The sequence below is a fragment of the Lissotriton vulgaris genome, chromosome 5, assembly GCF_964263255.1.
Source record: "Lissotriton vulgaris chromosome 5, aLisVul1.2, whole genome shotgun sequence".
NCBI lineage: Eukaryota > Metazoa > Chordata > Amphibia > Caudata > Salamandridae > Lissotriton > Lissotriton vulgaris.
The window spans coordinates 1,318,035,373-1,318,179,551 of NC_141693.1; positions in this window are offsets into that span (position 1 = coordinate 1,318,035,373).

Consider the following 144,179-nt stretch of genomic DNA (forward strand, 5'->3'; position numbering starts at 1 on the left):
TCTGTGAGATAAATGTCATCCACATATGAGCATGCATCAGGGTCGATTCTCTCCAAGAGAGAGACTATGCGGGCAGCAAATACCCCTGGACTGTTTTTATAGCCCATTGGTAAACGCCGAAATTGTTTATGGACACCGCCGCAAGTAAAGGAAGTCCATTGGGAACTCAGACCATCCAAATGGTGGGCATAAAAACCGTTGGAAATGTCAAGCGTGGTTTTAAACTGCTTACGCACAAGACTATCCACTAAGGCAGAGCGTGAGTATTCTGTACTGCACAAGTATGGCAATGCGAGTTTAAATGCCGGTAATCCAATACCAAACGATGTGAACCGTCAGGCTTGGTCACAGTAAAAAGAGGGTTATTCATTGATGACACACAAGTTTCAATCAGTCCCTGATATTCCAATTGTTCAAGGATCTCCGCAACGGAAGCCTTAGCTTCACGTCTTATGGGGTACTGAGGTTGAGCCTGTGGCTGCGACCGCAAAGGTATCTCGTGGTGCGGGGAAAATGTATCCCATCCACAATGTGTACGGTACAAAGCCGGCGCAAGGGCTCTAGCCCACTCTTCTCAAAATTCAGCGCATGTTCCTTCGAGACCGTGTGCGCGAAACTAGGGAGGATCACCTCCTCCCCTCTTGGAGCTGCGAGAACAAAAGGTGGGGGCCAGTCAGCCTCCGCTAACAAAATGTCATAGGTAGTTGTAAGATTTTCCCAATATACCCCTTTTATGGCACGTTGTATGTCACCTTCAATGAACAAGACTATTTCATAAAGTCTGTCAGGGGGGCTACTCTAGTGACAGCTGTCTCCACAACAACATAATGGTCAGTCGGTGTCATCTTCAGTAGTGGACGCAGGGCCTCTCGCACTATGGTTATCTCCGCCGTGCGGTCCAGCAAGGTCAGAGCCCATGTCTGATTCCGAAGCTTCGTTCTCACTATCTGTGGCATATCTCGCTGTTAAAGTGGCGACCTTCTTTTTCTGAAACTGGGGTCTCTTCGGTGTAGAATCGTCCTGTTTGTCTCTACCGTCTTTCGGGCGGGGCTGGTCGCGTGCTAGCTGGCCACCCCGACCCCTGCCGCCTCCTCCTCCACCACCGGTCGATGAGGCCAATGACTCCTGAAAAGAACGAGGAGAGCGTTGATCAGAAACCTGAAATTGATCAGGTGATTTTATCATCGTGCGATCGAGCAAGTCATCAATACGTTCTGGGGGCGCAGGCAATGGAGACGCAGGACGAGACTCCTGTTTCTGTTGTTGTTGCTTTCCCTGTTTCTGTTTTTTCGGCCAATTTTATTTTTTGGTCTTGGGCTGTTTTCTTCAGTTTCTGACTTCTGCCCTTGGGGTAATTTCTTCTCTTTAGTAGAAAAAGCCTTGAGACCCCTACTATTGCGGCCCACGGTTTTATAAGCCGCCACAATAATCCTCGACAACTGTCGGGGTTTATCGGCATCGGGAATGGGCTGCAAAGCATTGGCTACCTGAAAGTTTACCGCATCCCCCCTGACATTAGCAAGTATGAGATCGGAAACTACATCAAAGGTGCCACAGAGGCGCACACCTAATTCAACAGCAGCCTCAGGTTCGTGCTCATCCTGAACACGTTTAAGGACCGTCGGCAGGACAGTCATAGACGGAGTGCTGTAACACCTCGTATAGACCGCCGCAAATGTTTTACCCCAGGTCTCACAGTCACCAATTTCAGGGGTCAAGTCTTTCGGTAAGCTAATTGTCAGAATCCTGTGTTTTTCACCAGGAGTCATGTTAGGAAATACTGCTTCCAGCTGGTCAATCTTCTCGGCAAGCCAGAAAGGAAAATCATCCTTATCTTGGGGACGCTTGCCCATCACAGCGTTGACCATAACGGGACTGAGCTTCATTCCGCACTGTCCGGCAGGAAGCGCCGCACCACCCGGGGCCCCGCCCTGGAGATTACGGGTAATGTATTGCACTAATGACCTAATTACGCTAATTGCGACTAAATGTAGTCATCTTAACTCAACCACGGAACATGCTCCGTGTTGAGGATGAGGTGTAAATCCAGCCAAGACAGGCCAATTTGCGCCTGGAATGGACAAAGGACCTAACCTCGAAGCTGCCAAAGAATGGGGTAGGGTGCCATCAAACCAAACGCGGTGCTGCCAAGTATCAATAGAAATTTCCTGTGCCCTATAAGGAGCATATTCCTGTGGCACAGCAGTGGGAGTGCACGTGTCGAACACATTAGTATTTGCGTTCACAGCCGGGAAGGTCACCCACGAATAAAAGGTTTCGTAAGGGTAAGCCACCTCTGCACTCACTACCATAATCATGGCCATGCCATCCACGGGAACGTTATAATTCTGCAAATGATTGCGCACCGCAATGCGACTATGTTGTGGAATGTTCACCGCGGCCATAGCGACACAGAAAGAAAGAGGTACAAAGTAAACCTTGTAGCACAACTGGGTAGTGTGGGGTTTCGGGTGGGGTCTCAAAAAGGTTCGCAGACAAAGGAACTCTGGGTAAAGAGGGTTTTATTGTTTTGTAAAGTCTCCGCTTCTGTACAGGCACTCTAATAAGGAAGGGGGTTGTCTGTGTCTTCCGTCGTGTATCTTGCAGCTCCCAGCCGCCGTTCCCGATGCCTCCTGGGAGTTGTAGGCCGTTCTTCCGCCGTTTCGAGGGCCTCCCGATACCGATAATGAAGAAAAGAAACCAAAGTCAGCCTGGCCTTGACGTGGTGCTTATACAAGGGAAGAGGGTGAGGAATTCACACGTGCACAAACAATCGTACCCCAGTACTGGTGTCGGTAAAGCGTGAGGGGGGGGTACGTGCAAAGGGATCCGCCTGACTCCTCAGGGAGGTTTGTTCCACTTACATCCCGTCCACCCACTGAAGCGTGACCGTACCTGCTCTAGCCACACTTCTCGGGAAGTGTGGCTGGGCGATGCGCTATCCCGTTGGCCTCCTGGCTTGTCGCGGTAGTCGCTGTCTCTGTCTCATGCCTCCTCCGACCTCGTCTGCTTCTCCCTTGATGCCTCAGTCCTTCGCTCAGCTGCACTCGCTTCCTCCGTCCTCCGATCTTCCTGCTTTAACTCTTCCGTCCTCCGCTCCGCTGCACTCGCTTCCTCCGTCCTCCGATCTTTCTCCGCTCTCGAATACCACTCAGCTCCGTTCTCTCGCCACCAGTCTCCTTCTCCTCCTCCGGGTGTCTCGCACACCTGGCCCGTTGTCGGGCTGGGCTTTACCTTGGTCAGGTGGGCAGGGTCAGGGTCCAGCTCCGCCCAATTAAAGAAACACGGCTCTTTGTCAGCCGTCCAGGGACTGCATGCTGCATCAGGTGTTTTCCAGGCATCTGTGTGCTGTTTGAAAAGAGGGGAGACGTTAACGGGCAGTCCAGGTGGCCCCGCTTCCTGGTCCACCTCGTCACAGGTAGTAATTAAAAAAAAAACATTTAGAAAAATTCAAGCTTGAAAAGACCTATACGAATATAGGTAGGTTTGTCCAACACCACCGTTAATCGGAAACCATGGTGAAGGTGTTAAGGACTGAATATTGCACTACTCGAGTGTCATGTAATAAGACCACCAACGTTTGGTCGCCATGTCGCAGGGATTCCGTTCTCATACAGAACTGTGCATAGAGATGTGGAACCTCAGTGAATTAGGGTGTACCAAAACTCACCTTAGTACCCTAAAATCCCCTACCAGACTAGCTACAGTGTCTCATTGGTTATCACAGAAGCCCAATGCTTAGACAAACCAGAACATGGACTTAGTACACCTCAGGTAACGTGGAACACATGAACACTCTTTCGCTATACAATGAGTTCAATCCAGAACAAGGAGTAAATGAGGATGCTTGCACAATAGAAATGTTTATTTATTAATGCAGTGTTCTCAAGCGCAGTATCTTATCTAATACAAGCAAACATATTATAAGAAACAAAGTAATCAGCATAGTCACTAGTCCATAGAACACAAAAGGTGAAAGCATGGTAAAATGCTAAAACAAATAGGGTTCACTAACACCTTATTCTCACCCTCCCTAGGGGTGAGAATAAGGAGTTATTTTATATCTAAGAAGGTAACTTCCGGTTTTAGCAGGGCGGGCCCATACCTCAGATCCTAGTGGTAAGGGATCACATCATCTTCCACCAGCTCTCTGCATGCGAAGCACAATCAAGTGTGTGTGTATGCTCTATGGAAAGCCATATAAAACTCACCTAAAGCCAGAATTTGGGCGCAGCTTCATGTATGTTAAGTCTAGGAACGTGCGAAGATCAGACCTCACAACAACCACTGTGTTGAGATATCCTTGAAGGTTTCAGCACTCACTGTACAGACACAGCTCACCAAGCAAGGCTGATATCAGAGTAACAACATATTATTCTCGCGTGAATCAAAACTTTCTACAAGGCTCAAAGCTAAAGCAACAGATATGTGTTGTGTGCAGAAGCAGCAGAAAGGTAAAATGGCGTTTAAACTCCTAATAAGCTCATGCTAACTTAACACAGCATATAGGCAAAGTATATCTATATGACATTACTGCTGCTGAATGCTTTATTTGCTAATAAATGGATCATTGCTGTACATATTTTGCATTCTTAGTTAAAGAAGGCCACCAGTATCATTGCTGTTGCATTGACACTGTAGCACTAATGCCAGCATGAGCTGATGCTATCTCTTCATGAGCTTTCCTAATTAAAACTAAACTTACCTCACTCATTGGGTATAAGTGTACTCCCTATCCCAGGTATGAAAACCATATGAAAATTGCCATTGATGAGGCTGTTGGAATGCTTTGAAGAGAAACCATCAGGAGACTCTTCACCTTTCAATGTTGCCTGTATTGCGACAGTAATATCTGCATCGACCTTAGTTTTAGAACAGTTTACTGCAGCTACCTTAAAGGTTTGATCTGCTATCTTTAAAACTAAGTCAAAGGCACAGTTTCTTTTAGCATCAATTCCTTCACTTTTATGAGCCATAGTATATTGTGCTTGGACCAAAGGGAACTTGTCGTTTAGAAAGCTTCCTTTCCACAAAGCTGTTTTGCTTTTCTCAGCTTGCCTTTTGAATCTCGGAATAAGTTTAGGTACCACTGTGACAAGTCCACATTATAACCCTGTACACAGGAAGCCAAGTCAGACACAATAAGGGTGAAAACTAACGGGTCAATCTTTTGAAGAGCAAGTAATATGGAATGTATTTGGTGTGAGTACACAGTGTCTTGAAATTTCCTGCATTGCAGCACAAACCTGTATTTTATTTATTTTTTATTTCCAACCACAGGATTCACATAGCTGTTCATGTAGAACACGATCTTGTACTCCTGTATGGTTAAAATGTTTGGAGTTTGTGAAATGTTTTGTTTATACTGCAGAAATTCTTGCTTTCCCAGTGTTGGATAGCAATCAAATTTTAAATCTGTTAATTTTTTGTCATGGCCCATTGCACCCAACTAATGTCTATAGCTCATATATTGGGGATACAAGCTTTAGTTGCCACCCCAAGAATAAGTATAGTGAAAACTACGACTATTTGCTTTCCCTATCAAGAGGATGCTCCTTCAAAATGACCATCTGAACTACTGTGAGAACGTTCTCGGTACTAAATTGTTCCTCTGCAGTCAAAGTATGTGTGATCAATAAGCTAAGGCAGTCTTCTGCCCCTCATTGTAGACTATGCATGTATAGCCTGAAGTGCTAGGAACAAACTGTAATTTCTAGGCTTATATTGTTGTCCTGCATCTGATATTACGTCACGATAAGCAATTTTAGATATGTTTAAATTGAATGTATTCCCATGTTGGGGTAAGTGTGTCAGTTTTCTGTTATGCCTATCCAAGAGTTCTCTTAAATCATCATCTGAATTAATGTATTATAACACCTCTGGATTTTGTTGTAAGATCTCTATTATCCTTGCAGTAAGGAGAATAGGGCTATTCTTATACCCCAGAGGCAATCTTGGACATGTGTATCGAAACCCACCAAACAAAAAAGAGGTTAGATGCTGCAATTTATGTGTTAGTTTTTCACTAAAGAAACCTTTTGACAGATATAGTGCCATTTTATATTTTTTTCCTAAGTTTGTCTTTTTTTTTTTAATTTACTTTATTCGGTTAAAATTTAAAACCATGAAAGTGCAGTTCACATTACATATCTACTTTAAAACATTATGTTCAATGCAAAAGGTTAATTACAATTCATATACCATTCACAAGAAGACCAACATATAGAACATTTTCTTACCAATGACATCACTTGGTGTATAAATAAATAGCTAAAAAGTTTGTCGCATACCAATAGCCATTATATAAAAAATCTATTTTGTCGCGGGTACTTAAGATAGACAGAGCCATAATTATAAAAGTAGTCTATTCCTACGCCTAATTGCCCCTGTAATGTAACTGGCAACACCAAAACAAACAACTGGGGAACTCAGCATTTGCAAATAAACTAATGCTGGCCTAACTTGCTCGAAATTATGCCCTCTTAGAAGTGGTATGACAAATTTCCTGCGTAACCTAACGTAATAATCGCAGAAAAATAACAAGGACCCAGTGACCCCTCTTAAGAGAAGCCTTTTGGGAACGATAGTAAGCAGGGCACAATATTATACTTAAATCTGATTAGAGCAAATAAGTGATAATGCTTGTTTATGTAAGTCAGATATGGCTGCATGTGCCTACCAAGGCTCAACATAACAAAGCTCCTCACTGAAGGTTTGGCTAATTCCCCTTCCTCCCTCGTTAACATTGCTCTATTCAGGAACTGCTGCTTCAATCCTCTAATGGCTTTACCAAGAGCTCTGGGACTTCAAAATAATTCAAGACAGCCAAGTGAATCCATTTGAGTCTTAATATAGCGGATCCAAGGAATCTCAAGCCCTTTGTCTAATGACATGCAGTCCTGAAAGATAAGCTGATAAGTTTGTCATTATTCCAGTACCGGGAGCTATTTACACCAACTTGCATTGACATTTCTATAATCTTGAACTACTTTAGATAAATTGGCCAACAAAGATTCTTTAACGGCTGACTGATGCTTCCGCACCTCACGCTAGTTTTAGATATATCAGAAGTCCTTGCGCAGCAGGCCCTGGCATCAGCCGTCAAGTGATGCCTCTGTGGAGCAGATCCTAAGCAAAGCAGGGGTTGGGCGTGCGCCAAGTAATGTGTCCAGAAATTCGATAGTAATGTTTCAAAGGAAGACTTTATTTTCAAACGGTTAACTCTCACAAGATAGGAGTTTTATAGTCAGCCAACGCCAGTCACGAAGAGAACTTCATCAGAGCTCATAAGACGCATAACTGAAATCGATGTACGGTTGCTACACAAAGTTGTGCTCCGCACGAGTCTAGCTGGTTCAGTGTAGGGTGTAGAGAGGCCAAATAAGGGCTGTTTCCAAAGAGGTCTAGATTAGAGCAAATATTTGCAATGATGGGTAATGTGTGTTTCCCAGGCATTGACACTGGAAACAAACAGGATATCCCAAGGCTTTGGTTAGCCTAGAGTAAATCTCAAATTGAACGGTGTCAGGTTGGTCCGAGTCGGTTGAGTGATCCGATCACTTACATGAATTTCAGTTACGCATCTTATGAGCCCTGATGAAGTTCTCTTCATGATAACGAAACGCGTTTGAAACATTGCTATCGAATTTCTGGACTTCGTTACTTGGCACACGCCAAACCCCTGCTTTACTTTAAAAAAAATTGTCTGGCTTCAGTACAGGAAAAAAAAGAGTGTTCATGGTTGAATGACATGCACTTTTATACCTTAGTACTGTAATTTATTGAGGTTGGCCCTTACATTGCGCTTAGCTTCTGATTTAAACGAATACTGAGCTTTAACTTGTAACTCACTCCATAAGGGAGTCTCATGTGGTACAGACACTTTGTCCCACTTGTTTTCATTACAATATACACTCCTGCTTTAAAGCCCATTTGCATGGTTATTTTTCGCTGAGTTCCTCAGGTACTAAGGAGGGAAATGCCTGCATTATTAACTCAAGATGCGTCCCTTTTAAATGGTAGAGGCCATTCTTCCTGTGTGAGAATGATGTTCTAGGCATTCGACAAGCGTTACTAGAATGCAACTTTAATTTAGCACAATATATTCCCTTCTATTTGCTTTTCTACATCATAAACTCTATTGGGAAAGTGTGCATGCCTATCTAGTGTTTCAGCCAGTATGTGTTCTTCAGTTGGAATCACCACCGGATGCTCTCTGAAAGTCTGGCAAACTATAGTTAATTCTGCCGCTCTGTCCAGAAGCACTACTGCCCAAGTCCCATTCTGCAAAAGTATGCTTAGTTTCTGGGAAATAGTTCTTCTTTGTTAATCCAGCTAATGTTTTTTCTTAAATGAGCTTCTGAGTCTGAACCTTTCTCTTCTTTACTCACACTAACCATAAGATCACTTGCCGGTGGTCTTTAATTTTTCTGCGTGACATATTTGTTGTTTCAGTGATACTCGGTCTGTCTGCTCCTTTCTGTCCTTTTCCTCTCCCCAGAAACCTGCAGAAAACTGAAAGAACAGATATCAGAATACTCATATCGATCTGGCTCTTTAATCTTCTCATGGTCTTTCATATTGTACCCACCTCTGCTGGACTCCTGCTTTGACAGGCTTGTCGTCCTGGCTTTTTGTTTACCTTTCAGTTTTTTGTTAATTTTCTGTGTAGCTTTTTGTTTAGCGTAACCCTTACACTTCTTTTTTTGTGTTGAGTTGCAGTTTTGAAACTCAGAAACTTGAAGTGTCCCGGCTTATAGAGGCATGTATTTCCGAAATAATTTTAAGACGCCTCCCGTTCATGATCTTGAATGGGAACCGCAGTCAACCACTGGTGCACTGCCAGAACCGCCACTTCCCCTCAAATGTTACTAAGAACTATCGAAGGGATAGTCTCAAAATTACCTATCAATTTCATCCATAAATGAACAGATGGGTTGACTCTGTGCTCCTTCTGTATTTGTTTGAACACCTATGGTAACACAGCCAATGAGGGTGTACCATGCGTAATAGTGTAAATACTTGCAAAAATTGTCCCCCATGTAATACACTCCTCTATTGTGTGTAGCAGGACCACGCGGAACACACATAGTTAGGATTCTGTTTGTCTTGGGGTGATGTTTGAAGCTAGACCACTTCAATTAATTGGTTTTATGAGATATCCAAATTGGAATCTCATCTTAGTTTATCGGTACTTTGTCCCCTATCGCATTATTTGTCTGCCGATTAATTGCCTGCACTGCAAGTTGTCTCCATACTGATTGATTTAGTAACTCTCTTCATTCCAGAGCATTCAGCTTTGCTGCTTCCGCATGCAGTGTACAGGCGGTAATCACTGGCCAGTTAGCCCCTCTATTACTTAAGGGGCTAATTGTGACATCCTACACTAGATGTAGTGAAGGACACTGCCACCAACTCAGTGCCTGCAGGAGGGAAGGAAGGCCAGGATAGGAGGTCCAGAGCAGGCACGTACGCTGACTTAAGGTGGTGCACTCTGCTCCAAGCCGGAGTAAGGGCAGGATGCTGTGGGAATCTGCCTTACCTAATCTGCGTCACCATCCCAGGTGCTTAACGGTCCGTAGGGGCTGCTCTGCTTCATTCCCCCAGGGCAGAGAGCTAGGTGCGACAATTCTCGCAGTCTGCGGCCGAGTACCGGTCTGTGCACCCAGTCTTGCACCACTGCTCTGCTGTTGCACCCTGCTCTCTTAGGCTAGTGTTCAAGGGGGCCCACAGCCACTTAATTGTGATATGGGAGAGGGGCAGCACAGGCCTTATTGTCTCTTTTCGCATGCAATGGGTCGCTGCTTTAATCAGTGTTGGGGCTGTAGCGCTGCTCCTTTATGCCGTGTCACCTTGCCTCACCACAAGGAGATTGTCTCATGGTTTCAGCTATACATCCAGTCTGCTAGCAGCTATTTGGAGCACTATCCAGGCCCGCAGTGCTTAGTAGGCTTATTTTTTTAGCTATTAACAGCTGCGTGTGGGCTCCCCTTATGTTGGCAGATCCACTGGGCTTGAGCCTGGAGCTAGTTTAGTTTGCGTCTGCCATATTCGCCGGTTAACCAAGTCCCCCTTTGTCAAGCCCAAACAAACCCACAGCAGAGGGGGAGCTCCTGTCTGAAAACTATTTTACAATGGACTTCGCCCCTATTAGTAATCATTGGTAAAGTCTTGTGTGTAAATTAAGATTTTTGAAAGATTGGCTTTGTTGCAGGGATAGAAGGGATGTTTTTTTACAGTTGTAACTAAAGTACGGCCCTGAATTAGGTTCCCTAGACCCTCTGGCTAAGTGTAGGATTAAATTAAATTTACCAACTACAGACACGAAACCTGGTGGACTGTAACCCACAAACTACTTGCCCATTAAATGAAGATGGTGCTATCTGGGCAGTGATCAGTCCTGTAAAACTCATAGTTCTTGTGTTGATTGTGAATTCTGAATCTCTTTTCCCCCCAGTAGTCACACATGTCGGGCCCACTCACAAAAGAATCTGTACATGTGTAGATTTACTACAAGTAAATGTATTCTTACGCTTTTGAGTTACTTTACTTCTTTTGGCCATTTAACAGTTATGAGTGCAAAATTACTCAAAAGTGTTTGTCCGAATCAAGTCTCCCAGGAAGTCGAAGATTTGTCTCTCTGCCTAATACAGTTTTATTAACACCTTTCTAATTATTTTTAAAAAGTATAGGCCTCACAATGAATAAAATCAAATGCAAGAATTAATATAATAATTTTGTTGCACCTTACCTTAGGGCCCTTCGCGCCAACATTAGTGTCCGGCTACCCAATTTAAATTTGGACGAACCATAGTTTGATGATGGGGGAGACTACTAGGGCATTGGAGATTTGGCTATATGGCCTCCCACCTAATTTTAATGAGAGGATTTACAGCTGATATTCAGTGCCCGTCAGTAACAGGGAAAAAGTGATAGTAAGGGGCATTGAAAAGTGCTCAATGCCCCCCTTGCCATGGGGGGATATTCCAATAGCAAAGAGGGCATTGTTTTTTTTTTTCAAAAGAAAAATCCCGTTATGGGATTAAAAAAGAAAAAAGTTTGGAGTTTGACGTAAGGCTTCGTCATGCTGACTAAGCTATCAATCAGACCTACAATGCTTTGATATGACCTGCCATGAAGGCGGTTCCTGTCAAAGCTAGAAATGTCCACTTAGCCTACAGACATTTTTAAATTTGCCAGGCAAGGACTTAATCAGGGCAACTAAGTAAGTTACTCCATCGCCAGATGGAATTAACCCCGTCTGCCAAGATTTAGTCGAGGCTCTTAATTCTATAAAACATTATAACTCATATGACTAAATATTTATGAATAATTGATGTGCTATCAAATGTAATAAAGAAAATATGATACTCTACACATGTGCAAACATTACTAAATGCAGCATGTATTTATAAACGAGAAATGTGCTTTTAAATTAATTAATATATGAAATGCAATGGGGGATACATGAGTGGAAAAACACATAATACGTCAGACTGTTCAGAGTGCTTAGGGTTGGATTGTTTGAAGAATGGACACCTTTTAGTAGCTTCTAGATACTTGCACAGGTATATATACATATGTGAAAGAACTGGTGTTGGCTGTCATCCAGCGTCACTAAAGAAATTCTGTCTCAACACCACCATTCACTACCTAATACTCACCAAACTAATTAATACCAAAGCCCATAAATCCGAGACAGAAAATCGTGGAGCCGAATCATGTGGCCTAATTAATCACACTAGCTGAATAATATTATGTACATTATATACAACTGTAGTATATCAATTCTAAACATATCATAATAAGGAAATCATTTAATTAGACCACTATGGTCAATGGATTTTTGCTAATGGTAACGACCAAAATTAATCAAGACCAGCTTGACGTTTTAAGTCTTTTATTTTTTAAATTTCAAAGTTAAGTTTCAGTTTCAAAATCTTTATTAGCTCTTTATTAACAGCAAACATTTTATTAAATCAGTATCAACAATTAATTCATTGGCACAAAAGTCCGCACATCAAATTGCTCAATATTAATGAATTAAAGTAAACAAACCCTAGTTCCCTAATTTAAGCTTTCTGACCCTGTAAGAAAAAGACATTTAAAATGTATCTTTGCATAGCCTTACGTGTCCAAGGGAAATCGGACAGCACTTCGCCCTCAGGAACAGTCGGCCCCGCTCCCCACAAAGGGCAAAGTTTATATACCTTCCTAGGTCACTAATCTAACTAAAAAGTAATATTTTCAAGAGTTTTCAGCAACGTGATTGGTTGCTTGACATCAGTCCACCATGAGCCCTCCGAACAGAGATGACAAGACGTCATTTCCATTGTCCATTTACATGAGGCGACACCAGCTTCTGCAGAAAGTAACATTTTACTGAAAAAGTTCTCAGATACTTCCATTGCTCAGCCGATCCGCCGCTTGTCATTTCCTTAGCCTTGGAAAAATAACCTTTCAGAGCACAAACCGCACAAAGTCTTTTGTTTAAAGTTCAGTTTTTTTCAAGCAATACGCTTATGAAACAGGTTGTTCCATCATGGCTGTGCTTGGCTCATCTCGGTCAGGCTAACCAACTTCCACCAGAACTAGGCCTCAAGCCTTTCTCTCGAGCTAGTATTTAAACAAACATAAAAGAGTAATTAATTCAAGCAATGTAAACTCTTCTGTTACCCACCCTCCATTGCTAAAGCTTAACCCATTAATATATGTCACCTAGCAGAAGCGCACAAATAAAGCAGCACATTTATAATCTACCATTCTTCATAATGTCCAGCAGGAACCATATCTGAAAAAGATAAAAAGATGACAAACACAACATAAACGAAGACATAAACACACACATAATGCACATAAATGAGCACATGCCATTATTAATTTAGCCGCATTAGTTTTGACAAAGACAAAAGGACATGACAAACAATCATTAATTATGTGTTATAAAACATACTCGCAAATGCAACATGAGCATATTAATATTAATCCCACGTATAGTATAATGTAAAACTTAATCTAGATTGATTTAATACAATAAATCATGCAATAACTCATTAATACATTAGTTCATGTTACAGGGATTAATTTCATGAGCTTATTTCAAAAGCTCGCTCCATCAACTCCCTCATCTGGTGATTTCAAAATCACCAAACAACACCCAAAATTTAGAAAATTTTGAACCCAATTTGGAGACGTCACATCTTGAGTTCTTTCAGTATTAGTCTCCCTAAACCCCTGTTTCTGCTGTTTGATCATCACTCTGAAACTGAGTCCTTCGCATCTCTTCTAACTCATACTCCTTCTCTTGTTCCTTTCTGAGTTTATAAATCCTCCTTTTCTCCCTCTGATGCTTCTTTCTCTTGTGAATCATGCAACTGATTTTTAGCAGCAATATCACCATAATGATGACAATTACTGGACAGAGCACTTTGCGGATGATTGAGCCACCAATTTCTGAAAACCATTCCTTGATTGCCTCTATTCTTTTGCCTAAACGTTCAGTGAAATTTTCTTCCTCCAGGGGTTCTATCTCCTCGTGAAATTCTGTTATATTTTTAATAAGCGACTCTATATTCCGACTCTTGTCTGGAATATATGTACAACAATGCTGGACATGTAAGACCCCACAGACCCCTCCCTCTTTTGCGAGCAGGATGTCTAATGCAAGACGATTCTGCATTACCATGCTTCTGGTAGCAACAAGTTCTGTGTTAACTAATTGGAAACCACTTGCAGTATCTGTTGACAGTCTGTCAACAATTGTGGACACTTTTCTAATCTTTATTGAATTCATCGTAATTCCAACCATGGGGATGATTGCACCAAAAATGTCCCCCATGACTTCTGAAAAACTTTCTCTCTTGAACCTATTCAGGTGTTCAGCAAATTCAAAAGTTCCCTTTTCATTTCTGTCAACATGAAAAAATTTTGGAAAAACTAATCCAAGGTAGCACGTCCCATACCAATGGTCTGGGAGGCTAAAATATGCCTTGTTACCACAGATAAAATAAATTCCAGGAAAAATTGGATCTTTTACACCTTTAAATCCCCATCCCCCAGTAATAAGATAAGTATCCTCACATTGACTTGCACCAACAAAAAGGTTATCATAAAGTGTATTGTCTCTTCTGATGCAAAATTTACCACTAACTGGTTCATCTATATGTATAGCTGCATTAGTGTTAACTCCATTAAGTTTAGCATCTTCCATCTGCCAGTATTTCGACTTAGCATGTCTAAGTACTTAATTTCTCTTATAGACTGCCCTTCTCTCCTCAACCATGTTCAGGAAAGTCTTTTCCTCAGCTCTCATTTTGCATGTTAAATTATTTCTATAGCAAAAACAACAAGTGATGGACCGAATGTGGATCAATGTCACACGATGGATATGGGCCCAGATCTTTGGACTGGGGTGAATGTCTGACATTGATCCACATTCTGTCCATCACCTGTTTTGTTTGCAAATTCCGCCATAAGTGCGCTGGGGATGCTCAGACGTGGGTCCCAGGCACTCCACACCACTGGAGTCAAGCTAGCCGGGCTGATGAGAGGTGTTACCTCGAAACCGGTCCGGTCCTCGGATGCTTGATTCCGTTCTGGGAAGGACATGGCTTTTGTAGTTCGGACTGGACTGTTCCCATGGGGCACAGGGTCAGAGCTGATTTGCATATCGCCATTGTCTAACCCAGGGTGGTGTGGAGTGCAAAAAAACGATGGATATGGGCCCAGATCTTTGGACTGGGGTGAATGTGTGACATTGATCCACATTCTGTCCATCACCTGTTTTGTTTGCAAATTCCGCCATAAGTGCGCTGGGGATGCTCAGACGTGGGTCCCAGGCACTCCACACCACTGGAGTCAAGTTAGCCGGGCTGATGAGAGGTGTTACCTCAAAACCGGTCCGGTCCTCGGATGCTTGATTCCGTTCTGGGAAGGACATGGCTTTTGTAGTTCGGACTGGACTGTTCCCATGGGGCACAGGGTCAGAGCTGATTTGCATATCGCCATTGTCTAACCCAGGGTGGTGTGGAGTGCAAAAAAACGATGGATATGGGCCCAGATCTTTGGACTGGGGTGAATGTGTGACATTGATCCACATTCTGTCCATCACATGTTTTGTTTGCAACTTATTTCTATAAGCATATTCATAATTAAGCTCATTTGTAACCGTAAAGAATTCCCTCATCTGTTTCGCAGGCCTAACTTTATTTAAGCTATTTACAACTTTGAGGTTTGCGAAAACCTCATCAAAGTCTGAGTAATAGTACTCCAATCGACCAGTTTGATAGAACAGGCTAGCAATTACACTGCAGGTGATGCCATAAGTGAGAAGTAACATGTTATAAGTAACCCCCTCTGAGACAGAAGCAGGCAGCTTCACACAGACATAACAATCCTTAACATTCATTACTTTAACATATTCAGATAAAAGCCTCAAAAATGAATTGCTAGAAAAATCTCCAACAGATCTATCTTGATGGATCTCTGGATCATGCTCAATAACTCTGCTAAACTTGTCAGCATGTTTTTCATGTTTAGTCTCTACCTTGCTTGTTATATTAGTCTTTTGTTTCTGTTTATCAATACCAAAAGGGTATACCACAGCTAATATCAGCCAAATCAATATCAAAAGAACCACACAAATTATAGTCATTTTGCAACACCTCTTCAAAATTGAACACCTTGAAGTGTCAGAACCAGGCATCTTTAGATGATCAAAAACAAAACAATTAAAATTTATATGTGTAAGTAAAGAAATGTTACTACGAAATGTTACTACAAATGTAAATACTAAATACTATATATACTATACTCCCCCCCTTTTTAATTTTTTTAAAAAAAAGAAACCCTATAACAGCTTTTCTTCGACCTTGCGTCACATGAACGTGTATTTTCTCAGCTAACACAATTTCTTCGACCTTGTGTCACCTAACATATTTTCTTCAGCCTAAAGCCAGGAAATTAGAATCCTAATCTAGAAATTAAACAACCTCAATCAATGTCACTAGCTTCCTCCAAATCTTCTTGACTGCTACTCCCTACCTCAACAGTTGGCGGGATATTTATGTATGTCCACTCTGGGGACTTATACTTTTGATTCGGCTTTATCACTCTTCTTGTCTTGCGAGTTATTACTTCAATTTTCTTATTTTTCTCGTCTTTCTTATCAGAATCGCCTCCTAGACTAGAAATCTCATTTATTTGCTCTTTAGATTTCTTAACTAATCTGAACTTCAGATTATCTTCTGGCCAAATGTCTCCGCTTCTCAAGACCTTTTTCTTTGGCACCGTTTCATTGGATTCACTTTTCCAAGATCTTTTTCTGAATTTTCTTATTTCAGATTCTTCATCACTTCCATCTGTATCTGATTCTGAGACTTCAAATCTGTACTTAGGAACTTCTTTACTCGGCAGATTCACTCCATTAGCAACATCATCCCTACTGCTGGTACTTGGCAATTCTTCCTCTTCTTCAGGAATCACCTTTAGCTTCCCAGTTTCAGAATTCTTTTTCCTGCACACAGAGCTACTCCTTTGCCTTTCAATACTCTCCTGGATTGAATTTCTGTTTTGCTCAAAGTCTTCTGCTTCAGAATCTTCTTTTTCCTTTTGAGATTCTTTTTCTAACAGATCTTCATCAACATCTTGTTCTTCAGTCACAATTTCCAGATCTTCTTCATTCAAGTTCTGATTTGCATCTAGACTCTTCAGATGTTGATTTTCTTGCTGATCATCAGATTCTGGATCTTCAGGATCTCCTTCTGAATCAGAATCAGTTGTTGTCTCACTCTCTTCATCAGAATTATCAGGAGGTGGTACACGAATGGTATGACTCGCATGCACCCACCTTTTCAGTCCTCTACATTTGATAGCATTTGTTGTGACAAGAATTACTTGTCTTGGCTTTTGCCATCTAGGAACTAAACAGTTTCTCCTTCGATGTACTTTTGTTCTCACCCAGTCTCCAGGCAACAGATCATGAGCTTGTTCTTTCTCTTTTGTTATAACATCTGTTCCCACCTGGTGAAATACAGAATTAACTACATCAGAGAGATTCTGACAGTATTCAATGATTACACTATCATTAATACTTAAAAGCTTGCCAACAGGAACAAATGCTTGCCTCATTACTCTACCCATTAAGATATCATGAGGACTAAGTCCTGTCTTTTTCTCTAGTGTACTTCTAAAAGACATCAGAACAAGTGGAAGAGCATCTGTCCACTTTACTCCTGTGGCTAGACACATTTTTGAAATTCTGTTCTTGATTGTTCCATTTACCTGTTCTACAACACCTGATGCTTCTGGTCTGTATGCACAGTGCAATTTTTGTTCAATGTTCAGAGCTTCACAAATCAATTTCAACAATCTGTTTTCAAAATGCGTTCCGCGATCACTTTCAATAGTTACTGGAAATCCGTTCTTAGGTATGATCTCCCTCAAGAGTAATTTTGCCACAGTGACTGAGTCATTATGACGAGTTGGGAAAGCTTCCACCCATCTTGAAAACAGACAAACAAATACAAGCACATATTTCAGCTTGTTGTGCTTTGGCATGTCAATGAAATCCATTTGCAACCTGGTAAAAGGACCACCCTCCCGACCTATGGTTCCCATGCTTACAACAGTTCTCCTATTTGGATTCATTTGTTGACAGATCAAACATCTTTGGCAAAGTGACTCTGCTATGATTCTGAATTTTGGACTGAACCATGTTTCTCTGAACAGTCTGATCATGGAATCTCTTCCTAAATGCCCTGGACCATGGTACATCCGTGCCATGTCAGCAATCATGCTATTTGGTAAAACAGGTCTTCCATCTTTGTAGACCCAAACTCCATCTTCCTCTCGCTGTCTGCATTCTGCTTTTAACCATGTGTTTTTCTCTTCATCATCTGCCTCATCTTGTAATTCTTTTACTCCCTGCCATGTTTCCACTACAGATATTAGCATGAGAGAGTTCAACATGTGACTTTTGTCTTTTTCCCGATTGATTGAATAATTGTTCTTTGTGCAATACCTTGCAATCTCATCTGAGTATGCGTTACCTTTAGTAATGTAATCCTCTCCTTTTTTATGAGCTGCACATTTCACGACAGCAATTTGTTCTGGTAATTGAATGCCATCAATCAATCTTTTGATCAATTTTGCATTTCTTATTGGTGTTCCCGCAGAGGTCAAATAACCCCTTTGAGACCAGAGTTGACCATAGTCATGAACTACGCCATACCCATACTGACTATCAGTCACTATGGTTACCTTTTTACCAGCTGCTCTTTCACAAGCTCGAATTAAACCAAGTAATTCAGCTAGTTGGGCTGATCGAATTCCATCAAGAGGTGAACCCTCTACAACATCTGAAACTGTACACACCGAATATGCTGCTCTCAGAATTCCTTCATCTGTTCTTAAACAGGAACCAGCAACAAAGTAGACCAAATCAGATTCAGGTAAAGGAACATCTTTTATGTCCTGTCGAGGTTTTGTGCAATAATCTACAACATCCAGACACTCATGATCAATGTCAATTTCATTACTTACCTCAGTAACAACACCATCCGGCAATAATGTAGAAGGATTTAAATTCACACATCTTGCAATTGAAACATTATCTGATCCCAGAATTATTTTCTCATATTCTGTCAATCTGTTACTGGTTAGATGCTGAGTTTTACTTCTGGTAAGAAGAATTTCAACTGAATGAGGCACATATACTTTTACAGGAAATCCCATAATGATACCCTCACTTTGTTCAAGACTTACACTTGTTGCAGCTACTGCTTTTAAGCAACCTGGCAAAGCTTTTGCAACAGGGTCCAAAACAGCTGAGAAATAAGCAATTGGCTTTCTCAGTTTCCCATGTCTCTGGATCAGGACTGACAGTGCACAACCTTCCCTTTCACTGCAGTACAGTTCAAATTCCTTTTCATAATCTGGCATACCCAAAGCTGGTGCTTCACACAAACTTCTTTTTAACTGTTCAAAGGCTTCTAATTCAGTTTTTGACACTTTAATCGGATCTTTTAGGTCTGCTTCTGTTAATCTTTGCAGTGGTTTTGCAATCACCGAAAATCCACTAATCCACTGACGACAGTATCCAACCATTCCCAGAAACAATCTGACCTGTCTTTGTGTTGTCGGGTCTGTATTGCTCGAATCATTTTTATTCTTTCAATGGTCACTTGTCTGATTCCCTTTGCAATTCTGTGACCAAGATACTTTACCTCTTGTTTTCAAAACTGTAATTTTGCAGGTGACACTTTATGTCCCTCATCTGCCAATCGATTTAAAAGAGTAATGGTGTCAGTTACACAATTTTCTCTTGTCTTCGCTGCCACGAGCAAGTCATCAATATACTGAACCAATGTTGAATTTCCAGGTAAAATCAAATCTTCCAGGGATTTCTTTAATAACTGATTAAAAATAGATGGACTCTCAGTATACCCCTGCGGGATACGACACCATGCTAAAATACGATTCTGGAACCTAAATACAAAAATTTGCTGGCTCTCTGGATGCAGTGGAACTGTAAAGAAGGCATTACGTAGGTCAATGACCGTATACCATTCTGCATCGTGCGGAATCTGATAAAGAATTACTGCAGGGTTTGGAACAATTGGACAACAAGGAACAACAATTTGGTTAAATTTTCTTAAATCCTGAACAATTCTGTAAGTTCCATTTGGCTTTTTAATACCCATAATCGGTGAATTACATGGGCTGCTCTCAATCTCTTTTAGCACACCTTGGCTTATGAACTTTTCAATCACTGAAATGACACCTTCAATTGTCTCAGCTTTCATTTTGTATTGAGGAACATTCGGGAAATCTATTCCTTGTTTCACAGTAATTTTCACTGGATCCACATTTTTCATAAGACCCATATCATTGATAGAACTCACTTTTCGATACCCGATTATCCATTTTAATGTGTGAGTTAGCATCATATGGCTAACTGATGAAGTTCGTATACGCACCTATGCTGAATTATTTTACTTGCTCCTTTACTCATATTCAAATGCATGTGTGATCTTATTAGTTCCTTAGCTTAGCTTGTGTGCCACCATTTTGTGTACCCCTCTGTGCCTGCGGGCCCTGCTCGCTCATATGCCCCTCCTGCAGGAATACAGAAATTCACTAAGACAGCAGTTTTCGTTTCTCGGCTTACTGTGGCCGAAACTAACAAGTCTCTTTATCAGTAATGTTCTCATGCCCAGAGACGCAGAAGCCTAGCTCCATGGCCTTGAGTAGAGATAATGATGTATCCCTTGCAGGTGCAGATGCCTGCTGTATGAGAGCATTGTCCACTGGTCCGAGGCTCGGTAACTTTCCACAAGGGGCGTATTCCTTTTTACTGTATTGCATTATAATGTATTGTTGTGATGCAGAGAGTCAGTCCTCTCGTTCGCACTCCTAGGAGTGAGGTCGGACAGGGCCCTCTCATATGAGTGTTGTTTGGCCTAATAAAGACTTTTGTTTATTCTTCTCCACTGTCCGGCTGACTTCCTATATAGTGACTATAGGTGAGTGCGGTAAGTCACTCGGGTGGATTTGAGCCACGCTTATCAGATGGCGCCCGAATAGGGACCCCGCGATAAGGATCTTTCTCACCCGTAAGTGGGTAGCAGAAGACCGGGGACCCGCTGGTCGGCACGGTGGGCCCGGGTACCCATCTGATGCCGAGCTTGGTTCTCGCAGCGCTGCCCCACCCTGCTGATCGGGAGAGGTCCCGGTTCGGATCTTACGCCGGGGTCCAGAAGGCGAACTCGAAGCTGACCGTGTTGGTCCTGGCAGCCGGAGGTGGAGAACGGTAGAGGTCGGTGCCGCCTACGGAAGGTGAGTGGTCCACCTGTGATTGTTTCAGGAACAGGAGTGTTCCGGGAGACTAGGGTGTCTCCAGTGGTTTGAGGAGCCGGTGTGCTTCTGGGGCTAGTGTGCTCCGGGGAACTCAGAGTACGAGTAGGTGCTCTGACAGACTTGACGAGGTTGGGGAAATATCTAGATGTATTGTTTGTAGCGATCCGACCGGGTGGTACTGTGGTGAAGGCGTGGCTCATTGCGGGCAGACTCCGGTGCTTACCCTGAACTCCTAGAGTGGTGGTTCAGTGGAGGTGAGATCTGGGTTTCCCGTGGTAAAGTGCGCAGTGATCCATAGTGCCGCACGGGTGGCGGATCTGTTCCCTATCCTCAGAACAGTTAGTGTACTGTTCGGTCTGCGGTAGAGTCCAGGTTCCCCAGGACTTGGTCGACGGGCCTTGTCCCATTTGGTAACACGTGTTTGAAGGTATTGTATATGTGCATGTGTGGTTTTCTGATGTATGTCTATATGTGTGTGTGAACGAGCTCGAGCTAGCGACTCAAGGTAACGTAGTCTGTGGAGAAGTGTTTCTTTTACACCGAAATAGAGATGCCGTGTTTTAGTAAGTTACGATGTTTTGGATGTTGTTGTCGACCCTCAGATACTAGACTGGCCGAGAGCCAACCTGCACCCCCTGAAGGGACTCCAAGCTTTGATATGTATGTCAAGCATGGACTGGTCCCGCTTTTGTTTGGTACTCTGGGGCACCGGTACACTGCGGATAATGTGGATTTACAATGGCCTTTAACGGGTTCTTTCGATGAAGCTAAATTGGATTATTTACAAGACAAATTGTTTGCTAGGCGTAGCCGTCAGAGTATTTGATTCGTTGCGAGTGTGGCAGAAAGAGGCCAGAAAACGCAAGTTGAGAGATGAGAAGGAGGCTTATAAAAAGTCTACTCAGACTATGGCGCAGAAGGCGAGAGAACAGGTTGGAAATGAGAATGCGCTACGCATGGAGCGCTCAGATAGACTTTGTAGGTTGAAAGAAAATAAAAGTTATGTAGTGCGAGAGGACGACCCAGATGAGATGGAAGACATTTTGAATACCCGACCCCCTCCCCCTTATGCCCCACAGCCCTTGTACCCCTCCTTGCCAGTTCCGGCCCCCAGCAGTGGAGTCCCGGGTCTTTCAGCAAGTGCCCCGCAACAATCCTCACCCTCGACACCCCTTGTTTCTTTACTCCAGACCACTTCACCTGCACCCTCCCAATTTTCTTTAGCTCTCCCTACTGTTTCAGCTAGTACCACCCCCAGTCAGGAGATGCTAACGCCGAGTCGAGGCGCAGGTAGCGGATTACTCTCGCAGGTACGGAAGTTGCTTACGCGTTCTACAGTTGGTTTAGATGAAAAGAGTATGGTGGCCAATCAGGCATGTCAGTGGGCCAGGAACAATATTTATTCGTTTGAGGATATTTGGTCCACTATGAAAGATTTTGAGCCTTTGATGCAGCAGCACGCTTTGTGGCATATGTCAAATGTATTGATACCGCTATGGGAGCAGGGGTATGGAGGTGTGGCTCCAGCGGTTTTGCGAGACATACAGGCAGGAGCCTATAGAACGAATACCGGGGTGAAAGAGGTGATGAGTAGTTTACGTGCTCTATTACAATATAGGAACGAATTACCCTCCGCAGGCACACCCCATTTCCCAGGTCTCCACCCTATGCGCGAGGTGCACCCTATTTTTCATCCCGAGGTCCCCGAGTTGCTAGACCCGATAACGAAGGCTGTTACCAGAAACAGGATAGATGCGCATTTTCAGGAGCAATGGGTGTATACGCCATGGAAGAGAAGTGAGGTATTATCATTGAAGGCTCAGCTACCGGATTCTAGAAAGAACCCGACTGCCTACTACAAAGAGATAACAGAAGCTGCGTCTTCCACTGTGATGACTTTGGCTGATGTTGAACTGTTTTTCGGGCTTTTGGTCCCAGTTGATGTGTGGCGGCAAGTGAAAGGTACTGATCATGCGGAAGAGTTGGGAGGTACGTGGCAGGAGTTGCAGGACTGGGATAAGGAACGTAAGCCAGGGGAGAAGCCGAAGGCTGAGATTCTGGCTTTACCGGGGCGTATAATAAAATGCATGCATTCTCTTATTCCCCCGAAGAAGGTGGATTGGGACAAGTTGACGGCTTGTAAGCAGAAGAAGGATGAAGCGGTCTCGGACTTCTTTACGAGGTTTGAGGAAACGTTCATAGATTTTAGTGGGCAAGATGTGTCACAAGATGGAGGGTTACGGCTTTTTGTTAATAGGTTTGTCACGAACTTATTGCCCGAAATATCGGCGAGATTACAAGCGTCGGAGAGCACCTGGACAACGTCTTCTCCTTCGGGTATTCTCAGTATGGCACAGTATTATGAGCACAGAGAAAATGAAAGTAAGGACAAGCAGGAAAAGAAGGCTAAGGATCTCAAGACAAGAGTTCTGTTGCAGCAAGTGGCAAGAGGCAGAGGAAGGGGTGCAGCGCCGAGTCGTGGGGGCGGCTTTGGGAGAGGGGAGAGTAGGGAAAGGCTGGGGCAGAATCAGTGCGCGAAGTGTAAGCAGGAGGGGCATTGGTGGAGGGATTGCCCGCTGCTTCAATCAATCAATCAATCAATCAGTGACACTTATAGAGCGCGCTACATACCCGTAGGGTCTCAAGGCGCTGGGGGGGGGGGGGGGGTGCCGCTACTGCTCGAACAGCCAGGTCTTCAGCTTCTTCCTGAAGGAGAGGTGGTCTTGGGTCAGGCGCAGGTCGGTCGGGAGGGAGTTCCAGGTCTTGGCGGCCAGGTAGGAGAAGGACCATCCTCCTGTAGTCGCTCTTCGGATGCGGGGGACGGCGGCGAGGGCGTGGTTGGCTGATCGGAGGTGGCGTTTGGGAGCGTAGAAGTTGATCCGGCTGTTGAGGTAGCTCGGGCCTTGGTCGTGTAGGGCTTTGTGTGCGTGGGTGAGGAGGCGGAAGGTGATTCTTTTGTTGACGGGGAGCCAGTGAAGGTCTCTCAGGTGTCCGGTGATGTGGCTGGTTCGTGGGATGTCGAGGATGAGTCTGGCTGAGGCGTTCTGGATCCTCTGGAGTCTCTTCTGGAGCTTGGCGGTGGTACCGGCGTAGAGGGCGTTGCCGTAGTCCAGCCGGCTGGTGACGAGGGCCTGGGTGACGGTCTTCCTGGTCTCGGTGGGGATCCACCGGAAGATCTTCCGTAGCATGCGTAGGATGTTGAAGCACGCCGAGGAGACGTTGTTGACTTGCCTGGTCATGGAGAGGGAGGAGTCCAGGATGAAGCCCAGGTTGCGTGCATGGTCTGTTGGTTTGGGTGCGGTGCCCAGGGCTGGAGGCCACCAGGAGTCGTCCCAGGCGGAGGGGGAAGAGCCCAGGATGAGGACCTCCGTCTTGTCAGAGTTCAGTTTCAGGCGGCTGGTCGTCATCCACTCGGCTACCTCTTTCATCCCTTCGTGCAGGTTGGCTCTGGCGGAGGCGGGGTCGTTGGTCAGGGAGAGGATCAGCTGGGTGTCGTCGGCGTAGGAGATAATGCTGAGGTTGTGTTTGCGTACGATGGCCGCGAGGGGGCTCATGTAGACGTTGAAGAGGGTGGGGCTCAGAGATGATCCTTGAGGGACGCCGCAGATGACTTCGGAGGCTTCTGATTTGTATGGTGGTAGGCGGACTCTCTGTGTCCTTCCGTCGAGGAAGGAGATGATCCATTCCAGCGCCTTGTCCTGGATTCCGATGTTACTGAGGCGCTGTACTAGGGTGCGGTGGCAGACCGTGTCGAATGCCGCGGAGAGGTCTAGGAGGATGAGGGCCGCTGTTTCTCCATTGTCCATCAGGGCTCGGATGTCATCGGTGGCGGCGATGAGGGCGGTCTCGGTGCTGTGATTGGCTCGGAAGCCGGACTGTGAGAGGTCGAGGGATCCGTTCGTCTCGAGCAAGGCGGCCATCTGCTTGTTGACGGTCTTCTCGATGACTTTGGCTGGAAACGGGAGGAGCGAGATGGGGCGGTAGTTCTTGAGTTCGGTGGGGTCCGCTGTTGGTTTCTTGAGTAAGGCGCTGAGTTCGGCGTGTTTCCAGCTCTCAGGGAAGGTGGCGGTGTCGAATGATGTGTTGATGATGTCTCGCAGGTGGGGTGCGATGACAGCGTCGGCCTTGTTGAAAACGTGGTGAGGGCAGGGGTCGGTCGGTGATCCGGAGTGGATGGAGTTCATCGTGCGGATGGTGTCTTCGGTGCTGATCGGGGTCCAGGCGTGGAGGGTGGTGGTGGGGGGTGATTGTTCGGTCATGGTGTGCGTTGGTTGGTTGTTGAAGCTGTTGTGTATGTCCATGATCTTGTTGTGGAAGTATGAAGCGAGGGAGTTGCAGAGGTCTTGTGATGGGGTGATGTCGTTGTTTCCTGCGCTGGGGTTGGAGAGCTCTTTCACGATGTTGAAGAGTTCCTTGCAGTTGTGTGCGTTGTTGTCCAACCGTTCCTTGAATGCTGTTTTCTTGGCGGCGCGGATAAGCTGGTGGTGCTTCCGGGTGGCAAGCTTGAAGGAGGTCCTGTTGTCCGGTGTAGGTTCCCTTCTCCAGACTTTCTCGAGGGCTCTGCAGTTCTTCTTGGAGCTCTTGAGTTCGTCGGTGAACCATGGGGCTTTCTTGCTTCTGGGTCTGCTGGGCGGGGTCCTCAGCGGGGCGAGCTCGTCCGCGCAGATGCTGATCCACTTCGTGAGGTTGACGGCGGCCTGGCTGGGGTTCGCTGAGCTGGCAGGAGGGTGCTGGCTCAGGGAGGTGGCGAGCTGGTCTGCTGTGATCTTGTTCCAGCTTCTGCGGGCGGCCTGTTGCTGGTGGTGGTGGGTCGTCGTTCTCTTGAAGGTGAAGTGGATGCAGCTGTGGTCCGTCCATTGAAGCTCTGTGGCGTGGCTGAAGTCGATGTCTGTGCTGGAAGAGAAGACTGCGTCGAGTGTGTGTCCGGCGAGGTGGGTGGGGGTGGACACCAGTTGCTTGAGTCCCAGGTTGGCGAGGTTGTCCAGCAGGGTGCTGGTGTTGCGGTCGTTGTTGTTCTCCAGGTGGAAGTTGAGGTCCCCCAGGAGGATGTAGTCAGCGGAGGGGAGGGCATGCGGGCTGACGAAGTCGGCGATGTCCTCGCTGAATTGCGTGCGTGGTCCAGGGGGTCGGTAGATCAGGGTGCCTCTGAGGGTGGTGTTCGGGTTGGTGTGGATCTGGAAATGCAGGTGTTCGGCAGTGGTCAGGGTGTTCTCGGTGCTGGTCGTGAGACGGATGGTGTTCTTGTGGATGATGGCGATGCCTCCTCCCATCTGGTTGGCGTTGCGGTCCCTGCGGACGATCTTGTAGCCCTCTGGGATAGCGATGGCGATGTCTGGAGCTGATGAGGCGTTCATCCAGGTCTCTGTGAGGAAGGCAACGTCAGGGGCTGTGGCGTCTAGGAGGTTCCAGAGTTCGTCTGTGGACGGAGCGGGTGTTGAGCAGGATGCACTTGAGGTGGGTGCTACTGGTGTTCAGCTTGGCGGGTGCTGGTGTGCGGCAGGTCCGGATGCAGGTGAATTTGCAGGTGTGGCAGCTGAAAGGTCCGTGGGTGCGTCGTGGTGTGGCTTGATGGCATTCTGGGAGTCGGCCAGAGTTGAGAGCGATGAGGGTGGCGGCGGAGTACGTCAGGCGGGCCGGTCGGCGGCTTCGGGGGCCAGGGGTCCTGGCGCTGGTCGCGATCCGGTCGCGGACGGGCGCAGACGGGCTTACCTTTGGCGCGCCTTCGGCGCACAATCGGCGCGCCCGCTGCGCGTGGCCGCTGCGCGTTCGCACGGTCGCCATATAAAGGCGAAGTGCGCGGGTGGGCGGAGCAGCTGGGAGGCGGGAGCGGGGCGGGAACAGAAAGAAAAAAGGGGCGGGGCTTGCGGTGGTGGCGGGAAGCGGGGAGCGGGGAGGGAAGGCGGTGATGTAGGCGGGCTAACAGGAAGGACACAAGCTGGACAGATAAACAGGCAAATATACTTTATTAAGCACAAATGGCGAACAAAACAAAGGCAAAAACGCTAACACGGGCAGGGGATACAGATGACAAGCACAAATGGCGAACAAAACAAGGGAAAAAGAAACGCAAACACGGGCAGGGAATACAGATGACAAGCACAAATGGCGAGAAAAACAAAGGCAAAACAAACGGCAACGGAGTCAGCCGGCGGCGAGGCAGGCAGCGCGGCAGGGACAAGGCTGAGGGGCACACGCAGCAGCTGGTGGCCGTGCGGCGCGGGGGTGTCCCACAAGTGGGTCACACTTACCTGTGTCGCACGGTCGCCATATAAAGGCCAAGTGCGCGGGTGGGCGGAGCAGCTGGGAGGCGGGAGCGGGGCGGGAACAGAAAGAAAAAAGGGGCGGGGCTTGCGGTGGTGGCGGGGAGCGGGGAGGGAAGGCGGTGATGTAGGCGGGCTAACAGGAAGGACACAAGCTGGACAGATAAATAGGCAAATATACTTTATTAAGCACAAATGGCGAACAAAACAAAGGCAAAAACGCTAACACGGGCAGGGGATACAGATGACAAGCACAAATGGCGAACAAAACAAGGGAAAAAGAAACGCAAACACGGGCAGGGAATACAGATGACAAGCACAAATGGCGAGAAAAACAAAGGCAAAACAAACGGCAACGGAGTCAGCCGGCGGCGAGGCAGGCAGCGCGGCAGGGACAAGGCTGAGGGGCACACGCAGCAGCTGGTGGCCGTGCGGCGCGGGGGTGTCCCACAAGTGCTTCAGTCGAACGCTGGTCCCGGGAGAGGAAGAGGAAGAGGTAGCGGTGATTTCGGGAGACAGGCCGCACGGGCTGAAGGAGGCGGGAGACCGGGAGGAAATTACTTTGACAATGGTACAGACAGACAACAGTTGCAGAGGGGCGGTGGTCAGTACTATAATGATGATTACTCAGTGGACGATTTGACAGGGTTTTCCCACAACTAGGACAGCGTAGGACAGAGCATGGGACCAGTACTTGTGGAAGTTGATCAGAGGGGACCCTATGTTGAGGCAGATTTATTGGGGTCTCCACAAAAATTTCTAGTGGATACGGGTGCAACGAAAAGTTCAGTGGCTCGTTCTCGAGTCCCAGGGGCGGCTCTGTCTGGCAAAAATAATATTTCTGTGGGTTTCGCAGGTACCCCGGTGGTTAGCCCCATTTCTAAACCTCTCACGTTGACGATTGGCCCTTTCACTGTTGATTCACCGTTTCTATTGACATCAAATTGTGGGGAAAATTTGTTGGGCCTAGATTTACTAAAAAGGTTGCACGCCACCATCTATTGTTCTCCAGATGGTGTGTACATTACTTTGGGCCCGAATGTCGCCCGCCCATTACAGTGTTTCTCGAAAGATGATACATTACCTCCTGAATTTCAAGGCATACCCGACAGCTTGTGGGCGGTCAATGACACGGATGTAGGTAAAATGGATATTGCCCCAGTGACCATAAGAGTGAAAGTGGGGGCAAAATTACCCAGGGTTCCACAGTACAGGATTCCTAGGGAGGGAGAGAAGGCCCTGTTACAAATAATACAAGATTTAATACGATCTGGTGTAGTGGAAGAGACTGATTCGAACATATGTAACAGCCCTATTTTACCTATCCTTAAAAGACGGTCACCTGACGCTCCTGATAATACCCCTGATAGGTTTGTGATTGATTTGCGGCACGTAAATTGAGTAGTGGAGCCACACTACCCGGTGGTCTCGGACATTACTACAATATTGACAATGATTCCCCCGTCTGCTAAATATTTCTCTGTCCTGGATTTGAAAAATGCTTTCTTCAGTATTCCAGTACATGAAGAAAGCCGTTATCTCTTCGGATTCTCATTGGCTGGCCGAAGCTTCCGCTTTAAGAGAATTCCTCAAGGGTACACTGAAAGTCCGAGCATATATAGTCAGGCCCTAAAGGCACAATTGGATGAACTGGAACTTCCACCTGGCAGCGTCATGTTGCAGTACGTGGATGATATCTTAATAGCATCAGATGACGAAAAGGGTTGTCGGGATGCTACTGTGAAACTACTACATCACTTGGCAAAAAGAGGGCATAAAGTGTCCCTTCCAAAATTTCAATACTGTCGAACGGAGGTCACCTACCTCGGTCACCTCCTTTCGAAAGTGGGGAGGAGATTGACGCCGGAGCGCATAAAAGCCATTACTAACATGAAGGTACCTAACACGCAGCGAGAGGTGCGCGCATTTTTGGGCATAACATCGTACTGTCGCCAGTGGATACCTAACTATGCGTTACTAACAAAACCCCTATTGTATCTGACTACCAAGGAAGTGCGCGAACCCCTACCCTGGACCCCCGCATGCCAAGAAGCGTTTGAGTCACTAAAAACGGCTTTATGTTCTGCGCCTGTTCTTGGAACACCTGATTACCAGAAGACTTTTGTTCTTTACGTACATGAGGCGGAAGGTTGCGCGTTGTCTGTCTTAACTCAGTGTTTTGGGGGGAAGCAGAGACCCTGCGCGTACTTTTCTGCAATGCTTGACAATGTGGCAAGAGCGCTGCCGAGCTGTCTGAGAGCCACGGCGGCTGCTGCGGTCTCCATAAGACAATCGGCAGGGCTCGTACTGGGATCAGATCTCACAGTCATGGTACCGCATGCTGTGGACATTTTGTTGAACAGAACACAGACGCAGCACTTAACTAGTGCTCGTCTTACGGGTTATGAGATGACTCTTTTTGCACCCCATGTTACGATCAAAAGGTGTGCTACACTGAATCCTGCCACATTGTTACCTATCCCCACAGATACAAAGGACGATGACATACATGACTGTTTGTTTAGGACTGAAGAGGAGACAAAGGGGAGGGTGGATCTGACAGACAGGCCCTTGGACGAACCAGACGGGGAGTTGTATGTAGATGGGTCCTGTTTTAAATTGCCAGATGGTACATCGACAGCAGCATACGCAATAACGACATTACAGACGGTAGTGGAGACCTCTAGGATACCTTACAATTCGGCCCAAGCTGCTGAAATAATAGCCTTACTGAGAGCATGTGAATTGAGTGAGGGACTAGACGTGAACATTTATACTGACAGCCAATACGCCTTTGGCGTGGCTCATAATTATGGGCGACTTTGGGCAGAACGGGGATTTCTGACTTCTCATGGACAACGCATACAACATGGCCCATTGATATTACGATTGTTAGCAGCACTGACGCTACCCAAAAGGTTGGCTGTGATAAAGTGTAGCGCACACAAGACAATAGTGGATGATGTAGGACGGGGAAATGCCTTCGCCGATGAAACAGCAAAAGAGACTGCTCGGGACAAATTACCACGAATGTTTGTGGCAGGACCAGCTAGATGGGTCCCAGATGTTCATATGTTCTCAGACACTGTACAGAGTGTCAAGAACATACAGGGAAAAGCGACAGCAGATGAATTGAGGGCATGGAAGGATGGGCAGGGATGATTGGATGCGGATGAATGTTGGACAGATGTGACCGATAAGAGACGATGGTTACTCCCGAATGCATATGTCCTTCCAGTAGTGACGATGGCGCATGGGCCTGCCCATGTAAGTGCCAAGGGAATTTGTAAATTGTTAGACCCAGTGTGGAGCAATAAGAATATCTCTAAAGTGGCCACTCACTTGGTTCGACAGTGCATGGTGTGTTTGAGACATAATCCTGGAAAGGGTACCCCTGTCCCAACTGGAAATTTTGCACCCCATTCTTTCCCTTTTGAGGTGATTCAGATGGATTACATCGAAATGGAAAGGGTCAATAACTTGAAGTATGTCCTTGTAGTCGTATGTGCCTTTAGTAGGTGGGTGGAGGCGTACGCAACGAAAGATTGCACGGCCATTTCTACTGCAAAAATGTTGATAAAGGAGTATTTTTCTCGCTTTGGATTACCTAGGGTGATCTGGAGTGATAATGGTACGTCCTTTAATGCAGAACTAGTGAAGCAAATATGTAAAGGCTTACAGATTTCCCAAAAATTTCATTCAGCCTTACACCCTCAGGCAGCAGGACTCGTGGAGCGGTTTAATGGCACGCTCAAATTGAAGATGGCCAAAATATGTGAGAGAACAGGTCTCCGTTGGCTAGACGCCCTTCCCTTAGCCTTGCTTTCAACGAGAGTTACTGTGAATGCAAAAATGGGCGTCTCCCCCCACGAGGTGGTATTCGGCCGTCCGGCCAATATCTGGGGAGTGCCCAGGCCTAAATGTTTTTCAGAAGTACCATACCCTTTGTTGACAGATTATCTGTATGCTTTGACTAAAGATCTTCGTTCTATTCATCAGCAGGTAGCAGACACTCTGAAGCCGTTGCCGGAGGGGCCTGGACACTCCATCAACCCAGGGGACTGGGTTGTGGGCAGAAGATATCAGCGGAAGTCCTGTCTGGAGCCAAGGTGGTCGGAGCCGCGCCAGGTGCTCCTCACCACGCGTACTGCACTTCGGGTGGACGGAAGGAAGGCGTGGACCCACGCCTCACATGTGAAGAGGGTCCCGCTCCCGTTGCCCTATGACAAATAGGTACAGGATGGCATTGCTGACGAAGAGCATGAGTCTATACCGAGGTATGCTCCTTTCTCGGATGCTTCACTGATTGGAGAAGAGCGAAGCGGAATAGAGAATTCAGTGAGCTCTACCACTCCTGTTGCTACTAGTGAAGAGACACCAGAGAGTTCAGCATCTGCTACAGATACACCTGTTTTGTTCACTGACCCCGAAGTGCCAGGGAGCACTCGCTATAATCTAAGGCCCCGAAGAAAATAAGTAACAGTGTAAAAATGATGGACTAAACACTGAAAGAAGGGCTTAGTGCATTTCATGAATACGAAGATTTAGTGGTAGGGATGGACTTGTAAGAGCCCTGGTGTTTAGCCGAAGATTGCGTTCTTATGAGACTATAGAGTGGTGCGGGGCCTGGATTAAGTGCTCCTCTGTTTCCATTTGTTAAAAGCAGCGTTGGAATAAGGTATGGACGGTAAAAGCCTGCCTGTGAGGCTTTGAAGGACACAGGGAGAAGATCCCTTTTAAGGGTTGAAGAACCCCTCTGGCCGGTTGAGGATTGTCTGGGACTATTTTTTTTTTAGTGATAGCAGTTTTTTTTCTTTTGGTGTACTTTCCTTTACCCTTTTTGAAATATTTTTGGACGTTTTTGAGAATGTATCCCTTTGGCCGGCCCATCCCTGATGAGGAGCAGCCCTTTGCGGCTCCTCTGAGACCTGTGCCTGATTCCCCCTGGTTGGCCCTTTCTCGAAAAGGAAAAATTGTACTTATCATCGTCATCCTGATTGCCTTTATAGTGACTCTTGGAATACTGTTTTTCTTGGATAAGGCTTACCCTGTTCATGTGTTTGCACCCACACCCACTGCCGTACCTGAACATAACATGATTACTGTGGATTATGGTGAAAGAATGTTGAGAAAAGGCTACAAGGAAAATGTGTTTATTAAGACTTTGCACCATGCACATGCCACCACCAATTTAACTGACTGCTGGGTCTGTGGGCTTTTGCCTTCTGCTGCCTATAAAAAAGATAGATTCCTTGCACTTCCCTTGACACCCGTGAATAGTTGTGTGGGGTGGTATACTCTCATAGGTCTTGTTAAATATTTTCAGCAGCCAGATTCCTTGACTCCCCGACTGCAGAATAGGGGGTCGACAATGACAATGCGAGTACGCCCTCTCCCTCCCTCTTCCCTTGGACGAGTATATACTGATGGACGTTTTGACCAGAAATTTATAGAGACATGTGAGCAAAAGCTGGGCCGGTTCCTGATACCCAACGATACTGACAAAGTTAGGGACAGTTTCCAGAAATTAAATTCATCTTTGTCTTATAGACATCCCCCGAAAAGTAATAACAGTGCCAAGTCACTGATACCCCTGGCCGTGGTGGGTCCATCTCCGTTTTTCTGTATAGAGGGAAGGGGTCCTATCAAAGTGGGTAATAGCTCCTGTAATGTGACTGCATCGATACGTTTGCCTCTCAGCCCCTCTTTCGTTGCCCCACCTAGCATCTATTTTGTGTGTGGAGATAATGGATACTTATGGTTGCCCGAGGGTTGGGGGGGGTATGTTATTTAGCTTACATGATTCCTCCTGTATATGTGGCTCCTTCTGATTACCACAAAACTCACCGTCGATTCCCCAGTCCACAAGAGCAGCGCAAAAGGAGGGAGCTTCAGGTAGATGACGTTGATCAGACGGACACCTCATACCAACAATGGACTGATTTTTCTAAGGGTTTTCTACCTTTCTGGGGTCCGATATTTAACAGCAGGGCTATTCGGCGACTGTCCAGGGTGATGGAAAAGGTAGTTCTAACAGAAATTGACATTACGACTAACATTTCTGTTGAAGTTCAGGCCATGAGATTATTTACGATCCAGAACAGGATGGTGCTTGACGTCATCCTAGCAGATGGGGCGGGGCCTGTCGCGTCATCGGGACGTCTTGTTGCGTTTACATTCCTGACTCAGCACCGACTGTTAACTTAGCGGTACAGAAATTACATAGATTAGCAAATGAACTGCATCAGGATAATGGAACATGGTCCTTACAGGGGTGGCTCTGGGGTGCCTTTTCTTCCTGGGGTTGGAAAATATTGATGGGTCTGGTTGGTGTGGTGAGTGTAATACTGACTTGCTGCCTTTGTGTATATTGCCTCCCTCCATGTTGCTCTTTGTGTGCTACAAATTTACGCCCTACAAAGAAATTACCTGGTCAATACAAAACTTCTATGATTACTGAAATTCCTGCTGATGCAAGTTGGTTGATGTTTATTGCAGAGGATGTTTTAGACTAAAGAAATAAAAAATAAAAAAAAATAAAGGTGTAGAAATGTCCTGCCCCTAGAATGGATGTCGACACTACCTTTTGGCAAATAAATGAGGCCATAGTTAGCCAATGATGCTAAAAGGAGGGTCTGATAGAACTCACTTTTCGATACCCGATTATCCATTTTAATGTGTGAGTTAGCATCATATGGCTAACTGATGAAGTTCGTATACGCACCTATGCTGAATTATTTTACTTGCTCCTTTACTCATATTCAAATGCATGTGTGATCTTATTAGTTCCTTAGCTTAGCTTGTGTGCTACCATTTTGTGTACCCCTCTGTGCCTGCGGGCCCTGCTCGCTCATATGCCCCTCCCGCAGGAATACAGAAATTCACTAAGACAGCAGTTTTCGTTTCTCGGCTTACTGTGGCCGAAACTAACAAGTCTCTTTATCAGTAATGTTCTCATGCCCAGAGACGCAGAAGCCTAGCTCCATGGCCTTGAGTAGAGATAATGATGTATCCCTTGCAGGTGCAGATGCCTGCTGTATGGGAGCATTGTCCACTGGTCCGAGGCTCGGTAACTTTCCACAAGGGGCGTATTCCTTTTTACTGTATTGCATTATAATGTATTGCTGTGATGCAGAGAGTCAGTCCTCTCGTTCGCACTCCTAGGAGTGAGGTCGGACAGGGCCCTCTCATATGAGTGTTGTTTGGCCTAATAAAGACTTTTGTTTATTCTTCTCCACTGTCCGGCTGACTTCCTATATAGTGACTATAGGTGAGTGCGGTAAGTCACTCGGGTGGATTTGAGCCACGCTTATCATCATTTCCAGTTAGGTCCCAAATTTCTGGTTTGACTGGCTTTTTGAGTTCTTCTGGCAAATCATTTTTATCAAAGACCGGAAATAATAATTTTCTTTCCTCTTCGACCATCAACATTGTCAATTTATAAAGGCCATCTTCTTCTGATGTTTGTAACTCAATGCCATCTGGTGAGCAATATATTTTGCAATTCATATTGCACAATATATCACGACCCAACAGATTTACAGGACTGCTGTCACACACCAGAAACCTGTGTTTATCCTTGAAATTTCCAATTTCAACTTTTACAGGCTCTGTCAAACTTGTTTTAATTTGCTGATTAGCTACACCTACAACTTGGATAGACTCACCAGAGAGAGGAAGGTTCTCAATTTCTATTGATCTAACAGTAGAAAGGGTAGCACCTGTGTCCACAAGAAAAGTAATATCTTTATCATTCACTTTTCCATTAACAAATGGACCAGACTGATCTACCTCAAGAGTGGGTCCAAGCACACACTCTTCTTCCTCTCTCAGGCACCGTCATGAGTAATCTTCTGATGAATCACTCTCTTCTTTATTTTTTAGCCAAAACTGTTGGGAAGCATTTGACAAATTCACCTTTGACGCATTATTTACCTGGTTGCCACCACAGAAACCTGTTTCTGGTGTAAACCTTTGAGCATTTACACAGTTTGGAAATGGTGCTTGTGGAATCTGGCTCTGCTGAATTTGGCTCTGCTGTATCTGGCTCTGCTGATTCGCTACCTGTCGCTGTAGCTGTCGCTGTTGACTTAACTCGTTTTACTGCTGCTTTAGCTGTTGCTGTTGCTGCTGATTTAACTCACTCTGCATCTGTGGATTCAATGAATTATTTTTAAAATTTCTGGACGGGTTTTTACACTCGCGTTTCCAGTGTCCAATTTCGCCGCAATTAAAACATGGGAGCTTCTGTTTTAGCTCTTCAACATTTACATTAAATTTAGGCTTATTATTAAAATTATTCTTAAATTTGCATTGATTCTGCTGCACATTTTTATTTTCAAAAGCCATTTGCTGGTGCTCAGCTACTTTCACTTGTGCCCACATCCCCTTTTCCTTAAGGTTTTTCTGTTTTGCATCTATCTCATCACTGCAATATTTTGCTTTTCTCAGGATGTCATCAACTGAAAGTGATTGCCAGCACACAATTCCATTTTTAATCATTTCACCAATATCAGGTCTCAGGCCGTAAACAAATCTGTAAATAAAGTGGCTCATGTCCTTTTCACTTAATTTTTCATAGCCACTGTACTGTTTGAAGACTAACAGTAACCTTTCATAAAATGAATGTACTGATTCTTTTGGCTCTTGATTTGTTCTGTCAATCTTAACCCAGTCCACATCTTTTGGGGGAATTTTTCCTTTCAGCCAATAAATTACTTTATTATAAATGTCCATAACATCTTTTGATGGGGCACCTGTAATTGTGTCACGGGCAGGCTCTTCTTTTGGCCAATCCACAGAAATGTTGCATTCTGTCTAAAGATCTGATGGGACAACAATGTCAAAGAATCCATCCAGATCAATCCACAGAACGTTTGACACTTTAATAAATCTGTCTACCTGTCGATACCATTCAACTGGCTTCTCTCTCAAACGAGGAAAATCATTAGTAAACAACAGTATATCCTGTCTTGACCAAGGGACATGCACATACCCTCCTCCTGCTATTTCCCTCATTGGAAATTCTGAGACTACTTCACTTCTGACCCTTTTGTCCTGATCTTTACTTTTTGACCATTTTAAAGATTAATTCACCTAATCTTTTGAGAAAAGCTATTAATTCTTTAATATGGGTCATCCTTCCAGCAATATTGAGATTATCAATATCCTTCTCAGAAAAATCCACTCTATAATGTTTTTGTAAATGTTTATGTTTGCTCAAATCGATTTCTAATTCAGCAGCCATTTCTTCCAGTTGCTCATACCTGTTTTTCGTTTTCCACTGGATGCTCTTGCAAATAAAAAGTAATTCATCATCCTGATACAATTTTAGACTGTCAGTACCAATTGTGCCAATAATTAATTCTTCTAAATCAGCTTTTAATTTTGCAACATCAAGCTTTTTATATTCAGGAGCTTCTGGAGACAATCCCTTTTGTGTTAAATCTATTCTATTTAGGCTTCTTTCTGACGGACCTGGATCTGACTCTGCAACAGATGGTGTCTGAGAACCTGTCAAACTTCGATTTAAAGTTAGATTTGGCATCATAGATTTTTCTCTATGAATCTCTGAAAGTTCCGAATAAAATTTTTCAGCCACTTTTTGAATTTCTGCATTCAATGGAACTGTCAAGGCAGAATGTCTATTTTCTCCCTGATCAAAAACTGGTACAACAGGACCAATTGTTACTGGTACTGTCACTGCTTCCATGCTTTTTGTTAATTGTTGAATTAAATCTTCCTTCGCTTTATTATAACTGGAAATTTCTGGCATATCAGCAAGAATTCTTTCTTGATTTCTTGGAAAATTATCTCTCTGCTCTGGAATTCTATTTTCTCTGGGCGTACTAGAATTGTTTATTGACCCCACTCTTTCAGGTAATTTTAAAAATCTAGGTGAACCTTCCTCAACTTCCCTAGGAGGTGCACTTGGAGAAGTTCCTGTAGAAACTCTCGGGGTTGATTGATCTATTTGATAAGGTGGCGGTTTGCGTTTAGTAGCATAAATGTCTTCTAAAATTGCATCATCTAATTCCTCATCAAGTCTCTTTTGAACTTTCTTTTGACCTGGATCATTCGTGACCATAATTCTCACTGGATACGGACCATCATACATGTCTGCTTTTCTCCAACGCCTTACCTTGTCCTCATGAGTTTCCCTATTTAGAATCTGCTTTGAATTTCTAGGTGCTGAACATTTGCTTTCTCGTTCGAGTTCCATCATCTCAACTTCCCATTCAACTAAAGCCTCAAATTGTGTAGGTCTAGGCTTCGGTACAAGATCCATCATCTTTTCTCTCAAGATCCTCAGAACTTTCATATTAAATGACCCGTCTTCCGGCCATGCTAATACACCATCTTTTTGTGTATAATGCATCCAATTTTCAAACCAAATTACAGTATGATAACCATATTCGCCTTCCATATAGGCTGCGGGTGTTTTGTACTTATGAAGTAATTTACCACCACGCGTTTCAATTTTCTTGTCAGGCTTAAATAAATTTTTCATTTTCTGAAACCATGAAGGCTTCTTTTTCTCTTCATTATGCCAATAACTCATGTTTTAAATCAAATCGCTTATTCCGAAAAGTTCGAAATGTTCTCTTGGTGTTCCGCTACATCAGCCAATCTGAGCCCGAAAGACACCAACAAGCCAATTAGGTTAACGTCACCACCTTGCTCAACCAATAGAAGTACAGTAATCAGAACTGACCAATCCGGTATCAGCTCGTCACTGTCACGTGAACCAATCAGTGCGCTTTCTGTGACGTATGTTAGCCAATCACAGCGCGAACCGAAATGACGTACACTGCCGCTGCAGCTCTTCTGTGTGTTACTCCGTAAACTCACCCCTCCTTCACAAAAAATTTTCACAGCGCCATTTTAAACAATACTTTTCCAATGAATTTCAATTAGTAACTACAAATAAACAAACCACTTGTCTGTTTCGCTAAATAAAGTAATAGTTTTACAAACTTTCAGAATCCTTTTCACACTAAATAGACAACGCTATTTTTACAAATCATTCAAACAGAAAACCCTGATCATGTTCGCACGAAATCTTGGCAGGACTTTAACCAACCATAGAAATCGTCAGACGTTAATAAGAATAGACGACGCTATCTTACCCTTCACTCAAGCTCAAATAAATCTATTACTCTTTTCACAAAAAGTTTTAAAACGGGCTCACCAGGTCCCTATGCTTAATGCTACAATTTCATAGACAATCCTCACTATACATTTAACCAGTCACATCTAAGGTCCCTAAACTTGTGCTGTACGTCCACAACACTTTGCGATATATTCTATACCACAACTTTTTGAAACAGAACAAATGCACTGTGTAACTTTTCTAGCCACACTACTCTTTTGCCGGCAAATAACCAGGAATTTTTCACACTGCTGGAAAAATCCTTTCGACTACATTCAACAATTAGACAACCTTAACATGTTTTAGACATGTATCCTATGTAATTAGCATGTAACATGTCAGTTACCATAGCAACCGAACTCTGCTACCAGAGATTTGATCCAGCGTCACTAAAGAAATTCTGTCTCAACACCACCATTCACTACCTAATACTCACCAAACTAATTAATACCAAAGCCCATAAATCAGAGACAGAAAATCGTGGAGCCGAATCATGTGGCCTAATTAATCACACTAATTTAAAAAAAATGTATGTACATTATATACAACTTCAGTATATCAATTCTAAACATATCATAATAAGGAAATCATTTAATTAGACCACTATGGTCAATGGATTTTTGCTAATGGTAACGACCAAAATTAATCAAGACCAGCTTGACGTTTTAAGTCTTTTATTTTTTAAATTTCAAAGTTAAGTTTCAGTTTCAAAATCTTTATTAGCTCTTTATTAACAGCAAACATTTTATTAAATCAGTATCAACAATTAATTTATTGGCACAAACGTCCGGCACATCAAATTGCTCAATATTAATGAATTAAAGTAAACAAACCCTAGTTCCCTAATTTAAGCTTTCTGACCCTGTAAGAAAAAGACATTTAAAATGTATCTTTGCATAGCCTTACGTGTCCAAGGGAAATCGGACAGCACTTCGCCCACAGGAACTGTCGGCCCCGCTCCCCACAAAGGGCTAAGTTTATATACCTTCCTAGGTCACTAATCTAACTAAAAAGTAATATTTTCAAGAGTTTTCAGCAACGTGATTGGTTGCTTGACATCAGTACACCATGAGCCCTCCGAACAGAGATGACAAGACGTCATTTCCACTGTCCATTTACATGAGGCGACACCAGCTTCCGCAGAAAGTAACATTTTACTGAAAAAGTTCTCAGATACTTCCATAGCTCAGCCGATCCGCCGCTTGTCATTTCCTTAGCCTTGGAAAAATAACCTTTCAGAGCACAAACCGCACAAAGTCTTTTGTTTAAAGTTCAGTTTTTTTCAAGAAATACGCTTATGAAACAGGTTGTTCCATCATGGCTGTGCTTGGCTCATCTCGGTCAGGCTAACCAACTTCCACCAGAACTAGGCCTCAAGCCTTTCTCTCGAGCTAGTATTTAAACAAACATAAAAGAGTAATTTATTCAAGCAATGTAAACCCTTCTGTTACTCACCCTCCATTGCTAAAGCTTAACCCATTAATATATGTCACCTAGCAGAAGCGCACAAATAAAGCAGCACATTTATAATCTACCATTCTTCATAATGTCCAGCAGGAACCATATCTGAAAAAGATGAAAAGATGACAAACACAACATAAACGAAGACATAAACACACACATCATGCACATAAATGAGCACATGCCATTATTAATTCAGCCGCATTAGTTTTGACAAAGACAAAAGGACATGACAAACAATCATTCATTATGTGTTATAAAACATACTCGCAAATGCAACATGAGCACATTAATATTAATCCCACGTATAGTATAATGTAATACTTAATCTAGATTGATTTAATACAATAAATCATGCAATAACTCATTAATACATTAGTTCATGTTACAGGGATTAATTTCACGAGCTTATTTCAAAAGCTCGCTCCATCAGCTGTAAAGAGCCATCAGGAGTAAAGACTATGGGCCAGATGTAGGTAAATTATTTTTTCCGACTCTTAAATACCGACTCATACTGAATCGGTATTTCAGAATCAGAAAACGGGATGTAGGTAAAAAATCGGTAAAATTTACCGATTCGGTATCACTCGGAATTCTAAATCGGTATTTACCGATTCAGTATTTTCCGAATCGGTAAATACCGATTCGGTAATACCCATTCATTCCTATGGTCCTTCTGGCCCATAGGAATGAATGGTATTTACCGAATCGGTAAATACCGAATCGGGAATTTGAAAAAAAAAACCATGTGAGCCTGTGAACCAATCAGGAACACCCACCACACCCTACAACAAAGGTACAGAGGAACCAACCAATCAGATTCAAGCACCCCTCCCCAGTACCTGGGAGTGACCACACCCATGCAGGTGCAGAGCAGCTGAACAGTTTGGAGAGCAGGAGGAAAGACAGAGGAGCAGGCTTCCCTGAGCATACCTGAGCAGCAGAATGGAGACCCAGGATGGCCAGAAGGATGCAGCAGAGCGCAGGAGGAAAATCAAATTCAGCCCAGCAGAACTGCAGGTGCTGGTTGAGGAAGTGGTTAAACACCACACCCAAATTTTTGGAAAACAGTCTCTGCATGTTGCAGAGTCTGTGAAACGTACTACCTGGCTAGACATCCAAGCCAAGGTCAATGCCATCGGGGTCACCTACAGGGACATAGATGACCTCAAAAAAAGATGGTACGATCTGCGTATCATCACTAAGAAAAAAATTGCTGCACACAGAAAAGAAGCTGCAGCCACTGGTGGAGGAAAAAACAGAGCACCACGACTGACAGACCTTGAGGAGCTAGTTGAAACCACCCTGGAGCCGGAAAGTATCCATGGCATTGGGGACGCTAACAGCTCAACCAGAGCTGCAAGGAAAAAAGGTAAGAGCATGGACATTTATTCCCCACCCATTTCCCTGTCCCCCTTCCCCACTGTGTGTGCCTGCATCACATTCCAGAACAGGTTTTACTTATGTCCAGCAATGCATCGTGGGAGACTTAGTCATAGGTAGATACATCAATGCAGTCACCATAGAATTCAGCAAGGCATGCCACACACTACTTCCAGAAGCTGATGAAGACCAGGCAAATGTGTGATAGAAATGTGATTTAATCATGACACACAGGTGAACTACACCACTGACCCAATGTCCATATCTGTCCACAGGAGAGTCATCGCGCAGTACAGCACAGGAGAGGGAGGATAGGGCACCGAGAGGAGGGAGAAGACAAGAGAAAGAGCAGGTCACAGCGCTGTTCAGCAAGGGAAAACCACAGCACAGGCAGCCACTACACCTGAGCGACCCACCACACCACAGCCTCAGTCACCTCTGTTGTTTGGGACTCAAGAGTCAGAACCAGCAGCACTTTCCCCCACACCAACATCACAGTCACCTGTGCAGGGAAGGGCAAGGAGGCTTGATGTGCCCACTCTCCAGATTCTCGAAACATCAGAGGAGGAAGATGAGGAGTGTGACATGCCAACCAATCCACCTGTGTCAGACAACGCTGTGCAGCAGACTACTTCACGAGCTGTGCGGTCCAGTGTCCGAGGCCGAAGGGCACAGGAGAGAGGTGAAGGCCAGGATGGTGAGGGGGTCTTCTGTGGTCTTGAGGCCACCATGGTGAAGGTACAGCGCCTGCAGGCAAAGGCAATGTTGGCAGTTCACAGGCAGGTGCTCAGTATGAAGAGCAAGATCGCAAACATCGACCAGGGCATAGGCAACATGACCGAGAGCATGCAGTCGATGGCAAAGGGGATGACAGACATGACCCAGTGCATGAGTGCTCTATGCGACAAATTAGATAGGGACCACTCAAAGAGGCGCAGGGATCGTCTGTGTATGTGGCAACAGACAAAAGCATTGAACCGTTTTGCCACTGCAACCTCCTTGCTGTGCCGCCGTTCTGTTGCTATGCAGGATGCAATTGTGCACTGGTGCACCGATTTGTCAAGGGGGATGGGTAGAGTCACCTCTGCCATGGAGCTGGTGCTCACGCAACAGGCAGCCACTGCTAGAGACACAGGTGTGGGGGAAACGGATGAATCCACCAGCACGAGTGGCTCGATCACTCCTTTCCGTGAAATGCGTAGGAGCAGCAGGCGCCAATCTGCTGACCCAGGCACCACCGAAAGCCTTGAGACCCAGCCTCGTGCATCCCGCACTGTACTGCGTGGACGCAAACGTTGAAAATGCCCTCAACCCATAGGACAGGTCACGGTGAGGTTAACTGTGACCACCCAGTCATAATAATAGACATTGTAATACCATGGTGGGTAGGGTGTTAAAATATCGATTACAAAAATATAGCTGACATAAATATCGTTGCAAAAATATTGTTTACAAAAATATCGACACCCTATACTTAAACAGGTAAGTACATAAATATCGACTCCAAAATATCGTAATTAATATAGATGTAAAAAATATCGACTTTTCAAAATAATTAAAATTACATTAAATAATAAATAAATATAAGTACTATTAACAAAATACATTACATTACTTTTATTTTTTAACTATTTCAAAAAAAATTACTACACTTTTCAATTATAAACTTAATAAATGTGGACATATAAATTGATTTTACACATTACTTTATATAACAACAATAATACATACATATAATTAAAATACCCCTTTACCCAAAAACCCAAAACTGACCCTGAACCCTAAAAATACCCCTTTACCCAAAAACTGAAAACTGACCCTGAACCCTAAAAATACCCTTTTACACAAAAACTGAAAACTGACCCTGAACCCTAAAAATACCCCTTTACCCAAAAACGGAAAACTTACCCTGAACCCTAAAAATACCCCTTTACCCAAAAACTGAAAACTGACCCTGAACCCTAAAAATACCCCTTTACCCAAAAACTGAAAACTGACCCTAAACCCTAAAAATACCCCTTTACCCAAAAACTGAAAACTGACCCTGAACCCTAAAAATACCCCTTTACCCAAAAACTGAAAACTGACCCTGAACCCTAAAAATACCCCTTTACCCAAAAACTGAAAACTGACCCTGAACCCAAAAAATACCCCTTTACCCAAGAACTGAAAACTGACCTTGAACCCTAAAAATACCCCTTTACCCAAAAACATTTTCACTAAAAAAATCCTGTACACACACCTAAAAATAATAAAAAAATTAACATAATTAATTACATAATTATTATTCAATTAACTAATTGAAATTAATTAACTATTATTTATTACACTATTTATATTCATTTAAAACATTAATTAATGTATTATTTCATTATATTTAAATTACTTCCCACCCTACTCCCCTATAAACCCACAACCCGCTACGGAACTATTAATACTAAATTCAACTGAAAATACATTATTAAATAATAATATACTACTAAAAATACTACTTTCACTAAAAATATTCATTAAAAACACTACATTACTTATAATTATTTAAAAAACGATATTATTGTAAACTATGTTTTTGTAAACGATATTTATTACAACTATATTAATGTTAACGATATTACTTACCTGTCTGTCGATATTCTGGTCAGACGATATTTTTGTCATCGATATTTCTTCCTGTAGATATTTTTGCAGCGATATTTAGGTTAGTCGATATTTTTACGGCGATATTCCTGCTCTGTACCACCATGGTGTGGTATAATTTGAATGCCGTAGTGACAATTAAACTATGTACTTCATATACTAAGCCTATCTGTCTCATTACTTACTTAGAAATATTGGCGTGTGATCTCTGCCCGTCTCAGTCCCCCATCTGTTGCTGGTGCTGCTCCTGTTGCATAGGGCTCTGCCTGTTCTGTGTCATCAATGTCCTCATGATGTGTAATCTCCACCTCTGGGCCTTCCTTGGTGGCAAGATTGTGCAACATGGCACAGGTCGCTATCATTTTGCAGCACAGGATTGGAGTATACTGGCGTGCACCTCCGCTCTTGTGGAGGCAGCGGAATCTGCTCTTGAGGAGTCCAAATGTGCGTTCCACAAGGTTGCGAGTAGATCTGTGAGCCACAATGTAACGCCTCTCACTCCTGGTAGATGGATTGAGGTAGGGGGTGAGCACAAAGGACCGCAGGGCATATGCGCTATCGCCTAGGTGGAAAAGAGAGTGCCATTAGTTACATGATCATGATACATTCATCTGCTAGGACTGTCAGGGTGTGTCAGTCATTTACCTAGCAGGTATCCGTCCCCAAAATCTCCAGTGACTAGGCGTGTGTATATCCCACTGTTCTGGAATATGTACGAGTCATGGATACTCCCAGGGAATTTAGCCACAATGTCTGTAATGATGTTGCCTGCGTTGCATATCACCTGCAAATTGATGGAGTGCGTTGACCTCCGGTTCCTGTATATGTGTTCTGTGGCTGCAGGTGGGCAGAGTGGGATGTGGGTGCCATCTATGCAGCCTATCACGTGAGGGAAGAGTGTCAGTTGATATAAATCTGTCTTGGTCTTTGCAAGTTCCGCAGGTGTGTCAGGGAAACAAATATAATGATGCATACTCTGCATCATGGCCTCAAGGAACTTCCTAAAGAAACGGGACAGGCAGCTCTGGGACACACCACCTACTGCAGCAATCACAATTTGGTAACTCCCAGAGGCAAGCAGGTGTAGGCTACACAGCACCTGCACATGGGGTGGGATGGCGTGCGCCCTTGGAGTTGGGTGCTCCAGGAGTGGGTGCAGGTCCCTGATCAGGTCCAGGATGGTTTGGGGGTGTAGCCTGTACCTTTGCAGTATCTCTGACTCAGTCAGTTGGAAAAGTGTTATCCTCTGCCTGTACACTTGCTCCTCCCTTATCCATTCCCTCTCTCCTGCTGCCTGTAGCCGTTGCCCTCTTGCTATGACGTAGAAATCTGCCATTCTGGTTACACTGTTGCATTTTGGGGCCTTATTTTATAGCCTGCACCTGGTTACCATCTGCTTTCAATCCATGGTAAATACCGACTCTTAAATACCGAATTTCATTGAATTCAGTGTTTTTTTGTTTCCTACATCTCCATAGGCATTTATTACCATTTCTTATTTACCGATTCGGTAAATAAGAATTCGGTAATTAAGGATTCGGTATATTCCGATTCGGGAAAATAACGACTCATATTTTCCGAATCAGTAAACTTTTGACTCCTACATCTCATTTTCTACATACCGGTCAGTAATGACCGAAATTACCGAATTTCGGCTGTTACCGACCGGTATTGGGCTACCTACATCTGGCCCCATATGCAGAAAAAACCTCCTAGCAATCCAATCCACAATGCAGAGGAAATTCTGAAGTAGAAAGAAGGCTCAAGGAAAGGCTGGAAACTGCTAGCCTTAAGGAAACCGGACTAAAGACCAGCACTAACTGGATCTCTTAGAAATTGAAGGCTTGATGGGTGAGATCCTAATAAACAAGTTGTCTGTGTGAGACATAGTGCCTTGCTGTTCATTTCCACTTTAGATAGACTTAAACACTGGAAGTCAACTGATGACCCGGAAGTTCAAATGGTGGCCATATTGGATTGGTCTTTTTCTGCAATTAGTTCATGGTAAAGAACCATCTTAAAACTGTTATTCAGAACATTGTTGTTTCTTGGAATGAAGTAATACCTTCTGGAGATTCTGGTCCAAACCGTATTACACAGCTCCAAACCTAAGGCTGTCTTCCTAATGCAAGCCAAAGTGTTTCTGCCCTTGAAGGGAGGTGCAGCAAGATTTCCATGACCGGTTTCATCACAACCAACACAGAGTTTTGCCAGAGGGCTGACCCCGGAACAATGTGTGAACCAAGAAAGGCGCATGACACAAAGTCCTGGACATGTAATTAGCTTGAGCAACAAATTAGTAGAATGCCTCAAACGGGCTGTAGGGAAACTGGTTCCAAGAATGCATGTCAGTATACCCCTTCCTCAGAAAGACAGAAAAGAATAGACAAAATAAGATAGGAGCATGTATAAAACAAGCGATGGCAAAGCCAATAGGTCTCGCAGCGCTATTGCCTTTGCCAATGTGTTTTAGCCTCGTTTTACATCAGCGTGGCTAAACGTTAGTGGCATAGAGTGGAGTGCAGTGCCGTGGAGTGTAATGGAGTGCCATAGAGTGGAGTTCTGTGCCTTGGATGGAGTAGAGTGGCATACAGTAGAGTGGCATACAGTGTTTTAGGTTGGGGTAGCGTAGGGTGGAGTAGGGTGTCATATTATAGACTAGCATAGAGTCTCATGGAGTGGCATAGAATAGAGTGAAGTGCTGTTGACTGGCATGGGGTGGCGTAGCATGGGGAGAGAGGGGTGGAGTAAAGTGGAAGGGCATAGAGTGGAGGGACATAAAGGGAAGCAGAGTGTAATACAGTGGAGTGGCATAGAGTGGAGTGGAGTAGAGTGGACTAGAGCGTCATAGACTAGAGCGGAGTGTTGTAGAGGGAGTTGCATACTCCCTGCAGTGGAGTAGAGTGCTGAGGCATAGAGTGGAGTAGAGTGTCATGAAGTGGCGCAGAGTGGAGTAGCATGGAGTGGTGCAGAATGTCCTAGAGGGAGTAAAGTGGAGTGGGGTAGAGTGTAGGGACAAAGAGTGTGGAGTGGTATACAGTGGAGTAGAGTGTTGTCGCGTGGAATACACTGTTGTAGAGTGGAGTAGCATAGAGTTGGGTGCCATAGTGAAGTATAGTGGAGTGCTGTAGTGGAGTAGTATGGAGTGCCCTAGTGGAGTAGTAGTGTGTCATGAGTAGACTGGAATAAAGTGGCGTGGAAAGTCATTGAGTGGACAGACGTAGAGTGGAGTGGAGTGGTGTAGAGTGAAGTAAAGTGTCAGAGTAGAGTGGAGTGGAACAGAGTGGAGTAAAGTGTCAAAGTGGCATACAATGGAGTGGTGTAGAGTATTGTATTGTAGAGTGGATTGGTGTAGCGTGTCAAAGAGTGGCAAATAGTGTAGAGGCGCATAAAGTAGAGTGGTGTACAGTGGAGTGGTGTGTTGTAGAGAAGAGTGGTATGACGTGGAGTGGCATTTCATAGGGTGGGGTGGAGTGGAGTGACGTGGAGCTGAGTGTCGTAGAGTGGAGCGGCGTGTTGTAGAATGGGATGGAGTGATGTGTCATAGAATGGAAGTTCATAGAGTGGAGTAGAGTGTTGTAGAGTAGAGTGGCATAGTATGGAGTATGCATGGTGTGGTAATGCATTGCCATTTTAGACAACACATTTCCAATAGAAATTACCATTGTATTTGCCCAGACCTACAATTTTACTAATAGAAGTAAATAGCACACCATTGATAATGTGTGGAAATGTCATCACCTAGTGTATCGATTTGTTTTGATCATTTTCAATTATTTGTTTTATCAGCACTTCAGAATTGCACAAAATGTTTCATTTATGCTTTCCTAATCCTGTTATGTTCTGGAATATCTGCACATTTAAACGTTTAAATGTTGGTTTCTAGAAAAAAGCTGTTACATTCACAGCAATATTGCCACATACATCCTCTCAATTTGAAGTCTGAGAAAGAAAAGTAAACACCATGCTCCCTCGGAAGACAGAGCCTGATATTTGACTTCTGTCTTTAAATGGCACAGCAAATGTTACAAGATCAGAACAAGATTCAAAGGCCTGTTTACAGAAAGTTAGTACCTGTGTTGAAATACAGTAAAGAGGATATCCTCCATCGGAAGGATGAACCCAAGCTGGACAGCCTAAAACAAATGAAGTCCGCAAATAGAAAGCAAGCAAATGTGAGTTACAGAACACAAAGCCACTGGTAAGCAATGGATTGAATGCATTTCCAGAGAGACTTTCAGAATGTCCCCAATAAGTAATTAGCAAATCGGACAGACGCACTATCTGGTAGACTTCGACCTAAAAAGCAGGTACTTAAGGTCCTTCTCCAACAGGAAATCCTTAACTAAATAATATAGTCCATTTTGCATGTATCATCAATCACAAATCTCTCTGACGTCATATTCTAGCTGACCACTGAAAATAACCGGGGGACGGGATTAGGTAAGCAATGAAACACACTGGGAGAGTATAGTTTTAAATGAAATATATGAGAAGTTGAGTTCATCTTCAGTGATGAAGATCACCATAATTTTTAGGATATCAGATTGAATACTTGCATTTGGAGAAATGTTTTAATTATTCTGGTTGTAGCATTATTGACAGTCAATGTAAGGTTAAAAAAAAAGAGATGACATGCATACTTTGTGTCCTGGTTGGAAATTTGGTGCAGTCTTCTTCCTCTGTTGCCTCTTGCCTCTATGCTAATCTATGACTGTTGTGATTTATTAATTACAAGTTGCCTTTGAGTTTATAAATGGACAAGAATCTCTGCAGCAGTAGGTACTAAAGGAATTTTCCAAGGTATATCAGTTATACAACATCAATGAAATCGGAGACATCTTGATAGCAGAATAAGTAGTATTATTGTATCTAAACTCAGCTAAGGGTAAACATTTTAATCAGTATACCATGTGACATCACTGTAGCATCATAAATATTAAACAAAACATTTGATTTCTTCTCTCTGTTATACCCTTGTTCAAGGAATGATAACTGAAAAGTAAAGATTGATTTTAAGTGATGAGTACACAATTTTCAAGAAAAGAAGAAAAATACTCTAACATTAGTGTGTGGTAAACCATGAAGACAAAAAAATCAGAAATTAAACGTTTAGCAATTTTCACAGTTGTAGAACGTTTTCTAGAAGGTAGTAAAAAAAGTAATTCTGAAGAAATGGTCTATGGTTGCAATAATTATTTGATGCCAATTGGAAAAAGCCAAATCTAAAGTTTTTGCAAAAAGTGTGCCATGGTTGGGATTGGATTGGCTTTGGATTTTTTGAAGAATTGACTACTCCTTTCGGAAGCTACAATATCCTTGCACCTTAAGACATACATGAAAGAACTGGTGTCTGCTACAGAAGGCCAATAGAAATAGGGGCCCCCTGAATGCGCAAATATGGGGCAGACGGGCAGGGGAATCAAGAGCAATTCAATACAAAAACAATCTGCCCCCACTGATATAGAGAGAGGTTCACATAGAATCCCAAAGTTAAGTCATCAGTAATAAGCTCACTTAGACCAGTAGAAAATCATAACATCCACAATATTTGGGTCATGAAAAACCATTCAATGTTTATTCCATTTTTTCATAAATATATATTTTTAGATAATAGTGCAACATAAGTAGCTTAACATAATATAGAGTCCAATCATACAACCCAAGTCCCACTCATCCCTTCAGTCAGTCATATCCAAATCACACATACTCCAACACTCTTCATACATCCCATACAAATCACACTTCAGTTGCCAGTTGTTAATGATGTATCCAGTCCTGCGTAGTCTCACGATGAAGCCGAGACTAGATGACAAACTAGCAGGACAAGCTTGAGGCGCCAACGCGCATTTCGGTGCTAGGCCGAATCAAGGGCCACACCTTCATCAGGGCACACAGTAGGAGGGAGGGGGACAACAGCACAAATCTGCAACAATTAAAATGTCATTGATTATCTATTTCATCTTATTTACATTTGCCATTCTGAATAGATCTCATAATTGATATAACAAATATAATTCTTATCTGATAGATCTGGATATGAACAGTGAGCTTAGTACCAGACGATAATAAGGTTTCTAGAATTTCAATTAAAGGAGAACACTCAGAACCGGGGCACTAAAGACAGTCATACTATAAAGAAACAGAATATATAAGGAAGACAAAATTACAACAATAATATAAATAGACCCTACACCACCCCCAGATGTGGGACAGAACCATCCGGATCCACCCCTTGTAGTCCTACAGGGGATAACATCTCTGGTGGCTTCTTTCATACAATCAAAAAGCCATCTACGCAACTCAATGTCATACAAAAATAAACAATAATAACAATCATAGCAGTACCCACCCAATACTTCTAATCAGTCATATCAGGTACAGGGCACAGCAGGATATTCAAGATCTGGCATGCAGAATCCTACGAGGATTGGGACAACACACAGAACGCGGGTTAGGGGCACAACACACAACTAGTGCTAGTAGGAAAGCCTAAAAGGGGAGAAAGAAAGACCTCCAGATGTAGTCATAGTTAAAATCCATGTGGAGCAATAAAGGTCCTTTCAGCATAGTACTTAAGTTTCAGAGTACTTACCCATGATAGTGGGCACAAGGGAGGGATATAAGTATTCAAAAATTAGTAACCCCAGCATCGGATAAAGACTCCGAAAGTTGTGCAGTAACTGGTCAGGTTTTCCAAGCCAGTATCCCGAGATGTTGGGAATTAATGCTCTGTAAAGATGGAGACAGGAAATAGAGATTCAATCTCAGGGTCCTATATTATTGTGCCGCCAGTGTTGCTTGCCTGTACATGGGCAACTTTGAAGATCAGAATATCTACAATGAGATGGCACCATTTTTTGAAAACGTTTGAGCCTGGTCTCGCTTCATCGATTATATCTTTTTCATCTGGGAGGGAGACCAGTCATCATTGAACAAATTTGTTCTGTAAATTAACGCTGCCGACCCAATTTGAGATTTAAGGCGAACTCCAGCAGTACCAAGATTGAATTTCTGGATGTCTGGGTCGAACATGCCAACAACGAACTCTTGGTATCCCTATATGTAAAACCTACGGCCAGAAAAACCTCCTACTGTGTGCCCTGATGAAGATGTGGCCCTTGATTCGGATGAGCACCGAAACGCGCTTTGGCGCCTCAAGCTTGTCTTGCTAGTTTGTCATCTAGTCTTGGCTTCATCGTGAGACTACGCAGGACTGGATACATCATTAACAACTGGCAACTGAAGTGTGATTTGTATGGGATGTATGAAGAGTGTTGGAGTATGTGTGATTTGGATATGACTGACTGAAGGGATGAGTGGGACTTGGGCTGTATGATTGGACTCTATATTATGTTAAGCTACTTATGTTGCACTATTATCTAAAAATATATATTTATGAAAAAATGGAATAAACATTGAATGGTTTTTCATGACCCAAATATTGTGGATGTTATGATTTTCTACTGGTCTAAGTGAGCTTATTACTGATGACTTAACTATGGGATTCTATGTGAACCTCTCTTTATATCAGTGGGGGCAGATTGTTTTTGTATTGAGTCTGCTACAGAAGGGCCATAGAACACAAAGCCTGTCAGCAGAAGAAAACCACTTGGCGTAGATCCAATAAAAAATGCAGAGAAAATGTGGAAGTAGAAATAAGGCTCGAGGAAGGACTAGAAACTTCAAAGCTGAAGAAAACAGGACTTGAAAACCAGCACTAACTTGATATATTTAAAAAGTCGGTGGTTTTATCTGTATTCTGTAACAAACTTCCTTGGTCATTGGCATGTCCTAATTACAAGAACAAAAGCAACTACCTACGCATCACCTATGACTCCTCATACTTGCAAGAGGAGGGAGTGTGATGACACCAACTGAAACTATCCTAGAGTAGGCCTCACCGAGGTGAGGTATATCTCTCCTTTATACAACATTATGACAGTCTTACACCAATTTTCCACAACTAAAGGTATAGATGACGGTAGGAACTTAGCCGTGCATTCCATATGAGGATGACCCATGGAAATAGCTGAACGGAAATTATTTACCGTTCTGTAGACCAGGCCTTGAGTGGTCAAATACAACAAATAATTTACAATGATATGGAGTCTGGATCCCATGGGATCCACATCCCATTCACAGCACCAAGAAATCCAGCGGCGCCAGGTAGACCCATATCACTTGTGCTTAGAGGGACCCTAGGATTGGGACAAGAAGAACAATGTATCCGACAAAACTCCTGGCATTTGCCAACGTCCCCGAGAGCCACTACACCATGAGGCACAAGAGCCTCTGAATCATTAAGTGAAGAAGACGGCCTACTGGATCCAGTGGTAGGTCTGGTCTGAATAGGAATTGGAAACTTGGTCGGCACTAACTTTTGGCGTAGGATAACTCCATCGCCACCGGAAACCCCGACTGTGCCTTCCAAAGAGGGGTAACCAACACCAACTCCCTAACTCCGTTATCTGTTTGGTAACCTGCGCCAGAACCCTCTAGATCGGGGGTACTCATAGTACGACCCGCGGGCCGTAATTGGCGGCCCGCGGACCTTGCTGCCATACCAGTCCGTCATGTAAAGTTTAAACAGAGAAGATGGCCGCAGGCGCATACGTTGTGAATACGTATTTACAACGTTTGCTCCTGCGACCATCTTCTCTGCTTATGCTTCCTCTGATTGACCTGAGCCTCTGGGACGTCACACCCAGCACCTGGCACGAAGCACAGGCCCTTTAAAAGTCAGCTGTAACTAGCGCTTTTACAGATGACTTTTAAATGACCTGTTTAGAATCTTCCTGTGTCCGTGGTGAAGCCGAAAAGCTGCGCACAGCTATCAAACTGTCAACCCAAACCTTCATGTCCAGAAGGCAGTGGTGCAGTTAATAACATTGGGCCCAGACTTTGAAAACTGATTCAACTCCTCCAGCATTGGATGTTAACTTCTAATGGTGATCCGGGCGTAATGTGTATTAGCAGCGTGCCTGGTGAGAAAGGAAGAAATGCAACAGATACCAAAGACTTCGGGGGACATGTGTGCAGCTTTCGACAGACATTCATTACCCTAACACACAGGCTGTCACCACTGCTGTTAGGGAGAGTTGCACCCGGTAACGGCAGGAGATAGCACAGGAGGCGATATTAAAATATGTTGCAGACCAGCTTTCTGTTTCCAGTCCGGTATCACCCCTTCCGTGCGCTTTAAATGTTTTACATTTCTGTTAGTCAGACTGAGACCTTACCACCCCTACAAACACTTATCTGGATAGGGGGCTTTGTTAAAAAGTTATTACATGAGTGTCTAGAACTGATTAAGTTGTGCATTGTGTGATATACAAACAAGTTGAAGTGGCCTAACGGCTAGCTGTCGCCCTCCAGGCTAAGCAACCAGGTTCGAGTCTCGGCTGAGAAGCTCAACATATTGTGATTCTGGGTAAATTACTTAATCTCCCGTGCCTAACAAAATGAATGTGTCCCTCTGTCAGGCAACTGGTGTTCGTGTAAAGCACTCTGATACTTTCGGGTCAAGTTTGGGCTATATAAAACTCCCTAAAAGAAAAAAAAAAGCTATCTCTCGCTCTCCTTTGCTCACTTAATGCACAAGTGCTGCTATAAGAGTGATGTGACACAATATGAACAGCCAATCACAAACAACTCCCCATATAGGTCAAAGCATACATCCTCGCCCTTTCAACCAAACCTATAAATGCCTTATATTTGCTACCTTTCACATCAAATCTCATTGACAAATAATAACATAACAAGATCGAAGGTCTGGTTAAACCACACATATCGGAACACATTCTCCAAGGGCCTCACTACAAACCTACAGGCTTCAGAATAAGCAAGGCCAATAAAGAGATGTACACACCATCCACAGTGCACTTCAGTGCCTTGTTAGTGGTATGAAGTGCTGTGTATATATATATATATATATATCATTACAGTACTTTACAACCAATGCTACGGAGGGACAGGCTTGTGCCGGTACAAGATTAATTCTTACTTTTTGCCCACATGCACTGGGGCTGTAAAGAGCGTTCCCTTAAAGGTTCCAATTAACACTAATAATGCTGACCTGTCTTTAGTGAGGTGAAAGGATGGTCATTGGGATCGAGAGATCCCCCCTCCCAGGCCTAAACAGATAAGTGATTGAAAATGCAACCAGACCAGTCGAAGGAACCAAGAGGGAAACATCTCATGAACCTTGGTTCTGTTGGTTCCAGTCCAATCCTTTTTTTCTGTACATGGATTACCTGATTTCATGCTCTAAAAATCCAGGTACTGTAAAGAGCAACTGTGTGCTATAAAATAGACCCAGAGTGGAGATTCGAAAAGCCCAGCAGAACTCATTGACAATTAGAGCTGGGGCATCATCTCTTTCTCCCCCGCTCTAGTAACCCCCACCTGAAACCTGGCACCTCCCCTCGCCCATCCCCTCTCTACAGGCCTGACCATTGTATCTGCTTTGTAAATACAGCATTGTCTAGTAATGTTTTGAAACAGCAGTTATTTTTTTCCCCTCTAGCCCGTCCCCACTGACCCCGCCCCCAATGACCCCGCCCCCACCTGTGCGGCCCTCTGCCACAAACCACACTCTAAATTTGGCCCCCGAGAGAAAGTTTGTGAGTACCCATGCTCTAGATCATTAAAAAGGGAGCAAAGGCGTACGACTAACCCACTGTCCAATCCTTGAGAAACGCATCCGAGCTCACTGCTCGACGATCTGGTCTCTAACTGTAAAACCGTGGAAGCTGAGTATTGAGTTGGAAGGCAAAAGATCCGTGCATGGACCCCTGCACAAAGTCAGGGACTGGAACAATTGGGAATACAGCCTCCAATCGCTGGAGTCGCAAAGAAGGTAGGAATTCAAATCTGCTCATACATTAGACTAGCTCGGAATGTATTCCGCTGTCACAGTAATAAAAGTCCTTGGCAATCTATGGCAAAAGTCAAGACCTCGTCCCACCTAAGAGGTTGATGCAACATACCGCTGACACATTGTGCATCCACAATAGGATACAACAACTCATTACAAAGGACCCTGCTAGTAATTCCAGACAATTGATGTGGAGCCAGAGCTCCTCCAAGGACCACCTGCCCTTGGTCTCCACCGAGCCGCATCAGGCTCGCCAGCCCCAGCAGCTGGCATCCGATTTTGTCACTACCTCTGGAATCAAAGCGAAAAGGCCCCTGCGATTCAAGGTTTCCAGGTACTCCAGTCACCAGGACTTCTCTGTTCTCACCTCCTCCGTCAAGGAAATCTGTTCGGAGTAAAACAGACCTGGGCGAAGATGGCGAATTTTCAGTCGCTGGACAGCCCGATAATGCAATGGACCCGGAAAATGGCTTGTATGGACGAAGCCAATAGTTCCACTAGGTGACCAATGGTCCTCAAGGATATAGTCTGAGAGACAAGGGCTCTCCTCAACTCCTTCTTAATGGATAACCGTTTCCATGATGGTAGGAGAAGCAGGGCCCAGATCGAGTCCACTTGAAAGCCCAAAAAGTCCAATACCTGTGATGGCATCATGACTGACTTTTCCCTGTTTTTTTTGTAAATCTTTTTATTGTTTAAAACAAGAAAAAGGGAATAGACATATCCGGTGGCATACATTCATACATAATAAGGCGGACAGGTACAATGACAGGATAGATGTGAAGCAACAGAAGAATCGCTGAGACGCCTGTGCTAGTAAGTACGAAGCAGGATTGGTAACATTACAATTGAGAAACAATTTAAGGGCAGGCCCTCAGTGCGCCCACCCATAAAATCAGAATAGTAGAAAAAGCATGGCAACCAGACACTGGAATTTAAGCAAAATCTAATAAGGGAGAGACTAGAGAGAAGATTGGAAAAAAAGAAAACCATAAGAACGAGAACAGAAATAAAACAATAAACATATCCCCCCACCCTGCACCCCTGCATATGGCTATCGCCTAACCCCAACTAGCAGTGTGCCTGTCGCCCAAACTAACTAGGTTCTAAAAATAAAAAAGAGAAAACATGGGGGAGGGCATTTCCGTATGGGCTCCCAGTCCCCTCCCCACCCCCCCCCCAGAGACATGCACCCCCTATGATAAAAATACAATTTTAGCAGCGATCACAGAAACCGTAAAGTAGGGGGAGCCATGATGCACCGCCCAGCCTCCCGTTGGACCAACAGTTACGATTCCCACATCCATTAAGTACCAACCCCGATCAATCGATCTCAGCCTTGGCCCTTCCAAACCTTCATGCGAACCCCTCCTGGTAAGACAACTACTTCTACAGGAGAATCAAAGTGCAGAAAGAGTCAGTCCAAAACAGCTCGAAGTCAGTGATTCCTCAAGAACTCCATCGGCACAGAAACGCTCCCTCATGGACAGATAGTCCCAAAGTTGTTTTCTCCACAATCGAAAGGTCACCAAAGAGGGAAAGGAAGAAACAGAAGTCCAAGAACAATCACCAACAGTAGTCCCCGGGAAGGGAACGCCAATCGATTCTCCCAAAGTCAGCAATGATGGTAGACGTAGTAATATGTTCGAAACATCGGGTTCAGGATTCTCCAGAGTACCGACTGAGGGCTTTGGCGCCTCTTGTCGCACAGGGTCCTCTTCCAGAATCAAAATGGTCGCCTTGTAAACCGTAGCTGGAAACAGTTCCTGCAGTGGAGCAGGGTCCGGTTCCACACACTCCTTCTCAGACAGGCCCGTAATCATTTTGTGAATCAGGGCATCCATATGTGAATGAAATGCCCTGATGCCTGCCAATACTGTCTTCAGCGACCGCTCACGCTCCGTCCGGTCTATTTCTTCTCACTCAGTACCGATCTTATTCACTTCCCCCAGAGAGCCCGGTTTCTCTGGGGGAACAGACAGGAGCGGAACGGACGGCATCGGAGGGTAACTGATCGGTTTCTGCAGCAGCAATCTGCACTGAGCTGCCGCGAGCAAAGACCCGACCTACCGAGCCCCGGCGGTGGCAAACCGGGTCCGCAGGACAGGGACCTCCACCCACAGCCACTGTCGTGCCACGTCACTCCTCCCTCGATGTTAGTCAATCAGAACGACCGCCCTCAAAATCGGGCAAAAAAGATCTCCACTGCGGTAGACCGGACCCTGCTTGATTCTCACGGCCGATGTTGTTCAACTGCAACCCGGCTGGGTCAAAACTCGAGTCCCCGGCTCTCCTGCTGGACTAGGCCGCAAACTTCAACTCAACACAACTCCGTCAATCAAGCCGATTAAGTTTTCGGGATTGCACCATCGGAGTGTGTATCGGTTCATCTACACGGGGGTTGGGCGTAAAAACAAAATTATCGACAGGATCATCTGGCAGAATACGGAGGAGCCGGGAGCCTAAGCAGCCATCTTGTTTGCTAGCGTAGCTCCTCCCCTGACTTTTCCCTGTTGAGGACAAACCCCAGATCTTGAAGGAGTCAACCAGTCCAAGATAAATGAAGAAGGACAGTCTCCCTGTCCTGTGCCACGACGAGAATGTCGTCCAGGTAAATGATAGGGGTGGGCAGACTTCTCTGTTCCGCCCATGGAATGTGCGGAGATTTGCCCCTTCCGCCTTTTCGCAATGAAGGTGGAGAAACGAGGCAAATTCCCGCACACTCGGCGGCGGAACGGAAGTTGGCCCCCGCCTCCCGCTCACCTCCCGCCTGCAATATTAAATAACTTTAAGCCTAAAATAAGATTTAAATAAGAACTTACCTTATTGCGGGGTCATCTTCCGTGTCCAGCTAGCCGTCTTCTTGGAACTGCGCATGCGCGGGAGCCTGCGCATGCGCATTCCTCGCCAGGAATGTGCATGCGCAGGCCCGGCGCATGCGCAGTTCCAAGAAGACCGTTAGCTGGAAAAGGAAGGAGCCTATTTTAGGCTTAAAGTCATTTAATATTGCAGGTGGAAGGTGGGTGGGAGGCGGGCGGCAGGTGGCAGGCGGGCGAGCGTCGCGTAACGGAAATATGCGGAGAGGCACGGAGATTGGTTTAATCTCTGTGCCTCTCCGCATAAGTCCCTTATGCTACTTCCACCCACCCCCAGTAAATGATCAATTGAACCCCTTGCTTGCGAAGGTACTGTGCTACCAGTCGAAGGAGGTTGGTGAAGCACCAAGGGGCAGAAGAGAAACCGAATGGGATGCGTGTGAATTCATACTACTGATGTCGCCATTGGAACTGTAAGAACCTTTGCAGAGGGGCGAAGATGGGCACCACCAAGTACGAGTCTATTAGTTCTAAGTGAACCAACCAGTCACCTTCTTGTAGAAGATCCCGCAATAACTGTATGTCCTCCATCTTGAAGTGGCAATACGCAATCCAGGAATTTAACTCCTTTACGCAGCCGCGGTCGGCAGTAGGAGTTCCTGCAGGGCGGTGACGTGGAGAGGGGGAGGGAAAGGGTGGGGGGTAGTAATGTATGGATTACGGACCTTAACAGGTAAGTAAACATAAAAATAAATAAAACTAATTTTGTTGCGCGCACTGCATCACCAAATGCGATGCAGTGCGCGCAACGAAATTCGTTTTATTTATTCATATGTTTACTTACCTGTTAAACTCCGTAATCCATACATTACTATCACCCACTCTGCCCCTCCCCACGTCATCGCCCTGCAGGAAGTCCTACTGCTGACCGCGGCTGCCTTTACGTTGAGAACCAGCCAAAAACCCTGGTCCTTCTTGGGAACCAAAAAGATCGTACTGATGAAACCCTTGGAATGTAAGGTTGTCTGACCCACCGCCCCTTTGGTTAAAAGGACCTGAACCTCTTCGTCCATGAAAGACATCTCTGTTTGGGAAAAATGAGAGGGAACGGATGACTCTCCTGAAATGGGGTGGAGTAAAACTTCAGATGAAACCCCCGTACTGTCAATAGCTGAGGGTCCTGTGAAATTTTCAACCAATTGTGATAAACCAACTGAATCCATCCCTCCACCATAACTTCTGACTGAAGAAGTAAGCTCACCTGCGTAAGAGGCATCTACCATGTTGTCTCCGCCATGGTAACCCCCACTGTGGGCATGACCATGCCTGCCTCGATTTTGTGTAGGGTAGAAGTTTTGAGTAGCGTTGAGGGGTGCCTTCTCCTCAGGTGGTGGATCGACGTGTGGCCTGTTGAAAGCCATGGCCCGGTGCTCGGTCATGCTAGCATCCGGCCCTGACAAAAAGGCCCCTTTTAAATACCTTCTTTTTGTGTGCACTTTATCTAGAGCTGAAAAGGTTGACACATACTTACCAAAATCTTTGATGAACTTGTCGCCGAACAATAAACCATTGGCCATTGTGCCAACCTCTGTGGAGGCCAAATCTGCCAGCTGCAGATTGATATGAATAAGAACTGACTTGTGCCTTTTGATGGACAATGCTCAATTGGTGTTACCCAGAAGACACAGAGCCCTCTGCGACCACTCTAGGACTTCGCTAGGATCCAACTGAGACCTATTGTACTTGGCCTGCACCACCAGATCAATAATTTTCATGATGGGGCCGCAAATATCTAATAATTTGTCCTGGCAGCCCCTCCAGGCTCTCTCCACATCCTTCTTGGGGTCTTTGGAGAATTTCTTTAGGAACTTGGCCATGTAGGGGTCGAGTTCCGGCGTATCCGCCACCTTCCCCAGTAGAGATGGGCGTGGGCACTCTGAAAGCAACGTATTGCGCACTTCCCTCTCAAAGCCCTGAAGCAAATTAGTTTGCACATAGTGTGCCGCCTCCAAACAGGGGACCCATTCCGTAGACCGAGGGTGGATAATCTCCTTGGGGTCACACAATAGGTTCTTGTTGGGTGGTATATCAGGCCTCATATGCCGCACTTAGAGTTTACGCTTGGCGGTCGGTACAGAATCCTCTGGAAGTGTCTCCTTGTCTGAATGGGAATCTGAGGAGGACGTGGAGGGATCCGCCGTGACGTTGGAGCTCTTAGGGAAACCAGATGGTTTAAAATCATCAGTACTTCCATATTAATGCTCCTGTAGGACTGATTCAGCCAACTGTGAGAGGAACTCCTCCGAGGATTCTCAGGAAGAAGTACTGTGAGCAAAGCCTGCCTTCTGCCAAGTCAGATCACGTTTCACCATGGCCCATCAGTTTACGACGGCCATAACATGCCAATGGTTGGGCAAATGGTTGCAAGGCTTGAATTAAGGCTCGGTTCACCGGGCTCTGCACTTGAGTATCAAGTGCCTCTAGCAGACGCTCCTCCATATCTTGCTCAAAAGGGACTTCTGCATATTCCAGATAGTCCTCACCCTCATCTTCATAGTATACCATTTCCAACAACGTTATTGAGGGTCAGGAGGAGGTTCCAGGGGGAGAGATTGCCCTAATCAGGTGCAAAACCCAAGTTCAGGGAACCAAGTATCAGGGCCAAACAGCCCCAAGAAGTTGCCAAAAGTAAATGTGGAGGGAGGCACCTGGCTCTCCTGAGGCAAAGCCTTTGACTCGCATTTTTCGCACTGTTGGGTGCTCAGCTGGACCTAAATTGGGGCCAAGAGTCTCTCTCTGCAGCAGCGCAGTGAACCAATCAGCAATTTCTCCGATTTTGGTCTCACTGCACAAATGCGAACAGATGCAGTGAGAGAAGACAGAGCTTCGCAGTGCGTACACCGCACATCCTGCTCCCTCTCCACGGCAACCAGGAACAACGGATGGCGTAGCCACCGAGTATGCACAGGCATGTTAGAACATTCAAACTGCAATTAATCAGTAACAGTCACCACATGTACATTTTATCCAGAATAGAAATGACTAAACTTCAGCTGCTGCAGCAGCAAAAAAAGAGAAGATGTTACATGAGCTTTTATACTATGTATGTCCCAAGTGATTGGTGGAGACTGGACTACTGGAGCTCATGGGGAATGTAGTTTTTCATTTGGAAGGTTTCGATTGCCTGCTGTTTTTACGATAGTAAAGAAGGAGAATCATAATCCGAAGCCTCTGTTCCTGACACAGAATTGAGCTATTTCTGAAATTAGTTACTGGTAAGGAACCATCTTGAGACTGATATGCTGGGCTTCGGTTCCTGGAGTGGATTGTGACCTTCTGCAACATTCCATTCTGGGGGCGGGGCAGAGAGAAAGCAGCCGTCCGCTGCAGGTAAAGCCCCCGCACCACAAGGTCCCAGGTGCCCTGGGCCAACCAGAGTGACCCCCCCAGACAAGAGCACTGCATGCCGCAGAACCCCTCCACCATGCCAGGCTGCAGCGGCCCGGGCAGCGTCTCCCCAGGCACCACCCTCCCCTTGCTGCACCCCCCCCCCCCTGCAAAGTAATGAATCCACCGAGGAAAGTAATCGGAACGGGGAAAGGTGCCGCCCGGCCCCCAAGAGGAGAAACCACCCTCCCCTTGCTGCCCCCACCCTAACAAAGAAATACTCCCCACGTGAAAAAATGCATTCAAATGCGGGTGAAGGAGCCCCCCGGCCGCCCACCCCCGGGGAAGGAGCCCGGGGGAACACTCACTCGTAACTTTTCGACTGGAAACACTTGCGCGCCCCACCATTTTGGGACCGTCTCCTGTTGTCTCTCTTGTCCTGGTCCACCATCTTGCGAAACAGCAGACATTCTACTTCCCTCCCTTGGTGCTGTGTCTGCGTCCCCCCTCCGACCCCACTTAATGGAACTCTGCTCCCCTTGTGTTTTGGGTTCTGACCTGAGAAAATCTACTATTTGTATATATATGTATATAGAGATAACTCTAACCATTAGTATATGTAGTAGACCTTTGTACCTTCTACCATTCCTATGTGACTCTTAGAGTTTATCCATTTGTATCTCTTCCTTGAGTGACAATTGCAATTTATTTTAAAAAGAATTCTGTTTGTATCTCCTCCTTGTGTGACTCTACAACTTGTACATTTGCAATTTTTTTCTGTTTCTATCTCTTCCTTGTGTGACTTTACAACTTGTACAATTGCAATTTTTCCGTTTGTGTCTTTTATGTAACACATGTAATCCTAAGTCCTTATGTTTTGCAACTGGTTCTTATGTAAAGCGCTCTGACACCTTCGGGTAATATTCGCGCTATGGAAAATCGCATTAAATAAAAATAAATACAAATAAATAAACTAACAGAGACCCAAAACCAGACACCGCCCAGTGAACTTACCCATCACTCTCACCCAAGAACAAAGATTGAACATGGAAAAGAGCATGATAAAGATCCTGGAAGTGGGACTCACCAGAATACAGAGTCTGCAGCAGACTACGACCAAGCCCGAAGTCAAGCCAGCACCAAGAAGCTGTGGAACATACTTGATCATGCCTTTGATTCAGGAGGAGGTGCAGGCTACCCCTCTCAAAACCCAGCTATCCCTTCAATCAATAAGTAACTATATCTTTGCTGTTGACCTTGTACAGCGCTCTGCTGCCTCTGAGCTAGGTTTGCACTATACAAATACCATAGACATACCACAAACATAAATGCTTACAAACTACATACAACACAGCACCACAGGAAAAGACCCATGATCAAACATACCACAGCACCATGTCTGAGGGCCGATACTCACCATGCATCTACTAGATATGGGCTCCATAAGGACCATCATTGGGGATATTGTAGAGGACTTGCAGGGAAACTAACATTCTGACAGCCACACATTCAATAGTAACATTGGTGGCTGCCTGGCCTTTCTGTACTAGTGTGTCCTTCCAACATAAAGTCAAACTCGTGCATGGTTTGTATTAGCCAGCATTTTCTCAAATTTTGACCCAAATTAAAAATAGCCTGCTGAGGTAGGTGGATAAATACATCTACTCCGAGCAACCATCAGTGAGAACAGTGATGGACAAAGTGTATGCCATTGCACGTTTTTGGGTTGTGGTTGGGACCACTGACTGAAAATCCCATTGTACTGATACCCCTAAAGACAGGGGAATACGTTTACAGAAAATGATAGCTGTATCAAGTTGAACATACCATGATCTGTAAATCAAGCTTCTATCTTTCACATGCACTTGCCAAATTCCTTAGGTCAACCCATGATGTTATGAGCCTAAAGAATAGCCAGCTCTTTCACTTAATGTTACCATTACATTCATATATTTCTTTTAGGTACTTTAATATTTAGCCCCTTCCCTTCTGTCTGCTATCCCATAACTCTTTTTCACCATCCATATGCCTGTTCAGGTGATGGGGCCTCATTGAATGTTTGCACAAAAACATAATTGGTCTCTTGTCGTAACCACATGCTCCACCATCGTCATTGCATTTGAATGTCTAGATCTGTCATAAAGCTTGAAGACATTGAATCAAAATAACGGCACTTGCATTGTGTACTGATGGATGCAATAGAACAATTTCAGTTTTCTATGAATTCTGTTGGGGCTTCCTATTGTTGTTTCCTGCTCCTAATTCCCTTTTACCTACCTATTATATAATTTGTTCTTTAAAGCCACTTTTTATGGTTTCCCTTGTTTCCGTGACTGTCACATGTTCCAGCACTCAGACTCCTTTTTCCAGCAGGTGTGTCCTGGCCTGTGTGAAGGATGCGGAAGGGTGAAGATATTAATAGTGTAGTTCCTATTTTCCCAATAGGCTCTGCGCATTGGAATAACATAAACAGCAGTGTAGACGTAGGACTGAGGTCATCTAGGTCTCTACTGACTATGCTAAACTTAATTTAGGTTTGCGCCAGCTAGCTCAGAGGTCACTGGAAACTTTCTTGAATGAAGAGGGATGGATAACCTTCCCTGGCTCAGACAAGAAGGGATTCAGTTTCCGACAACCGCATAAACATGACAACTTTGCTCCCTCAGAATAAGAGTATATCTCTAGAGTTGTGTGAAAACAATAGACAGATATTTCACTCAGTCAGCAGTGCATACTTAGTTTCACCAGAGTGCAGAGAAATAGAGAGACAGGCGTTTTCAATAAAAAGGTGTTATTTATTGAGCAGTCTTCTTTCTCATACAAGAGAAGTGAATTGCCACAATTGCAATACTTAGAGTAAAGTAAAGTGCGTACAGTAAAAGTAGTATTATGAAATAATACTGTAAAAGCATTGATATGGTTTCTTAGCCATATGATACTTTAAAATGGATAAAATATATACATACACAAATACATTGACTAAAATACTCAACTGGTGCTTCTAACTAAGCCTACCCCGGTGTACCTGACCTAAGGCTAATACTCGGTAAGGGACAAGTAAGCAGCGATGTTAAGTTAAGTTGATTAAGATAATTTTGCCAAGAATCTGCATCAAGAATTTTCCTAAGGGTTTAGTCAGCTCCGTACCTTGGTAATAGAATGTGGGAGGTCTGGTATCTCTTTCCTCAGGACTCGATATTCCAGACCTGCAAGGGTAGGCTGGAAACACTCGAGCTGGATTTTCTCGGCTGGAGAAAAAGACAGCGTCTCTCTCAGTGCGTCAAACAGGAGGGGCGGCTCCCGCGGGCACTCGAATCAGCTGTGCTCTCGGGCAAGTAGATGGCCGCTCTGCTCCAAACCACCGTGTGTTTGCTTAAGGCAACTGTTGGTATTTTATACCTGAAAGGTGCCGGGTTTGACGTAAGGTTGGACATAAGACGTCACCAAGAACTAACAGTTCTTGCAGGACGTCAGGAGTTCTTGTTCAAATCAAAACAAAAGCAGGGGGGTTTTCCCGGGCTGCTGAAGGCTTGGTTTGTTTAAAGAACGCGTTGTGCTTTCTAGGAGTCGATGGGAGTAGCCGTGCTGTATTGCATGGGCTGTTACTGAATATGAATCTGATTCTTATGCCGTTGTCAGGACATTATTGATTATAACCTCACAAGGGCATAAATCGGAAATATCGAATTAGGGTCCTAGACACGACACCCACTCCACGAATTGATGTCCATCATTACTAAAACTAAGCAATATTAAACATTCAAAGGTGCATGTGTTTTTTTCCGACCCACCCCAAAATACATATTACGCATTTGAAATGGTATACGGTAAATACACGGAAAATGAGTATTTGTACTGCGCGCTTTTCAAGCAGTGTTATCATTCAGAGAAATGCATATATAATTAACTGAACGAATTGCAAAAAATTACACATGAAATGGCTCTAAATACAGAAAAGAAGGTCGAGACCATTTCATCACATATTTATACAAATTTCTGTTATATGTGCTAGAGGCTGAGATAAAATATTGTCTCTAGTATCCTAAAATAGAAGCTCTGTTCTCTAAGAATAGTTCTACTTTAAGCAGAGTACCATGTGCCAAAAAAAAAGTAAATATTTTGGAAATATGGGCAAAAATAATTTCGCTATCAGGGGAAAAGTTCCAAATATTTTCTGTAGCTTTGTTTATCAAAAACTGAAGGCCGAATTCAGAGTTCAGGGAACGCTGTGCTCATTGTTTTTATTAGGAGTTATTCTCGTTGGATGGGGAGAACATTGTTTCAGACATATTCGCAAAAAATAGGTCTACCACATCAGGTGAAAGTTCGACCAAGTATGAAAATGCTGCAACTGTGCAGTTTTCTGCGTGAGTGCTATCATCGATGGTAGGATCAGCAATGCAAACAGAAGGCTGTACCTGTTCGGTGCTGCTTTCCTCTCTTACCTCACCGCCACATACTCGTAGTGGTGAAGTCTCAACGAATGCTGTCATCAGAATCGGTAGCCGCTGGGGACAACACGATGCATGAGTCGTTACTGGACCTAGCAAAGTATCAATATCCATTGGTACTGCTGATTGTAGTGTAAGACAGATGTCCAACACGCATTCTTCTCCACATAGCAGACATCGAAGCACAGGTATGATGCAATCTTGCCAGATCGGTCTGAATGAAAGAAACCACGTTGTACTTAGATCTCTTAGCGGGGCCAATCCGAGGACCTTAGTGATACGGTCTCGGTATCGTATTGCTAGGATCGTTTCTTCCATCGTTGCTAGAGTCTTGCCTGTGGATTGGCTTGCCATATCGGTGCAGAAGAAGCAAAAATAAAATTCCTGCCATGAGTCCCAAGATTAAGGGTAGGCCGCCAAAGACAGAGTGGACAAAATTCGGGAATATGCCCAGAACTGTTTCAAAAGGTGCTAACAGTCCCGAAAAAATTGTCTTAAATACATGTGCGATGCCACTGGTATCAGACATGTTTAAGATTTGGCTCAACACTTCTACGAAATGTACGGGGCAATTTGTTGATAAAAGGGTATGTATCTCTGCTGCTGTCCTTGCAACTTGCGGATCATATGTTTCTTTTGACGTTAGAGGCACAGTTGTTTGTAAAAGAATAGACTTCATTCTGCTTAAAGTATCAATTCAAATAGAAGAGATATTCAACCGAGGCCATAACGCAGCACCCATATCTGGATTGCTGTGTGGATACAATACTTGCACACAGCAAATGGCCCTGGAAGTTACAGTTGTCAGATAGGCTTTTCCTGGCAACATGCCACAACAGCTGTGGTCACTTATTAAAATGTAACTACCGTTTGAAAGTGGTCTAAAGAATGGCTCTATCTGTTTTGCAGGCGTGCCATGCAGGTGACATGAAAGGTTATTTGAAGACCCTTCACAGGCTCCATGCAAATTAATTCCTTGACACAGAAGTGTACCGCTTAGTGAGTTTTTACAATTTTTACCACTAAGAAATACCTCTCTGTTTCCTTCACTGTAACATCTGTGTGTATAAGGTAAATCCCAGGTTGATCTGATGTATTCTTTACCCAACCTTTCATACTGGCCTGCTGGTATATACTTTTGACAGTAATTAAACTGGAAAGTTGTTATCGTAATTGTAATCGTTCCATGTATTATCCATTCAATGACAGGTCTTTCTGACATTGTCAATGGTAATCTCTCAAGTTTTTCAATGCTCAGGATTGTATAATCTGCTCCTTTTTGTGCAAAACTGATTTGTTTATCAGTAAGGTTAAAGGGACCGAATAATGACGTTGTGTTGATTAGACACCATGGTACGTAGCCTGAACGCAGATTTTGCAACGTCCATCCAAGCTGTACAATAGAACGTAATTGAGACTGACCATGTTGTAGCATTAGTAAGTCCTGCTCTATTATATCAAAGGCAGACGATACAATACTGTCCAGTGAATATATTCTGGAAGACAGAGTTGTTAACCCATTGTCCACAACAGAAAGTGATTTTTCCAAATTAATACGATCAATTTCTCGTATTTTTTCCGCTGTCTCAAGTTGCATTACTTTCCATGCTTCGTCGTATGCAGCGTATATACCGGCCGCTATGAAACGTTTTTGACGCTGTTTGCGTGGTCCCATTATGAAATCACGCAAGTCAGCACCGTCTTTAAGTAAAGTCAAGTCTTGCTTAATTTCAGCCAGTGTGGATTTCTGTAGCCACTCAAGGCATAGTTTCCCTACACTGTATGTTGTAACTATCCCTGCATGTTGTCTCTGGGAATATCTAGGGTCTGGTCTGGTCATTTTGAACCCCTGTGTTTTGTTCAGGAATATATCTTGACAGTTATTTGTGTCTGTTGGCCAGATCAACCACTTTTTCCAATCAGTATGTGTTCTGTTTTGGTGTAAAATATTAGAAACGTCTATCTCCACATCAGTAGTGCTTTCACTATCAGGCATGGGTTTTGGAATAGACGGTGTGTTCATGTTTTTTATCTTAGCAAGGCCAAGACAAGTAGGTTGTTGAATTGTGTCATTCAAGAAAATAATTTGTTCTGGGATCATGCAGGCCCTAAACAGTTATTCTAGGCCTTGTACTTGCCAATCTTTGGAACCCCAGATCGTTTTTGTTTCAATGGTGTTTTTCCAAATTTCGAAACCTATTGTAGACAATTTGTCATAAAATCTTTCTGAATAAATCAATTTAGTATTTGTCAACATTGTTTTCATTCCTGTTCTATTTGACATTTTAAAATAAAACGTTCTTGGGTCACTGGTATTAAGTCCTGAGAAGTATTGGAATTTATCAGAAAACTTTTTTGAACTGCCTTTTGGTGGTGTTGGACAGTGTTCCCACTGGTTAAAAGAAAAAAACATTTCTAGGTTGAGCACTTTTATGCAAATAGTGATCACCATAATGGTTGTAGCAGTAAAGCTCCTCATAATTGGACGAACCCTGCAAGTAATCTTGTTCTGTAAATTTTGCTGACATTACTAAATCTGACATCGTATTATTAATGTTTTCAAAGTCCCAGTCATCAGAGAAGGTACTAGGTGTTACAAAATCACTTAATGAAATCTTGAGCTGGTGGGGATATTTTAAAAGCTCGACCGGGCCCAAAATGTCATAATCAGTTCTGTCCCATGCTACCCCACCGGGTATTGGAATGGCTGTGATGTTCACTGATGACAGTTCTCTTTTCTCGATGTGAGAAGATGTGTGTGGCCTTAGGACCAAGTTGATGTTCTGACTTGCTGTGTCCATTGTACTATATTTTCCTTCAATGAATCTTCCCAAACATATAACCATGATGAGCCAAAACAGGAGGAAAAGTACACCTAACACAATCCAAAATTCAATCCATGGTGAAATTAGGTAAGTCTTTTTTAGTTGTAGAAAAAGTTCAATTGTTTTATTTTTAAAACTTTGTGTTGGAGGCGTTTCTTCATGTTCGCTTGGGTCTTCAGACAAATTGTCGAAGTTGATGAAGTAGCCTGATGCAGTTCTGTCAATTGTTGGAATTGCTTCCGGATTTTCATTTGCTTTTGCATTTTTCTTTGTTTCATTAGAATAGTCTGAAGCTACATCATTGTAGATTGGTGTTTCTTGACGAACTGTTATTATTTGGGTTTCAAGAGGCACAAGTTCCATGACATTATTGCATAGTCCTCTCCTGTTTGGACACTGGGACGTCGGGGTTGTGAGGCTGACAGCGGGCGTGCAGGATGGCAGCGAAGAAAGGTTTTCTGGCCCGTCTGGATGCTGGCGAAATAGTAATTGGAGATGGTGGTTTTGTGTTTGCATTGTAGAAGAGGGGTTACGTGAAAGCTGGACCATGGACCCCAGAAGCTGCAGTGGACCACCCAGAAGCAGTCCGACAGCTTCATCGAGAGTTTCTTCGTGCTGGATCAAATGTCATGCAGACATTCACTTTCTATGCGAGCGAGGACAAGCTGGGAAACAGAGGCAACTACGTAGCATAGTCCTTTTTCATTCATTGCAGATTTTTCAATTTTGATTAGTCTCTCAGCATGAGCCTCTTGGATTGTAGCAAACCTTGGTATTCTGCTATTTCTTGGGAGTCCACTTGGCCTACTACTTATTATTGGCCACATGATTGTGGTTTTACCAGGTCGATGGATACAACTCAGTTCTCCTTTTTACCAGCAAGGGGCTGTAGTACTACTGATCTTGTTCCGTTGATAGCTAAGACAGGTACTGCTTTTCTGTATGAAGGCCCAAATTCCTTCTGTACCGCAATCTTTTCTCTGACCAGATCCCCAATCTTTGGAATCCAGACAGGTCTTGCTGGGACAGGTGGTTTTTCTTCAGTGGATTTCGACTGTTGTTTCAACTTTGTTACTCAGGTTTTTTCTTGTTTCGTTTAAATCCTGTAAAACAGCCAAACGATCTTTGATATCAAAGCTTTTTTCTTCTACCACTGAAGTATGACTATCTAAGTCCTGAATAAGCATTCTAGTTCCGAACAATAGTTCGTATGGAGTGAGACCTTTTAGAGAGTTTCTTGGCAGATTATTAAGACTACGTTGGACACTTGTTAAATGTTTGACCCACCCATCACCCGAACCTAATACCCTCGCCGTTATAGATTGCTTTATGTCCCGTTTTTTTCTTTCCACAACCGCATTTCCCTCAGGATGGAAGGGAGAAGAGTACCGCAATGCGATGCCCATACTGTTCATGTCCTCTTTGTAAGCTCGAGAGCTAAACGCAGGACCCTGATCAGAATGTAGCATGCCAATTGCGTATGTGCCGATAAAGACTCGCAAATCTTTTTATAACAATTCTGGCGTCAGCCGAGTGCTGGGGCCACATCCAAATGAATCTCGTACAAGGATCCACTGCGACCATGATATATTTATAGTTGCCATCCCTTTGTAAGGGACCACAGTGGTCCAGGTAAACACATGCTAATGGTTTATCTGAGATTAGAAGGGGTGTCTGTGCTGGTCGTTTCACTGTTGATACTTTCATTTTTTGGCATATTTCGCATTCTAGAACATAGTTCTTAGTTTGCTTCCTAATACCCGGCCACCAATATCTCTGTTTTAATAATGATGTTGTGGCAGAAGTACCAGCATGTGCAGATGCTAACCCTTCGTGTGCCGCTGAAATTAGTCCTAATCTGTGTTCCATGTTTGGAATCGCTCTATCACCCACTCCAGGGATTCGAGCAAATGGAACATTATTTGCATCAGTTATGTATGAGTACTTTACTGGAAAGCCTTTTGGGAGTGTTTTTCTGTCATCTTTTACTGACGCACTGACAGCTTGTAGTATGTCGCTCTCTATTTTTGTTTTTGACCGGGTGATAGCAGCTACGGAAGCCGTTTGCACAGCTGCCTTCGCTGCTTCATCAGCCAATGAATTCCCTGCAACGTGAACGCCATCACGTTGATGACTCAGTGTATGTATCACGTGAGTCTTTTGTAGTTCTTTCTGTACAAGAACTATTTGTTCCCAAAGCATTTTATGCTTGATTGTGCCACCTTTTGCATCTTTGAAGCCATTTTGAAGCCAGTTCTGCAAGTATTCATTATAAGACTGAACGCAATAATATGAATCGCACACTATTAGTGTGGGGGATTCGCGATCGGTATTTTCAAGCGCCATCTTAAATGCTAGTAATTCAGCTCGCTGAGCTGTACAATCTCCTAGAGATTGAATTTTAGTGACTGTTGGTCTAAATTTCCCTTCATGCCATCGACCTTTAACGATCGCGCATGCAGCACTATATGCTTGATTACCCCCAACTGCGGGTTGTGCTGATCCGTCTGTATATATTATACATCCGTAATGATCCAGAGGCAGGACTTCAGCTGGCAGAGGACATTCATACTCATATTGCAGAAATTCTTTTGTTTTTAAATTAGGGTCAAATTCGTATACTACGTCTGTAGCAGCAAGAGAATTAACCCATTGTATCCATCTCGGATGTAATGCTTTTGCATTTGGTATGCTTGCTTTTGTTACTGCTTCTAAGGCAGGTATCGGTGTAAAGATTATTATTCGTTTACCTTGTGCTAGGGCTCTTTCTTTTGCTACAGCAGTTTGAACCACAGTTAGAATTTTCTCTGTGGAGCTGAATTTCATTTCAGCTTGAGTGTACAAATGTGATTTGTAAGCTATAGGTACCGTTTTTCCCTCATTAGAGGTCAGGTATGTGAATCTGCATCTTCCTGGGGTGACTCGGATTACAAGATTGCGTGTGTTCTCACGTGTTTGCAATTTTGTTTTAGTTAACATGTCTGTTTGTAGTGATCTCAAAATGTCTGTGTGTTTCTGAGTCCAATGGTTTGTTTGAAATCTGGTTTTATTAATTCATAGAGAGGTTTAACCCTCTCCGCGTAATTTAGAATGTATGTTATTCCGAAATTCAGGAAACCTAGTAGTGATTGTAAATTCTTCAGCGTTTTTGGTGCTTGGAGTATAGCACATTTCTCTAAGAAATTGTCTGCCAGGCTTTTGCCTTCACTTGATAATTCATAAATAGGACAGTTAGATGGGCAATTCGTGACTTTTTAAAGTTGAATTTGTAACCCTCAGAGGCGAGTCCAAGTATTATGGTGTTCACCCTTTTTAAGTGAGTCTCCAAGTCATCATCTGTGAGACAGATGTCATCGACATATGATAATGCTTCATCATCATCATATATTTTTAGTAACTCTGTTACTCTTGCTGAGAATAATCCTGGGCTATTCTTGAATCCCTGTGGGAGTCGGCAAAATTGTTTTTGCGACCCAAATATTGAGAAAGCGGTCAAATACCTGCTTTCTGGTGCAATGTTTTGACAGAAGAATCCATTAGAGATGTCTAATGTCGTTTTATATTTTTTGCGCACAATGTTATTCATTAGTGCTGCACTATGTGAGTTTTGTACTGCAAATGTTTTATAACTGGAGTTTAGGCATCTGTAGTCCAAAACTAGACGATACGAATCGTCTGGTTTGGAGACAGGAAACAAAGGATTGTTCATTTGAGAGGTGCATGTTTCGATCTCCCCTTGGTATTCAAGTTGATCTAACATCTCCCTGACTTGTTTTTTAGCTTCTTGTTTAACTGGGCTGATTCTTTAACTGGATCTTGTGAGGTGAGTCCTCATCCCATCCTACATGATTTTTGTATAAAGCAGGAGCTTGGGCTACTGCCCATTCTCTTGCATAAGTAAATTTTTTATGAATCGGGATATGATTCGAGAAGGCAGGCATAATCCTTTGTTCGCCATGAGGGCACTCCCTGACAAACTCTGGTGGCCAGTCTTTCTCAGCTAACAGAATGTCATAGCCTTTTGAAAGTTTTTCCCAAAAGAGACTTCATATTTTCCTGGTTTTATCTCCCTCTATACGTAATGTTATTTCATATAGCTTACGGGGCACACTAACTCGTGTGTCAGCAGTTTCCACTTGAATGTATTCATTCGTGTCCACTGTCTACAGAAGATACATCAGGGTCTTGTAAGCTATGGTCACTTCTGCTCCGCTGTCTAGCATTGTCTGTGCCCACTCTCCGTTTTTCAGCTGTGTCCTCAGAATTCTCGGCATGTTTAATCTTAATACTTGCTACCTTCTTTCTGGGAAATTGTAATTTTTTACTTTGATGAGCAGGTTCCTTGTCTTTGGACTTGGCGTGCTCTTCTCTGTGTTCTGATCGTCCTCTTCTTTCCGATTTCTGTGAGGAAGATCGAGAAGGATTCGGTGAGAATGACCTAGAGGGACGTTTATCAACATCTTGATATCTGTCTGGTTTTCTTATTTTACCCCTATCTCTAAGGTTGTATCTTTTTTCAGAGGGTTCCCTTTGGGGAGACTTGTCTTCTCGGCCTGGAGATCTCTCTCTACGCTGAGGAGACCTTCCTCTGGACTGGAAAAGTTTTTCCCTGGGATTGGATTGTTTATTACCATCCCAGCTCTGTTTTGGAGTCTTTAAATTATTTTTAATAAATGATTTTTCAGGATTTTCAGTTAGTTGGGGTTTTATCGGTTTTCCACCCAAACTATCTCTTCCTAGCTCTTCATAGGATTTTTCTATGATTCTGGAAGTTCCAATGGTTGGGCTGCTATATCTGTTTCCTTCAGTTTCTGGCAGATCGCCACAGATGCTGCTTCACCTTTTATGTTGGCTAGTAATATAGCCGAGACCAGCTTGAAGTCTTTTAGTAATTTCATACCCAGAGTTAAAGCTGGTTCTGGACCGTATCCGTTTTGAATCTGTCTTAATACATCCGGTATGACCACCATAGACGGGACACCGTGTGTTTTTGTGTAGATGGAAGCAAAGACTGTGTCCCAAGTGTCACAGTCCTCCACATGTGGTGCTATCCCCATTGGGAGACTGATAGTCAGAATTCTGTGTTTATCAGTAGCGTAGTATCAGGAAATACTTCCTCTATTTGAGTAATTTTCTGTGCTAACCAGAATGGAATTTGTTCCCGTTTTATGGGTACTTTACCAAGACATGATTGTATGTTCTGTGGTGTGATTTTGTTTATGGTCCCCTGGTGGGGGGTCTGCTGTGGAATGTTAAATGTTGGTTGGACTATTGAGGTCCGCATGACATATTGGACTAATTGTCTATGTATTTTAATTAAGAGTTTTAGCTGAGCTAAAAGTTCAGCAACTGACATTTTATCAATGTCTGGATGTGGTGTGTAGCTGGCTAGAACCGGCCACGTTGCTCCTGGTCTACCTAGTGGACCGAGCCTGGTGATATGATCATTATGTTTTAGGGCGCCTTTAAACCAGAGCAGGTGCTCTTGGTATTTTAGTGGAATTTCAATCTCCTCGAAAGGAGTGAATTTATCCGGAGGTTCCTCTATTTTGTAATAGTGGAAGTCTTTTGTCGTAGCGTGTGCTGCTGGAAAGTGTATCCATGGATAGAATACCTCTGTCTGCCGATATTCGTGTGCCTCTATCACGAATATGACTGTACCACCTCGCGGTGTCAGGCCATTTTCTATAAGTTTTAGAGTTATAGTTCTTCTTAGATTGACCGGAATGAGTATTGCATCCGGTTCTGTTTCATGAAGACTTGTGTCTTCCTCTAAGAGTAGAGCTGCTAGTCTTGCTTGCTCTCTTTCTTCGTCACTTTCTGGCATTTTACTGACTGAAAGTTTTCTGTTGCAGGTCGAGTTTCAAGGAAACAAAGATTAGGTGCACCATATTTTGGAACACTGTATGCTTCAACGTTGATCAAACCCAGAAACTAATACATAGGATTCTCATCCTACTAAGTTCCGGCGGATATTAACCTTTCTCCCACTTCAGACGTCTATTGGAGGTTTTACGGGGAAAGGGTTCTGTGTGAAAAAGCACGACTGAGTTACTCTATTGTCTTGCGTTACATTATCGCCTTACCAAACGTTGGGCGCCATGTAGTGTAGTTCCTATTTTCCCAATAGGCTCTGCGCATTGGAATAACATAAACAGCAGTGTAGACGTAGGACTGAGGTCATCTAGGTCTCTACTGACTATGCTAAACTTAATTTAGGTTTGCGCCAGCTAGCTCAGAGGTCACTGGAAACTTTCTTGAATGAAGAGGGATGGATAACCTTCCCTGGCTCAGACAAGAAGGGATTCAGTTTCCGACAACCGCATAAACAGGACAACTTTGCTCCCTCAGAATAAGAGTATATCTCTAGAGTCGTGTGAAAACAATAGACAGATATTTCACTCAGTCAGTCAATCAATCAATCAATCACGGCATTTATAAAGCGCGCTACTCACCCGGGAGGGTCTCAAGGCGCTGGGGGAGGGGGTATGTTACTGCTCGAACAGCAAGGTCTTGAGCTGCTTTCTGAAGGAGAGATGGTCCTGGGTTCGCCGAAGGTGGGTGGGGAGGGAGTTCCAGGTCTTGGCTGCCAGGTAGGAGAAGGATCTTCCTCCGGCGGTGGCTCTGCGGATGCGTGGTACGGTGGCGAGGGCGTGGCTGGTCGATCGTAGTTGGCGGGTGGGCGTGTAGAAGGTCATGCGGTCGTTGAGGTACTTGGGGCCCAGGTCGTGGAGAGCCTTGTGTGCGTGGGTGAGGAGTCTGAACGTGATTCTCTTGCTGACGGGGAGCCAGTGCAGGTCTCTCAGGTGTCCGGTGATGTGGCTGTGTCGATGGATGTCCAGGATGAGTCGTGCGGAGGCGTTCTGGATGCGCTGGAGTCTTTTTTTGAAGTTTGGCTGTGGTTCCGGCGTAGAGGGTGTTCCCGTAGTCCAGTCGGCTGGTGACGAGTGCCTGGGTGACGGTCTTCCTGGTTTCAGTGGGGATCCATCTGAAGATCTTGCGGAGCATGCGCAGGGTGTTGAAGCACGAAGATGAGACGGCGTTGACTTGTCTGGTCATCGACAGGGAGGAGTCCAGGATGAAGCCCAGGTTGCGTGCGTGGTCCGTTGGCTTGGGAGCGGTGCCCAGGGCCGGGGGCCACCAGGAGTCGTCCCAGGTGGAGGGTGATGATCCCAGGATGAGTACTTCCATTTTGTCTGAGTTCAGTTTAAGGCGGCTGTTTCTCATCCAGTCAGCGACGTCTTTCATCCCTTCATGTAGGTTGGCTCTGGCGGTGGTGGGGTCGTTGGTGAGGGAGAGGATCAGCTGGGTGTCGTCGGCGTAGGAGATGATGTTGAGGTCGTGTTGGCGTGCGATGGCTGCGAGGGGGCTCATGTAGACGTTGAAGAGGGTTGGACTGAGTGAAGATCCTTGTGGTACGCCGCAGATGACTTCGGTGGCCTCGGATCTGAACGGGGGGAGGCGGACTCTCTGGGTTCTTCCGGCGAGGAACGAGGTGATCCACTCCAGTGCTTTCTCTCGGATTCCGATGTTGCTGAGGCGCTTCACTAGGGTGCGTTGGCAGACGGTGTCGAACGCCGCAGAGAGGTCCAGGAGGATGAGGGCCGCTGTTTCCCCGTTGTCGATCAGGGTTCTGATGTCGTCGGTGGCTGCGATTAGGGCCGTCTCGGTGCTGTGGTTGGCCCGAAACCCGGACTGCGAGGGGTCGAGGGATCCATTCGTCTCGATGAAGGCAGCAAGCTGTCTGTTGACGGTTTTCTCGATGACTTTGGCCAGAAAGGGAAGGAGCGAGATGGGAGGGTAGTTCTTGAGGTCGGTGGGGTCCGCCTTTGGTTTCTTCAGGAGGGCGGTGAGCTCGGCGTGCTTCCAGCTCTCCGGGAAGGTGGCGGTGTGGAAGGAGGAGTTGATGATGTCCCGGAGATGGGGTGCGAGGATGGCGTCGGCTTTGTTGAAGACGTGGTGTGGGCAGGGGTCGGTTGGTGATCCGGAGTGGATGGAGTTCATCGTGCGGGTGGTGTCTTTGGTGTTGATCGGGGTCCAGTTGCAGAGGGTGGTGGTGGCGGGCGTTGGTTCGGTGATAGGGTGCGTGGTCTGTGCGTCGAAGCTGTTGTGTATGTCGGCGATCTTGCGGTGGAAGAACGCGGCGAGTGAGTTGCAGAGGTCTTGCGAGGGAGTGATGTCGTTGTTTCCATCGCTGGGGTTGGAGAACTCTTTGACGATGCTGAAAAGTTCCTTGCTGTCGTGGGCGTTGTTGTCCAGTCGTTCTTTGAGTGCCGACTTCTTGGTGGCGCGGATCAGCTGGTGGTGTTTGCGAGTGGCGTGCTTGAGGGCGGTCCTGTTGTCTGTGGTCTGGTCGAGCCGCCAGGCTTTCTCGAGGGTGCAGCAGTTCTTCTTGGATTCCTTGAGTTCGTCGGTGAACCAGGGGGTTTTCTTGCTGCCGGGTCTGCTGGGAGGGTTCTTTAGTGGTGCGAGGTCGTCGGCGCAGGCGGTCAGCCACTTGGTGAGGTTGCTGGCTGCTTCGTTTGGGTCCGTTGTGTTGGTGGGAGTGTTCTGGCTGAGGGAGGCGGTGAGCTGCTCGGCGGTGATCTTGCTCCAGCTCCGGCGGGGAACCTGTTGCAGGTGGTGGTGGGTCGCAGTTTTTCTGAAGCTGAAGTGGACGCAGCTGTGGTCGGTCCAGTGGAGTCCGGTGGCGTGGCTGAAGGAGATGTGCTTGCTGCATGAGAAGACTGGGTCAAGCGTGTGGCCGGCGTAGTGGGTGGGAGTGTTCACCAGTTGCTTGAGTCCGAGGTTGTCCAGCAGGGCTGTGGTGTTTCTGTCGTTGTTGTTCTCCAGGTGGAAGTTGAGGTCCCCTAGGAGGATGTAGTCGGCGGAGGGCAGGGCATGCGGGCTGAATTGTGTGCGTGGTCCCGGGGGTCTGTAGATGAGGGTGCCCCGGAGGGTGGTCTTGGGGTCAGTGTGTATCTGGAAGTGCAGGTGTTCGGCGGCGGTGAGGGTATCGTCGGAGTTAGTCGAGATGCGGATGGTGTTCTTGTGTACGATGCCGATGCCTCCTCCCGTCTGGTTGACGCAGTCCTTCCGGGTGATCTTGTATCCGTCCGGGATGGCTATGGCGATGTCGGGCGCTGCAGTCAGCAGTGCATACTTAGTTTCACCAGAGTGCAGAGAAATAGAGAGACAGGCGTTTTCAATAAAAAGGTGTTATTTATTGAGCAGTGTTCTTTCTCATACAAGAGAAGTGAATTGCCACAATTGCAATACTTAGAGTAAAGTAAAGTGCGTACAGTAAAAGTAGTATTATGAAATAATACTGTAAAAACATTGATACGGTTTCTTAGCCATATGATACTTTAAAATGGATAAAATATATATATACACAAAATACATTGACTAAAATACTCAACTGGTGCTTCTAACTAAGCCTACCCCGGTGTACCTGACCTAAGGCTAATACTCGGGAAGGGACAAGTAAGTAGCCATGTTAAGTTAAGTTGGTTAATATAATTTTGCGAAGAATCTGCATCAAGAATTCTCCTAAGGGTTTAGTCAGCTCCGTACCTTGGTAATAGAATGTGGGAGGTCTGGTATCTCTTTCCTCAGGACTCGATATTCCAGCAACCCGCAAGGGTAGGCTGGAAACACCGGAGCTGGATTTTCTCGGCCTGAGAAAAAGACAGCGTCTCTCTCAGTGCGGCAAACAGGAGGGGCGGCTTCCGCAGGCACTCAAATCAGCTGGGCTCTCGGGCAAGTAGATGGCCGCTCTGCTCCAAACCACTGTGTGTTTGCTTAAGGCAACTGTTGATATTTTATACCTGAAAGGTGCCGGGTTTGATGTAAGGTTGGACATAAGACGTCACCCAGAACTAACAGTTCTTGCAGGACTTCAGGAGTTCTTGTTCAAATCAAAACAAAAGCACGGGGGGGGGGGGTTCCCGGGCTGCTGAAGGCTTGGTCTGCCGAAAATAAACCCAGGGAAATCTTTGGCATAGTGAATGACCTGGCATTCTCAGACCGAACCTCTCCCCAAATCCCTCCCTCCCAGCTTCTCTGCGATCAACTCAACACCTATTTCGTGGACAAGATCGCAACCATCAAGGCCAATATCCCACCACCCTCACCTGCTTTTGTTGATCCCTCCCCCCCCACCATTCAATGCCTTCTCACTTCCATCCCCCCCCTCACTCAGGAATCATTTCTGGAGATACTTCCCAAAGTGAAGTCGGGGTCCCCGGCGGACGCCTGCCCGGCACGAATCCTGCAGCAAATTTACTCCTGCTGTCCTGAACCCCCCATTACCTTCCTCAATAGCTCCCTAGCTCAGGGTGTAGTGACCCCTGCGCTAAAGGCAGCCACCATAGTGCCTATCCTGAAGAAACCTGGTGCGGACCCTTCCATCTCGGCCAATTACCGCCCCATTTCCCTGCTGCCCTTTCTGGGCAAGGTGATGGAACGCCACGTCACCGCGGTACTCAGCGCCCATATTGAGGCGAATGGGGGACTGGCATCCCGCCAGGCCGGCTTCCGTCCCAGGCATTCGACCGAATCGGTTGTGGTCTCAGTCTTAGACAACCTCAGAAAGGGTATGGATGATAACAAACACCAGGCACTGGTCCTCCTTGATCTTTCTGCCGCCTTTGACACGGTGGACCACACCATCTTACTTTCCCGTGTCAAGGCGGCCGGCATCCGGGGATCAGCCCTGGTTTGGCTCTCCTCCTTTCTGAGGGACCGCACCCAGGCGGTCAGGCTAGGTGACTTCACTACCACTCCCCTCCCTGTCACTTGTGGTGTTCCCCAGGGATCCTCTCTCTCTCCCTTACTTTTCAATCTCTATATCTTTCCTCTTATTTTCGCACTCCAGCAGCTGGAGGTCACCGTGTACAATTACGCGGATGATCTCCAGCTCATCTTTGATCTGTCCTCTTCCTCTCTCTCTGTCTCTAATTTCCAGTCAACAATGACATTCATCAGGGACTGGATGAACCACAACCATCTTAAGCTGAACCCGGACAAAACCGAATTGGTTCTCACCGGTGGTTCATCCAGCCCCTGGAACTCCCTCTTTTGGCCCCCCTCTCTTGGCCCCGCACCCTCCCCCTCAACCACGGTCAAAACACTGGGTGTCAAAATGAATAATCAGCTTACCCTCCACTCACAAATCAGCTCCGTGGTCTCCTCCTGTTTCCTCACTCTTCGAACCATCCGCTCTGTCTCCCGCTTCTTCTCCCCTCAGGCACTTAAGATGATCATGGCCGCCCTGGTGATATCGCGGCTGGACTATGCCAACGCCCTCTATCTTGGCATCCCAGCATACAGCCTGCGTAGACTCCAGTTGATCCAGAACCAGGCGGCCCGGCTGGTCTATGGCCTCCCACGCTTTCACCACTCCACCCCCCTCCTCAGGGAGCTTCACTGGCTTCCTGTAAAGGAACGTTCCCTTTTCAAGACCGGCTGTATGGTCTTCCAAGCCCGTCAGGGCACTGCCCCCGCCTTCATTTCTTCATTAATAAAAGCTTATGTTCCCGCAAGAGAGCTCCAGTCCTCCTCTAAGTCCCTTCTTCAGATCCCACGCTTCACTCGCAAAAAGTGGGGTGGGTCCAACTTCTCCATCCTGGCTCCAACATTTTGGAACTCCCTTCCTGACCATCTCCGTTCCGCCACCCAGTATCTCTCCTTTCGCAAAGATCTAAAAACTTTCCTCTTCAATCAGGCCTTCCCCGTCTAGTTCTTCACACCTTTCCCTCTTGCCTTCTCCCTCAGTTGCCGAACCCCCCACTAGCGCCAAGAAACCGCACGGTGTATGCTGCGCTTTAGAAATATTTTAAATTAGAAATTAGAAATTTGTTTAAAGAACGCGTTGTGCTTTCTAGGAGTCGATGGGAGTAGCCGTGCTGTATTGCATGGGCTATTACTGAATATGGATCTGATTCTTATGCCGTTGTCAGGACATTATTGATTATAACCTCACAAGAGCATAAATTGGAAATATCGAATTAGGGTCCTAGATAAGAACACAACAGCAATGGATACATGTGAATAGTGAGCATTTAACACATCTTCCTGGTGCTCTGTGCTTCAGACAAATGACAAAGTTCGACTGAACAAAGATTCTCTATTTTGTACATGTGATATGTATTGTGGGGGGTGTTTGGTGCTCTGTTATTGCAAGCCGGCATAACGCTGCCTTGTTATTTGTCTTGAGATGACAAGAAAGGACTGGACCAAGAACAAACAGGGATAATAAATGTGGTATTACCATCTGTCTGGGCTTATTCCTGCTGTACATGGTCATGGAGAGAAATCTGCTAAGGAATTAATATGCATACTGATAGCTATATGGTCTTTGGTCTGCTGTATAAAGATGAATCTGAGGTGGCAGAGACCTTTCTTGACCTGCAGGATGCTTTGGTTTGTTTGCTTGTGGAGTTCATACCGTAAATGAAGTTTATTTCACATTGTTGGGCCATGCCAACGATAGTTTGTGTTTATTTGAAAGATAGTGTGAGGATCGTTAAGTATTGATTTTTGCCAAGCACGTGGGGTGGTGTTTACTTAAAAGCAGTGGGGGAACTGTGCTTCTGCTGGACATGTGTGAGAGTTGCCAGATGCCCTTTACAATTGTGGTCTCAGCAGCATTCACGGTTATATAGTTCAGTTTTCATCTCGGGGGTAAGAACAAACAGAGCTCAATATGTTTACAATAGGTATTGTAACCTTGGTTTGCACAGGTGATTTTGACAAGTGTTAGTTAAGGCTTGTTTCGGCATCATACGTTCCCTTCCAAACCTCAAGTTGGCATGTAGCCAATAGGAATAACAATTGCACTGGCTTGTGCTCAAGTTGTGCTATCTGCATTACAGACTCAGAAACAGTGAGCAGTGCCGGAGTCTTCTTTTTGAGTTGAACTGTCTTCAGCTCATACACTAACTCGTACATTTCCCGAGTTACACTAGGCGCTGTAGGCAGTATCGTTTACGCAAAACCAGCGCATGGACCCTTGCTGGGCCTGTGACTAGTTGAAGAAAATGATCAGGGTTTTGCCTTTGTTTTTCTTTATGAAGGTATGCGCTCCCATAGGCATGAATTTCAGATCATCACATTATGAAACCTTGCCAGGCGCGCTGGGAACAGTGCATTAAGGGAGGACATTGATTCTAAAGGTGTCCTTATCTTCAGTTGTCTATGTTGCCGTAAACCTGATATTTGAATTTCTAGAAAGCAAAGCTTCTAACCACTCTCAGTAATGAAGGATGGAATCACGACACAGATTGGCAACCAGTGAGTGCCAAGTAGCAGAGAGCAATGACGCATAGGCAACGGGGAATAATACGCCTTTTATCTTTTGGAATCCTGTTTGTGCAGGTCCTGTAAAACACTTGTGTATAAGCTTGATAAGGTATTTACAATGGCAGTAGTCTATTTTTTGTTTGTTTTAAAATACCCAAAAAAGCAATGCCGCCTAGAGTTTGATACATAAAACTCGATACATATATGTTAAAGAATACTGTGAACCAGAATATGAATTAGTTATGAATATGTGAGTACATAAATAGCTTCTTATTACACACATTGATGACATTGGGAAATTAGGACACAAGGTCAATATACACTACAAAGAATGATCATCAGACAACGTAGGCGAATATCAAATTGGCATCTCGATTACAAACCAAGAGACAACAGGATTTAGAGTCAGCAGGTTAAGGGTGATCTGTCATCTGATTTGGGATCGGTTTACAGCATAAAGGCATCCCAGTCAGTCAGCACAGTTGACCTCTGCTGGCTGAAGCATAGGATGTGAATCGAAATGTTCTGGGTTGGTGCCCATTTATTCAAATCCAGTCTCCACCTTTAAATTGCAGGTGCCTGGGATGATTTCCAGTTTGATAGGTATGGATTGCTTAGAGACCTCTAGGGCCAAGTCTAAAAATCTGCATGTCATTTTAATGTGCTTAGAGTATGGAATGAGAACCTATTGATACATCTTAGGACCCAGCAGTTGACGCATGTTAGTACATTCCACGAGACAGCCTGTTACCTTCACCCAGAAGGTTGCAATAACTCGGCAGAACCACAACTTGTGTATGAATGTAGTGTCTGGATTGGCACATCTAGGGGACGTGTCACGAACAGTGGGACATTTCCTGTGCAATCTAGGTGAGGTAAGGTAAGTAGAATATAAATAACTGAACTGTAAATATTTCAGGAGGACATTCCTTGAAACCTTCCTAATGTAACTTATTGTCTTCTCCCATTCCGCATTGGTGAGAGTTCCACCCAAGTCGATTTCCCAAGTGGACCTGAAGTCCAGGAGGTTCACAGAATAAGCAGAATGAAGAGATTGGTAAAGATGAATTACCATACAGCTAGTGCTCCCAGGTCATGAGCGTATGCAGAGTGCGATCTCTCTCATTCTCATTGGTGGGGCTCCAAATATTTCTGATGTGGTTTAATAACACATATAAAAAAGTAACTGGCCTGAGGGTAAAAATTTCGCTCGCTGCAACTCATCAAAAGTCATGAGATGGCCAGAGTCATACAACTGGCCTATTGTGTGATCTCAACTCCAGACCACATAGAAATGTTGACAGGGCCACAAAAATGTCGAACCCCAAGGAACAACCTAATTAGAAGTTCAGGGGCATAAGGACAGCACAACTTATCTTTCTGGAGATACCTGCATCAACAATGCTGTGCCATCAACAAGAGACATGACAACCGTCAGGGGCACTAGCCAAACAAAAACTCCACAATTGAAGCATTCCCAATAGAGGGAGCAAGTGAACGTATCTCTCGAGACAGCAGGGGGCTCAACCAACGGATCACCCACTGTAACTGTACAGCTTTATATTACATTTTAAAATCTGGTGCTCTAAGGCCAACGTCTTCAATGAAGACAAATGAACCCTGTGTCTACACCAGTGCCCCAAATCAGGTCTCCCTGTATTATGTCGAGATTGTGAAAGAAACGACTCCTGAGTCTCAGCAGGATGGGGGGTAAACATAATACAGCAGTTACGTCAGGAGTATCATTTTGGAAACTACAATCTGGCTCAGGAGAGAGAGAGGAACCCTTTTCCTAAAACCAACCAATGCTTGCATTGGCCAACTGCCGTCGGAATGGCTGCTCGGGAGCTTAGCTCCGGAGCACCACTCCTGCAATATCTGTCTAATCTGAGAGCCCCCTGGCCGTATCGTCGCCTGAGGGGTTTGCTACCTGCTGTGAAGGAGTTGGGAGGTGTGGGCTGACTTTGGAGAAGATCGGGATTGTAGGCGACGTAAGGCTCCGGGTGCCGGCTCCTTCTAGGAAGTCCCTGCGGTCGAAAGTGACTCTGGGCGGCTTGAGTGCACAAGTCGAGATTGGTGCGGAGGCCTGGTACTAGCGAGGGACGGGACAGCCACCTGAGCAGCGCTCTTCGCCCTGACGGCAAACGACTGCAATGCATCAGCCAAAAGTGACGTGAACGGCGCTCGAGTGCAATCGGAGAGGTGAAGGCTGCTCGTAGAGGCCACGCTCCACTGCTGCGGGGCGGAGTTATCCAGGGATCACACACTTGAGCGAGGTTCCCCACTTGAAGTCCTGGCGCCTGGCAGATTTGAAACCACGCTAGCATCATAGCAGGTCAGGGGCCCAGGTGGGGGCTTGTGGCGGAATTGGATACCCGAGGACTTATGCAGACAGAGGGGCCTTCCTTGGGGTGAGATCTACGCAGGGGCGGCTGGTGACATTTGAAAGTGGTGGGGCGTAAACTAATTTGCATATTGCACCGCAGCGAGCGAGCACAGCGAGCGAGCGAGCCCGAACCACCTTGCATCCATCCATACATCATTCATGCATCCACCCATCCATCCACCCACCCACCCATCCATCCATCCACCAATTCTGCATCCATCATTCATTCATGCATCCACCCATCCATCCAGCATCCATCATTCATTCGTGCATTCACCCATCCATCCATCCTGCATCCATCATTCATTCATGCATCCACCCATCCATCCATCCACCCATCCATCCTGCATCCATCATTCATTCATGCATCCACCCATCCATCCATCATTCATTCATGCATCCATCCATCCACCCATCCATCCACCCTTCCACCCATCCATCATCCATCCTGCATCCATTCCTGCATCCATTCATGTGTCCACCCACCCATCCATCCATCCTGCATCCATCATTCATTCATGCACCCATCCATCCATCCACCCATCCATCCTGCATCCATCATTCATTCATCCACCCATCCATCCATCCACCCATCCACCCATCCAGCATCCATCCATCCATCATCCATCCACCCATCCATCCACCCATCCATCATCCATTCCTGCATCCATTCCTGCATCCATTCATGCATCCATCCATCCATCCATCCATCCATCCATCCTGCATCCATCATTCATTCATGCACCCATCCATCCACCTTGCATCCATCCTGCATCCATCATTCATTCATCCACCCATCCTGCATCCATCATTCATTCATGCATCCACCCATCCATTCATCCACCCATCATTCATCCATTCATGTGTCCACCCATCCATCCACCCATCCTGCATCCATCATTCATGCACCCATCCATCCACCCTGCATCCATCATTCATTCATGCACCCATCCATCCATCCACCCATCCATCCTGCATCCATCATTCATTCATCCACCCATCCAGCATCCATCATTCATTCATTCATTCATGCATCCATCCACCCATCCATCATCCATCCATTCCTGCATCCATTCCTGCATCCACCCATCCATCCATCCATCATTCATTCATGCACCCATCCATCCACCCTGCATCCATCCTGCATCCATCATTCATTCATCCACCCATCCTGCATCCATCCTGCATCCATCATTCATTCATGCATCCACCCATCCATTCATCCACCCATCATTCATCCATCCATCCATCCACCCATCCTGCATCCATCATTCATTCATGCACCCATCCATCCACCCTGCATCCATCATTCATTCATTTACCCATCCACCCATCCTGCATCCATCCTGCATCATTCATTCATGCATCCACCCATCCATTCATCCACCCATCATTCATCCTGCATCCATTCATGCATCCATCCATCATTCATGTATTTTTATGACCCTATAACTTGCACACAGCTTGTCAGTGCTTAATACCAGTCTCGAACCTTGTACTCCAGCACCAATGATACATGATTAATATTAATTGTTTTTAAAAACATGTATTTATTCGACACCAATTTCACACCTTAGTCGGAACATCATTTTTATTTGTTTTTTAAAATATCTATTTATTTAACACCAGTGTAAGTCATGTATACATTTTTATGGTTCGATAAGAGGCTCGAACCTGGTTTCCCATCACCAAAGTCGGCCGTGCTATCCGTCAGGGGTTATGTAACAGGGCTATGTAGTGACCAGCCAATCCTGCGCCAGGATTGGCTGGGGGGGCACCATGACTCCTCGCCCAGTCGCCCTGTGTAACCCCGGGGGCTGCGGCCCGCCCCCTGGTCCTCTCTCTAAGGGGGAATTCACAAGAAAACGATCTGCGCATGCGCGGGCATGTTTGTGCCCAAAAATACACTTGCGCAGCTGCAGCAGCCCGATCCTTCCCCCCCCCCCACCCCCCTTGCGCACTCCGGGAAGGTCGGGTGTCTCCCGGTTTCCCGGCCGGCAGATAGCGCGATTTTTTTAAAGAATTGTGTTTGGCTTCTAGTGACAACGTGGTGGGTCCATGGGGCTTAGTGGGGCTTCGCCCCTACGCCCCAATGGACGCACCGCGCCTGGCTACGTACTGTTGCAGGCATTTGGGAGCTGCACAGCTGACGGTGGTCCGAGGCCCAATGACACTTCCTGTAGGGGCCTAGCAGATCCAGTGGCCCGTCTGGGGGACAAGAGATGGGGAGGGCGGGGATCATCACCCTGCGGCCAGAAGGAGTGTGCTGCTGCAGCAGTGAACGGGTCATGGCCTGCGGTGTTAGGGAGGCCCAGTGACACTGTTGTGCGATTGACCCTTCACGACTGGCACTCAGTTCGGACGTAGCACTGGTACAGAGGTGTGTTGCGAGATCATCTTGAGCACTGGGAAGAGCGGCGGTACCCCCGCCCACAAAGATCGAACTGCTCATAGCAGAAGCGCATGACGATCTCCCAGCTCAAGACGGTTTGGTTACAGCAGTGGGGCGGTGGTTGCAGTGAGGTGGTTAACCTGTTGGACAGACGGGGTGCTGTTCGCCAAAACCAACAGGCCGAGTGGTATTAGCCACTGCAGGTGGCGGAGAGTAATGAGAGCGCCCCCACAGTGAGTGACGATCACCGTGATAGGCACACTATGGCGTCTGGGTGCAGCAACTGTACGATTGTGCAGGCCAAGTTGGAAAAATGTGCCTGGCAAAAGCAACAGGGCGAGGAGCGAGGTGAGTCTGCATCCTCGAGCGACAGTGCAGAACCCACAAACAAAGATATCCTGGAGGCCATCACATTGGTAAGGACCTCCCTCGAGACCCGGATAGATACAGTGGCTACGGAGGTGGCTTTGATCTGTGAAGATATGAAAAAAATGGCAGAGCGAGTGTGCACAGTAGAGAACACTACCAAGAAACTGGTTACGGATACCGCGCTCCTTAAATGAGGAGGTGATAGAGTTGCGTACTTCTCATGAGGCGATGCCGCTGCAACTGGACAACTATGAAGGTAGAATGCGGCGCAACAACGTTTGCATTCTTGGCGTGCCGGAGCGCGTGGTAGGGCAGGCCGCAGATCTGTTCGTCGAGGAACTTGTACTCAAGCACCTGCAACCACGTGTACTTTCCAACTGTTTTTCCATAGAACGTGCTCATTGTGTTCCCGGGGGCCGCCCAAAACCCGGGGCACCGCCACGGCCGCTCATGGCCCGGGTGTTTCGTTTTCGGGACCGCAATGTTATCCTGCAGACTGCGAGAGCGGCCCCCCGCTGAGCTTCGAGAATAGCAAAATAACATTCTTCCCAAATTTTACCCTTAGAGTGCAGAAACAACAACGCAGCTTTTTGGAGGTGAAACGCACCCAGAGGGACCAGGAGATTAAATATGCTATGTTGTTACCGGGCAAACTCAGAGTTGAAGCCAATGGTAAATCATGGTTTTTCATGAGGCCGGAGGAGGCCTGTGACTGGTTGAGGGATGGCGCACTGTTGGACAGAAGTCACGCAAGATCCCCTCCGCAACCAATGAAGCAGACAATTGGCGACATCAAAGACTTTCCCCTCCGCATTCTGACTGAGACTCTCAGGGCCATACAGTAGGGTGCTAAAATTGTGGTCTGACTTTGATTTGTTCGACAATTTCAGGGCGAAGGGTGCCCACATGGGTAATCTGATGGTAGGGTGATGGTTGTGCTCTGCACTTGAACCTTGATTGAAGCTTATACTGCAGCTGGGAGGGCCAGAAGGTCCGAGTGAATGTTAAGGAATAGGCCAAAAGTTTTTCTGTGCGGGCCAAGATTGTTCCCAGATCCAAGTTAATTACGGGGGTGGTGGGGCCGGGGTGGAGTCTGTGTTGTGCTTACAATTGTTTCAGGGGTGGAGTTGCTTATGTTCCCTGAAGTTGTTTAAGGGCGGGCAACAGGCACTCTGCATGTTGGGGGTGGCGGGCGGTTCTTGGTCCGTTGTGCAGGGAGGCAGGGAGGGGATGGGGAGCTCAACAGGAGTTGTGGGGGTGGGGTGGACTTGTTGGAGTTTTTTTTTTGTTTTTTTGCATCGGGAGAGATAATCTTTGGCCAGCTAATATGTCACTAGGCATTACTACTGTCAACATGGGTATTGTGTTTCGCGACATTGTCATGCATTTTGATTGCTTTGGTTCCGCTCTAAACATCAACATTGGGGAGGCAGGCAGGGACGGATGATTTGTCATATTGGTTGCACAACTGGTGTATTCTGATGGCGCCAGGTCGGGGACTTAGAGTTTCCAATTGGAATGTATACGGTCCGGGGGATAAAATTAAGAGGGGCATTGTCCTGCAATATATTCACAGACATGCCTTCGACATGGCATTTTTACAGGAGACTCACTTGATAGGGAATTCCTGCATAGCACTGAATAGGAAGGGTTACCGCATGATCGTACACTCCGGATTTACCACAGGCTCTAGAGGGGTTCGGATACTCCTGCGCAAGCGCGGTCCTTACGTGGTACAGAACACCTGTATAGACTTGCAGGGTAGATATGCAGAAACCACTGGTATGTGGGAAAGAAGGGTGATCAATGTGGTTTTAGTATACGCCACGCCTGGACTGCAGCGCCTAACACTGCAGGACGTGGGGGCGCTGATGTTGGCCCTACCAGTAGGATCGTTAATACTGGGGGGAGACTTTAATTTGACTATAGATGGGCTACGAGACCGACACCCGCCTAGACATGACCCAGTGCACGGCTCACAACTTCAGGGATTTGCAGATGCCCTGGGGCTGGTGGATGTATGGAGGTGGTCACATCCTCATCACACACACTACACACACAAGTCGGGTGTCCATGGCAGTCAATCACGGATCGATTATCTGTTTACTCATGCCCAAGACATAAACGATTTCACTGATTCCACAAATCTGGCACTAGGTATTTCAGGCCACTCCCCCGTTTTGGTGGTTTTTGGCATCCACCTCACTAGGCGTCCAGGCCCAATAATGATACAGCCTTGGGCACTGAAGATACTCCACGTTAAGGAAAGCCTCTGACAAGACACCGATTACTATTTTGATGAAAACGTGGGATCGGTCACGTCGGCGGTTACAATTTGGGGGGCATACGGGGCGGTAATCAAGGGCAGGGCACTATCCTTGATTGTAGGCCATCGATCCAAGCGTAACAGGAGGGTGGTCAAACTAGAAAGGGACATTTTGGAACTGGAGGGGCCCTATCTCGGGATCCTAATCCTGATACCCAACACAGGGTTAACACAAAAAACTGGATTATAGACAACTTTTATTGGAAGAGGCTACTTTGCGCTCCCTTGCTACGCTTCATCGGATTTATGACCAGGGCAAGCGTACGGGTAAACTTCTGACGTGGCTTGAATGAAAGGAACAGGCAGCAAGATGGGTGCGAGCAATAAACAGTACCTGACAGCGTCCTGATAACGGACCCCCAGGGTATTGCAGAAGCCTTTGCGTTCTACTTTGAGGAGGTGTATTGGGTCCCGCAAACATCGCAAGCCTCAATGGATGCCGACCTTCTTGCCACCATAGAGGTGGTGTGCCTCGCGCCTCAGGATAGAGAGGCACTGGAAACTGATTTCTCTGTGGAAGAGGTCCGCAAAGCCATACTAGATGTTCGGTCGGGCAAAGCGATGGGTCCTAATGGACTACCTATCGAGCTTCTTAAACCGATGGCAACGAAACTAGCACCCCACTTGTTAAACTTATATAATGAATGCTTAGACTCGGGGCTGCTGCCGGCTGATATCCGTAATGCTGCCATTTTAGTCATCCTCAAGTCTGGTAAGCCAGCGGAGGATTGTAAATCGTACCGCCCTATCTCGCTGCTTACGGTGGAAGTGAACATTCTGGCCAAACTCCTGGCCAATCGTCTAGTTCCGTATCTTAATGATTTAATACATCCTGATCAATCGGGCATTATGCCCGGTAGAAATGCGGCTAGAAATTTGCGACGAGTACACGGGGTACTGGGGCGACTTGACACTCTAGAGGAGGAGGCTATTTTGCTATCACTTGATGCCACCATGGCATTTGATACAATCCAATGGGAGTATCTTTTGCTGTTCTGGCTCGCATGGGGTTTGGACCCAAACTAATTGGATGCATCAGGCTTTTTTATACGCAGCCCACGGCACCCCTCACAGTTAAAAATCACTGCTCCGCCTCTGTTCCCCTCCGTCGGGCTACGAGGCAAGGTTGCTCGCTGTCACCACTCCTCTTTGCCATGGTGCTGGAGCCACTGGCCGTTTGGATCAAGGGAAACCCGGGTGTAAGGGGCATTAAATGGACCAGCTAACACAAGGACCGAATAACGCTCTATGCGGTAGATATTCTGCTATATCTGGCCTCTCCATCACGTTCGGTGCGACGGGTGTTACACATCTTTCACATCTTTGGCGCATACTCGGGGTATCAGATAAATTGGTCCAAATCCCAGATGTACACACTCTGGGGGGGAACTCCCATATAGCCCTAGAGGTTCTGACATACCAGTGGCGGTGCAAGGTTTTCGATATCTCTGCATTTTTATCACATCCGATGTTAATCTTTTTTATGAGCGAAATCTGAAGGTGCCCTTGCGACGCTTGAAGTCGAATGTTACGCATTGGAGGTTGTTGCCCCTTACTCTTTTGGGACGCGCCTCCTTCTTTAAAATGCTCACCCTCCTGCGCTTTCTTTACGCGCTGGAAAATGCTCCTAATCCTGTCCCTGACTCTTATTTTTCACAAATTGAGGGGGTGGTGCGGGGGTTGTTATGGGAGGATCGACCTCTACGGATCGCCATAAACAAACTCACCATTGGGTGGTATGATGGTGGTATAGGGTTGCAGGATGTGCGCCTTGACTATCAGGCATCGCAGCTGAAGGTCATTAACAGATGGGTGTTTGGACCGTATAATGATCCTAATTACAGAACGGACCATTGCTTCATGGGGAGGGTGGATACAACAGGGCACTCAACATGAATCACCAGAAGTTACAGTTAACGGGCCCCACAGCTTGTACGGTGGAAGTGTGGCATGGAATCAAGCGTAAGCTAGGGTGATGTAACCGTCTAACTAAGGCGACTCCGTTGTGGGAACCAGATATATTGGGTCGCCTCAGCATATTTTCAGGATTTGATAAGTGGGACATTTTTTTTTTTTTAAATATATTTTTATTGCAGAGTTAGAAACCACAGAATACAATTAGTCAGCCAGTTCACTCGTGACGTCCCCCCGGTCAATAGTAAAACACAGATCGTACACAGCCATTCAGCCCGCATCCCGGAGGCCGGGCGGCATAATACTCCACTCAATAGGAAAACATCACAGTGCACGTCCCATAGGGACCATGGTTGATATGTCGATTTAGGTATCTGCTTTTACCCCCCCACCCTCAACATCGCTCCCGTCAGCCATCCCCGTGGTGATCAGTGGTACCGCCCATGCCGGGGCCAGCCCCGAGCGCTGTAGGTCTATCATGCCTGGCCGCTCCCCCCAGCCATTCCTCACTCCGCACAGTACCCTACCATCCTATTAGATTCAAGGTGCCCAAGCGGGCAACCATCTATCTGGCTTCCGACCCACCCCAAACTCCCATCAACCAACTCCCCCGAAGCCCCCCCCCCTGGCAACAGCTAAAGGTGTCTGCCTCGGTCCGACGTGTTGGATGGATCCACTACAGTGCGGATTATGATTCTATTTGTGTTCGCCCGCAGTGTCCGCTGGCCTAATTCCCACCGTCCTCATCCTCCACCAAAGAATCACGCAAAGCCTGCACCACTAACTCCCATGCACACGCCGCATCTAATGCCCTCTTTTTTTTTTTACGGATTTTTGTAAAGCGCACGGCTACCCCCAACGGGGGTGTCCCGGCGCTAAAAAACTGTCAGCAGGAGGAGAATAAGTAATCTAGATGGATGAAAATAGCCACGTCTTCAGGCATCTGCGAAATAGCGCTTCAGATGGAGCAAATCTAAGATCGATCGGTAAACTGTTCCAATATTTGGCTGCAAGAACAGCAAAAGCTCTACCACCCATTCTTGTGCGACGGAATCTTGGCACAGACATGAGACGCAGATTGTTGGAACGCAGATCCCTAACCGAGTGGGAAAGTCTCAGTCTCTTTCTTAAATAATCTGGGCCAGTTCCATTCAAAGCTCGAAAGGCGAGGATGAGCGTTTTGAACTTAATACGGTTGGCTATAGGCAGCCAATGAAGCTTTTTACGAAACGCTGAGATAGAATGTCTGTAAGGGATATTGCCAATCAATCTTGCTGCAGCGTTCTGAACCACCTGGAGACGTTCAATTAGGTATAGAGGGGCCCCCGCATATAAACTGTTGGCATAATCCAGGTGGGAGGTAATTAAGGCCTGGGTGACAGTTCTGCGTGCCTCAATTGGCAAAAATGGGAAGATCTTCCTCATCATTTTTAATTTACCAAAGCAGATCGAAGTGACCTTATTGATTTGAGAGCTGCAGGATAGCGTGTCATCAAATATAAACCCCAGATTGCGGGCAGAGTGAACCGGGGTAGGGGGGGGTTGAGTATCGTTGGCCACCATAATGAAGGTGAGATGGTCATTTTTTGATTAAAAAACAAGACCTCCGTCTTATCGGTGTTAAGTCGCAGGTGGTTCGTGGACATCCAAGAGCAGATCTCGCCAAGACAATGGCGGAAACTGGAGAGGCTGGAGTCAGAGTGATCGCTAAAAGAAAATATCAGCTGAGTATCATCAGCATAGGAGATCACTCTGACTCCGCATGCCTCTACTACCTTGGCCAACGGGGCCAGGTAAACGTTGAAGAACAAAGGACTTAACGCTGAGCCCTGTGGGACTCCGCGTACCAAAGGTTTACATTCTGATTTGAAAGGTCTGAGAAGAACCCTCTGTGAACGTCCTTGGAGAAAGGAACCCAGCCACGAAAGGGCAACGCCGCTCAATCCAATCTGCTCCATTCGGTCAAGAAGGATTTTATGGGACACCGTTCCCAATCTTGACAGCCTGCTTCATCCGGAGCACACTCTCGCAGTCAGACCACCGCAGCAGTTCATTCTTCCATCTACGCAGTGAGGGTCCCCCCCTGGACTTCCAATGCCACGATATTTCCCTTTGCGCCAGTATCAGACCCAGATCAATGAATTTGCTCGTCACCTTGGTGTGTTTGGTGTGCGGGAACCAGAGCAACAGGCATGCTGCCATATCGAATTCCACCTCCCTGTCAGTCACTTCGTTCAGGAGGTCCCCCACCTCCGCCCAGTAGGCCTCCAAGTGCGAGCACCCCCAGAACAGATGGTCCATGTCCGCTCCCGGAGACGAACACCGCGGGCATCGGGCATCCGGTACCCGAAAGTACCGCTGTATTTTCTCAGGGGTTAAGTAGGCCCTATGAAGCACGTAGAAATGCACTTGCTGGAAGCGCGCATTTCTCGTGCCTTTCCACGTGCGCCGCAAGATGTGGCCCCATGCCGTGTCCGGTATGGGCCGGCCCACACTCTCCTCCCATTTAGCCTTGAGCCCCTGGAGCGGTTCCAGACCCTCATTCAGCATCCTATTATGGAGGCATGTCACAGCTTTGAACGTACCCGCCGCCATTACCACATACTGGCACGCCATAGTCGTCGTCGGTTCCATGAGCCCCCCTTTCCAGTGCTTCTGTATAGCAGCCACCACCGCCGCGTGCAGGAGGAACCCCCCGTCGGGCAGCCCAAACTGTTCCCGAAGCGCTTCGTACGGTGCTAAAGCCCCATCTATGTATAGGTCGCCCACTACCTGTAGGCCCGCCTCCTCCCAGTCCAGCAATGGGGACCAATCTCCCCCGTGTGGCAAGGCCGTCAGCATGCCGATCGGGATCTCCGGTGCATAAGGCCGTGTCGCCTTCGCTCTCCGAAGGCTCCTCTGCCAGCACAACCGGAGTGTCCGTTCCTCCATAGTGAGGCCCCGCAACTCGAGCCTCTGTTGCATAATAATATAGGACAGCACATGGCGTTGTATCCCCCGGTCCCGGTCCTCCTCCGGACCCCTAAACACCCTAGCCACGTTCTGCGTGAGGACCTGTAACTGGGCCGCTAAATAATACAGCTCGAAATCGGGCACAGCCAGGCCCCCTTCTATCTTGGGGCGAAGTAGCATGCTCAGCGCCACTCTACGGCGACCATGCCCCCATAGGAAGCCTATAATCATTGTCCTCAGGTCTCTAAAGATCCCCTGAGGAATCCAGACAGGCAACGTCCGGAAGTAGTAGAGGAAACGAGGGAGCGCCACCATTTTTAAAAGTGCGATCCTACCCAGAACCGTCAGCGGGAGGGTCGACCAGAAGGACAGGCTGCCCCTCAGTGCCCGGACACATCGGCCAATGTTGCCCTCCAATAGGTCCGCAGTCGTGTGGTAGATGCGGACTCCCAGATAGGTGAAACAAGATGGCTCCCAGACCACACCCAGATCGCGACCAGGGTCAGGCGACCCCGCTCTCAGCGGGAACACACAGGTCTTCGCCCAATTGACCTTAAGGCCCGATAGCCGGCCAAACTCTGACAGCAGGTCCATCGCTCCGTCCAAGGCTCGCGCCGTGTCGTCGAGGTACAGGAGCAGGTCATCCGCATACAACGATATATAATGCCACTGCCCGCCGCTGGCTATCCCTGCATACCTGTCACCCGACCTCGCATGGACCGCCAAAGGCTCCATCGCCAGAGCAAACAATAGGGGGGATAGGGAGCACCCCTGTCGCGTGCCTCTACCCACCGGATATTCCGCAGACACCAGCCCGCCCAAGCGCACCCTCGCCGTCGCCGAGGCATATAAGACCCTCGTCCACCGGCGGAACCCCTCTCCCATGCCAAACCTCTCTAGCACTCCATCCAGGAAAGACCATTCTAAACTATCAAAGGCCTTCTCGATGTCCACGGACAGGACCGCCGGAGCTCCTTCCCCGTCCAAGATGGCGTCCATTATTCCCACCAGGCGGCGAATATTCAGCGCCGTGCTCCTCGTGGGTATAAACCCGGCCTGATCCCTGTGCACCAAGCCTGTCATGTGTGGGGCCAGCCTGGTGGCTAGGATTCGGCTCAGAATCTTGTAATCTACCGTCAGCATGGATAGCGGGCGATAGGACCTTACGTCCGTTGCATCCCTGCCAGGCTTTAGGAGCGGTACAATCAAGGCCTCTCGCATGGACCTAGGCAGTCCCCCGGCCTCAAAAGCTTCCGTATACACCACCAGAAGCCTGGGAGCCAAGCTGTCGACATACTGTTGATAAAATTCAATCGGCAATCCGTCCACCCCGGGCGTTTTATTACGGGCCATATGTTTGATGGCCACCCGTATTTCAGTGAGCGTGATCGGGCCACCCAGCTCCTTCGCGTCCTCTTCGTCCAGGACCGGAAGCCGCCTTTCCCCCAGGTAGTCTGCGATGTCCTGATCCCCTACTCCCAGCTGACTCTGGTATAAATCCTCATAGTACACCCTGAAAGATTCCAACACCCCTGCCTGGGAGTACACCATCTCCCCCCGCGCATTACTAATGCTGAGGACCGGGCAGCCCCTAAGTTCCGGGTTAGCCAGTCTGGCCAAGAGGGTGCCCACCTTGTCCCTTTCCGCATGTGCTCTGATGATATACTGCCTGTAGTCATAACACCTCAATCGTTCTGTCTCGGTGGCAACCACTTCCTTCGCTTCCAATAACTGGGTCTGCAAGTCCGGCCTAGCCGGCCTGCGGCGCTCCAAGTCCCTCAAAGTCTCTTCCGCTTTCATGAGCGCATTCAACACAGTCGTGCGAGCATTCGAAAACCTACCCAAACACACCCCACTCACCACCACTTTCATTGCATCCCATTCAACGGACCTACTCGTGGCCGTGCCCTCATTCACACCGAAATAGCTATCAATGCCTTGCTGAACCGCGTCGCTGAACACAGAATCCTCCAGCGTCTCCGGCCGAAGCCGCCATGTTGGTATCGCTGAGCGCTCCCGCTGCCACTGAATGTGTACCAATAGGGGGTTATGATCCGAGATGGTCCTAGCCAGGTACTCCGTATGAGAAATCAATGGGGCTAGGGACCCAACCGCAGAGCACCGAATCTATCCTGACATGCAGATCGTGGAGAGCAGAGTAAAAGGAATAATCCCTGGCGTCTCTGTGCTGCTCCCGCCAGACATCCAGCAACCCCCATCTATCCTGCCAATCCTTCCTGTGCATGGCCAACCTGCGTACCGGGGAGTCCACCGGGGGGGGATGGGACCTATCCAGAGCCACATCCGTGATCGAATTGAAGTCCCCCCCAGCACTATCGGGCCCGCCAGGAAAGAGGCCAAGGACCCCGAGAGGCTATCAAAATATCGAGCTTGGTCAGTGTTCGGCGCATACACACAGCAGAGAACCACATCCCTTCCATACAACCTCCCCTCCACCGCCACGAACCGGCCATCAGGGTCCACCACTTAATTCAGCACTTGAAAGGGTATCCCCGCCCTCACCCAGATCAACACCCCCCTGGCATACGCTGAGTAAGTGGTGCCAAACACCTGGCCCGCCATCTTTTTTGCAATGCAGCGCACTCTTTTTTGGTGAGATGAGTCTCCTGTAGCATAGCGATCTGAACCCCCCTACGCACCAGGTATGCATGAACTTTGTGACGTTTCACCATAGTTCGCAGCCCCCGGACATTCCACGTCAGGCATTTCAAATTAGGTAATGTCCCTATTCCAACATCGAACAGTCCGATTCAAATAACAAAGGTCCATAACCCCCCCAATGCAGTTGCCCCCCCCCAAACACCCCCGGAACAGAAAAACTACCCAAACCCCACTCCCCAGGACAGAGCACACGAACCCAATGTCAGCCCCCATCCAAACCTTGAACCAACTTCCCACACCCTTACCCTGTGGTCTCCACCACAGTAGGCCTTAAGGGCCCAAGGGGGGTGAGTTACCGCCGACCCCAGCTAGCGGAGCCCGCGCCCCGCGCCTTCATCCCCTACTAAGCACTCAGCCCCCCTACCCGGCAACCCGCTCTTCACCAACAGGATACCACCCTACCATGAAGTCTCGATCAAGTCCCAAAACAGTCTCAGCCGCAAAATATCCCATCCGATGTCTGTGGGGTCACTATCGGCCCCTTCGAGCTTTCCGCCTCTGAGAGATCTTCTCCCGTTCTGCTGCCTTCCCCGCCTGAGTCCGATTCTGCCAGTTCACTAGTCTGTTGCGACCCCGTAATGGCCGCCGTCGCTGCGAGCGCATCCCTCTTCTCCGCCGCCATTTGAGCCTCCCGTTTCTCCCGCTGGCGCCTGTTGCGGGACCTGATGCGCTGCGATTGCCTAATCCGGGGCGGCTTAGGCTGATCTCGCCTACTTTTATGCGACCTGTCCGTCCCCGCTCTATACGACTCCAGCCATTGCCAGACTTCGTCCGGAGTCTGAAAAAAGTGCGTAGTGCCATCCAGTATGATCGGCAGCTTGGCCGGATAGAGCAAGGAATATTGGATGCCTTCCTCCCGGAGCTCCTTCTTCACCGCTAGGAACGATGCCCTGTTCTTCTGGACCGCTTGGGTGTAGTCCGGGAAAATCGTGACCTTACTGTTCTCCACTTCATATGGGCCCGACATCCTAGCTCGCTGGATGAGGAGATCTCGGTCCTTGTAGTGGAGGAGCCGCACCACCATCGGTCGGGGGGGGTGGCCAAGCCCGGGCGGGCGAGCTGGTACCCGGTGGGCTCGCTCCAGAGTGAAGAAAGGAGTAAGCCCCTCCGGCGCTACCACTGTGCGGAACCAGTTCTCCATGTAGGCCACCGCATCCTCCCCCTCAATCCGTTCCGGCAGGCCTACGACCCGCACGTTGTTCCGTCTGTTGCGGCCTTCGGCATCCTCCGCCCGTCGTTCCAGCGAGTCCAACCGGGCCAATATATCCGTGATCTTGTGTTCCGCGGTCACCACCGACGGCTTCAGGTCCAGCAACAGTTGGTCATGGTCCTTGACCCTGTCCGCCAACTTCGCGTGGTCCGCTCGTAGCAGCCCCAGGCCCGTGGCCACTTGGGCGATGTCTTGGTGCAGCGCCTCCTTGGTCGAGGTGATCGCATCGAGTATGGCATCCAAACGTCGGTTCAGCCGCTGCTCCTCATCCAACTCCGGCGAGGGAATCTCGCCCATCCGAGTCGATGTCGCCGGGTCCCCCTCAGCGCGCTCCTCGGCCATCAGCCCTCCGGTCGCCGCCATTCCAGGGTGCTGCGACACAGGCCCAGGTGCCCGTCTAGTGTCTGCGCTCGTAGCTCAGTGCCAGCTCCCCGGCACCGGGCAGTGTCCAACGTCGCCGCCTATGCCCTCAGGATCAATGACCAGCTCGGCGAGCCCTGTTCAGCTGACCCCCTCGGAAGCCTGAGGGGGGAAGGATAAATCTCGGGACGGCGGCCAGCGAGGGTCCCCAAGGTCCGGGCGGGGCGAGTCAGCGTCCCCTGGACTCTGGATACAGCACCGTTGATCCTAGTGCCTCGATCTATCGATTGCAGGATCTCCTGCCAGTCGGCGACAACTCGGCTCAGAACTGAGGTCCTAGTCCGCCCGACCTCTCCGCCGCCATTTTCTTCGCACTCTCGGTAACACCTCAGCCGTCTCCTCCACTCGATCTCCTCGGGGCCAGCAGTCCCCCAGCAACTCTCCGATCGTGCCCGGCTGTCCCCTCACACTTCAGAGGGCAGGAGCGTCAACTCCGGGTCGCCCAGGGTACCGAAAACAGGAGAATTAGCGGGATTCCGCACGGAGCTGCGAGCTCACGCCGCCATCCCGATCGGCGTCCAAGCCACGCCCCCATTTGATAAGTGGGACATGATAGGGATCTCCAAGGTGGGGGACATGTGGGTGAAAGGAATTTGCTGAATTACATGCCAAATACCATCTTGCGCCGTCGGAGACTTTTAGGTATCTCCAAATTAGCTATGCCATTGACTTGGCCCACCCGAGGGGTGCCCCCGTCCGGAGGCTTCCCCGCTGGAGGACCAACTCTTGTTAGATCCGATGGACTGTAAAGCCATCTCCCTAACATATAAAAATGAGTGAATAACCGAGCTGACCAAATGGTGAAATTATGGTCGAGCTCAGAACATGAACTGGGGAAGATTGTAGATGAGGATTCGAGAGAGGGGCTCGCTTCTCCCAGAGAAGTGGCGATCCCTATGCGACTCCGACTGGTCCAGCTCAAAGTGCTTCATAGGGTTTACTTTGATGCCAAATTATTGTTTAGGTTGGGTAGGAGACCGGACCCGATCTGCCTCTGACGATGTGACCAAATCGGTACATTCACACATACCATCTGGGCCTGTCCTCACCTACAACAATATTAGACAGACATCACCCGACAACTAGCCAGGGCATGTAGCAAACCTATTACACCATCCCCCAAACTATGTCTCCTTAATATTTGGGAGGCAACTGACCTCTCACAGGCGGAGCAATCATGGGCCATGATGGGACGGGCCATAGCCAAACGCAATATTGCCCAAAAGTGGGGTGGTAGACACAACGTCACGGGTAAGGGACTGGGCGGATGACATAGAATATTCCATGATTGCTATAAAAAAGGGGTGTTCAAGGGGAGAAGCTGCCCCAAAAAGTGGGACCACAAATGGGGAAAGTGGAACAAGTATAGGGGGATCTTTGCATTTCTCCCATGGTGGAATTGAGGAAGGAGAGGCAATCATTGATGAATAGACTGGGAGAGACTGTTGTGACCCCCAAACCGGGTAGCCAATAATGTAAAGTCTCTGTAGCTGGCCACATGCCTATTTCCTCATATTCTTGACCCTGCGATGATGTTGTGAATATTATTGATGAAATACTCTCTGGGGTCAAGAGTAATCATGTTCCCCTGACACTGAATGTGTTGTGTGACACTGTTACAATCTTGTTTTACCTTGTCAAATATGAATGTACACTGTCTTGATCCGATGCTTTAGTTGTTTTCAATAAAAACTTTAAAAAAAAAGGAGGGGGCCCCTGAAATTGAATATAGGTAGAGACGCAGGGGAAAGAAACATTTACTACTAGTATGGAGATTCTCTGCCTGTATTGGTCAAAAAGCGCTATGTCGTATGTGAATAAACTCCCAAGAAACTGGCCTATAGACAAAGGCATACAACAATTATGAATTCAAAGTATATCAAAATTTATTAAGAATCGATTCACATACTGTTATTATAAACCGTGAATAAACAAGCAAATAAATCACATCCCAAAAACGCATTCATTCGACCATTCATACCAACAGACTCCAAAACACGCATTCTCATCCGACCTGAAACTCAGGAATCCAGCCATTCTAGCGGCGATAAGTATAATAAAGTGTGTCCTCCCATTGGTATTTGAATACATGAACAGATGTAAGAAATAGGTTCAATGTGGTCCACAAAGGGTTTTGTACACAATGCCGATGCGCTTTTTGGTGTGCAACCTATTAACGGTCTCACCTTCCTCAGGGCGGGTATATCCGGAAAAGAGGTTGTGGGATGTACCTGGACTTAGAGCCAGAGAAACTGATTAAAGCTGATGGCAATCTTTTGATGTATAGGGGGCAGATAAGCAGTTCAAGAGGTACTGCTGCACACTAGCAGGACATCTGTTCATGTATTTGAATACCAATGGGAGGACACACTTTATTATAAAAAGATCTGTATATATAAAAATAGTGTTATTCATGTAACTACTGACTTTAATAATTGTGGTCCCCTTTTCAAGTAATGTACTTACCACTGCTAGTATGACTGGATTCCTGAGTTTCAGGACAGATGAGAATGTGTGTTTATCCAATATTTGGGTATCTTTCATAGATTCACATGCCTGAATCATTCCCCGTCGTCGAGGCGGGAGTCCCACAGTAAAAATATATACAATAGCAGTGCCTAAATATTTCTTGTAGTAGGCTGGAAAAGACTAAAAGGCCTAACTAGGCCCAAAACTTAGCAGCCTATCTACCTCATTATGTAAAAAGACCTGAAATAGTAGCCTCAGCAAATCAGCTGTCCTCACCCTCTAGAACCTTCCCAGCCCAGGCAGTTCTCCTCAGATTTTCACCGCACTTCGTGTGTAAGGGAGTCTCCCTGAGTGCTTACTCAGTTTTTGTCTCTTTTTCTTAAAAATGTCTGAAAAGAAGGCTCTTTTCAAGGCTTGTGGAACCTGTAATAGGAAGAGGGTCCATGTGGACGACCAGCACTCCAACTGCATCTATTGTCTACACCCCTCACATGTTGTGAAGGATTGTAGAATTTACCGTACCTTCCCTACTAAAACTATCCAGGATAGAGAGGCAAGGGTTCTTTTATGGTTAAAATCATCTTCCACAGATGAGGAGGACATGGCCTCTACCTCCAGCAAGTGATCCAGATCCAGAGAGAGCTCTTCTCCCGAGAGGAGGAAAAAATCTAAACACTCTCAGAGAGCCTTAGAACCCTCAAGGAGTACCTCGTCTCCATCAAGACCGTCCACTGTGAGTACAGCCCAGACTAAGACTGTTTCTCTGGTGTCTCGTCATACTACTACTTTGACTTCTACCTTTTCAACTTCTTCTGCAACGGTCACAACTTCAGCTATTACTTCTCCTTTGGTGTCTGCTAAAATTTCGTCGTCGTCTATAAAGCCTTCTTCTACGAAAAACCAAATGCCGTTGAAATCATCGTCGACTGTCCCGTCGACGACGATCCCATCAGCCACGTCCACGAAGACCCCGTCGACGAAACCAACAGGCCAGTCGACGCCTGTTCCGTCGACGAAGACACCATTGACGGCCTAGTCGGCGACTGTTCGACGAAGGATTCGTCAACGAAGACACCATCGATGAAGGATACGTCGACGAAGACTCCGTCGACAGCCACGTCGGCAACATCATTGTCGACAGTACCGTCGACAACAGCTCCGTCGACGGTAAAGCCATCGATAGTCCCCTCGACGGCAATTCCAGTGACGACACCGCTTTCAATAACCAGCTCGTCGTCATCGTCTTCTACAAAACCTATGGCATCAGCTAAACTGTTGCTCAACACACCTCCAACGAGAGTGCAGTATACCCGTTTTCAAATGAAAACTTATCAAAGACAGGACTACTCTCACATTTCTCCACCTTTACCATCACACATTTTGGAGACCTATGTGGAGGATCATTCTGATGACGAAGAAGCGGATGAAGGCCCTTTTGGGGTTGCCCGTCACCCTTCACAATTGAACATTAAGTACCAAGAGGAGGAGGACGATGAGCAAGAACATTACGACAATGAGTACTTCTCAACGCCATATCATTCGCACCATACAAGACCTCCACGTTCAGAGGACTCAAGTCATCTGCCACCTACTTTAATACAAGACTTACAAGCCATGTTGGCAGATTATCACCAGAGATTTCCTCCAACTCAAGTTGCACCAATTGTGCCGCCTGTGCTAGTTGAGATGCCAAGGCCTCCTTCGCCGCACGCTCCTTTGTCGCCAAGGCAGGATGCACACCCTACACCCCAAGGAGACGCGGATGCCTCTTCTTCTGAAGAGGGTGATGGCAGGGAAGAGGGCGAGTTGCCAGATGTTACGCCTACGGATCCGTGGGATGATTATGTCATTCCCATGCCTTCACCGCCTACAGCGCGCCCGTCAGATTCTCCGCCTGAGGATATTGGCGAATTTCATAACATTATGCAACGTACGGCTACCAGGTTTGAATTGCCTGTTACAGTGGGCAGTCTGACTGCTTTTTGCATGACTTTAAGGAGGGATATCGAAAGATTACCAGGGCTATCCCAATTATTGACTACATATGGAAGGAGGGCCTCAACATCATGAAAACACCCACTTCCATTCCGGCAGTTCTTCCAAGAATTGAGAAGAAGTATCGCGCGCCAGCTGATACTCCAGCTTGTTTAAGAGGACACCCTCGGCCGGACTCGGTCATATCTCAAGCGGCACAACAGAGGTCCAAGAACCCTTCAGCTCCGATTTCAACGCCACCTGACAAGGAAGGCAGGAGACTGGATGCAATAGGGAAAAAGTTTTCTGCAAACGCAGCAGCCTCCATTAAGGCAGCTAATTTGTTAGCAATTATGGCCCGTTATGACAGACAAATGTGGTCAGATCTGTAAGAATTCCTCGATCTCATCCCGGAGGATCGCCAACAGGAGGTGCGCAAAATCGTACTTGAGGGAGAAAGTGCGGCATCGGAGATCATTAATTGCGCCCTTGATATATCTAACACCAATTTTAGGCAATTGGCGGGAGCAGCAGTCCTCAGGCGTCAGGGTTGGCTCAAGGCTACCTCCTTTAGACCTGAGGTCCAAACAAAGATTTTGACATGGCGTACGATGAGGACTCTCTCTTTGGCAAACACATCGATGATGCTTTGCTGGCTATCAAAACAGATACAGACACTACCAAATCACTAGGTTCCCTACAATACAGGAGAGGATCCTTTAGAGGAGCAAGGGGCCGTGGTTACTCCTCCAGGGAAAACTATTACAACCAGCAAAATCGACAGTACCAGTCTCAGAACAAGCAACCGTACTATCAATCATCCTACAGACAGCCTGCCTCTGGTAGTTTCTCTCGTCAGGGAGGGAAACAGCGCTCAAACAATCAAGGGCGTGATTCCAACAAGCACCAATGAGCTTTGCCGGACGTCAGTCATTCATCCTCCCCTGCCTGTGGGCGCCAAGATTTCCGCCTTTTACCAACAGTGGCGGAGCATAACTTCGGATCAGTGGGTCCTGGATCTTGTCAGGAATGGACACACTCTAGAGTTTTTGCAGAAACCACCAACAGTGCCGCCCAGGGGTCCCCCTCCCCCCCGTCTTCACTTATTGTTCAAAGAGGCCTTAAAGATGCTACACAAGAATGCAATAGAACGAGTTCCCTCCACTCAGAAAGGGAAAGGATTTTATTCTCGCTTCTTCCTCGTAGAGAAAAATTCAGGAGAGTGGCGGCCGATTTTGGATCTGCGCAAGCTCAACAAATATCTGAAGAAACAGAGTTTTCGCATGGTAACAATAACAGATATTCTGAATTGTCTCAACAAAGGGGACTTTATGGCTTCTCTGGACCTGGAAGACGCCTACTTCCACATCCCTATTCATCCAAAACACCGCAAATACCTGAGATTTGCAGTGGCTGGCGTCCACTTTCAATTCAAAGTGCACCCTTTCGGCCTGAAATCAGCACCGAGAATATTTACCAAGTGTTTAGCCCCGGTAGCGGCCATGCTGGGGTCACAGGGAATACAAGTGTTTCCGTACCTCGACGACTGGCTCCTAAAAGGACCATCGAAGAACTCCACAAAGGAAGCGGGCAAGAGTTCTCTCTCTCTGTTCTCCAATCTGGGACTGACCCTCAATACAAACAAATCTCAGCTCTAACCCTGGCAGGAATTAACCTTTCTGGGAGCGGTTTTGGACACATGCCAGTGCAAGGCGTTCTTGACTCAAGTGCGGCAAACCAAACTGGTAAACCTGGCAAAACAAATATTTGCAAGAAGGTCTCTTTCGGTCCGAACATTTGCTTCCCTTCTAGGGATGTTCTCATCTGCAATCAGTCTCATCCCCATGGCGAGAATCCGAATGAGACCACAGCAGGAAGAATTACATCGGCAGTGGAAGCAAGCGGCGGGTCGTTCGACGACTGCATAAAAGTAACTTCCAAGATGAGGCAAGCCCTTCTTTGGTGGTCGAAGACACACAATTTGTCACCAAGCCTCACATTTCTCCACGACATACCAGAGTTCACCCTGACAACAGATGCTTCCATGGAAGGTTGGGGAATTCACCTCAAGGACCTTCAGATTCAAGGGCGGTGGTCTCATCAGTATCAGCAGAAACATATCAACAGCCTGGAGCTGAGAGCCATCTTTCTGTCCCTACAAGCCTTCCTTCCACGGATTGCGAATTCATCAGTCCTGGTGCGCACGGACAAAACCACCAGCATGTATTATATAAACAAACAAGGAGGAACAAAATCTCTCTCCCTCTCGCTGGAAGCTCAAGAAATGTGGGAGTGGGTCATACCAACTAACAAGTAGCAGGGGGTCAGAACGTGATTAGTGGTGTGTGTCTTGTCAGATAGTGATTTCAACTGTGACGCTTGAACAGTGAAATCTATCACTGGGTCCTCTCTTGATGCGTAGAGAAATCCCATCAGAATTCCAACCTGTACCGCCCTACATCATTTGGGAACTTTCATTTAGCAAGTGGGAAAAAGTACCCAGTGCGAGATTTGGCCAGACTGAGCCGAATCTACCATGTAAATCCCAATGTATATATGATGTGATCTGAACTTGGTATCAGGTGGTAAACGGATAGCAGTGCTGAATAGTGTAAATCAAAAGGTGTAAAAAGTGAGATGATATAAAATTGAGTAGGAAGGAGGAAACATTTTTTAATGGATACCTCCCTGTTCTCAATGATAAAAACAGTGCAAATGGTAGTATTAACAAATAACTACTCGGATGGAAATGATGGTCGACATGTTTCTGCAGTTTACCTTGGGCCCATAGGTCACCTACTGCTTCTTCAGGACCTAATCTGCTACTGCTGTGTGTGGTGAAAAAAGAAAATGTGAAGTAACATGGTAATTGTCACCTGGATTGCTCCTGTTGTTAAAATGCCGGAGTACAACATATTGACAGTCATACACACACATAAAAAGAGAGAGAAAATATATGTACAAGTCATTAGTGAGATCCTTATATCATCAAATGCCTGCTAGTTAAGTTTGACGGTCAGGAATGTACACTGAGATGATATAAAATTGAGTAGGAAGGAGGAAACATTTTTTAATGGATACCTCCCTGTTCTCAATGATAAAAACAGTGCAAATGGTAGTATTAACAAATAACTACTCGGATGGAAATGATGGTCGACATGTTTCTGCAGTTTACCTTGGGCCCATAGGCCACCTACTGCTTCTTCAGGACCTAATCAGCTACTGCTGTGTGTGGTGAAAAAAGAAAATGTGAAGTAACATGGTAATTGTCACCTGGATTGCTCCTGTTGTTAAAATGCCGGTGTACAACATATTGACAGACATACACACACATAAAAAGAGAGAGAAAATATATGTACAAGTCATTAGTGAGATCCTTATATCATCAAATGCCTGCTAGTTAAGTTTGACGGTCAGGAATGTACATTGCAATATATCATGTTACTTGAAATTGGTATATCATGAGAGCGATATCTATGAAGTATTTAAGAACATGTGAATTTACACTCACCCAGTTTGTAGGAGAATGTGGCCCCACCTCACCTGGCTACAGCGCAGGTAAAACGGAGCACTGCTCTGTTCAGGCCAAACAAAAGAAAAAGTCAAAGGAAGCACTTTGATGCTGCGAATGAGAAACAACACTGATCGCCTTAACTAGGCTGACTAAGTTCAAATGGAATTCAATCCCCAAAGCGGGTTGTTGGATCTTCGCCCGCCTTCTCAACATGCCCTTGGTATGGTAAAAGGGTAAGTTTTGGCGCATTGGTAATCTCAATCTGTGGATTGATTCGTATCGCAAATGCCATTATGGGTGGATGCCTATAGCTGGATGTAACAATGAAATACAATCCACACGAGTTTTGCTCAGTTTTAAAAGTAAATCGCCATATTTGTGTAGCGATCATTAGAGATTATGAACATCTATTTTGATAGTGCTCAAAGGTCCTACTAGACACTTAGTAGTCGCCAAACTAGCCGTAGTTGGGTGAATGAGTTATGTTCGGCGCATAGTTGGTATGGATTAAGCCGCATAGAATAGTGCCAATGTTAGTGGATACATCTTGCTGGATCTAACGGTGAAAACCTACACCCGGGATTCCCGCCTTTATTTCAATGCGAGCCGCCGTGTCTGCTCAGAGACTGATAGTACGGCGATAATTAGGGATTGTTGACAACCGTATAAGTGGTATTCTAATGTGAGCCTTGTTGGATACCTTAAAGTCACCAAAGCCGCTAACTATTCTCACGCATCCAAGACGCACCGACCCACTTACCTGTCCATCGGTACTCCAGACGTCCTTCTGGGCTGTCTGTGGGAGGTACCGAGCGGACAGGTAAGGGTCTATTTACTGATTATTCTGGTTGGCTGCGGCATGTACGATGTGACATCATGCCGCCGCGCCCCTAGGGATGTCGGGAAATGTAGTTTAAAGCCCTGATTTGCACAGAATCAAGAAAGGTCTATCAGCGGATCTATGTGGTTGTTTGCGGCATATGCGGAGCGACATCATGCAGCCGCGTCCCTTGCAATATGGGGAAATGTAGTCTAATGCCCTTATTTGCATAGAGTACGTAAAAAGATGTGTGGCAAGCTGGGCAGTCTATCCTGCGTACATACGTTGCGCCTGGGAAAAATTGGAATATGTGGTGCCGCTCCGGCCGGCGGTGAGTAGAATCTTGCTCCTGGCTAGTGATGGTTAACGGAAAATTCACTAGTACTAGGCTAATTTCAAGAGAATATCAGTGGTTGAATGCCCCTGTTTATGTGAATATATCAGCTTACCACAGAGTCAAGAGTACCCACTGTTGATAATAGTGAGCAGCTTTTAGGGACGTAGTCGTCTTGTTGGTGTTGTTAGATGCCGTGTCAGTTTAATGAGATAGTAATGCCCATAGGGTCTATCTCGGGATGGTCAAAGACACTATGTAATGTCATCATGTATTATGTGAATCAAGGGGTTCAAACAATACTGACATCTGTGGAACCTGGTTATAATGACATCCAGGGGATGTCCTCGTTCAATCCGTACTTATCAGTCTGAAGCTTATATACCCATCTCTGCTCCCGTTTAAACAGGAAGCCACTTACATCGGTAATATGTGTTGGTATCAGTGGCTGCTCAAGTACAGCCCAGCAGAGGTCTGTGGGAAGGTGTTTGGCTTCTATGAAATGGTTCGTCATTCTGGTTGACTGTTTTGAGCATCTTATTGAGCTTTTGTGCTCCGAAATCCGTATTTTTACTCTCCTCGTAGTCATCCCGACATACTGTTTATTGCAGGGACAGGTGATCAGATACACGAGATTGCTACTATTGCAATTCGTGAACCTCCGTTGCTGCCACGGTCGGTCCGTACCAATGTAAATTGTCAAGGATTTCGCAGTCTGCGGACAAGCCGCACAGTTGCCGCACGGATGGTGGCCGTGGCTGCCGGCATGTCCCACAGGGTTCCTATTGCTCGTGGGATCTCACATTTAGGTCGTGTGTGGACCAGTTTATCCCTAAGATTCTGACCTCTCTTAAACTCAAATAGTGGGGCAGGTATGGTATCAGTGCCTGTGTTTAAGATGTTCCAATGTCTCCTCACTATTTTCTGAATCTGATTTGACTGAGTACAAAATGTATGTACACAGGTGATTCGATCCTGTTTTGGCTTAGGAGGTAAGATTTCTAATAGACTCTCTCTATTATTGTTTGACGCTCTTTTTTTGGACTTGCGAATCAATTGTTTAGGGTAGTTTTTCCGTAAAAGATCGATTTCTAAACTCTTGGCATGGTATTCGAATGCCCGTTTGGTAGAGCAATTCCGTTGAATTCGTAGAAATTGCCCGTAGGGCAAATTGTCCCTCAGTGCTTTGGGATGACAGCTCTGATAGCTGAGTAAGGAGTTTTTCGCCATGGGTTTACGATATAGTTCTGATTCAAGGCTAGTGGGGGTGGAAGTGATCAGGAGGTCAAGAAATGCCAGATGTGATCTACTTTGTTCCATCGTGAATTTAAGGAAACTGTTCCTGTCGTTCAGCCATACGTGGAAGTTCTGAAGTTCTTCCTCATTGCCTCGCCATACTACTAGAACATCATCGATGTAGCGCTTCCACAGGCGTAAACTGCCTGTGAAAGGATTCGTGTCTGCAAAGATGTGATCTTGCTCAAATCTGTGTACGTACAGGTTAGCGAGACTAGGGGCAAAAATGCTGCCCATACTAGTCCCGCTAATCTGCAAGTAGGGAGAGTCCTCATATTGAAAAATGTTTTCAGTCATGGCCAGACTGGCCAGGGTCATAATCAGCCTGACTGGAGTGATGGTATTAAGATCTCTCTCAGCTAGAAGAGCTTCTACAACCTCCAGGGTCTCGAGCTGGGGTATTGAAGTGTATAAGCTCTCTACATCGAACGATACCAAGATGTCTAAGTCTTTATCGTAGTCTATCTCAGGAAGAAGCCTGAGAACATCCTTCGTATCCTTTAAATAGGTGGGCATTTCCCTCACCATGGGTTTTAGAAAGACATCGACAAAAGTCGATAAAGGTTCCAAGAGGGAGCCTATCCCAGAGATGATGGGACGTCCGGGGGGTGGACGTTGCGTCTTATGTACCTTTGGCAGTTGGTAAAAGTAAGGTGTCCTCGGGTTCACAGTGCACAAGTATTGTCCTTCCTTGGCTGTAATACACCCTTCACTGAGGGCTTCCTCCACAATCTGGCTAATCTCTCTCGTAAGTCTTTCTGTAGGGTCTATAGTTAATTTTCGATAGGCCCTGGTGTCATTTAGTTGATGCAGGCATTTGTTCCGATAGGTATCTGAGTCAAGTAACACTATTGAAGCGCCTTTATCTGCGGCTTTAATAACCAAGGATTGGTTATTAGCCAAGTCTCTAATCGCTTCTTGTTCCTTTCTAGATGAATTTTTAAAAGGTCTTTGATCCTGGCGGAACAGTTCTCTGAAATCATGATCCACAGCTTCTTCGAAGGTGATCACTTTCACTGGCAGACCCACTGTGGTAGGGTTGAAGGTCGATGGTTTTTTTAGACCTGTATTATCGTCAGTATTCTGGCTGTCCACCGCGGTTAGGTTCTTGTTGGCAAATAGGTAATGTAACCGAATTTTTCTAAAGAACTTGCCCATTTCAGTCTGGGCAATGAAAGGGTCGTCTTTATTTGTGGAGACGAAGCCTAAGCCCTTGTTCAGAACCTGTTCCTCAGTGGTTGTGAGTGGGTGAGAGCTGAGATTAATTACAAGGCTGGCCCTGTCGAGGTCCCCGCTTGGTCTTGTGTGATTTTCTTTCCGCTCCTCAGATCCATGGTCTGGGGGGGCAAGTTCCAGCGAACCTGGCCTTGTTGAGGTGTTCGTTGTCGGCCCCGTGTCCTCCGGCCAGACCCTAAAAAAGGCTGTTGGTTGAAGTTTTGATAGAGTTGTTGTGGGCCATAAGGTCCCATTATGGGAGGATAAGGTGGGGGACCCCACGGAGTGGGTTGCCACCAAGCGGCTCCTTGTGGTTGAGCAAATTGTTGGCCATAACCTCTCCAATTTCTCCTATTGTTACCTCTACCTCTCGGCTTGGTGTAAAAACTACCTTGGTTAGATGAATCTGAGTCGCTTGAACCCCCATCAGAGCTGGAGGTGCCATAACTGGATCCTCCTTTGCGCCCGTTTTTATTGACCGCTGTCGGACTGTACTCCTTGCTGGTGTAATGATATACCTTTTCCATAGCAAAGTTCGCTAGGTCCTTCTTAAATTTCTCCAACTTAGTGAATAAGATAGAGTCACGGAATTCTTTACTTGTCTTGTTGCCATCTTCCTGATTCTTAGAGAACACCTTGCTGGAAGAGATAGTAGTCTTGATCTGACCTTCTAGGACTTAAGTCTCGACAAGAATTTTGTCTGCAGTTTTTTAAGCCGTCTTAATGATCAATACCAGCCAGTCGCGTGTACACCTCCACGCTATGAGGGACCAATCTTTTAAAAATTCTTTGTTATCTAAGAATAGGCGCGGAGCGTTGTTCACTATAAGTCCACTTGGGGCACAATTACCGCGTAGGTATTCCGCCATGGTGATACCATGCACACATACCCTCGCCTGGTTCTTCTTCAGTATGAGGACCTTTGCCCACCCCTCATCGATGTTAACCTGGACTGCCGGTAAGAGATCTAGCATGCTAGGATTCTCTGAGAGTATGTTCTGTACCTCTGCTTCGTCAAATGCCAGACCCAAATTTGTATATTTTTAAAGAACAAGGGAAACCCAAAAGGAATGACACTAGGGTCCTTGGGCAGTAGTATATTTCACAGAACAGAGGACCCTAGTAATTAGAGATCAACTGAATGATAGACATATACTAAATAGTATATATGACTGCTGTCCAGCCGGACAGAGTTTTTTATTTTTCAATTTTTCAAATTAAGTGTGTAAGTATAACAGTTATACAAAAGTGGGCACAACCTGTGACCCACAAAGGACAAGACAAAACATATGACAGAACAATTATGTAAAAAGCGCACAAACGCGGTCTGTACTAGTAATCCATTTTACAGACAAGAATTAAATCATAGCAACCCATTGTTTAACACAATATGTGAATTGAAAAAAACATATGGTGCAATATGGTCGATGACGTTTCGATGCAATTTCTAAATGTATGCATCATCATCAGGACAAAAGCTGGTATGTCAGGTTTGTCTTGGAAGCTTAAAGCAATTTCATTAGCCCTACGGCAATTTACATAATATTAAATTAACATTTAGCCAGGACATGGAAGAAATGGAGAAAAAACATAAACAAAGAAATAATTAGAACATGACTAGGTATGAGTACATTTTACACGGTCTGCAAAGTGCACAGTGCTGTGGTGAAGTGGTAAACACTGTTTATAGTGACTACTTGGCACATGCTTGTGACCATTCAGGGATGAATTGGTGACAGGTTCCAGTTTCAAAGAGCGGACATTGTGGGGAGTATGTGGGTTTCGATAGATTATACTATAGCACATGCAAAGGAGAGATATGTAAATATCAGCGCAGTTTGGTATGGGCATGCTTGAGATCTGGCATATTAATCAATTAGCGATGAATTCATGGCAGCGTCGCAGTGAGAGAACTATTCAATCCAATGAGCTACAAACTATTAAAGCATGCGAAATGAAAACATGTGCTATTCGGCGCATTGACTTTGTAGATGCTTGGTGAACTGGCAAAGTGGACCAGCAGCGATTCGAAGTGTTTGCCCATATTTCAATTAGGAACGGCGCAGTGAAAGGGATTGTGACTGACCTAGAGCAAATTTATTTACAAGTTTTACCTTTACTGTGCATTATTGCATTCATGGGGGTACTCGGGCTTTCTGCCGTGGTAGTTTAGCTGTGAGAGCTAGAAGTTATCTACCGCAATGTCCCTGCGTGTGAGAACTTACTCACAGCGCCTTCGCCGGTGCAAACTAGGGGGAAAAAATAACTTTAATTAGCCGAGGGAGCGTGGACAAGGGCGGGAGCGCCGTGAGCCATCGCTGCACTTACTTAGAATAATAAAGCAGTGCTCGTCTTTGCGGCGGATCCAGCATCCATGATAGGGTTTATCTGGGAAAGCAGACGTAAAGCAGCAATTAGGGAGGCAGACCTTCCTCGCTATGGGGTGTGGGGAGCGGGGGAGTTCGTGCATTACTTACATTTCAGGCATTGCTTGATAGCCGGTCAAGTGGGTTCTGGCGGGGATCGCTTCCTACCCGCTTGTGGAGCTTACTGGTAGTAATAAAGGACGGACTTGAAATGGTGAAAGGACTATTGCTAACGAGTCCCTTGGCTTTGGCGGCCATCTTAGAGAGGTCAATTTTCTCGGCTCTGAACATGAAGCCGGTGTACAGGGAATATACAGTAATTAGACAAGGCGGAAAATGGCTCAATGAGCAGGCAATATGCATTGATTAGATGAAGCAAAAGGTGGCTCAATGGGGCCAGCGTAATTCATATTGTCACAATTACTACCCTTATCGATCAAGCATTTTAAAAAAATGGTGAAGGTGAAGTGACGTCCATCATAGAGTGGTGAAAGGGGAGTGGCCCAAGTGAAGTGAAGTGCTATGTGACCATCTAAAATTATATCTCATTATACAACTTCTGACAAGAACATATTTACAAAATTACTGACTCAATTGGCTTGAGCTTAAAGCAGAGAGGTCCAATCCTCAACCCTGTTGAGCCCCTTTCGGATACTGTCTGTACGTAGGATCCAGTGTAGCTCCTCCTTGTTTAGGATTTGTGAAATGTCTATTCCTCTTGGAGGAGCCTTGACCTGTGTGATTACAGTCCATGTAAAGTCGTTTTCCGAGTGCCCTTTGTCTTTGAAATGTTCCACCAGCGGTGCGTTGGCAGTTTGGCATCGGATTCGACTTCTATGTTGTCCCATACGAAGCTTGATCTTCTGGCTGGTCTGTCCTATATATATCAACATGCACGGACAAATAATTGCATACACCACATTCTGTGAATTACAGTTTGTAAAGTGGTGTCTCATATATTTAATTGTGCCGTAAGTGAATATTTGTCCTTCTATTGTTGTTTCACATGAGATACACTGTCCGCATTTTACATGGCCTTTCAAAGTGGGTAGGTTCCATAAGTCATTTAGAGTATTTCTTGTGTCGGGTTGGGGAAGCGAGGCACAAACCAAATGATCTTTTATGTTCTTGGCTCTTTTGAACGCAAACATGGGTCGGTCCAAGTTAAGGATACCAGCATTTAGAACTGGCCAGTGCTTTAAGACACTCTTTTTTTATGGCATTAGATGCAGGAGAGAATGTGGTCACACAGGTAATCTTCTCATGAGCATTCTTGGGGTGGGGTTCTAGTAGGGTATCCCTTGGACAATACCATGCCCTTTTCAATGCCCGACGCACCAATTTGCTTGGGTAGCCTCTGTGTCTCAACTTTTGACTCAGTGTTTTTGCTTCTGCGAAATAGTCCTGTTTGTAGTAACAATTCCTCCGTATACGGAGGAACTGTGAATAGGGTAAGGAATCTTTAAGAGCACGGGGGTGGTGACTCTTATAGTCCAGTAAAGTATTCCTTTCTGTGGGTTTACGGTGGAGACATGTTATTAGTCGTCCTTCACAGTGTTTTATTTCGATATCAAGAAAGGGTAAGGATTCCTTGCTGGTGGACATAGTGTACTTAAGTCCTCCACTATTGTTGTTGAGCCAGTGAGTGAATTGGTTTAAAGAGGTCTCTGAGTCTGACCAGATCATAAAGATGTCATCAATATACCTCTTCCACAAGGCTATGCCATTGTGGAAGGGGTTTGATGCGTCTAGGATGGCGTGATTCTCAATATGGTCCATGTATAAAATGGCCAAGTTGGGGGCAAAAATAGCCCCCATGGACGTGCCGCGGACTTGTTCATAGAACTGTCCCTCAAACAAAAATAAATTTTTAGTTAGGCATATCTCTAAAAGCTGCAGAATGAAGTTGGATGGAACATTGTGGGGCCTAGGGCGTGTGTCCAGAACTGTCTCTATCACGCGGAGGGACTCGAATTGAGGAATATTAGTGTAAAGTGATTCCACATCCAGCGTACACATTGTGCTGGATGTGGGATCAAATGGGTACTCTTCTATGAGGTTAATCATTGACATTGTGTCTCTGATATAGCAAGAGGTAGTGGGGACAAAGGGTTTGATGAAGTAATCAATGTAGTGTCCTAATGGTTCTAGGATAGAACCGCAACCAGAGACTATAGGTTGACCTGGTGGTTGTTCTGAGTCTTTGTGAATTTTTGGCAGACAATATATTACTGGGATTCTTGGGGCTTTTGTGTTAAGGAAGTCGTATTCTTTTTTAGATAGAAAGACGGCTTCCAGGCCTTCATTAGTGACTACGGTTATCATTTTTTGTATTTCGACTGTGGGATTGCGTGGTAATTTGTTGTAATGTTCACGATTACCAAGTTGGCGTAGAATTTCCTGTTTGTATTGGTCAATTTCCTGAATAACAATACCTCCTCCCTTGTCGGCTGGCTTTATAACCAATGCTTTGTTGTTCTTCAAGGTAGATATGGCGTTCTTCTCTGAGGCAGTGATATTGTAGGGGATAAAGGCTTTTTTATTTTCCAATGTAGTGAGGTCATTAAGAACTAGTTTCTCAAAAGTGAGAATTTCAGGTGGAACCATATTGCTTGTAGGCGAGAACTTGGATGGAGGTTTAAATGGGGTATTGGTAACTTTCTGTTGGCAGGGGTTCATTAGAAAGTAGCTATGTAATCTAACTTTGCGAAAGAACCTTAAGAGTTCCGTCTGGGCATCTAGAAAGTTGGGGCGTACAGTAGGGACAAATGAGAGGCCTTTACTTAAAAGTGAAATCTCACTGCTAGATAGTGTGTGTTTCGTCAGATTAAAAATAGGGAGAACATTGGTGTTATTCTGCATGATGGAGGCAGCATCATTGATATCATTCTGCATGAACGAGGTAGCATCCTCGTGTAGATTATTAACAGTTACCATCGCTAATGTTGCCGACGGGTGAAACGTTCGCCTGGAGGGTTCGGCCATTTCTGTGGTTGTTTGCCTCTGCCTTTCCCCGGAGGTTCTTGTTGGCCTTGGCTTCTCGCTAAAAAATTCCTATTGGAGGGCCCTGGGCTATCACTTGGGTCAGAGTTCCCAGATGAGTCTGCTGAACTATCTGAAAATCCTACAAAATTTCTACGTCTATTAAATCTGCCCCACGGTCTTTGGTTCTGGGGACCGTTATATGAACGGTTTATGTAATAGTCCTTAACAAGGTAGGGGTATGCTCTTTCCTGACTAAAGCTTTTTATATCTTTTCTGACTTTATTTGTTTTCTTGTCAGTTTCAAATTTGTGGAAATCGTCTACAGTTTTTTGAATTTGTTCTAAAAGTTTCTTAGCTTCAGTATTTGTATTATCATCATTTATCTGTTTTTCAAGATCGGCTATTTCTACAGCCAGTTTTTTTAGTTCCTCGGTTGCAATATCAATTCCCAGCACCATCCAGTGCCGGGAGCATGTAGTGCTGATATAACTGAATCCGTTAAGGTACTTTGGATTGTCTGTAAATACGCCAGGTATATTCCTGACTTGAAGCCCTATGGGGATTATGTTAGCCTTAAGGTAATCTGTTAGTAGTTTTATCATTAATATCAACCTGACCTCTTTTTTCTTTGCCTTTTCTAATTCATCTTTGGTGGAGGAGCTGGGTGCGGCGGGGTGTTGCCTGAGTCAGAGAGAAGAGAGGGGCCTCCTAGGATTTTGTTGATATATTCTAGATTATAAAGTGGAGGGTGGGGGTCTGACATACCTAGTCACGAGGACAAAAAATAAGTGAATAGAGACAAGTAAAGGGGTGGTTAGGGGGTGGTGAAAGTTGGAACCCACTTTTGAGAAAAAGGGGGGAGGGGATACTGATCCCTTGCAATCCAGCGATTGCGCTTAACTATATTTTTAAAGAACAAGGCAAACCCAAAAGGAATGACACTAGGGTCCTTGGGCACTAGTATATTTTACAGAACAGAGGACCCTAGTAATTAGAGATCAACAAGACAAAACATATGACAGAACAATTATGTAAAAAGCGCACAAACGCGGTCTGTACTAGTAATCCATTTTACAGACAAGAATTAAATCATAGCAACCCATTGTTTAACACAATATGTGAATTGAAAAAAACATATGGTGCAATATGGTCGACGACGTTTCGATGCAATTTCTAAATGTATGCATCATCATCAGGACAAAAGCTGGTATGTCAGGTTTGTCTTGGAAGCTTAAAGCAATTTCATTAGCCCTATGGCAATTTACATAATATTAAATTAACATTTAGCCAGGACATGGAAGAAATGGAGAAAAAACATAAACAAAGAAATAATTAGAACATGACTAGGTATGAGTACATTTTACACGGTCTGCAAAGTGCACAGTGCTGTGGTGAAGTGGTAAACACTGTTTATAGTGACTACTTGGCACATGCTTGTGACCATTCAGGGATGAATTGGTGACAGGTTCCAGTTTCAAAGAGCGGACATTGTGGGGAGTATGTGGGTTTCGATAGATTATACTATAGCACATGCAAAGGAGAGATATGTAAATATCAGCGCAGTTTGGTATGGGCATGCTTGAGATCTGGCATATTAATCAATTAGCGATGAATTCATGGCAGCGTCGCAGTGAGAGAACTATTCAATCCAATGAGCTACAAACTATTAAAGCATGCAAAATGAAAACATGTGCTATTCGGCGCATTGACTTTGTAGATGCTTGGTGAACTGGCAAAGTGGACCAGCGGCGATTCGAAGTGTTTGCCCATATTTCAATTAGGAACGGCGCAGTGAAAGGGATTGTGACTGACCTAGAGCAAATTTATTTACAAGTTTTACCTTTACTGTGCATTATTGCATTCATGGGGGTACTCGGGCTAGTTTGGCGACTACTAAGTGTCTAGTAGGACCTTTGAGCACTATCAAAATAGACGTTCATAATCTCTAATGATCGCTACACAAATATGGCGATTTACTTTTAAAACTGAGCAAAACTCGTGTGGATTGCATTTCATTGTTACATCCAGCTATAGGCATCCACCCATAATGGCATTTGCGATACGAATCAATCCACAGATTGAGATTACCAATGCGCCAAAACTTACCCTTTTACCATACCAAGGGCATGTTGAGAAGGCTGGCGAAGATCCAACAACCCGCTTTGGGGATTAAATTCCATTTGAACTTAGTCAGCCTAGTTAAGGCGATCAGTGTTGTTTCTCATTCGCAGCATCAAAGTGCTTCCTTTGACTTTTTCTTTTGTTTGGCCTGAACAGAGCGGTGCTCCGTTTTACCTGCGCTGTAGCCAGGTGAGGTGGGGCCACATTCTCCTACAAACTGGGTGAGTGTAAATTCACATGTTCTTAAATACTTCATAGATAACGCTCTCATGATATACCAATTTCAAGTAACATGATATATTGCAGTGTACATTCCTGACTTGTCAAACCTAACTAGCAGGCATTTGATGATATATGGATCTCACTAATGACTTGTACATATATTTTCTCTCTCTTTTTATGTGTGTGTATGTCTGTCAATATGTTGTAGTCCGGCATTTTAAGAACAGGAGAATTCCAGGTGACAATTACCATGTTACTTCACATTTTCTTTTTTCACCACACAGCAGTAGCAGATTAGGTCCTGAAGAAGCAGTAGGTGACCTATGGGCCCAAGGTAAACTGCAGAAACATGTCGACCATCATTTCCATCTGAGTAGGTATTTGTTAATACTACCATTTGCACTGTTTTTATCATTGAGAACAGGGAGGTATCCATTAAAAAATTGTTCCTCCTTACTCACTTTTATATCATCTCACTTTTTACACCTTTTGATTTACACTATTCAGCACTGCTATCCGTTTACCACCTGATACGAAGTTCAGATCACATCATATATACATTGGGATTTACATGGTAGATTCGGCTGAGTCTGGCCAAATCTCGCACTGGGTACTGTTTCCCACTTGCTAAATGAAAGTTCCCAAATGATGTAGGGCGGTACAGGTTGGAATTCTGATGGGATTTCTCTACTCATCAAGAGAGGACCCAGTGATAGATTTCGCTGTTCAAGCGTCACAGTTGAAATCACTATCTGACAAGACACACACCACTAATCACGTTCTGACACCCTGCTACTTGTTAGTTGGTAGTTACTAGTTATTAGGGCGGTAGCATTGGTTGGTCATTAAATATTACCTTGGACCCCCCATCCTTGTCATAAACGGAGTGGGTCATACACCACGGCATATCCCTCAGAGCAGAACATGTGCAAGGTGTCCAGAACTCTCTAGCCGACAACCTCAGCAGGACTTTCACAGGCTGTCACGAATGGGAACTCGAGCAACATCAAGTGGAGAGGATCTTTCAAGCATGGGGAACACCAACACTGGATCTGTTTGCCACGCAGCAGAACAGCAAATGCCTGTTTTACGCCAGCAGGTTTCCTCAACAGGGATCAAGGGGAAATGCCCTTTTGATGAGATGGTCCGGAATATTTGCATACGCTTATCCTCCGATCCCGTTCATTCCGAGGATACTGCAAAAGATGAAGAGGGAACATTGCACTCTCATCCCCATTGCTCCCCGTTGGCCAAGACAGTATTGGTTTGAAGAACTCCTTCAGTTCTCTCAGCAGCCTCCACTTCATCTCAAGCCCACAGTGTCGATGTTAACGAGAGAGGGAGGCCAGATCCGACACCCGGACCCTCAATCGCTGCACTTGCACGCCTGGCTCCTGACTTCCTAGAGTTCAAGGATCTTAACATCTCCACAGATTGCAGGGCGATTTTATCGCAAGCCCGTGCGCAAAGTACCATCAAGACATATCGTTTTAAGTGGAAGCGATTCTGTTCCTGGTGTGGAGAAAATAATGTTCATCCACTCCAAGCTCCACCTGAGGACATCCTTCCTTATGTACTGTCTTTAGTTAAAGCAGGTCTGGTTTTCTCGTCCATTAAAGTACATCTGGCGGCAATATCCAGATTCAGGAAGAGTTTCAACAAACCATCATTATGTTCATCATCATTGATCAAACAATTCCTTAAAGGGCTATTCCGAGCATTTCCTCCAGTTCGCCCCCCCCCCCCCCTCCGGAGTGGGACCTCAATATTGTTCTGTCCCAACTGTTAAAGAGGCCTTTTGAACCTATTCACAGGGCAGAGCTAAAGTTTTTAACTTGGAAAGTGGCTATTTTACTAGCTCTCACTTCAACCCGAGTCAGTGAGATACAAGCCTTAACGATTACACATCCTTTTTTACAATTCTTTAGAGACGTTGTGACGCGTAGAACTAATCCAAAGTTCATCCCAAATGTGCCGACCCAATTCCACATCAATCAGCCTGTCATGCTCAGAACTTTTTTCCCGGATCCTAAAACTCTGTCAGAGAAGGTATTACATTCCTTAGATGTGAAACGATGCCTTAAGTTTTATCTTCAAAAAACAAAAGACATACGCAAATCTAGTCAGCTTTTTGTTGCTTATGGTCAAGCCACCTTAAGTCAAGCTGTAACAAAGGCGACTATAGCTAGATGGTTGTCATCTACAATTCTCTTCTGTCACGAAAAGGCTAACAAACCTTTAACAAGAAAGGTTAAAGCACATTCCACCAGAACGATGTCAGTGTCGACGGCCCTTTTCGCTGGAGTGACGCTGGAGAACATTTGCCGAGCTGCTACGTGGAAAAGTGTGCACACTTTTACGAAGCACTACTGTCTGCAGTCGGCAACTCATGATGACACAGAGGTTGGGGAAGCGGTGCTGCGGCATCTCCTTCACTAAGGTTTCACTTTTTATAGTTTTTTCTTCATAATTTGACTGTTTTAAGTATACGTATTTCATTATAATGTTCTAATCTTTTCAAATGCTGTCCTAGTCTATTATTTACTATATGAAGGTTTTTAATGCATATGTTATGTAAACATGTTTGTGCTCTATAACCTTCCAGATTGTTTGGGGATGGATACGCTTAATTTTGTCTCCCACCTTCCTCTGACGACAGACATGATGTCACTGCTTGCTACTCTGATTCAGGCATGTGAATCTATGAAAGATACCCCAATACTGGATAAGAAAACAAGTTACTTACCTGTAACTACAGTTATCCAGTATTGGTATCTTTCATAGATTCACATGCACCCACCCTCCTCCCCGGCAGGGCAGTTCTTTTTCATGGATACTTACTTCTCACTTGTGCTGGGAAAATCTGAGAAGAACTGCCTGGGCTGGGAAGGTTCTAGAGGGTGAGGACAGCTGATTGGCTGAGGCTACTATTTCAGGTCTTTTTACATAATGAGGTAGATAGGCTGCTAAGTTTTGGGCCTAGTTAGGCCTTTTAGTCTTTTCCAGCCTACTACAAGACATTTTTAGGCACTGCTATTGTATATATTTTTACAGTGGGACTCCCGCCTTGCACACGGGGAATGATTCAGGCATGTGAATCTATGAAAGATAGCAATACTGGATAACTGTAGTTACAGGTAAGTAACTTGTTTTCTTTTGAGTCTGTTGGTATGAATGGTTGTATGAATGGGTTGGTGTCATGTAATTTATTTGTTTGTTTATTGACTATTTATAATAACACTATATGAATTGATTATTAATACATTTTGATATTCTTTGAATTCATGATTGTTGCATGCCTTTGTCTATAGACCAGCTTCGTGGGAGTTTATCCATTTGCGCCATATAGCGCCTTTTGACCAATACAGGTAGAGAATCTCTGTACTAGTAGTATAGATTAGTAGTAGTATTACGTTTGGGAACTAAGGGCCAGATGTACGACCAATGTTTGCGGTCGCAAACAGGAAATTGGCCTGTTTTCAACTGTATTTTGCGAGTCTGTAACCTATTACAGACTTGCAAAATAGGGTTTACGACTTGCTATTGGGAAGGGGCGTGTCAAGGGCGTCCCTTCCTAATAGTGCGGTTGCAAAACACTTGCAGTTTACCACCTACTTCAAGTAGGTGGTAAGCCACTCGCAAACGGGAAGGGTTCCCCAGGGGATGCCCTTCCCGTTTGTGAATGGATCTGAAAATATTTTTTAAGAGCAGGCAGAGGTCCCAAGGACCACTGCCTACTCCTAAAAAATGAAACAAACGTTTCATTTTAAGGAAAAGGGGCTGCATTTAATAAAAAGAAAATCCTTCTTTAACCCCTTCGCTGCTCATGACGAGCTCAGCTCGTCATGAGGCACGGTTGAGCTGTGCTTATGACGAGCTGAGCTCGTCATGAACAATGGGAATATAAGATCTGCAGCACAGGAGGGGAAAACCATTAGCAGCCAAGGTGTTAATTAAAAAGCAGTCACAGATATGGTTGTCTGCTGACCCCAGCAGACCACCATTCCTGGACGTGTCAGCCATTCCCAATGGGGTTGCAAATTTCACCTGCCTCATGAATATTGATGAGGCAAGTAATTAGGAATCCCAAACAGTGTCTGAGACACTGTTGTAAATTACATTTTTCGAGCCACAAATGGCATGTCAGAGGGGATTCGGAATGAATCAACCGTGGTAGAGATCACCCAAAATGTTGTATAAGCATATAAGCGGGTTGCAAGCAGTCAAGATCAATGCCCAGGACCATGTTGAAATTCCCTGTTATTAGCAATGAATCAGGGTGTCACATAGGATAGTATTTTACACAAAGAGTCCAAAAATATTACCAGCAGGGATAACCTCAGTGCATCAAGCAGTGTTGCCAGCAGTAATGTAAAAATATTTCTTCCAATTTGGAATGTCTCTACATGGGTAATACATGACAACCATACCTGAAATGCCCTGGTCACCAAGGTGATATCAGTAATATTGCATGATTTTTTACTCAAATATCTGCTTAACTATATTTTGGAAATCCTGCTCACTGATTTAAATTGGACAGTAACGAGTGAATTGGTAAAGACAGTTTCCTGTACTACCAGATTTAATTTGTATGTTGGCAGGGGAGTGACGTCCCCTTGCATGGGTGTGAGAATGCTACCTTTTTACATGTCATGGGATTGCCCGAGGGTACGGGAATACTGGCAACGGTTGGTAGCTCAATTAAAGGATATCATAACAAGAGTGCTGGAAGAGTTCCCCTGCATACGTTTGTTAGGTATTCTTAGAAAACCCAAGACCAGGAAGATGCAGTGGAAGTTGCTGCAGCTCACACTTGTGTTGGCCAAGAGGAGAATAGCTATTGGATGGATCAGTGCTAGAGCCCCTTCTGTCGCAAGGATGTGTAGGAATGGGTGATCGCTGAGGAAGTGCATATGAAAATCAACCGTAGAGATGATAAATTGCAGGAGGATCTAGACACCTAGGCTTCATTATTGAGAGGTATGTCTGGCACATGGGGTGGGATTCCTACGCAGGCCACACAGTCACAAGGGGTAAGTACACAAAGTGCACAGGACCGTGAGATGATGAGTGTGAGTCTGCTGACGATTGCTTTGGAATCCCAGTGAATGAGCTCCTCTCTGACGAAAAGATGAGAGAAAAGGTGTCGGGAATACTTGTATTGAGTAGCCTTAATACCTTATGGATCACTTTGGGGATGAAACAGCTGGTGAGAATGTTGAAACTGTATTACTGGGCATGTTATTATCGGTAATTGCAAAGTGACGTATATACTGTACCAAGTTATGATAGTTATTGTAGGAAAGAATTATGTTTATGTTTATAGAATGTTTTATAGCGCGCTCGATTACTCACGAGTATCATGGCGCGTGTGGGGTCGTAAGATGAGCAGAGGCAGAGTGAGACAGTCTTGATTAATTGTTTGAATTAAAAAGGTGAGTTTGTAAAGCTTTTTTGAAGAGGGAAATGTCCTGAAAAGCCCGGAGGTGAAGGGGGAGTGCATTCCTGGCCCTGGCTGCTGTAACAGAGATAGACTGCCCCACCTAGCACGCTTAAATCGGGGAAGGACCATCCTGCACTGGTTAGCTGATCTCAGGCAGCGATTGGGAACATACATAGAAAAACGTTTTCTCAAGTACAGTGGCCCTTGCTCGTGTGTCGCTCTAAAGGAGAGAACCAACGATTTAAATGGAATCCGCTGTGCCACCGGCAGCCAATGTAGACTGCACAGATGAAGGCTGGCACTAGACCTCCTAGGGATATTAAACAGGAGTCTAGCTGCTGCATTCTGGACAACCTGGAGTTGTTGAATCAAATAGGATGGAATGCCACTGAACAAGGCATTGGCATAATCGAGCCTAGATAAAATCAGGGCACGTGACACCGTCTCTTTAGCTTCCCTTGGCAGTAGTGGAAAAAATCTGCGCAAAGCTTTCAGGGTGCCAAAACAGACACCTGTAAGTTTCTTAATATGGTCCTCAAATTTCAGATTTTCGCTGAACCATACACCCAGATTTTTTGCCAGACCACCCATGGATTTGGGGCAGGGAGCCTCTGGTGGCCATAAGAGATCTCCGATGTTGCTGGGAAAAGTGCCATAAAAGAGGACTTCGGATTTTTCCTCATTGCACTTTAACTGCGCAAGCGCAAGCCAGCGAAAGACGGTATCCAGATTGTCACCTGGCCAGGTAAACAAGAGCTGGGTATCGTCGGCATAGGCAATTATTTTTGCCCCCAACTGCTCAGCTAGGTAGATCAAAGGGGTCAAGTAAACATTGAACAGCAGGGGGCTAAGTGTAGCCCCCTGTGGTACCCCCGTAGAAAGTATCCTAGGCGAGGACACATGAGGCGGAATCCAAACCTGCTGGGTCCTATTATTTAAAAATGACGTTGGCCACTCTAAGGCCGAGCCAGTAATGCCAATAGCAGACAGCCTGGCGAGGAGAAGCTCATGGGGCACCGTGTCGAAGGCGGCAGAGAGATCTAACAAAATTAGGACCGCTCTACCGCCTCCGTCCAAGCACTCCCGAATACCCGCCGTCATCTCAAGGCATTAGAGGTCTCAACAAATTTGTCCAACTGGCGAAACGCCATCTTTTCGCAGACTTTAGCCAGCGTCGGCAACAAAGATATGGGCCGGTAACTTGACGGGGTGGCAGGGTCCAACCCGGATTTCTTTAGAAGCTGCAATAGTTTAGCCTGCTTCCAGCAGATCGGGACAGTCGCGGTTAAAAAAGAGAGGTTGACAATCTGAGTGACCTCCCCACATATTGTCTCAGCCACTCCCCCCAGCACTCGCGCCGGACAAGGATCCATAGGGGTCCCCGACTTCATGGACTTTAATACTGCCAAAATATCTGCTTCTGCAGAGGGGGAAAATCCCTCAAACTGGCACACAGCAGATGTAGACGTAGGCAGAGAAGGCAGCAGGGGTGAAGTCTTTTGGTCAGGGCAGACAATAAGCAGACCATCCAGCATCTTCACAATTTTATCAATGAAAAAGGAGGATAGCTCCTCGCATCATTTTTCTGAGAAGGGCAAAAAAGGTTGTGCGGCACATGGCGATAGGAAACTCTTTACGATGGAAAAGATTTCTTTACTATTATTAGTAGCCTTTGCAATTCTTCCTGCGTAATAACTGCCTTTTGCTTTCCTAATCGCAGCATAGTATTCTCTCTGGGCAGTTTGCAGAGCAGTTTTCACATCAGGCTGGTAGCCCTGCCTCCATTGGCGTTCAAGTTTTTTGCAGCCTAATTTAATTCCCCGCAGAGTGTGCAAAAACCATGGCTTTGAGGGGGAAAAGCGCATTCTACAGATAGATCCCTGATTCACAGATGCTGCCGACCCCTTCTCAACCCATGCGTTAAAGCTCATTACAGCCTCACCCACCTCAGAACCCAATAAAGGTCGGTCCCGGGAGAGGGTGTCGGTGAGAGTGGATAAATTAATCTTCTGTGGGTGGACATTGGGAAGAGAGTCCCCGGCCTCTATGGATTTATCCAGAGACCAGGAGAACCTAATTAGCTCGTGATCTGACCATGTCACACTCTCAGGGCGTGACATCGAGTTGTTATAGTTGGAGTAAACTAAATTGAGTTAGTTGCCCCCGACATGCGTTGGTGCCTCAACCCATTGCTTAAGTTGGGCGAGATTCAGAGCATCAGCTAAACGGCGTGCCTCTGTTGAATCTGAGGCATCCGCATGGATGTTAAAGTCCCCTAGGAGAAGGAACTTCGAGAATCTCAGAGCCCGAGGCACAATTACCTCCTCCAGAGCATCAATAAACTACCCTGTGTATACAAGACCGAAAGCGGTACAAAAGGGGGTGGTGATGGACGAAGCATCTGAATCAATCAAACACTCACACCCAGTCAAAAGATCTGGGTTTAATCCATCACCGTTCTTTAGCCCACTCTGCCACCCCAGTTCAGACATGGCTATATGCAAATCAGTCTGACCCTGTGCCTCATTGGAACCGTCCAGCCTGAACTGCCAAGCCATGTCTTCCCTGGACCGGAAACAAGCTTCTGAGGACCGGTTTCTGGCATTCCAGCCGTCTTCAGCCCGGCTTGCTTGAATCCAGTGGCAAAGTGAGCAAGGGACTCACGTCTGAGCATACCCTGCCACACTTATGGCAGCCAAAAGCGGTACAAAAGGGAGTGGTGATGGACGGAGTATCTGAATCAATCAAACACTCACACCCAGTCAAAAGATCTGGGTTTAATCCATCAACTGGGTTGGCAGAGTGGGCTAAAGAACGGTGATTAAACCCAGATCTTTTGACTGGGTGTGAGTGTTTGATTCAGATGCTCCGTCCATCACCACCCCCTTTTGTACCGCTGTGTATCCAGGAGGCCGATAGACCAGTGTGCCTCCCAGCGTAAAGTGCAGGTTCAACACAAGGGAGAAGTGGAGCACCTCCCCATCACCCAAATCATCTGAGGGCTCATAAGAAAAAAACCATTTATCCCTATATATATCACAGCAACACCGCCTCCTCTTCCTGACAGGCGATCTGCCCTCGTGATTTTAAAGCCCCTGGAATGGCAAGCTCCACCACCGGGGCACAGGAATCATTGAGCCATGTCTCAGTGATGAAAAATAGGTCCTGCTGGTTATTTGCCAGGAGCTCAAAAACATCAGTGCCATGCTTAACCAGGGACCGGGCATTAATAAGCCCTGCTGTGATCATGGTATGATTAATGCTTTCAGGGCCGGGGCTGAAAGCAGTGGGATGGAAATGGAAATTACAGACTGGGCATTTCCTGTAGGAGCAATCAGCACCCACCCAAGGACATTCCATTTCGCACCTTGCTGTATTTAGTGTCAAAAGTTCATTGCGGGCATACCTTCTCTTGGCAGCCTTCCGCTGCGGAGGTAACCGGGCAGGGGGTGGGGCACTAAGCACGTCCGGGCCCAGACGGGCCCTCCTTTGACGCTCCTTCGGCGCGCCAGCTGTAGCTCTGCTTCAAGGACAGCAGTGCTACAGCCAGGTCCTTGGGCCTTTCCATGTCCCCTCACCCTCCCCAGTCTTGATGCCTGCTACTTTTGTTTGGCCATGAAAGGGGCTTCCAACTTCGTCTTTACATGCCTAGCCACCCTGGACAGCAAACCACACATTCTTTTTGTGGCTAAGGACGCACTTCAGCCAGTCTACCAGCCTCCCCCACCGGTAGCCTTCAAACTCCTTTAGTATGCCCTCAGACCATCATGGGTATCCAGTGGGGGGCATGATACACCATCACCTGTACCACTAGAGGTCAATAACATCCGACCATTTGGCTTTACAGCTAGTTCAAAGGGGCGACTCCCTCTCCTTTATGACCACTGCTCCACTCATATCACCTTCTTGCAACAACCTGACAGAGGATTACCTCGCTTTACTTCCTCAGTAGTCACTAGCTCTCTTGGTCAATGGAGCTATAGAGAAGGTGTCGGCATCAGAAGGGTTGTATGACTTTACAACGCATTCCGTTGCAACGTGAATGCTATTACCACGCATAACCTTTACCACGAATATTCCTTTACCACGCATACCAGTACAACGATTTTCGTTGTAAATTCATGCATGGTAAGGGCATACTCTTGGTAAAGGTTATCTCCGACCTCTTGCCCATTTCCTATAAGTGCTCCCTTGCCCCCTGCCCTCTCTAGTTCTCAAATTGTTTTTTAAATATCCCTCCCCTATATCCCTACGCGACCCCCTGACTCCCAGCCCCCAATCCTTCTTTGAATTACCTCTACCCATAATCCTTAAAATGTTTCCCTTTGCGATTCCCCCACCCCTAAACCCTTCTAAGAAATACACCTCCCCTGCCCTTAACCCTAAAATCGGAACCCTGCATAAAACAACCCCCTCAATCCTAATATATATATATATATATATATATATTTTTTTTTTTAAACTAAAATTCCCCTTACCTCTCCACATCGTCTCCTCTCCATGATCTTCTGAGGTGATGTTGCACGTCGTATAGAGGAAGCGGAAGTGTCTTTCCGTTTCCTCTAACAACGCCTATTGCCTCCACATCGCCACAGAAACAGGTGCGTTTTTTTCGAGGGGGGAGACCCCCCCCAGACCCCTTTTTTAATTTTAGCCTTTAACACACATGCCTTTACTACGTATTTTGTAGTAAAGGTATGCGTGGTAAAGGCTATTCGTGGTAACCACTCATGCGTTGTAATGCATGCATGGTTAAGGTTATGCATGGAAACGGCTGCATTGTAGTGGCCGTTTCCCCATCAGAAATAGGTAGTGGTTGCTATTTTCACTACTTTCTGGTGCCTAAGATGTATGGAGGACTTCGTCCTATTTTAGATCTGTGCCTTCTCAATCTCATCCTGAGAAAGGAGGAATTCATGATACTCACACTCTTACAAGTCCTGGCTGCCCTGGATACAGGAGACTGGATGGTATTGCTGGACTGATAGGATGCTTATTTTCACATTCCTGTCCTGTCTGCCCACAGGCGTTACCTGTGGTTCACTGTAGGTCAAGAATACTTTCAGTTTGCCTTGCTCCCCGTTGATCTTACTGGTGCCCCTCAGGAATTCATGAAAGTGATGGTGGTGCTTGCAGCTCATCTGGGAAGGTCACGGATTCCAATCTTTCCCTACCTTGATGATTTGCTGTCCCTCCCAATCAATCTGTGGCGAACCTTCTGCACTCGCTGGTGTTCACTATCCCAATGCAAAAGTCAAACCTGATTCCCTCTCAGAATCTCCCTTGTGTCGGAGCTGTTCTGAACAAAGTGCCATTTTGGGGCTATCCTCCCAAGGGGCACGTTAAGGATATTCTAGGCTATAATACAGATGTTTCAGCCTCTATCCTGGATTATAGTGAGACTGACTCTGAGGCTGTTAAGCCTCATGGCCTCCTGCATCCTTCTTGTGACACATGACCATTGGCATATGAGGGCTCTGCAGTGGGACCTGAAGTTCCAGTGGGCACAGCATCAGGGGAATCTCTACGAAATATTCCAGATCTCATAGGGAACTGCAAAGACCTGCAGTGGTGGCTAACCAACCGCAGTTGGGTCAGTGGTAGACCCCGCTCCCTTCCCCAACCAGAGCTGACTGTAGTGACAGATGAGTTCTGGGTTGGGGCCGCCATCTGAGAGAAGCGGAGATCAGAGGACTCCGAGCTCCGGTGGAACCTGGATTCCACATCAACCTTTTGGAGCTCTGAGTGATCCGGCAATATATATATATATATATATATATGAATATTTCTCACACTTCTTCCCTCTCGGAAAGTAATTGAGTCGCAACACGAACCTTTGTTTTTTCGCCAATTTATTTAAACAGGAACAGCATGTGGCATTTTCCGACGCGTTTCGTTCTGCTTGAACTTTCTCAAGGTGAGCCATTTACACCGATTGTGCACCGTTGGTTTCTGCAGTCCAATGATAGATGTTAGGTTTCCCTTCCTCCGGTGGTACTTGAGTGTCAGGATTACTTCCTGTTTGTAAGGCATTGTGGTACCTGCAGTTCCAAAGGCCTATGTTTATTTCCCTCCAGTGGGTGATGTAGTTTACTACTGTTCCGAAATTGAAGTCATTTTTATTTTCAATTAAAACACAAGATTGTGTGGGCTGAGGTTCCCCAGGTCCGCTCACTTTCAAAGTTGACCCAGGTCCAATACCAGGGCAGGTCCCTGGCGGCACCGCATCCCCCTCGTCGTTTGTACGAGTCCGCAGAGAGGCTCCAGGTTGGAGGATGATGGCGCTCTTCTGGTGGTGCGTTTCTCTTCGGCGGAGCCAGCCGATATTAATTCTCACACTTCTTCCCTCTTGGAAAGTAATTGAGTCGCAACACGAACCTTTGTTTTTTCGCCAATTTATTTAAACAGGAACAGCATGTGGCATTTTCCGACGCGTTTCGTTCTGCTTGAACTTTCTCAAGGTGAGCCATTTACACCGATTGTGCACCGTTGGTTTCTGCAGTCCAATGATAGATGTTAGGTTTCCCTTCCTCCGGTGGTACTTGAGTGTCAGGATTACTTCCTGTTTGTAAGGCATTGTGGTACCTGCAGTTCCAAAGGCCAATGTTTATTTCCCTCCAGTGGGTGATGTAGTTTACTACTGTTCCGAAATTGGAGTCATTTTTATTTTCAATTAAAACACAAGATTGTGTGGGCTGAGGTTCCCCAGGTCCGCTCACTTTCAAAGTTGACCCAGGTCCAATACCAGGGCAGGTCCCTGGCGGCACCGCATCCCCCTCGTCGTTTGTACGAGTCCGCAGAGAGGCTCCAGGTTGGAGGATGATGGCGCTCTTCTGGTGGTGCGTTTCTCTTCGGCGGAGCCAGCCGATATTAATTCTCACACTTCTTCCCTCTCGGAAAGTAATTGAGTCGCAACACGAACCTTTGTTTTTTCGCCAATTTATTTAAACAGGAACAGCATGTGGCATTTTCCGACGCGTTTCGTTCTGCTTGAACTTTCTCAAGGTGAGCCATTTACACCGATTGTGCACCGTTGGTTTCTGCAGTCCAATGATAGATGTTAGGTTTCCCTTCCTCCGGTGGTACTTGAGTGTCAGGATTACTTCCTGTTTGTAAGGCATTGTGGTACCTGCAGTTCCAAAGGCCGATGTTTATTTCCCTCCAGTGGGTGATGTAGTTTACTACTGTTCCGAAATTGGAGTCATTTTTATTTTCAACTAAAACACAAGATTGTGTGGGCTGAAGTTCCCCAGGTCCGCTCACTTTCAAAGTTGACCCAGGTCCAATACCAGGGCAGGTCCCTGGCGGCACCGCATCCCCCTCGTCGTTTGTACGAGTCCGCAGAGAGGCTCCAGGTTGGAGGATGATGGCGCTCTTCTGGTGGTGCGTTTCTCTTCGGTGGAGCCAGCCGATATTAATTCTCACACTTCTTCCCTCTCGGAAAGTAATTGAGTCGCAAGACGAACCTTTGTTTTTTCGCCAATTTATTTAAACAGGAACAGCATGTGGCATTTTCCGACGCGTTTCGTTCTGCTTGAACTTTCTCAAGGTGAGCCATTTACACCGATTGTGCACCGTTGGTTTCTGCAGTCCAATGATAGATGTTAGGTTTCCCTTCCTCCGGTGGTACTTGAGTGTCAGGATTACTTCCTGTTTGTAAGGCATTGTGGTACCTGCAGTTCCAAAGGCCAATGTTTATTTCCCTCCAGTGGGTGATGTAGTTTACTACTGTTCCGAAATTGGAGTCATTTTTATTTTCAATTAAAACACAAGATTGTGTGGGCTGAGGTTCCCCAGGTCCGCTCACTTTCAAAGTTGACCCAGGTCCAATACCAGGGCAGGTCCCTGGCGGCACCGCATCCCCCTCGTCGTTTGTACGAGTCCGCAGAGAGGCTCCAGGTTGGAGGATGATGGCGCTCTTCTGGTGATGCGTTTCTCTTCGGCGGAGCCAGCCGATATTAATTCTCACACTTCTTCCCTCTCGGAAAGTAATTGAGTCGCAACACGAACCTTTGTTTTTTCGCCAATTTATTTAAACAGGAACAGCATGTGGCATTTTCCGACGCGTTTCGTTCTGCTTGAACTTTCTCAAGGTGAGCCATTTACACCGATTGTGCACCGTTGGTTTCTGCAGTCCAATTGTAGATGTTAGGTTTCCCTTCCTCCGGTGGTACTTGAGTGTCAGGATTACTTCCTGTTTGTAAGGCATTGTGGTACCTGCAGTTCCAAAGGCCTATGTTTATTTCCCTCCAGTGGGTGATGTAGTTTACTACTGTTCCGAAATTGGAGTCATTTTTATTTTCAATTAAAACACAAGATTGTGTGGGCTGAGGTTCCCCAGGTCCGCTCACTTTCAAAGTTGACCCAGGTCCAATACCAGGGCAGGTCCCTGGCGGCACCGCATCCCCCTCGTCTTTTGTACGAGTCCGCAGAGAGGCTCCAGGTTGGAGGATGATGGCGCTCTTCTGGTGGTGCGTTTCTCTTCGGCGGAGCCAGCCGATATTAATTCTCACACTTCTTCCCTCTCGGAAAGTAATTGAATATATATATATATATATATATATATATATATATATATATATATATATATATATATATATATATATATATATATATATATATATATATATATATATATATATATATATATATATATATATATATATATATATATCAAAATAGCTACCTAACTCCACAGAAAGGAGACTGCGGGTAACAGCCTCCTTTTTGCTTCCAGTGCACACCCCTATAGCCGTATTCAAAGTATCCCCTATGGGGAATTGTTAAGAGCTAAAAGAAACAGTAGCAGTATGACAGAATTTGAGATGGAGAAATCAGTAATGATTGATCGCTTCAGAGAAAGAGGATATACTGATAAAACAATTAATCAAGCTGTTGAAAGAGTCAACAAGGTAGCAAGAACTGACTTGTTAGTCCCTAAGCAGAGATCATTGAAGGAGGAAGATGAGACAGTGAGGTTCATCACTACATACTCAGGTCAAGCGTTTAGGGTCCGCCAAATATTGACTAAGAACTGGCCAATCCTAACAACTGACACTTTTTTGAGTAAACATGTGAAAGAATCCCCTCAGATAACTTTCAGAAAAGGGAAATCTCTGAAAGATGACTTGAGTAAAAACGCAGTCACATCCAAAAAAGAAGCTAAAAATCTGAGCCCAGGAGGTTTTGAATGTTGCATGAAATGTAAGGCCTGCAAAGATAGTAATAACTGTGCGAAAGTCAAAGTACCGAACAGCTCTAGAATGTTCACTATCAAAGGGCCCTTTGATTGCAATACTGAATTTTGTGTTTATTGTCTAATTTGTCCCTGTGGTAAAGTTTACATAGGTAGCACCAAACATAGGGCAAAGATCAGGATATTGGAGCACAAACGAGCAATTAGAAATAATAACGAACAATATCCTGTTGCTCGTTATTTTAAGACATATCACAATCAAAATGACAACTTACTGAAGTATGTTGTGTTGGATGCGGTTAAGCAAACTGTAAGAGGGGGAGATAGACTGCACCAATTGAGAATTTTGGAATCCAAATTCATTATTGATTTCGAGACACTACATCCTACAGGGATGAATTGTAGTGAAGAACTAGCAGTCCATCTATGATAGTAGACTTACAGTAAACAAGAACACGTCTGAATGCCTCGATTTTTGTTTTATTGTGTAAATAATGATGAAATTTGTCATAATTGTTTTTAAAGTACACCTTTGCTATTTTTTCCTTTTTTTGCGTAGGAATGTAGGACCGAGGCAACATCCGAGGACCTCATGGAATTAAGTAATAGTACATTGATTGAGTGTTGTTCACGATTTACTTTATGTTATTTCATTCATGCCCACTTGGGCGAGACTATTATATATTTTTTGGCGAGATATCGCTAGTGACACTGTGAAAATAATTATGAATTAGCCCACTTGGGCTAGACAGCAATTATTGTATATAACATGTCGTTTGGAATGTATGACGTGACAATACTTGTATATTATGAATATCCATCACTCCAAGATGGCTGACACAAATCTGTGAGGAGTGACCAGCAGCAGTCCTCTTTCTATGCAAATTATTTTGTTATGTAAGTCACCAGAAGTGGGTGTGTTAGAGATGCTGTGGATGATGTCATCAATGATGTCATTTGAAATGTCATCAGTGATGTCATGAGGGATGTCACTGACCATGTCATGAGTGATGTAATTTAAGCAGTGCATTGCAGGAGTGCAAGTTATAGTTAACTCAATTAACTATAACGGCTGAATTGTTCTGTTTTTTTTTACAAGTAAAATCTGACCCTAACTATGCTCACCCTGTAACCTTTTTTTTTTGTATAAATTTCTAAGGTTTTCAAATTCTCTTTGCTAACTATAACGTCCTTGTAACCTTTGTTTTTTTCAGTGAATATATATATATATACATATACACATGAAGACCCACTAAGGTAAGACTAAACAGCACTACAAATACCATGATGCTCAGGAGCCCTCTGAGGGGGCGGAGCATCGTTATAAAACGAACTAGTGACTGCAATTGACTGTTGAATGCAAGCTGAGCCTGTGGCAAAGGGTGTGGTAGCCCGAAACGCGTTGGCTATAATTGATGGTTTCCCGCTGTGTGGATTTGCCAGTTGCACCCTCATTAAAGAAAACAAATCTACCTGTGAGGCTCTTTAGTTTGTGGACACACTTTTTTGGATTTGAAATGGCTAGTTCGGCCATGGAGATTGCCCGCCACGGAAAAGCGGATCCTCTGACAACGACTTCTTGTCAGTATGAACTTGGTAGTTTTTTCGGATGTTGGGATTGTATTGGCAACGAGCAGGCCAACATAAGGACACTAACCCACTGGGGTATTGAAATTGGCTTTTATTGCACTCAACATGAAGACCCACTAGGGTAAGTCTAAACAGCACTACAGATACCATGATGCTCAGGAGCCCTCTGAGGGGGCAGAGCATCGTTATAAAATGAACTAGTGACTGCCATTGACGGTTGAATGCAAGCTGAGCCTATGACAAAGGGCGTGGTAGCCCGAAACGCGTAGGCAATAATTGATGGTTTCCCGTTGTGTGGCTATGCTGGATGCACCCTCATTAAAGAAAATAAATCTACCTGTGAGGCTCTCCTTTGTGGACACACTTTTTTGGATTTGAAATGGCTAGTCCCGCTGTGGAGGTTGCCTGCTGCGGACAAGAGGATCCTCTGACAATGACTTTGTGTCAGTATGGAAATGGTAGTTTTTTCGGATATTGGGATTGTATTGGCAATGAGCAGGCCAACATAAGAACATCAACCCCCTGGAGTATTGAAATTGGCTTTTATCGCACTCAACATGGAGACCCACTAGGGTAAGACTACAAGTACCATGACACCCAGGAGCCCTCTGAGGGGGCGGAGCATTGTTATAAAACGAACTAGTGACTGCCATTGACTGTTAATTGCCAGCTGAGCCTGTGACAAAGGGTGTTATAGCCCGAAACGCATCGGCTATAATTGATGGTTTCCCGTTGTGTGGCTTTGCCAGTTGCACCCTCATTAAAGAAAATAAGTTTACCTGTGAGGCTCTTTCCTTTGTGGACACACTTTTTAGGATTATAAATATATATAAATATAAGTATGATGAACATGTTAAAATGTACTTTAGATACAACGATGACTTATTCTTTGTGTGGGATGGAACAGAAAAAGAAGCTAAAGAATAGGTAGAATCCTTGAACAAAAATAATGTTAATTTACATTTTACTTCTACCATTAGCTCGACTCAAATCAACTTCTTGGATGTTGAGGTGCAGGTGGTCAGAAATAAGTTGGAAAGCAAAGTATATAGGAAGGAGACAGCAGGGAACTCTATTCTGCATTTTACGAGTTTTCATCCCCGCCATTTGGCGAATATCATCCCCTATCGGGAGATGCTACGCATCAAAAGAATTTGTAGTAATCCTGCAGATTTAGCAGAGGCCCAACTCCGTTGCAAAGAGAGGTTCCTGGCAAGAGGGTACCCTCCTAAAATTATACAAGCAGCCATTAACAAAACCTTGGAGTTGGAAAGGGATACCCTACAATCCCCCAAAAAGATTAGACAAACAAAAGACTCCATAGAGGGTAGTCCAGACCCAGTAAGATTAATAATCCCTTACAGTGCTCAGGAGAAGGCAATCACCAAAATTATAAAGAAAAATTGGGCGCTAGTAAGAAGTGACCCAGTAATAGGTGCTGAAATGCCAAATAAACCAATTATTACTTTTAGAAGGGCACCTTCAATGCACAGTGTTCTGGTCTCCAGCAATCCGGAAGTGTCACCATCGAGCAATTGGTTGAAGACGTCCAATGGTTTTACTAAATGTAGGACATGTAAAGCGTGTCAATATGGAATCAACAAAAAAAGTTATTGCACGGCTTTCAGTAAAAAAGAAATTAATATCACTAAACCCCTGCATTGCAAAACCGAATATGCAATCTATGTATTAGAATGCACATGCCCGCTCAGATATGTCGGCAGCACTAAGTTGCCAGCAAACAAGAGAGTTCTGCAGCACATTCGGGACATCAATAATTGTGACCCGACTTACCCTGTCGCAAGACATTTCTGTGAGATCCATAAAAATAACTTACAGGACCTCACGTATTATGTCATTGACACCATTCCAAAAACTAAAAAGGGTGGCGACAGGGAACAAGCAATGAGGAAATTAGAAACCGTTACAATTTAAACTTTAACAGTAAAACCCCTTGGGGCCTCAATAACACGGAGGATTTACATACATGCCTATGAAATGAAAACCATCTTTGGCCCTAACCCGCAAATCCTTCTCTGTGTTTTGCCTTACCACAATTATTTACTGATTTGAACCTCTAGATGGAATATTAGCAGCAGAGGTTCGGTTCTTGATAATTAATCCATTATAAAGTTTCCTAAAAAAGCCGACTTATCTTCTCCAAATCAATGATCATTATTGATTTTTAACACAATTCATGTTTTCATGCTATGCACTTAGAATCACGGGAATATGTTTATTTCACAATGAAACTTTAGGGTGCCTTGGAATTAATAGCACTACATGAAATAGATGCTTGCATTAGGAGTTGACTGTGCATTTATGCAGTTATTATATATTTACCTTGGAAGTCATAATTTTAATGAATTGTACTATATGATTCACATACATTTATGAGATTCTATGCAATTGAAAGTCATTGCCATAGTTTATTTAATAACTTCTCCGCATTAAAGGAGAATTTTAGGTGTTTATGAAATTGAAATACACATATACTTTGGTATTTTTATATTGTATTTATTTAAAATGTACATTGTATGACTATTTAAATGTTCTATTTTTATAAGGAGTAGTTTCTGTCCTGTAACTCCAGTTCTGTAGTAGGGGTATATCTGTTATGGTCATAATCTAGTGAATAAGTCCCGCCCATGTGCGTGGACCCCGGCAATCAAAAATAATCTCTTAAGTTGTCAAGAAATGCAGAACTGCAAGACAATTAAGAGAAAATTAAAGACAAATAATGCAGCCTATACACACAGGCTACACTGTCCAGTACTTCAACTAGAAATTCCACCAAAAAAACCACACACAACACTGCCTGCCCAGTTTCTTCCATAGAAAAACTTGCCTCTACCAGTAAAAAGCCTCTGGAATGATAGAGATGAAGGCATGGACAGACAAGCCCCATAGGCTGCCATTATGTGGCTTACAATAGGATACTGTGCCTTTAAGAAACTTTCCAGAACTTTCTCCCAGTATCCCAGAATGCACAGCAGGTCCCTTTTACTTTCAGTTCTTTTTGAAGGCGTAGAACGCCAGACCTGTAGCATTCTTTACATGAACATCCATCTCCACCGGGGAGGAGGGCGGGCGCTTATGACTATAACAGAGATACCCCTACTACAGAACTGGAGTTACAGGACAGAAACTACTCCTTCTGTAGTAGGGGATCTCTGTGTAGAGTCATAATCTAGTGAATAGAATGGCAAGCCCATCCCCACACCAAAGCGGCGGTGGAGAAAGGAAAATGAACATCACTATTGTGCGAACAAATTTCGCAGCGAAGCCTGCCCAACCTGAGCATCCGCCCTGGCATCAGTGTCCAGGCAGTAATGCTTAGCAAAGGTATGAACCGACTTCCAAGTGGCCGCCTTGCAGATCTCTGCAATCGGAACATTACGGAGTAAAGCTGTCGTGGCAGCTTTTCCCCTGGTGGAATGAGCCTTAGGTTTACCTCCTAAGGTCTTATTAGCTTTTTGGTAACACAACTGTATGCAGGACACAATCCACCTAGAGATGGACTGCTTGGAGGTCGCTAGACCTGTCCTGACCGATCCATAATTGACAAATAATTGGTCAGACCTACGAATATCTTTGGTTTTATCGCAGATAAAATTTCAACACCCTCCTAACATCCAGGGAATGTAAAGACCTTTCTGCTGGAGATGAAGGATTCTGAAAAAACGTAGGCAAAGTTATAGTCTGGTTGACATGAAAATCAGAAATAACCTTGGGAAGAAACTTAGGGTGAGTACGCATAACAACCTTAGCAGCATGAAATACAGTATAAGGTTCTTGGCAACACAACGCCTGAATTTCACTCACCCTGCGGGCCGATGTAATGGCCACGAGGAACGCCGCCTTCCAGGACAGGTGCTGCAACGAAGCCTTATGAATAGGTTCAAAAGGCTCCTTCATCAATCTGGACAGCACCACATTCAATTCCCATGAAGGCGAAGGAAGCCTGACAGGAGGGAACACTTTCTTCAAGCCTTCCAAAAAATCTTTGATCACAGGGATCTGGAAGAAGGAAGTCTGTGAAGGGCATTTCCTGTAGGCAGTCAATGCAGCAAGATGAACCTAAATGGAATGAACACTAAGGCCAGATTGCGCCAAATGTAGAAGGTAAGGAAGGATGACATCTTCCTTGCACGTCGTCGGGTCGTAGTTCTTGGACTGACACCAGATACAAAACCTCTTCCACTTGTAAGCATAGGAAGTCCGAGTGGAAGACTCCTTCAGTATGTCCATGCACTCTTCTGGCTGATTGAGATGGCCATATTGAACTATCTCAGGAGCCATGCCGCCAAACTCAAAGACGAGAGGTTGGGGTGCAACATCTGCCCCCCGAACTTCGTGAGAAGGTCCGGCCTGCACGGCAACCGAATGTGAGGAAGGAGTGACCGGCGAAGCAGGTTTGTGAACCACCACTGTCTGGGCCATTCCGGGGCTATGAGAATCATCCGAGCCTGGGACCGGGCCAGCTTGATGAGTACCGCCGGAATCAGGGGAATGGGCGGAAAAGCGTACAGAAAGCTGTTCGACCAGTTGATCCATAACGCATTCCCCAGCGTCCCCTGCTGGTAGTACCTGGAGGCGAATTCTCGATATTTGCTGTTTTCGGCGGTGGCGAACAGATCTACGTCTGGAGTTCCCCACCTTGCGAAGACGTCTCCTAGCACTTCGTCGTTTATGACCCATTCGTGATTTTCCTGAATCAGTCTGCTCAGCGCGTCTGCCTGAACATTCTGCACACCTGGTAGATGGGTAGCCGTCATCGTCAGTCCTCTGGCCAGAAGCCAGTGCCAGATCGCCTGCGCCCCCTGAGACAGAGTGTGTGATCTCGAGCCCCCCTGCTTGTTGAGGTAATACATCGTGGTGGTATTGTCCGTCTGTGCAAGCAGAGAGTTGGTCTGGAAGGATGGAAGAAGGGCCTTCAGTGCCAAGTGAACAGCTCTGAGTTCCAGGAAATTGATGTGATACGTGGCCTCCGTCGGGGACCACGTTCCTTGAATCTGCAGGTTCGAGGCATGTGGGCTGCTGAATTCATATCTGTGCATAGATCGCCGCCTAGTGTTGGGTCCGGATGATTGCACATTGTTGTCCTGGAAGAGTCTTCGAAGTATCACGAGATAGGTGGCTCCTCCCCTGGACTACAGTGTGCATGGGCATCTGCTCCATCCTCAGATTGTTTTTTTCCGCCATTGGGTTCGGATGTCTTTGAGTTCCCTCTTGTCGGAATCGGTACAAAACTTTCTTAAGACCAAAAGGTCTTTAGTCTAATACGTCGGTATAGTCTTGCGTTCGGTCTTAGTTCTTCCAGCTCGGTTCCGAGCCGGATCCTCTATACCCGCATGCTCTCGGCGCGGAAGGCCCAGTCGACGCTCCAGACCTATCGACCGTCCATCATGGACCGAAGTCCATTCAAGAGATGTCCCGTCTGCAACTCGAAGTATCCCCACATCGACGTCCACCCAGTGTGCAACAAGTGTCTGTCGCCGGACCACGATGAAGCCAAGAGTATGGCTTGTTCATGCTTCAGGTCCAAGAAGACGCTTAAGCTTCGACGAGCTGCGCGCCAGGAGGCTCAGCATGCTGCACCGGCGCCTGTGGACATCTTCGATGCAGGGGATGTCGAGGACGAATCTATTCAGGACATTACTGAGTCAAACCCCGCGTCGGACGTCGACTACGACTATGACGCGGATGCAGAGATGTTCGAGGCCGAAGAAGTCGTCGACGAGGTAGGAGACGACGACGGGGCCCTCGGGGCCATGGAGGATAGCTCGGACGAAGAGCTTCCTCAAACTGATTCTGGGGCCATGCCAATTCATAAGGCTCAGGTCGAGGGATCGCCTTCGGGCCTTACCCAAGATCTTACTATGGGTTCTACGGCCCCGCCTTCGGGCTCGGCCTCGGACATTGCTGCTGAGCCACAGCCTGGCAAAACGAAACCAAAAGTGAAACCTACGGTCTCGACTACAGACACTGCGCAAGTGCCGTCCTCGAAACCGAAAGTGCGCATCGCTTTGGTCGGCTCCAAGGCCTCGGAGCCCTCGGCGCCGAAGAAGCCGAAGGTTGCTGTCTAGCCGAAGGCTCAAGTCAAGGGCGTCGAGACAAAGTCTGCCGTGCCGAAGACTAAAGTGAAGGTGGTCGAGCCGAGCGCGTCGGCGCCGAAGACGGTCGACACCGGCAAGGGCCTCGGCGACCCAAAGAAGGCTATCGGCGACCCGAAGAAAGCTCTCGGTGACCCGAAGAAACAGCTGGATGACCCGAAGGTTCTTGCTCCTCCGCGTCAGCAGGACAAGGCCAAGGGCAGCACACCCCGAGAGTCGACTCCTGGTGAGGCCTCGAGGGATTCCATTGAACCGGCGCGCCCATCTGCCGCGTTCACCAAGAAAGTGACGGACTCCCTGCAGCGCATCAGGGACGGGACCGCGTCGGTCGGTACGAAGGATCCTCCGCCTACGAAACCGGTGGAGAAACCAACTAAGGCGTCCACGCCCATCCATTTCACGTTGCCGCCAAAGACGGCGCCGAAGGCTTTCGCTCCTAAGGCGGTCGCCAGCGTGCCCGAGAAGGTCTCCTCGGCGCCGAAGTCGTCAGCGGTGGTCCCCGGCCCACATCCTCAACGACCTTCAGTGGACGAGCATCAGGAACACTTCATCGATGCCGAAACGGGCAGGCTTTCCCCCCACAAGCGGAAAATTGCCCCAGAACGTCCAATGGAGTCCTACAAGATTCCTCTGAAGAAAAAGAAGGACTCTGCTTCCACTCCTGTCTTGGTGGAACCACTTTCTCCACAGACTCATAATGTTTCGCCCACTTATTCTGATGTGGATGCTGGAGAGGGGGATGATGAGGAGGAGTACAGTTATCCTGTCTATACAGACCCTGAGGATACCAACGAACCCTGGGCCGCTGGTGGTGACCCAGGTGATCCTCAATCAGGACAAGACCCTCAACTATTTTCTGCTAAAACGTCCCCTACAGAAGACTCTGCAGCTTTCAATGCCCTCATTGAGCGGGCAGCTAACAATCACAACGTCCAGCTCCATGCTGACCCTGTAGATGTCGACTTCCTCTTTGATACCTTCTCAGTCTCGGAAAAAACTGTTAAGACTCTGCCTATGCTGAAAGGTGTTTTGAAACATGCTGGAGAGATCTTTAAAGAACCTACCAGGGCGAGGGTGATAAACCCTAGGATTGACAAAAAATACAAGTCAGCGCCTACTGATCCTACCTACATCAAAGGACAGTTGCCTCTGGACTCCCTTGTTGTCTCGAATGCCCGGAAGAGGGCTAATTCTCAGACTACGGGTGATGCTCCTCCCCCAGACAAAGAATCCAAGGTCTTTGAGGCATCGGGGAAGAGGGTAGCAGCACAGGCAGCCAACATCTGGCGCATTTCTAACACACAAGCGCTTCTGGCGAGATATGACAGGGCACACTTCGATACACTGGAGACCCTGTTGCAGCACCTGCCTGATGAATACAAGGAGGCGGCTGAGATGCTGATTCAGGAAGGGAAGCTGATCTCTAGCGCTTCAATTAAGTGCGCTCTGGACGCGGCTGATACCGCTGCCAGGGCTATAAACACTAGCGTTATGCTACGGCGACATGCCTGGCTGAGGATCTCTGGATTTAAGCCCGAAATCCAAACAACCATCCTTAACCAAACAGTCAACCCAGATCACCTGTTTGGCCCGGAGGTTGACACCACCCTAGAAAAAATTAAAAAGGACACGGAGACTGCAAAATCCATGGGTGCCTTACAGTCCCAGCAGTTTCGGGGTGGGTCTTTTCGTCGCTCAAGCACTAGAGGCGTTTCCAGAGGCCAGCTCTCCCAGTCCACGCAGTACTACAAGGGCAACACTCAGTCCACATACACCAACAAGAGTCGAGGTGGATATCGTGGTAACAGCGCCACGGGCAGAGGTCGTGGAAACAACAGCTCCAGATCCTCTGCCACCAACAAACAGTGACGCCTTGTCACTGCCCCCCGACCACACAACACCGGTCGGGGGGAGAGTCCAGCAGTTCCTGCCGTTCTGGAAGTCCATCACCACAGACAGGTAGGTCAGGAAACTTGTTCAATACGGTTATTGTCTGGAGTTAACGTCCACTCCACCCAACATGCCCCCAGGACACTGTCCTATGTCGGCCGAGCATTTGCACTTATTGCAGCAGGAAGTCACCGTTATGCTGCAAAAAGGAGCAATAGAGCTCGTGCCTGTGCGAGAAAGAGGCACAGGGGTTTACTCCCTGTACTTCTTAATACCAAAAAAGGACGGGTCCCTCAGGCCCATCCTGGAGCTCAGGCCACTCAACCAGTACATCCTGTCGGAGCACTTCCATATGCTGACCCTGCAGCAAGTGCTCCCGTTGGTCAGTCAGGGGGATTTCCTCACAACTTTAGACCTAAAGGATGCGTACTTTCACATTCCACTGCACCCTTCACACAGGAAGTACCTCCGGTTCACCATACAAAACCAGCACTACCAGTTCAAGGTTTCGCCTTTCGGTGTCACCACGGCACCCAGGGTGTTCACAAAGTGCCTGGCGACAGTGGCGGCGCACCTCAGGAGACGGAACATCCACGTCTACCCTTATCTGGACGACTGGCTCATCCAGGCAAAGTCAGCCCAGCAGTGTGCCGCCCACATGTCCCACACCATTCACCTCCTGCACGATCTGGGATTCTCACTGAATTACCCAAAATCCCACCTACAGCCCGCCCACATACGGCAGTATCTGGGTGCGACTATAAACACTCTGGCGGCCACAGCACAGCCGAATTCAGTGAGAGTCAGCAGCATTCAATCGCTGATACAAAAATTCAGACCTCAACACTCGCTTCCAGCAAGAGTGTTCATGCAGTTGATAGGCATGATGGCCTCCTGCATTTCCATAGTCCCGCACGCGAGACTACATATGCGCCCGCTTCAGGAGTGCTTGGCACGTCAGTGGACTCAGGCTCACGGGCAGTTGAAAGACCTAGTGTTGATGAGCGGTCAGGCATACAACTCTCTGCATTGGTGGAATCCACGAAACCTTTGCAAGGGCCGACCGTTCCAAGAGCCTGTGCCACAGATCATCCTGACGACGGACGCTTCTCTCCAGGGTTGGGGAGCTCATGTACTCCATTACACGGTGCAGGGACTATGGACGCAACAGCAACGGAAGATGCACATCAATGTTCTAGAACTGATGGCGATCTTCATGGCACTCAAAGCCTTCAAAGTATATCTGTGCAACAAGGTTGTGTTGATCCGGACGGACAACATGACAGCCATGTACTACATTCAAAAGCAGGGAGGAACACACTCTCCGCAGCTGTCTCATCTGGCTCAGAGCATGTGGAAGTGGGCCATTCAGAGGAACATCTTCCTCATGGCGGAACACCTCCCGGGCAAGGACAATCAGATGGCGGACCTGCTCAGCAGGCACAGCCACCAAATGCACGAGTGGGAGATACATCCATCAGTACTCCAACCGTACTTCCAAAGGTGGGGTCATCCAGAGATAGACCTGTTCGCCACAAGGGAGAACGCAAAATGCCAAAGCTTCGCCGCCAGGTTCCCACACCCACAGTCGCAGGGCAATGCGATATGGATGAACTGGTCAGGCAAGTTTGCGTACGCTTTTCCCCCAGCACCTCTGATACTGCTGGTGGCACGCAAGCTCAGGCAGCACTCGATGACTCTCATCCTGGTTGCTCCGACGTGGGCTCGCCAACCATGGTACACCACGTTTCTAGAACTGTCTGTGGTACCGCATCAGAGGCTACGCCTCACACCCAGCCTTCTGACGCAGAGCCATGGCGACATTCAGCATCCAGATCCGCAACAGCTCAACCTGGCGATCTGGCTCCTGAAGTCTTAGAGTTTGGCTACCTGCACTTGCCTTCTGACTGTATGGACATCATTCGGGAGGCAAGAAAGCCCACCACCAGAGCATGCTATGCGGCAAAATGGAAGCGGTTTGTCATTTATTGTGCTGACCACAACATTAACCCGCTAGATGCATCTATTCAGAACATCATTTGTTACCTTTTCCATCTGTACAAATGTAATCTGGCCTATGCTTCCATTCGCATACATCTATCCGCGATGGCCGCTTATCTCCAGAACAGGCAGCACCTCTCACTTTTCAGAGTGTCAGCCATTAAGGCCTTTCTAGAAGGACTCAAACGAGTCATTCCCCCGGGGACTCCACCCGCTCCGGAGTGGAACCTCAATGTGGTCCTCACCCAGCTGATGGGTCCTCCCTTTGAACCACTGCATTCCTGCGAGATCCAATTCTTGACGTGGAAAGTGGCTTTCCTCATAGCGATTACATCGCTGCGGCGAGTTAGTGAACTACAAGCGCTAACTATCCAAGAGCCATTTATTCAAATTCACTCTAACAGGGTAGTGCTTCGCACTAACCCTAAGTTCCTTCCTAATGTTGTGTCTCAATTCCATATTAACCAGACTATTGAATTGCCTGTTTTCTTCCAAAATCCTGAGTCATTGGCGGAGAGAATGCTCCACACCCTTGACGTCAAGAGGGCCCTGATGTACTACATCGATAGGACCAAGGATTTTAGG